Raw genomic sequence first — 144,179 nt, 5'->3', positions numbered from 1 at the left:
TTTCATTTCATCCCTGTAGCTTCTCTCAAAATCTCCCAATTAAAAATAGCTTTTTGTCCTGCAAGTACTTTTTGACCCCTATTATTATACAACTGTGTAACATGAAATGTTATATTTCATCCATCACTGGGGATGATGACCAATAAAATTTAATGAGATATACAGCAGTGACTCATCTGACCCAGAAATAACAACAATAAATGAGTGGATATTTTTTAAACTTGAAAATCTTATGGGCATATAAATGTGTAGAAATGGAGCCATCTAGTGTACCTTTACCTATGGTTTCTGTTTGTCTTTGAAAAAGAGAAATAGTTGATCACAAGTTTTTATTTCCCCTAGTCAAGAAAGCACAGAAGTCCACATATATGGGTTTCGAAGTTTTATAGATCCTGGATTCATGAGCCCAATGTGTTTTTATTTCTTCCCCTTTCCCTCTCAAACAACTAATCCCAGAAAATTAATTCTGATTTTATTTCTATCTTGTTCCTCTCCTGTGGCTCATCAGCTGGCCTTTGCTTCTTGGAATGACAGACCTTAGGAGATAAATTGTCTCAAGTTAGATAGCTGGGTAACTTGTTGGAACGCCTCTGTAGACAATGGTTGTGAAGGGGGCACTGTGCCTAGAGACCAGCTATAATATGAGCTTTCAATTTTCCATTGTTTTCCCTTAGTGCTAAGTATTTAGGAAATATGAGGTGGTGCCCTAGGGGACAGATAGAATGATAATATCTTCTTCATGGAGGCAGGCTGGGAACTTGTTAAGGAATGGGCTAAAGCCGCATAACTGTGAATATGTGCCCATCCTTTGGGGCTAGAGTCAGAGTTGCCAAAAAATATAGGAAACCCAATTAAATTTGAAATTCAGATAAGCAATGAATATTTTTTTAGTGTACTTATGTCCCAAGTGCTGCATGGGTCATACTTAAACTAAAACATGATCTGTTTATCTGAAATTCAAATTTAACTGGTCATCCCATATTTTTATTTCTTAAATTTGGTAACTCTAGCTAGAGAGTAAATATCCCTAATGGCATCTATAGATTAAGCCAGGGTCTTCAGAGCCTGGGGAATAAGCTTACTATGTCAGGATCAGAAACAAGATTTTGTCAGGCATTTTGTTTGTAGACTTATGGTTACCTCTATGTGATTGAATATATTGTTCCTCTTCCACAGTTTGATATGCTCCTACAAAGTATATCACAGCTTGGTATTTGGTTCTATGAAAGATATGGAAGCAATGCTTAAAAAACACATTTAAGTGGACCTAAATTTCATCTTTACAGGCCAGAGTGGTATTGGTGACATTTGCCACCTAAGTAAGAGAGTGACAAGAGAAATACAAACATTGTAAGTGTGTGACAGACTGGAGATTGTTTGATCAAGCATCTTTTACATACCCAGGGATTCTCCTTTCAGAGATAATCCAGGACAGTGTTTTGCTGGCGTGAAGAATTTTTCGCTCACAGGGCTATGAGGACTATCTGGGAGTCTGCAGTGCCTCACACTGAGGAAGCAAACCAAGGACAAAGCAGGCAACCCGTGGAATAGCATGGGGTACTTTGTGTAAACCAGAGATAGTCATGTTGGTTCCAAACAGTAAGGACTGCAAACAAACAAACAAACAAACAAACTTACCTGGTACGTAAACAAGGGCACAAAGCCCTGGAAGACATAAAACACGATACCAGAAGAGTGAGGCTATTTTACAAAGAGATGAATGATGTGTCACTGCTTTGAATCACAACACTGTCTTAGGATGTCAGTAGTAAACCTTCAACTCTATCTTATTAGATATGGCAACATGGAAAGACAACCAGTATGTCTAACACTGCTAATTTGGAAGCCACCATCTTTTTCAGGAACATGAATCTGTCCCCAGTTGCTTAGAGCAATATAAAACATGATGCTCCTCAAACAAGTACACATTTGGGAGAAAAAGTACTGGAGTGGAAAGTATCTCTCCTTCTCACTGTACCTTGGAGCATCCGTGTCATATGATTTTCTTATACAATGTAATAAAATTAAGTTGGCATTTTTCTGACCTCCTCTTAACCAGGATTTTTGATTATAGCTGAAATAAAAAAGAATACTCATTTATTATATAACTCAGAGTTATAATAATAAAAATTATTAAAATTACTATAACTCCAAGTTATAATATAATAAATTATATTATTTATTACTATGATAAGTCTAGTAACTGTCTATCACTGTGCAAAGTTATTATGAGATTTTTGACTATACAGTCAAACCTTGGTTCTTGAATGTCTCCCATCTAGCACAATTTAGTTCTCAACCAAGTTGTTCAAGGAAAAAAATGTCTGGGTTGTCAAAACTTCAGTTCTCAACCCCACAACCCTTTCACACTTATACCTCAGCATGACGAAGAAAATCTCCCAGGCAACAAACAAAGGAGAGAATGCTTTTGTTGCTGGCAAAATCAAAGATTAGCAGTTTTAGAACATAAGCCATCAAGAGTGCTAATGTTGCTAAGGGTGTGAAATTGCTCACAGAGCAACAACCACAGGCAATTGAATAGGTAAATTGTTGTTGATTTGGATAAATGAAAAGCAGTTAGTCCGTGATAGCATTTCGAAGGCAATGATACCATATGTGAAAAAGCAGAGATACAGTATACTGACTTCTTGAAAGACACCCCTGGAATGAGTGCTAAAAGTGATTTGCTTAAGGCTAGTACAAGGTGGTTCAATAAATTTAAAATACGAAGTGTTTATTTATAGATTAAACAGTACATTGAGCATGTACTGTATATAAGAAAGTTTAAAACAAGGAGTCATTTGGGGGTCTGGAATGGATTAATTTAATTTACATTATTTCTAATGGGAAAAAAAATGATTCGGTTTTATAGCAAATTGCTTCTCAAACAACCTTCCAGAATGAAGCTCGAGAACCAAGTTTCCACTGTATTCCCTGTGCTGCACACTACATCCCCATGGTGTATTTATTTATTTATTTATTATTTTCATATTTTTATTGATTTCAGAGAGGAAGGGACAGGGAGAGAGAGAGAGAAAAACATTAATGATGAGAGAGAATGCATCAGCTGCCTCCTGCATGCCCCCAAATGGCGATCAAGCCCACAACCCCGGCATGTGCCCTGACCAGGAATCGAACCGGGACCTCCTGGTTCATAGGTTGACGCTCAACCACTGAGCCACATTAGCTGGGTGTTATATTTATTTTATAACTGGAAGTTTGTGCCCCTTACTTCTCTTCACCTTCTCATCCATCCCCTCGCATCAAACATCAGTTTGTTCTCTGTTTCTATGAATCTGTTTCTGTACTGATTGTTCATTTGTTTTTTAGATTCTACAAATATGTGAAATATACAATATTTGTCTTTCTCTGACTTGTTTCTCCTAGAATAATACCCTCTAACTCATTCCATGTTGTTGCAAATGGCAAGATTTCATTCTTCTTATTGCTGAGTAATATTCCAGTGTGTGTGTGTGTGTGTGTGTGTGTGTGTGTGTTTATCACATCTTCTTTATCCACTCATCTAGGTTGCTTCCATATATTGGCTATTGTAAATAATGTTACAATGCTTGAAATACAAACATGAGGCAGCAGGTGTAATGGAAGGGAGGTGGCTCTCACTGTCTGAGACTAGTGTTCAGCTCCAGCTCTGTTTTTTACTCATTTAATGGCCCAAGCAAGCCAGGGAACCTTTCTGAACTCATCCACAGAATGGGATTACTAATGTTTACCTAGATATGAAAGCCCATTGTGAACTTCAAAGTGCTGTAACATTGTTAGTTTTTATTGTCTTAGAATACTTTGGAACCTTTTATTGAACTGTCAATATCTTGCCCATAACCGCCCCACTTCTCCAGTGGTTTTGTAACATTTTTCTTACCTGAATGATTAATACCCAAGCCAATAAACATAACAAATAAAAAAATAATGTTACAATGAACTTAAGAGTGCATATATCTTTTAAAATTAGTGTTTTTGTTTACTTTGGGTAAGTACCCAAAAGCAGAATTGCTGGGTTTTAGTATAATTTAATTTTTTACTTTTTTAATTGAATTCACATTCAATATATTTGTATTACTTTCAGGTGTACAGCATAGTGGTTATGTTATCAGTGGAGTGCTCTCCCTGTCTCCACCTGTTGCCAGTGGAAGTGGACTTCTTCCAATGTCACGAAAAAAAGGACTTTCCTGAGACTAGCACAGGAGAATAATTGGTACTTATTTACATGAAATTAAACCCCTGAGTTTCCAAGTCCCATCTCCCTCTATCCCACCAAGAAAAAAGCCCAGCTGTGTCTTCAGCAGACCAGGATTAAAGCCATTGCCAAGAGTTTCATATTTGCACAGCACAGTTCAGCATCTGGCTAGATTAGTTTATGTTCCCAGCTGTAGCCTATGGCAGTGGTCGGCAAACTCATTAGTCAACAGAGCCAAATATCAACAGTACAACAATTGAAATTTCTTTTGAGAGCCAAATTTTTTTAACTTAAACTATATAGGTAGGTACATTGTTATTAACTTAATTAGGGTACTCCTACGCTGGCCTTTGCTAAAAACATCCTCAATCTAATTGAGGTACGTTCGCTGAAGTCGACCCCTTCCAACTCTCCCATCCACACTCGTCTTGTATACTTGTTTCATCTATCTTTTTTCGTTCATCCTCTCTATATATCCAAGCCATCTCAACATACCTTTCTCAATCCTCGATACTACATCTTCTTTCACTCCACACCATTCCCTAAAATTAACTTAATAAACTTTACTTAAAAAAAAAACACAAACAAAATTTACTTAAAGTTTTAAGTCTTAAACTATAGGTACGTTGAATAAAACTTGATATCATACTTAATAACGATATTATTGATTGATAAAATTAAATTCCTTACAATGTACGCGCCTCCCCTGCACTGCATATCCGGCGGCCTGCCTGCGCATCTCCCGTGGCCTGACAGACCGACACCCCCCACTTTTTCTAATGCCACTTCTTCAAAATAGACTCTCCCAGGCCGAAAGCCATCTTCTGCGCATGGGCCACGAAGTTTCAATCACACTGTATGTGCGCGCCTGCATGTGGTATTTTGTGGAAGAGCCACACTCAATGGGCCAAAGAGCCGCATGTGGCTCGTGAGCCATGGTTTGCCGACCACTGGCCTATGGCATGTTGGGTCCACTTGGCCAAAGGCCATGTGGCTTCTAGGGCCACATGGCTATGGAGGGAACATGGACAAGTGCAAGGAAGCAGGAGCAAAACCAAAGGAACAAGAGAGAGATAATTCCTTTGGGAATTTTAATGTTCTAAGATTTGCATGCTTGCAGTGGCTCTACCCCTTCTAGGCCATCTATGACTCCCCAGGCTAGATTGACAGGAAAGCATCTTCCTTATTTTACTGGGCATGTGTCCATTTTCCTCTTTGTTCTGTCCCTTCCCCCTTCATCTGCAGGGAATAGATGGGTGGTTCCCTGGGGAGTGTAAAATTGCAGCTTTCTGGTGAAGCTGCCCAGATGGCAATGCTTATAATGCCTGGCCTTCCCTTTGCTTTTTTTCTATTATTAATAACAAGCTAATTACAATGGTAACAGAAATTCATATACAAAGTGTTCCCCCTGATATTTCCAATACCAACCTGGCACCATACATAATTATTACAAGTGTATTAATTATATTTCCTGTACTTTACATCCCTATGACTATTCTATAACTACCAATGTGTATTTCTCAATCCCTTCATCTTTTCATCCAGTCTTTTTTCTTCTAAGTACTGCTTAGATGCATCACTCATTTTTAATATATTGTTTTTTATTATTATTCAGCTAAAAATATTTCCAATTTTCCTAATATTTTTTCTTTGAACCATGGATTATTTAGGAGTATCTTGTACATTTTTTAAAATATTTGGGTATTTTAAGGATATTATTCTTATTGATTTCTTATTTAATTCTATTGTTTCACTTTGACTTCTTTTTGTGTTTTTCTCCTATCTTTTTTTTTCTTTTCCTCCTTTACTTTCAAATCTTTATTTCCTTTCACATATACATTTTTTTCTCTTTTAAAATTGTTTAAAGAATTACATATGTCTCCTTTTTTTTCCCTATTGACCCCTCCCCAGACACTCCCACCCCCCAGGAAAAGCCCCCACTACCCCAGTGTCCTTGTCCATTTGTTTTTTGTTTGTTTGTTTGCTTGTTTTTAAATATATTTAATTGGTCTTTTACAGAGAGGAAGGAAGAGAGATAGTCAGAAACATCGATGAGAGAGAAACATCGATCAGCTGCCTCCTACACACCCCCCACTGGGGATGTGCCCGCAACCAAGGCATATGCCCTTGACCGGAATCAAACCTGGGACCCTTCAGTCGGAAGGCTAATGCTCTATCCACTGAGCCAAACCAGTTAGGGCTCATGTCCATTTGTTATGCTAATATGCATTCATACAAGTTCTTTGGTTGCCCTGCGGGACTTGACGGGGGTGGGGCCAGCTGGGGCTGGGTCTTGTGCGATTTTGAGGTGCCAACAGGTGGGCGGGGACTTGACTCTGGGTCCTGCGGCGTGCCCCAGACTCTGACAGGAGGGAGATTTTCATGAACATTTTATTAATTTTTTTTCATTTCTGAAATTTCTATGATAGAGAAAGGGCAAATAGCAATATTAAATATTTCCCTCTAATTAATTCCCTTTTAATGTGCACAAATTTTGTGCACCAGGCCACTAGTCTAAAAATAAAAACCTAAAGAAAACAATTACCTTTACAATTGCATGAAAAATAATGAAATACTAATATATTTATTATTTTTTATTCTAATAGCAAATTAATACTTTGTACACTAAAATATATATATATATATATATATATATATATATATATACACACAAAAGGCTAATGTGCTAAGTGTCCGACCATCCGATCAGTTGGTATGACACACGCTAACCACCAGGGGGAAGACGCTCAACACAGGAGCTGCCATGATGCAAACTGGCCATTTACAGAGAAATGGCACCGCGGACATGGCACCCACAAAGCAGCACTCCGCTTCCCCCAAGTGGGACACAGGCCCCACCATCACCCCGAGCAACAGCCCACCAAATTGCAACTGAGGCTACCTAGACCCTATGGTGCAAAATGCAGCCCACAGCCCAGCCCAGCCCAGAAAGGGTCACTGTGAGCACCAGGTAATTATGTCTTGTAACAACGCCCAGCTTCTTCTCCCTCGCAACTAGCCTCCTTGCAGTTTCTTCAGTCCAGGAACACGACTTGCGTTATAGTCAGTTGGAAACATTTTACACTGTAACCAAATGTCTGTGAAGCATTTTGCCATGCCTCATCTCATTTGATCCTCACAGAAGTCCTGGAATAGGTAGATAGGAGATTCGGTGGAATCCTATTTTCTTTGCATTAGCCAGAAAACGGAGATTTAGAAAACTTAGAAACTTGACCCGACTGAAAAGAAGTAAGAAATGGTGGACCTTGAAAATGATTTCAGGTTTTATCAGTGAGCAGATTATAATCAAATACTGCTGCAGTTAAATATTTTACCCTTTGTTCTCCCTGTGTGATCTACAATAATAATCTGCTTTGTATTGATATTTACTGCTGTGTTGCTGACAATTAACTGAAAGAGAAGTTGGGGTGCTTCACTGGGTTGGAAAATATTTAGCTAAATCAGGAAGCAGGTTAATTAAGCAAGTTTATTCTATATATATAAAAGGCTAAGTTGACTCGCACATGTACCATACACATAAAGCTCTTGCTGGCGCCAATCACACGCATGTGTTTTGATCTGCCATGGTTGATTGTGAATTTGGTTGACACTTCTATTATAGAGAAAGGGCAAATAGCGATATTAAAATATTTCTTCTAACTAATTTCCTTTCCATGTGCATGAATTCATGCACCAGGTTACTAGTATAATATAATTGAAAGAAATTAAAGACCTATATAAATGGAAAGACATCTGTATATATGAATCAGAAAATTTAATCGTGTTAAGACGGCAATTCTCTCCAAATGGACCTATAGATTCAATATAATTGCTACAAAAATCCCAGTCCAGTTCTTTACAACAGAAATACAACAAACCCAGAATAACCAAAACAATCTTGAAAATAAGAATAAATTTGAAATGCTCATCCATCCTGATTTCAAGACTAACTAAAAGTTATGGTACTCAAGATAAAGTGGTTCTGTCATAAGAATAAACATCCTCATACACCATGACCAAGTAGGATTTATCCCAGGAATGCAAGGATGGTACAATATCCGCAAATCAATAAACGTGATACATCACATAAACAAATTGAAAGAAAAAAAACACATGGTCATATCAATTGATGCAGAAAAAGCATTTGACAAAATCCAACACCCATTTTTGATAAAAACTCTCAGCAAGGCGGGAGTAGAAGGATCATACCTCAACATAATAAAAGCCATATATGACAGGCCCACAGCCAACATCATACTCAATGGACAAAAACTAACACCATTTCCCCTAAGAACAGGAACAAGACAGGGATGCCCCCTCTCACCACTCCTGTTCAACATAGTACTGGAAGTGTTAGCCATTGCAATTCGGCAAGAAGAAGAAAGAAAAGGCACCCAAATTGGAAAAGAGGAAGCAAAACTGTCCTTATTTGCAGATGACATGATATTATACATACAAAACCCTAGAGACTCCATCAAAAAGCTACTAGACTTAATACATGAATTTGGCAATGTAGCAGGATACAAAATTAACCCCAAGAAATCTGAGGCATTTCTATACACCAATAGTGAACTTTCAGAAAGAGAGATTATAAAAACAATCCCGTTTACCATCGCACCAAAAATATTAAGCTACCTAGGAATAAACTTAACTAAAGAGGTAAAAGACCTCTACTCAGAAAGTTACAGGATGTTGAAAAAACAGATAGAGGAAGACATAAACAGATAGAAGAACATACCGTGTTCATGGATTGGTAGAATCAACATCATTAAAATGTCCATACTACCCAAAGCAATCTATAAATTCAATGCACTTCCCATTAAAATATCAACGGCATACTTCACAGATCTAGAACAAACTCTCCAAAAATTCATCTGGAATAAAAAAAGACCCCGAATAGCTGCAGCAATCCTGAGAAAGAACAAAGTAGGTGGGATCTCAATACCAGATATCAAGATGTATTACAAAGCCACTGTTCTCAAAACTGCCTGGTACTGGCACAAGAACAGGCATATAGATCAATGGAATAGAATAGAGAGCCCAGAAATCAGCCCGAACCAATATACTCAACTAATATTTGACAAAGGAGGCAAGAACATACAATGGAACCAAGATAGTCTGTTCAATAAATGGTGTTGGGAAAATTGGACAGATATATGCAAGAAAATGAAACTAGATCACCAACTTACACCATACACAAAAATAAACTCAAAATGGATAAAGGACTTAAATGTGCGACAGGAAACCATAAAAATTCTAGAAGAAGTCAAAGGCAACAAAATCTCAGACATATGCCAAAGCAATTTCTTCACTGATACAGCTCCTAGGGCACTTGAAACTAAAGAGAAATTGAACAAATGGGACTACATCAAAATAAAAAGCTTCTGCACAGCAAAAGAAACCATCAACAAAACAACGAGAAAACCCACTGAGTGGGAAAACATATTTGCCAATGTCATATCTGATAAGGGCCTAATCTCCAAAATTTATAGGGAATTCATACAACTTAGCAATAGGAAGATAAACAATCCAATCAAAAAATGGGCAAAGGACCTAAATAGACACCTTTCAAAAGAGGACATTCAGAAAGCCAAGAGACATATGAAAACATGCTCAAAGTCACTAATCATCCGAGAGATGCAAATCAAAACAACAATGAAGTACCATCTCACACCTGTCATATTGGCTATCATCAACAAATCAACAAATGACAAGTGCTGGAGAGGATGTGGAGAAGAAGGAACACTTGTGCACTGCTGGTGGGAATGCAGACTGGTGCAGCCACTATGGAAGACAGTATGGAGTTTCCTCAAAAAACTAAAAACGGAACTCCCATTTGACCCTGTGATCCCACTTCTAGGAATATATCCCAAGAAACCAGAAACACCAATCAGAAAGGATATATGCACCCCTATGTTCATAGCAGCACAATTCACCATAGCTAGAATCTGGAAACAGCCTAAGTGCCCATCAGTAGATGAATGGATTAGAAAACCGTGGTACATCTACACGATGGAATACTATGCTGTTGTAAAAAAGAAGGAACTCTTACCATTTGCAACGGCATGGATGGAACTGAAGAGCATTATGCTAAGTGAAATAAGCCAGTCAATTAAGGAAAAATACCACATGATCTCACTCATTCATGGATAATAGAGACCATTATAAACTTTTGAACAATAATAGATACAGAGGCAGAGCAGCCTCAAACAGATTGTCAAACTGCAGCGGGAAGGCCGGGAACGGGTGGGGGCAGGAGGGAGGGGGGTAAGACATCAACCGAAGGACCTGTATGCATGCATATAAGCATAACCAATGGACATAAGACACTGGGGGGTAGGGGAGGCCAGGGGATTGTCAAGGGTGGGGGAAAAAAGGTGACACATATGTAATACCCTTTGTAAGACTGTAAGCAATAAAAGAAAAAAAAAGAAAAAAAAGAATAAGCATCCAAAGACATTGAATTCGAATATTTTAACTTCAGATGAATACAGGATTTAACATCTGTATGGGTAAGAGGCATGCAGGTCTAAAGCAATACAGCCACCATTATTTTGCTGACATAGGTTAGTTTTTTTTAGATGTGAGTCAGCCTTTAGTTGTTGTGTTTCCCAGTTGTAGAAAACATATTTCAAAGTTTTCTTAAAGTCAGGCTCCCCCATTTTTCAAATAAATTTCTTCATCAGTGTTCTTCTACTGTAATCCTATTTTAACATTTTAAGCATTCTTCCACTGTAATCCTATTTTTATATTCTCAAGGTGGCTGAGGCAGTTCAAGATTTATAGAATGTATATTTATACATTTACTTTGTTATAGCTATATGTTGGATTTGCTTTACACTCAATTTATCTGACATGTCATGCTTTTTTTTTCAGTTGAAAGAAGTATACAGTTACATAGAGATACATGCCTAGATGGTAGAACCAGAACTGAAATACAGGTAGACTAATTCTAGATTTCATGCTTTTTAAACACTTTTGCTTTGTGCCAGCAACTATTGGAACATACATTCAAGTATGTAGACATTCCAGAAGACTTTGGGCATCCATTTAGAGAGAGAATTGTGCATCTTCTCAGAATAAGAAAACCACAATTACAAACAGAAGTGTCTTTGATAGAATGGTTGGAGAACCAACAAAAGTCCTCATATTAGCTTTTTAAAAATTATGGTAAAATTCACATAGCATAAAATTTACTCTTCTATTCATTCATTTATTTAATTATTTATTTTTAATTTGAATTTATTGGTGTGACATTGGTTCACAAAACCATACAGTTTTCAAGTGTACAACTCAATAAAACTTAATATGCTCACTACGCCCATCTTTCCAAGCAGTCTCTTTCAGTCCCCATTTTTGCCCCCTTTCCCACCTTCACCTAGCCCTCACCCCCTTTTCCTCTGGCTACCACCACCTTGTCGTTTGTATCTATGTGTTAATCACTCATTTTTCGGTGTATAGTTCAACAGTGTTAATTAATACATTCACATCAGTTTGCAAACAATCTCTAGAACTATTTTCATCTTGCAAAATTAAAACCTTTATATCTATTAAATAACAAATCTCTATTTTACCATTTCCCAGTGTCTAGAAAGCTCTATTCTACTACCTGTCTTTATGTATTTGACTACTCCAAGTACCTCAAATAAGTAGAATCAGACACTGTTATCTTTTTGACTGGTTTATTTCACTTAGCATAATATCTTTAGTATGTATCCATGTTGTAGCATGTTTCAAAATTTTTTTTATAGCAAAGGTGGAAATTTATTGAAGAACAAGTACAGAATCGCACCTGGGGAAGGGGAAAGAGTCCCACTGAGTCCCTTTTCCCTATGGTTTATAAAGGCTGCAGTTCTTGGTGCCTTGATATCCCCTCTGATTGGTCGCTATTCCCCTTAGAATTGGTTATTATAGTAACTCCTGAACTCAAAGGTTAAATCTCACATGACTCACCTGAGGCTCTTGTTCCTTATTGTTCTCCTATTCCCTCTGGGTTTTCTTCTTCCTTCTTTATTTTGTAAATTAGACTTTCTGTTACTCCCAGTTCCCTTATCTTATGTAAATTTAACTGTTGCCACTCCCTTGTTTTATGGAAATGTAACTGCTCCTGGCTCCCTTGTCTTATAGAAATGCACTCTTTTGCAACTCTATAGCCCTGTTTTTTTTCCCATGGACCTTTTAATTTTTAAAATTTCCTAAACCTGCCTATTTCACCCCAAAAGCAAAATATTTTTAAGCTTAATATTCACATATATGCCATATTTTGTTTATCCATTCATCCATAGATGTACACTTGGATTATTCCCATGTTTTCACTATCACAAACATCGATGTACAAATATCTTCTCAAAAATCTATATTCAATTATTGATGGTATATACCCAGAAGTGGAACTCTGGATCATACAGAACTTTTACATTTAATTTTTTTGAGGACATGTTATACTGTTTTTCATAGCAGGTACACCATTTACATTCTCATCAGTACTGCATAAGTGTTCTAATTTCTCTATACCAAAACCAACATTTGAATTTTGTTTTTAAATAATGTTATGCCCAGATTTCAAGATCCCCAAAAACCACACCAGGAGCAATTCCGATGCAAAAGCAGAGGGTCCTGTATTGAGCTAGCTAACTCGACCCTGCCTCCTGGCCGACGCAGCGACCGGAAGCAGAATGCCACTCGTGAGAATAACAGGGCTTTAATAGTGAGGGGAGGGGAGCTGACTGTGGGCCCTGCCGATTGGCCAGGCGCAAGTCGGGTCTTGTTACACAGGATGTGGTCATCTCTATGACGCGCATGTCCCTTGATTATCATTGGTTAGTTTAAAGAAATCCCGGCTTCTGGGAAGAAGGTACTTTCCTGAGCACATGGCGGCTGCCCCAACATGGAGGATCCGGGGTAAGATGGAAGGCATAGCCCTCGCCCTTTCATTCCCCCCTTGTCTTGGAACTTTCGGCTCAATCATGAGATGGACTGCACTGTTATTTCACCATTGCTAGAGGCCCGTAGTGGGCACACAGAACTATCAACTGAACTATTTCTATACACTTAACAAATGGTCCTGTGGAAGGGAAAGAAACCATTTTAGCTTTAACAACTTCTATTGAAATAGGATTTTTCTTCTTAAAATTCCTCCATGGCTATCAAAAAGCCAAATCAAGATTAATTTATTTACTGTCCTGATGTTTGCATAAACACAACAAGAATGGTAACTGACTACCTTTGCTGGAATTTTATGGTTGAATCTTAATGTGCCCCGTAGGGCCAGGAAGCCAAGCCATCCAGCTGCCATCAAGCCTGCCTGTAGTATCTGCTGCGTTAGGTGAATTCCTCACCTGTAGCAACTCCACCTGAGCCCACGCTCCAGGCTTTAAGGCCCATCTCAGTAGCCCTCCTACTCGTTGCGGCCCAGAGTGTGTGGGGGTTCTGCAGGGATACAGAGGCATCTTTACTGCTCCCCTTCTACTCTTACCAACTGCCAGTGATGGTAGGGCATCAGCCTGACGCTCCAGCACCAGCCATCTTCAGGGCTCCCAAGCAGGATACCAGGCTTTCTTCATGGCATTTTTACTGGCTTCAAGTCTTTAGAGCTCAGATAGGGCTCTTCAAAACATGATACTCCAGTCAAAGTTTTCCGTTAATAAAACCACTATTAGGAACCAGTCTTACTGAATCTATGCAAAGAAACGTACTTATTTAGCATTGCCAGATTTTGGAGGAATTACATAAGGAGAAAAACATACTGATCTACTCTAAGATTTTCTGACTTTTCTTGCTAATTCCTTTTCATGGATTTAAAACAAAACAGCAACTGTTGGTATAAAACCTTCTTTCTATGCATAACCATGCCTCAGACCTTCTATTCTAAACAGGCTTTTTCCAGCTTTACTATCCCTGACATGGGCATGGTGACTCAGGCCTGCAAGACAGTATTACAGGCTGCCAACTGTTAGCTGTCTCTCAACAGAGACCAAAACCTGATGGGCATCCTTCCCTGCCCAGTTGGGCACCTGCCCTTTTGGCAGCTAGACACCCTTTACTTTTGGGGGTCACCCCGCACAGCTTCCTTCCAGGACAGCCAACACACATTCAAACCTGCAAAAGAATCAAAGGTTAATATAACATATCAATACAATGAAATATAATATTGGCATCATGGCCGCTTCAGGCAGCCAAATCTTCTACTAATCATGTGGTCCTATAAATGGTCCTTGTCTCTTTGGAGCCATGTCCATGAAGATGCAGGCATTATCTAAGTGTATTACACAGTATTGTGGGGGCTCCTGGTGACAGGAGCGATCGCAAGTCATGTTACCGGCATCAGGCAGGTCGAGCACGCCGTAGCTTGAGCTTGAGTGGGTTGCATTGATCTCGATCGATCGATGCTCCATTTGGTGATGAAGTCTTTCCAGGTCGTGGATGGATCCGCTGACCGGACGTCCTTGTGATGGACCCAGGTCGTGACGTCATCTACCTTGAGAGCGCTGGGGGTCGTCAGCACCACAGTGTAGGGACCCTTCCAACGTGGCTCTAGGGTCTCCAGCAGTGCCTTCTGACGTAGACCCAATCTCCTGGTCTGTGCTGATGAGGAGTTGGGGTTGGGTTGGTCTCGTAGATGGCATGGAGGCACAGCCAAATGTCCTTGTGCGCCCTCTGGAGCCCTCTCAAGGAAAGAGATTGTTAAAGAAAAGCCACCCAGTCCCCACCAGTCTCCGAGTCAGATTCCTCCTCTCTTGGAGAACTTCAAAGTCCTGATGGCTTCTAGGTAACCCTGTTTATCAGTTACAGCACTCTGCTTTTTTGTCTTTCTACCAGTTCCCTTTGTGGCAGAGCAGCAACCAGGCCTCTTTCAAGGGAGTGTGCTAGAAGTGGGTATCAGCCCCTCCTTAGCTAGCAGCAACAGGTACCAAAACCTTTCAGTACATTGGACCAGCTTCATTCCCGCCCACTTTTACAGATTCTAAGGCCCATTGTTTTCCTTTAACCAGCAAGCTAAATGACATTGACCTGTATTATTTAATTCAGCACAGGCAGGGGGAATGGCCCATGGAATCTCTGCCCTGAGGAACTGTGAGCCCCACACTTAAATGTCCCAATCAGACTAGAAAAGCCACAAATACCTTTTAAATCTACCCCAGAATTCTAAAATCCCAACCTAGCACAGAATATATTTCTACATTTACATGAACAAATAATTATATCCAAGTAGATATACAAACATTAAATAAACATTTATACTTACACCTTTTACTTTTACAGTCTTGGGATCTTGAGCAGGTAACAGGAACACCGCCCAAGTCCCCTGATGGGGGCCTGACAGGAACAGATGTGGGGGCCTCCCTTTCCCATGTCCCAAGATGGGATTATTGACCTATGTCCCATCCAGATAGAAACGGTACTCATATTGAACAAGGAAATCAAGACTAAATAGACATGATAACTAGATACATTCCCCATTAAGAACTTTGAGGTGCATGCCACATTTATATCATAAAATACCAACAAATCAGTTTCAGTTGTGTCAAGATACAGAACAAATCCCTGAACAGAGGCAGTAGAAAACTGCCTAGGAATGCTTCTTTTTCTACCTTTCTAAAAGATAGGCCAGATTCGAACCCTTAGCCAGTCCAAGTTTCGACTTCCCTCCGGAAGTCCCAGAGATGGTGAATACCATCTAGAAGCCATTCCTCCAGATATAGGACAAGTCCCTTAGAGATTCTTGATAATCTACATCAGTAATTCATTCATACAATCCCCTAAGAGTTAAAGAGGAAGGAAAGAACCATTCAATGTCCTTCAAGAGGGTTTCAGCGAAACAACAAAATCGACAGATTAAACACATTGGACCCTCAGACCTTTCAGGGGTACTAAGGAAGGAGAAGTTAGGCCACGTCCAGCCCTTCTCACAATTCACCATTAGTGACCAGTCCCAGCTCATTGGTCTATTATTCATTTAATATTTCTTTTTTTCTCCTATCATACCAAGGCCATGCTTTCCAGGTAGCTAGAACTCTTAGCCTTAATTTTTAGGTGATTAGCAATACATTTTAAGAGACACAGAAATTTCACTAGTTAAGCAGAGACAGCATGCAATTTAAACCACAGCTTTGGGTAAACACATCATCTAGAGTCCTTGGGTAACATAGGTTATACTTAGGCATGCCCTGGGTCTCCAGAACACTGAACTGGAGCCCTCTAAGATCAGTATGAAACCAGTTTCTACATGAAATAATTGTACTTTACTTTGGAAATTGGATTACTGCTATCCTGGCATAGCTGCTAAATTTCAAAATGGTCACAATTTTCCTGCTGGGGAAGTCATAGCTATTCACATGTAAACTTGACTATCAACTTCCTGGTGGTACTTGCCTCAGGGCGGGAAATTTCAAAAGAGCTACTTTAAATCGCCTTGGGAAACCTGTCTGCATTTCTTTGTTAGATTCATCTTTGCCATTTCTAAGGCCTAAACAGTCTCAGGTTTTTATTCTGTACACAGCAAAAGGTCAAGTTCAGCTCAAAACTATGCTCACTCGTTTTTAAACTGGCCTTTTCCCTTTACATGTGCACAGAAATCCCGGATGCATTTATGAGTTTGTATTACAGATTTTAGATTCCAAACACAAATTAAGATATTAATTTGAACAAGAAACCACGTTGAGGTGACCATGGAACTCTTTTTTTATTAAGACCGTGATTGCTAATTTATTAAGCATTAAAGATATCTTCTTAAAAATAGTATTAAATAAATCTGAGAGGCAGGCACACTTTCTGCCCCATCTGCATTTCCTTAGTAAAACTCTGCCTTAAAACTCGACCCCTGAAATCCCATCCTGCTTCAGTGAGCAGACACTCCTTTTGTGATTGGCTAAGTCAGAGGGCGGAGCCTTTGTTTTTCCAAGATGGCGGCCCCCAGGGCCACGGCATGCCATGTGGCCAACATGGCAGCTACAAAGTCAGGCAGCTCAACATTGTGGCTGTCTACACTGTTCTCTGACAGAAAAGATGATTTCCTCATTCTCACAATAAACAAGGGAAGAGCAAACCAAAATCCCTAAAAGATAGATGCCCAACATTATATTGCAGAACTTTAAACCATGTTTTTACTGTCTAGGGACTACTGGTGGAAAGCTGACTTCAAAGGAGCCACCTTTTGCCCTCTTGACCTTTTCTGAGAAGGTCAGCTAGCAAAAGGTGTAGCCATTGAAATGTAAACTAATATTCCAAAAGATGACTACTGGCAGGAATTGGATTACCTTCCTGCTAGGGGAAGGGTGTGTCTACCCCTCCCTCCACTAAAGAAAGGTGTATCTTTAAACTTTTTAACAGCAAGAAAAAGACCTTAAACTTTCAGAGCTTTAAATCTTAGTTAGCAAATTAAATACTTAGCATTTTTCAAATTAATACTTTTACATTTAAGGATACATTTCAAATAAAACATAAGGCATTTTCAATTAATAGATTAACTTCTATTATCTAGACTTCATACTAGGCATATTCAGATAGCCACACAAAGGAGCGGAGAAGGCAGGCCCCCTCCCTCCATATTTATACACTTTCACCAGACATTCATTCAGAGTTTAAACAATCAATTTCTAACAACTTCCCCATTCCTGAGGGAGCTCTAAAGCCTTCCCCAATCTCCTTGAAATGATTAATCACAATACCCAAAGGAGCAGTCTGAGTCCACCATAACGTCCATCCAGCAAGTCCACAAAATAAAACGGAAACACAAACAACTAAAGGGCCCAAAACAGTACAGCCTTCCAACTCCATGGAAGCAAAAAAAAAAACAAAAAAAAAAAACGAAAGCTAGACAATGGCTGCGCGCCAACCAGCGGGAGCGACCCGCCTTTTCTCAGATTGAGGGGTTCCTACAGACCTTCCGACTCCGCGGAAGCAAAGCTATACCCCTTCAGATGGAGGATCGAGGCGTCCCCCAACTCCTCCCGCCCGTTGATCCTGTGCGTCCACTTAGATCATTATTACGGGCATTTACAGATTCCAGAAGTGAGCTCACACCGGACAGATACAAAACATACAACGACACACAAACACCTACCCCGGTCAGTCAGGCCCTTTGGACTGGGGGTCCCTCAATGGTGTTGGGGATCCCGGATGAGCCCCCAAAATGTTATGCCCAGATTTCAAGATCCCCAAAACCCACACCAGGAGCCATTCCGATGCAAAAGCAGAGGGTCCTGTATTGAGCTAGCTAACTCGATCCTGCCTCCTGGCCAACACAGCGACCGGAAGCAGAATGCCACTCATGAGAATATCAGGGCTTTAATAGTGAGGGGAGGGGAGCTGACTGTGGGCCCTGCCGATTGGCCAGGCGCAAGTCGGGTCTTGTTACACAGGATGTGGTCATCTCTATGGCGCGCATGTCCCTTGATTGTCATTGGTTAGTTTAAAGAAATCCTGGCTTCTGGGAAGAAGGTACTTTCCTGAGCACATGGCGGCTGCCCCAACATGGAGGATCCGGGGTAAGATGGAAGGCATAGCCCTCGCCCTTTCAAATAATAAACATCTTAATGGAAGTGAATTTGTATCTCATGGTAATTTTGATTTGCATTTTTAAATAATTAGTGATATTGGTCATCTTTTCATGTGTTTACTGTCCATCTGTGCATTTTCTTTGCCATATGTCTATTCAAGCCCTTCTTACATTATTTAACTTGTTTGTCTTTTTGTTGTTGAGTTGTAGGAGTTTTTATATATAATGGGCATTAATCCCTTGTTAGATATATTATTTGCAATATTTTCTCCTATTCAATAGGTTGCCTTTTACTCTTGATTGTTTCCTTTGATGCACAGAAGTGTTTTGTTTTTACTTTGATACAGTCAAAATTATTTTCTTCTTTATTTTCTTATGTAAGCTTTTTGTATCATATCCAAGAAATCATTTCCAAATCCAATGTCATAACACTTTTCTCCTATGTTATCGTCTAAGAATTTTATAGTTTTATCACTTACGTTTAGTTCTTTCATTAATTTTGAGTTAATTTTTGTGGAAAGAGTAATCATCTGACTTCACTATTTTGAATGTAGATATTTAGTTTCTCCAGAGCCATTTGTTGAAAAGATTGTCTTTTCCAATTTGAATGGACTTGGAACCCTTGTTGAAATAATCTGACCATTTATATGAAGGTTTATTTTTTGACTGTCTATTATATTCCATCGGTCTATATGCAGGGGTGGGCAAACTTTTTGACTCAAGGGCCACAATGGGTTCTTAAACTGGACCAGACAGCCGGAACAAAAGCATGGATGGAGTGTTTGTGTGAACTAATAGAAATTCAAAGTAAACATTACATAAAAGTTTTATTCATTTCAAACGGGCCGGATCCAGCCCGCAGGCCGTAGTTTGCCCACGGCTGGTCTATATGTCTGCCTTTATGATAGTACCACACTATTTTGGTAACTGTATCTTTGTAATAAGTTTTGAATCAGGAAATGTGAGTCCTTCAAAGTTGTTATTTTTAAGACTGTTTTGGCTATTTGATATCTCTTGTGATTCCATATAAAATTTAGAATGGATTTTTCTATTTCTTAAAAAGTTGTCATTGACCCGGCTGGCATGGCTCAGTATTTGAGTGTCAACCTATGAACCAGGAGGTTGAAAGAACAAAGCAGAACTGACTATCCCCACACTTGTAGAGTTGGGTCTTCAGCCTGACCCCCCCAGGGAGTGACCACAGGAATGCCAGAAATGTCCTAACTCCCCCAACCACCGCCTGAGTGGACCAATGAAGCTCAAGGAACTCAGATAAGGTCCTAACAAGGCTATACCATAAATTGTTCCCTATGCGTCGCTGTTGACCAATCAGGACGTAGTGAGGGAGGGCTCAAACCTTAGAATGTGTTGGTCACTTCCTGACCACTGTGCTGTAAGACCCTGCTGAAAAACCCTGACCTATGTGACCAGTCTCTGTAACCCACATCACTTACCTAAGCCCACCCAAATGACTAGCCCTATATAACCTTTGTTCTCCTGGGAATTTCGCGCTTCCTCGGCGGCTTGCCGCTGCGTCGGCGAATGTGGCTGACAGGGGTGGGGGGTGGGGGGGTGGGGGGGTGGGGGGGTGGGGGGGTGGGGACTAGTTTGAATAAAGACTCTCTGCCTTTGCTTCGGAGGAGGCTCCCTGGTGGTTGATTCTTGGGGACCCAGAACTCTGGGCATAACAGAGGTCACGGTTCGATTCCCGGTTGGGGCATATGCCTGGGTTGGGGGCTCGATCCCCAGTGTGGGGCATGAAGGAGGCAGCCAATTAATGATTCTCTCTCATCATTGATGTTTCTCTCTCTCCCTCTCCCTTCCTCTCTGAAATCAATTAAAAAAAGTTGTCACTGGTATTAGAAATTCCATTGAATCTGTAGATAACTTTGGTTAGTGTCATCTTAACAATATTAAGTCTTCCAATCCATATGCACTGCACATCCTTCAACTTATGTATGTCTTCTTTCATTTCTTTCAACATTTTATAATATTCATTGTACAAATCTTTTCCCTCCTTGATTGTGTTTATTCCTAAGTAGTTTATTCCTTTTGATGCTATTGAAAATGGAATTGTTTTTCTAATTTCCTTTTTGGCTTATAAATTATTAATGTATAGAAATGCAGCTGATATATTTATGCTGATTATTTTTATCCTGCCACTTTGTTGAATGTTAATTAATTCTAACGGTTTTTTATTGATCTTTAAGTTGTCTACCTTAAGATCATATTACCTGTGAAAAAGCATAATTTTATTTCTTTATTTTCATTTTGGATGAATTTTATTTCTTGTCTAATTGCTCCATTAGGATGTAATGCTAATATACTGTGTTGAATCAAAGTGGTGAAAACAAACATCCCTGTTTTGTTAAAAATTGCGTATTTGAAAAAATATCCACTTTTCCCAGTCTTTTCAGACTGGCTCTGTTCAGGGGAAGAGCTTCACTAACTATCCCATTATAAAGGCTCAAGGTAGTTTGAGGCCTTTTCTAATTCTCAAAATCATGGGTATTTTGAAATATCTTAATTTCCTAGGAGTTTCACTCTTGCTTCTTCTTGGGGCCTTAGATGTTCTGTTGTATTCCTCTGTCTGTAATTTATTTTCTTCAGGCACTCACATGTTTGCAAACCCCTGAGCTTTTCATGTGCTGATGCCCCCGCCAAGTGCTCACATTGGCCTACAACTGAGCAATCCCTTATCCATGGATGGCAAAGCAGCTCAGTTTATGCCCAAAGTATCTCAAAGTCTTTTTGTTTTTTTATTTCTTCTATAAGCTTTTAACCTGCATCCCTTTAAACACAGTGAGTTGAACTCCATCTATCTTATGGTGTGGCTCCACTCATGCTGTTATAACAAAATACCACAAACTGAGTAGCATCTAAGAAACAAAAATTTATTTTTCACAGTTTTGAAAGCTAGGAAGTCAGAGGTCAGGTTGCCAGCATAGTTAGGTAAGGGCTGTCTTCCAGATCACAGATATCTTGTTGTATCCTCACGTGGCAGAGTTGGGCAAGGGAGCTTTCTGGGTTTTCTCTTACAAAGTTATTAATCTTTGCTTTCATGATCTAATTGATAGGGAACATAAAAATAAATTTTGGGGAGGGGACTAGTAATCTGACTCTATACCTACTTAATCAGTATCCCCAATGCACATTCTTGCTAGCTGATAATTAACTCACTGCCCCTTCCTTAATTATCTGGTCTTGCAAGATCTATTTACCTAAATACTCACATTTTACAGAGGCCATAAACCATGAACAATAAACAACCCCCGGACTGAGTTATCAGCGCTGGCACCAGGCCAGGCCTTTAGATGTGGCCTCACACCTGATCAGAGAGCCAACACATGGGGCTTTTTGCAAAGCCCACAAAAGGTCCGGAAGTCTGAACTATATTTTGGGAACAAAGAAACCAAAGGGTATAAAGATAAAGCTTCTTCCATATTGGCTTTCTCAGGATTTGGAAACAGGCTCCTCTGAGTCACGGTACTAGTACATCTGGAAATAAATGGGTTTTTCCTGCATCTCCGAGTACTCCTGTGAGTATTTTCTGGTCTCCTGGTAAATTATGTAACATAATAACCTTCAAAAAGCATAACAATATCATAATAATAATATAATAATATCATCACATTGAGCATTAGGATTTCAACACATACATTTGAAAGGAGCTAATCATTCAGAACATAGAATCATCCAAAATGCTGAGTTTGGAATATCGACTTTTTCAACCCATTCACTCCCCTCCTTAAAACCCAGCCAATACCCCCTGCCCCCACTCTGTCCAAGTGAAAAATCTTTTCCACTCCCAGCTACAAAACATATATTATCTACCACTTGAGTGTTATAGGTCTTCATGTAATTTAGGTAAGTTGTTTCTTCTATATTAAGTCTGCCTAGACCCACATGAATCATCCAAAAGTGCCCTGATTTAAATCAGAATTGGTTCTACTGCTCCCCAAATGAGGAGACATATTAGTGTGACTTGGTAAGATTTTGATTTGTTAACTGATCCTTTATCATTCAATATCCTTCCTTCCCTTCTCCTAATACATGAAAGCAACTTGGCTTTCATTGCCTTAAGAGAAAGATGTGACAGGGAACGAAGCAGATACAGATTGAATTATTTTCTGATCTTGGGATTCTCAAATTGTAAATTATTAGGGCAGTAAGCTAGAAGCTGGAGTAGGTGAGGAAGATGCTTGCTGCCTCATAGCTGAGTATGCTTCAAGGACCATGTGCTGCTATGTATGCCTGAAGCAAATGAAATGCAAATCTGGAGAAATTGCTATCTCAATGCTTGGCTGAATTAAGCATGAAATTAGGATGGTTTGACAATAGGTTAGAGTAAGCAATTGGTACTTTGTTCTGGGAGGCCATATGGTTCATCTCAAAGTATCCTAAGGAAACTCGGTATTAATTTATCTCTGACCTAGTCCAAGAGTTCAGTTTCAGATTACCAGCCCTATAACTGAATGGAGCCCCAGTAACCCAGGAGAAGCTATAGTAACAACTTTTGCTGTTGTTGGATTGTTGGATGGGTAGCCAAAGAAGGAGTGTGCTCAATAAAATGAAGGACAGAGGTCAGGTCAAGGCAACCCCTTTAGGATGACCTTTCTTTCTTTGAGAAGTTCCTAAGCAAGAAGTTTTACTTACCAAACCTATCTCTAGAAGAGGTTCAACTGAAGACACTGCTGGCAAATGAGGAAGTACTACAGAAAATAAGTGCTCTTGAAAATGAACCTGTTGCTCTCAGAGCTCTCAGATTGCCAAAATATTGACCCTGCAAGAAGGGGCAAAATCTCACTGAAGTTGATATATTTTTAATTTTTTAAATTAAATTTATTGGGGTGACATTGGTTCATCAGGTCATATAGGTTTCAGCCAAGCTGGATACTCATTTGGATAGAGTGTGGTCCCCATACACCAAGGTTGCAGGTTTGATCTGGGGTCAGAACACATACAAGAATCAACCAATAAATGCATAAATAAGTGGAACAATAAATTAACGTTTCTCTCTCTATCTGTCTCTCTAAAATCAATAAATACATTTAAAAAACTGATAGATTTTAAGTTCAATGCAGTTGATTTAGATTCTACCACATCTGTTACTATAGTGCCACCCTCTGTCCCACCACCTCCCCTTCCTCAGCATTCCACTGAAGTATATCAGCCATTGATCTGATCAGAGAGCCAAGAGAGGAAAAACCGGGCTGGAAAGACTTTATTTATTTACTTTTTATTTATTGAAAATTTGTATTATGTCCCTTACAGGGGTGGGGAACATCCAGCCTGTGGGCTGTATAATCATTTGGTCTGGCCCTGTCAAGGCATTAGGGGTGAGTTAATTAAATGTTTGACCAAATATAGCAGGCTAATTTTTAAGTTGATAGTTTTGTATGGCCTGGGAATCATATTATGAGTATCTAAATGGCCCTTGGCAGAAAAAGGTTCCCCATCCCTGGTTTAAAAGACCATAAATGTTTTATATTTCATTTTATTTTTGTTGTTTACATTTATTTTTATTGTTAAAAGTATTACAGATGTCCCTTTTGCCCCCTATTGGCCCCTCCGCCCTGCACACCCCCCACCCCAAGCCTTCACATTACTATTGTCTGTGTCCATGGGTTGTGCATCCTATCTAATAAAGAGGGAATATGCTAATTGGCCCTCACGCCATCACAAAGATGGCAGCACCCACAGCCAATAAGGGTATATGCTAATTGACTGCCCCGCCCTCAAAGATGGTGGTGCCCACAGCCACAAGATGGCAGTGCCCAGTCCCCTCAGCCCCGAAGCATGCCTGCCTCCAGAGTACCCCAGTCTCCTCAACCCCCTAGCTGCCCAGGGCCAGCCCGAGGCATAGGCAAGCCTCAGATGGCGGCTGCCCAGCTGCCCAGGGCCACCTGAGGCTCAGGTAACCAGGGCCGGCCATGGCTTATGCTGCTGGCCATGGCAGCAGCAGAGATGTGATGGGGGCGTCGCCTTCCCTGGATTGCCAGGTCGCCTCCTGCCCCTGAGGGCTCCCAGACTGTGAAAGGGGGCAGGCTGGGCTGAGGGATGCCCCCCTCCAGTGCATGAATTTTCATTCACTGGGCCTCTAGTATATTCATATTAGAACAGCCCAAAGAAACCTCATATGTTAAATATGCTAGCGATCCTTAAAGATATGAACAATGTACTGGTAAAACTTCAGTCAGTAAAAAGTCAGAACAAGCCCTGGCCAGTGTGCTCAGTGGTTAGAGCATAGACCCAAGAACCAAAGGGTTGTGGGTTAGCTCCCTGGCTGGGTAGGGGTGCATATAGGAGGAAACCTACCCATGTGTGTGTGTGTCTCTCTCTCCCCCATCTCTCCCTCCCATTCTCTCTCTTTAAAAAATGTTCAGAACAATATATAAAGCCCAAGCCTGTGGATGCTACTGACACCACTGCCCTCATAGAAGAGGCTCTGAAAAATAAATTTGCTTACAAGTATTGAAGTGATAACCAAGGTAAGGTTGAAAAAGGAATTCCAAAGTCTGCATCAGAGGCCACTTCAGAAACTGTTGTTTGGTCTACACATGTTGAAATCCACAGAAAAAAATACAAGCTTTAATTGGAAATGTTTCAAATTCCTAATGGACAAGGAGCTGAGAAAGACTATCCTAGTTCAGCTGTTGGTTTGTTAGGACTGTTTGACTAGTAGAAATCACACTATTAGCAAACACCTGAATTTAGTATTCATTAGTCTCCTGTTAACTCTCCTTTGAGGGTTAAGCAATAGCAAAAGCACTCTAAGTTTGTATTTGCTTTTATGAGAAGTTCAGTTCTGAAGTTTTCCAGAACTCACATGTATTCTGACACACCATGTTTATTTAAAAAAAACACACATATTTTTATTGATTTCAGAGAGGAAGGGAGAGATAGAAACATCAATGATGAAAGATTTATCGATTGGCTGCCTCCTGCACACCCCCTCCCAGGGACTGAGCCTACAACCTGGGGCAAGTGTCCCAACAGGAAATCAGTAGGTTCATAGGTTGATGATCCACCACTGAACCACTGCAGCCAGGCTGACATACCATGTTTTTAATGTGTAGTCAGGATGTTTAGGTTTCCCATCTTGAAAACAATTATTTACATTTCAGAATGAAGAAGGGACATTTATAGATGTAATTTTTGTTAACACTAATTTATCTGTATAAATGTTTTCTGAGATATATTTAGATATAAAGCAGCTTATGTAAATTACATAATGAGGTACTGTTATCATTTGTTTTCACTGATCATTTACTAGTCAGTGATGGAAGAGCTGGCATAACAGTTCTTTGGAGTGAATTGAGATTGGAGTCTTCTCACCTTGAATAGAACTTTTAGATTTTCTCTCACATTTTCATTGAGATGGGGTTTGAGTAGGAACTGAAAAATGCTCACTGCTGAGATTCTGTAATGCTTTCCTTTAAAAAGGACAGTCAAGGATCATGAAAGCTGCTTTCACCTCAGAGTTATCTAGTGCCCAGGAAGAAAATGTAGTTTGCAAATAGGGAAGACTCAAATTATAGATTTAAATCTCTTTTTAAGTGAAAACCAGAATGTACGATGTAGGTTTCCTTTCAGTTTAATAAATGGCATTATAAAGATGACATGTTGATAAGTTAATACTTCTAGAAATTGTTGGCATAATGAGTTTAAATTATTTTAATACTGGACAAATTACTAACTTTATAATGGAACACTGAATAGGCAAAATAATTTCCTATAAGTTGTTCATCATGGTCAGAATGCCGTTCTGTTGAATTACATTATGCAGCATAAACCTTAGGTGTTATTAGAAAGTGGAGAACTGCTCTTCTCATCTGGGGATTCTAATGAATTGCTCTAAGTGGTCATTTTTAAATACTTAAGAAATCTTTATGATTTTTAAAAATTTCTGGTAAACGTAGCTACAGTTAGTTCCAAATCTCCTACTATGAGTAAATAGTTGGATTTATTATTTAAATCAGTTTTAAAAAGTTGTATTACCTGAGGCAGGGTGGGAGATGAGAAGAGTCGATAATCAATTTTAAGGTATAGAAAATATATGCAGTGTTCTAGATGTTAGCAAGTAGTAGTTGGGGTAATTTTACATGGTTTGGTTATTCAGCTTAATTCTGACCTGTGGTTTATTTTACGCATACTGTTGATGTATATCGTTTCTAATTATTTTTTATGGCTAAAACATTCTGCCTGGTTATTCCTGGATTATTAACACTTCAATGTAGATACATAATCATAACTTAAAATATGTTGATCTACGAACCATTGGATAACTGGAAAATAACTGTACTTACTCATATCCAGTTCCCATTTCCTTCCTGTATAAACATGAAGACCATTCTCCCTTACCACTTTCTCATTAATGGGTGAAACATGACTGGTTGCATTCTATGAAATGTGAGTGTATGTTTCTTCTGGGCTAAGGAATTTAAAAGCCACTATGTTGCCCCACACTTTCTCCTCTCCTGTCTTAGTGGTCTTGGAGGTCACATTTTGGGATATTGGTGTCATAAGATGTAGAGAACTCAAATCTCTAAGTCACAATATAAAGGAAAGTCCATTTCTATCTTCAACCCATGCTAACCGCCGCACCCCCCCACCCCCCGACACACCCTGAATCAGACTTTACATGAGTGATAAACATTTGCTATGCTAAGTCAATAAAATTTGAGGTTTCTTGCCGGAGTCCATTCATTGTCTTCACTAGATAAGCATAGACAGAGAACTCCCCGAAACCCCCCGAAGGCTGGGTGCCTTTGGAGCCCTAGCAAAGCTCAGAGCTAGGCGTCACCTCTGTTTGTCCAGACAGTGGTAGCTGAAACTACTCCCCCATTTATTATTATGTAAATCCTTGCTGATGGGCTAGTCTGCTTGTTACTAGGGGGTCACCTGCCTAAGGGCTATGCTATGGGTGCATCCCAGATCAATAAAAGCTTGGTGAGGCCTGAGCACAGAGGAAGTCCTTCGGGACTTGGCCGCCTGGTCCCCCAATATTGCAAAATTATCTCGTGTCTTTTTCTCTCATTTGTTGTGCGGCTCCTCTTTCAGATACCGAACCCTACTCCACGCAGAACGTGGAGGGAGTCTTACTCAACAGTTTCTTTATTGGCACAACCTTGTTTCAGCCTATATTGATGACTGTGAATATTGTTACAATTTCATCTTCCAGTGGCTGATGAGCCAGATTCTGCAAATTCCTTGGGCATACTACCTTTTTTGGTCCAGAACATTATTATGATGCTGGATAATAAATTAAAAACCTCCAGAGGAAACAATAATATGTGACCAGTCATGAGCGTGGCTAAGTAATGCTTGTGTCTCATTCTCTATTTCTCCACAGTCACATTAAGATAATGAATCTCTTTCAGGAAGAGGATTATGATATTCATGTATCACGTTTATGTGCTTTGGATTCAAACAAATGTGGCTTTGCCACATCGTAGCTGTGTGGTTTAAGACAAGTCACTTCACCTTCTTTTTCCAGTTGTCTCGTTGGCTTTGATACTACAATTCAAAACCCGTTTAAAAGAATATATTGCCACTGGGGCAGTGGGGGCTTGTCTGGGGTGGGAATGGCTGGTGGTGGGGGCGGGTCAATTGGGGAAAAAGGAGACATATGTAAAACTTTAGACAATAAATTAAAACTGTAAAAAAAAATAATATATTGCAGAAATTCTAAAATTGTACATTTACTTGAAAAGTTGCTTTCATCAAGAAGTTTTTCAACATTTTATCTTAAATATTTTTATAATGGGATAAACGCAAATAAAAATTTAAAGGTAAAGTAAATCACCTTTTTTTTTTAAATTTAAAAATGTTTATTGTAGTATGCATATCCTTAACATTTTCTACAGGATTAATATAACATTATCAGAAAAGCATGTATTGCTACATAAAAGATAAATACAGAATTTGCCATGGATATCAAACATTTTTGTGTTTCCATGTGTTAATATTGTAGAACATTTTCTTAATTTTATTGTACTTCAAAAATTGTTTTAAAAACTTGTTAAAATTAATAGTAGGTGTTGGCAGAGTTCACAGAAATGTTTGAGGGGAATATTACTTTCTATACAAGTGAGACCCTGACATTTTACAGCAGAGGTCACAGTAATGTCTATGTGATAAATATTCACTATTTTATTGTATAGATTTTGTATATGAAATTACTGTAATATTTCACTGGTAACAAATCCAACATGTTAAGTAATGCCAAATGTATATGTATGCTCTGGAAGATGGTACTGTAAAAGAGTAAATTTGTGAACATTTTAATATATTGCGATCATCATAACAAATTATGCCAATGAGTTTTTCATGATTTTTTCCTTGTCAACACAGTAAAACCTTCCCATTAATACATTTAAGGTATTATTTATTTATTTGGGTGTATTGTTTGAATAACAGAATGATGTCTTACTGAAAATCAGACTATATTTTAAGCTTTAGAGGTTCTCTTTTATATTAGTTGTGGTCCAGATAATAGAGTACCTTTATTTGAAATAGAAAACATTTTTAATTTCTCAGACTCTTAACTTAAAAATTAACAATGCTTTTAAAGGCTTTCATACTTTGGCCACTATCAATTTCCTTTAAACATCTTAAAGTAATGAGGCTAAACCTAGATGAGAGATTTCCATGTATATTATCAGCTGTAACACCACACAATCTTAACACCTACTTGTAATTCATGTTTAAAAGTTGATTTGGTTTCGCAAGTGAGAGCAATCATAACTACATATTAAAATGATGCAAGAATTTTCATGTTTAATTACTAATTGAAAGAAAGAATATGTTTCTTCCTCCTCTCTTGTTTCTACTTCATTTCTTAAAATTCTCCAGTTTTCCTCCATTTGATGAGATCGCTTTATGGTAGCTTCACCACCACAACACATGCACCAGCTCTTCCAATGTTAACAGGAACTTCCTAACACAGGAAATAAAAACAGGAAAAGAACTGATGTTTAAGTGAATTCTGTATTTAGCATAATATAGCATACTAGAGTTGATAAAGTCCTTAGCTATTCTGGTCTAACCTTCACCTTGCATAAAGATAAGGGAAAATGTAGCCCAGATAACAGTCCAGTATGGTAGAAAAAAACACCAGTGTTTAAAAAGATGTACATATGAGATTGAGGAGCAAAGGATCATGAGTAAATTTCACGTCTCTGGTAATTTTCTCACTTGAAAGATTACAGCTAATAATACTTATCCTTAAGGTTTTTGTTAGAGTTAAGTGAGATAATAAATGAAAATAATTTGTCATATAGAAGTTATAACTGCATTATTTTTTCTCTTTCACTCTTTCTAACATCACACATTGAAAGAATGAAAACCCAGGAACAGAATCTAGGCATCTTAGGTACTGGCATACAATTTTCAGAAAAGTAAATTCCATCAGTTTAGACCCGTGGTTGGCAAACTGCAGCTTGCGAGCCACATGCGGCTCTTTGGCCCCTTGAGTGTGGCTCTTCCTATGCCTTAGGAGTACCCTAATTAAGTTAATAACAATGTACCTACCTATATAATTTCAGTTTAAAAAATTTGGCTCTCAAAAGAAATTTCAATCGTTGTACTATTGATATTTGGCTCTGTTGACTAATGAGTTTGCCGACCACTGGTTTAGACAATCATTTTGATTATTGTATTTGACCTAACTTGTTTGCTAATATGTTTTTTTCCATTTCTAGTTGGTCTTAAGGATTGATACAACCAACATGGAATAATTTGAATGATTTCAAGGGTCTTAATGAATCAAGTTGTTGAAGGAATGAGATAGAGAGCCATTATCAGGTATCATTACATTAACATATATTTAGAACAGTAACCAACACACTATGTAGAATACAGAGCAGCAGCAAGTCAGTATAAGGAAAGATGAAGTTAGATACCAAATACAAGGTTGGCGTGTTTGTGGAAATGGGGAAGAGTTAATCATATTTCATTTTTATTAACCAATTATTTAATTAACAAACCACCATTAGATATTTTGGAATAAATCTAGAGCTATCACTGGAAAAACTGTCACAAGCATCAAGTTTGCCTTGAGCATCCTTGAGATGTCCTTTCAGTGCCCCTAGCTTATATACTGTCCTTATAATTTCTTTTGTTAGATGTCCAGAACTTTTGAGAGGATTTAATTCCAGTCTAAATTTCTTGAATGACTGATTAAAAGTTATGACTATTGTAGTTTATAAATATCTATAAGGAGGGGATTAAAATATTTTCCTTCTTGGGCACCAGTGATAAGAAGGGGCAGATATTTATGGATGAGGATGTTGCTCTTTGGTTCTCAAGTCATAATATATACATAGGAAATTGGCCAAATAGTAAATCTCTTGAATTCTGTATTTAGCATAATATAGCATATTAGAGTTGATAAAATCCTTAGCTATTCTGGGCTAACCTTCACCTTGCATAAAGACAAGGAAAAATGTAGCCCAGATAACAGTCCAGTGTGGTTGAATCTGATTCACTATAATGTGAAAGAAATGATTACATAATGTCAAGTGACTGACTTTCATATAAATGCTGATGGATCCTGCTAATGATCAATTAGATCATCTAGTAGTTTTCTATAGCATAGATAAAGCATGTTTTACAAATTTCATGAAATGAATCTGGTTAGACTCTAAAGATGAAGAGAATAAAACTAATTTCAAACATATTTTAAAATATATTTTATTTAAACCTGAAATATCCCAATTTGAATACTTTTAATAAGAGTACCTGTTTCCATTCATCTTTCTGTGCATCATATGACTCAACGGTATTCAAATAAGAATGTCCATCATATCCTCCAACCACAAAGAGTTTGTCTCCTAGAGTACACACAGCAACAGCATCTCGAGGAACACTCAGGGGCGCCACAGTTGACCATGAATCATGTTTTGGATCATACCTTAAGAGGTTTAGGAATACAATAGAGAAGGAAAGTCTGATATAGTATTAAAATTAAAAATAATAGGCTTTAATAAAAAGTATACTTATCTAATATAAGAAATTAAAGTACCTTATAAATATCAAGTGTGGTCTAACTAGCAAATGTGAACGATAAGTACATGACAAAACTCTCTTCAGCCACTAGAGGACACTCAAAGCATATAAAAATGTATCTTCTTTCCAAAAAGATCATGCATTTCTTTCATTGGTACTTAGATTTTCTGTGAGGAAATTTCACTTATTAGTGTCTTAACATGTGAAAAATGTTCCCTCTCTCATTTATTATGCTGGTCTCATTTTTCTCTTATTCTCTGTATATCAAAGTTATAAATGAGATGTCTGATCTTGCTTATATGAGAATTCACATTTTAAGTAAATCTTAATATATTTTTTTTTAATTTAAGTATATTTTTATTGATTTCAGAGAGGAAAGGAGAGGGAGAGATACAAACATCAATAATAATAATCATTGATCAGCAGCCTCCTGCATGCCCCCTACTGGAGATCAAGCCAGCATCCCCAGGCATGAGCCCTGACCTGGAATTGAACTCATGCCCTCCTGGTTCATAGGTTGATGCTCAACCACTGAGTCACACTGGACGAACTGAATATAATTGTTTTTTAGTTTCATAGAATGTCGTACCATGGTTTTAATGCTACTTTTGGCTACAGTGGCCATAGCTTTATTCTATATTTTTCCCCTTTGAGAGTTCCTGTTTATCTTTGCAAGAGCCTAGGATTATTTCCATTTTAATTTGAAGTTTACTTTTTATCCCCAAACTTTCCTCTAAGCAAAATGAAAGATAATTCAGTAAGTAATATCAATTAAAAATCTTCATCCAGGAATTCTCTCCTAAAATTTGAAGTCTATATTTTAAAAATACATAATACAAAAATCTGAAAGAAATGAATAGTGAAAGAAAACTCCTATAATTATACATGGAAATGGTCTTTGATTTTATATTAGCTTATTTGTAAAATTTAATGATAAAGTTGTATTTTACAAAGAGACATTAATTTATTAGCCTCTCCTAATTTCCTTATATTTCTATTACCCCTCTTATTTATGTTTTTAATCTCTTTAAGCATATTTAAATCATCTTATTCCAGCTTTTATTTGATCTGACCTTATGTCCAATAATATTTTTAATAATGTCTGATATTTTCAATAATTAAGATCACCTCAATATCCAGTGCATATTTTTTAGTATCACGTAGCATATTACCGTAAATTCTGGTATTATAAATCCAGAACCAGATAATCCATAGCTGTGTGCTTTAGCTAAGCTGCATCTTCAACACAATTGCTATTGTTATACTCTGAGGCTGCAGTCAGCACAAGAGTACACACATGTATGAATGGTGAACCAGGGATCATAAAAAGATTTCCTTATAGATTTGCAACCAAAACCCAAGAGTGTCATGCATATGCATAATAATTAATACTAAAAACATGGCTAATGTTAATATTATTTGGATACTGCTTGATTAAATACAGGAATCTGGGGAATGTTGAATCTTTTGAAGGAAAAAATATTTGTAATATGGTTACTATCTGTAAAGACACAAGGAGATATTATTAAACACTAGAGGCCCAGTGCATGAAATTCGTGCACTTGAGGATCCCTCAGCCCAGCTTGCACCCTCTCGCAGTCTGGGAGCCCTCGAGGGATGTCTGATTGATGGCTTAGGCCCGCTCCCCACATCCTTAGTGCTGCCACGGAGGTGGGAGAGGCTCCTGCCACCACCGCTGTGCTCACCAGCAGTGAGCCCAGCTTCTGGCTGAGTGGTGCTCCCTCTGTAGGAGCGCACTGACCGCCAGGGGGCAGATGCTCAATGCAGGAGCTTCCCCCTGGTGGTCAGTGAGCATCACAGCAACCGGTCGTTCAGCCGTTCAGTAGATTTGCATATTAGCCTTATATTATGTAGGATAAACTTAGTCATAACATCTCTTTCAAATTAAAATAGCATAATGTCTTTCCCTTTGTTTGTCTTGCTTTCCACCTCTCCTTACCTTAAATTATATATATATATATATATATATATATATATATATATATATATACATGTATATATATATATTTTAGTGGAACTAAAATCGATTCTGAAGTGAAGAGAAATAGTTATAAACTTATTTCTCCACTAAGAGAAATGGTGTTGGGAAAGTTGGACAGATACATGCAAAAAATGAAACTAGATCACGAACTTACACCATACACAAGAATAAACTCAAAATGAATAAAAAAGTTAAATGTAAGATGTGAAACCATAAAAATTTTAGAAGAAACTACAGGCAGCAAAATCTCAGACATCTCTCATAGCAATATGTTTGGGAGTACATCTAGGGCAGTGGTCGGCAAACTGAGGCTCATGAGCCACATGTGGCTTTTTGGCCCCTTGAGTGTGGCCACGAAGTTTCAATCGCACTGTACGTGTGTGCCCACACGTGGTATTTTGTGGAAGAGCCACACTCAAGGGGCAGCAGTTTGCCAACCACTGATCTAGGGCAAAGAAAACTAAGGAGAAAATAAACAAATGGGGCAACATCAAAGTAAAAAGCTTCTTCACAGCAAAAGAAACCATCAACAAAACAACAAGAAAGCCGACTGCATGGAAGAACATATTTTCCAATGATATATCTGATAAGGGGTTAATTTCCAAAATATATAAGAAACTCATACAACTTAACAAAAGGAAGACAAATAATCCAATTAAAAAATGGGCGAAGAACCTAAAAAGACACTTATCCAAAGTGGACATACAGAGGGCCAAGAGGAATATGAAAAAAATGTTCAAAGTCACTAATCATCAGAGAGATGCAAATTAAAAACAACACCTCACACCTGTCAGAATGGCTATCATTGATACATCAACAAATGACATGTGCTGGTGAGGATGTAGAGAAAAGGGAGTCCTAGTATATTGCATATAGAAATGTAGACTGGTGCAGCCACTATGGAAAACAGTCTGGAGTTTCTTCAAAATATTAAAAATGAAACTGTCATTTGACCCAGTGATCCCACTTCTTAGAATATATACTAAGAAACTCAAAACACCAATCAGAAAGAACGTATGCACCCCTATGATCATAGCAGCAAAATTTATAATAGCTAAAATCTGGAAACAGTCCACGTGCCCTTCTGCAGATGAGTGGGTAAAAAAGCCATGGCACATTTACACCATGGAATACTATCCAGCAGTAAAACAGAAGGATCTGTTACCCTTTTAGACACATGGAGGGACCTACAGAGTGTTATGCCAAGCAAAATAAGCCAGTCAGAGAAAGACAAGTATGATCTTACTTATATGTGGAATATAATGTACAAAATAAACTGATGAACAAAATATATCTAGAGACATAGAAGCATAGAACAGACTGGAATCTCAGCTGGAAGGTGGTGGAGAGTAAGTGGGTGGGAAGAGATGATCCAAGGAACTTGTGTGCATATATATATAACCCATGAACACAGACAATAGTGTGCTGAAGGCCTGGGGCAGGGGGGGCTAGAAAGGGCCAATGGAGGAAAAAAGGAACATATGTAATACTTTAAATAATAATAAAATATATAATTAAATTTAAAAAGGTAATTAGCAAATTAATCATCAGAGGGCAGAAGACAATGGGATAATATATATATTTAAATTCCTGAAAGAAAAATTCTGTCAACTGAGAATTCTATAACCAGCAATCTGTTCTTCAAAAAAGGAGGGAAAAATTAAAGCATTCCCAGGTGAACAATAGTCAAAAGAGTTCATTACTAGTAGATCTGTCATACAAGATATTCTAAAAGAAGTCCTTTAAGTTGTAATATACAAATATTAGACATTAACTCAAAGTCATACAAATACAATACATTTCTCTGCTAAAGATAAATACATAGACAAATATAAAATGAACTAGTTAATTTGGGTTTGCATTTACATTTTTTATTCTTCCAAGGTCTTAAAAAACAAAAACATGAAAATAATTATAAAAGCATGCAAATGGTTACACAATATATAAAAACTTAATTTGTGGTGTCAATAACATAAAGAAGGGGAGAAGGCAGAGCTGTAAGAATAGAATGATTTCATGCAATTAAATTAAGTTGATACTAATTTAAAATATATTGGTAAACTTTTAGGATGTTATATGTAATCATAATGGTAACCACAAAAGAAATAATTATAGAATACATGAAAAAATAAATTGAGAAAGGAACCAAAGCTTATCACAAATAAAAATAAACTAAACCCAATGAAGGCAAGAAGAGAGGACTAAAATACAAAATAGGTATGACATGTGAATAGAAAAAAAAATGGCAATATAAGTCCTTCTAAATAATTTCTTTAAATGTAAATGGATTAACCTCCCCTATCAAAAGGCATACCTTGGCAGAAGAGACTCTTTCTTTTTACAAGAGACTCACTTTTTATATATGGAAATGTATAGGTAAAAAAGTATTTGGATGAAAAAGATGTTCACACAAATTGTAATCAAATGTAAGCAGGAGTGACTCTATTGATATTATACAAAACTAAAGGCCTGGTGCACAAATTCATGCATGGGGACAGAGAAGGGACCATGGGAGGTTGCCTGGTAGGCCCCAATCTAGTTGTGTAGATGTGCTGAGGTAGTGGTAAGCAAAGACCACAGACAGAGCACCCTAAAATTGCCTGAACACCAGCTACACTCTGAGGTGGAAATACAGCTCCACTTTGCTACCACCGCTCGGGCCACCTCACTCTCCCCAGGGTGGAGCTGCTGACAGACAGACAGGTCTTCTCTCCTACTTCAGCAGCACATTTTCTTGGGGCTCCATCCCCAAGCATGATAAGTAGCTGACTTTGGCCAATGGTGGCACACCACCATAGGAGAACTAGCCAATCAGCGGTTGGGAGCCTGGAAAGGCAAGGGGCCAAGCTAGAAGTGGCTGATGGGAGCAGAAGGGCAAGCAGCACGGTGCAGTAGCAGAGGTAAGATGGCAGTGGTGCTTACTTTACGTCTTTGCAGTTAGGCTGCTGCCTTGCCCCTTCTGCCCCCTCCAAGCTGCTACTCTGTCTAATCAGTGTCAGGGTCTCTCTCCTCCTACAGGCTTCCCAGACCCAGATTCTCCAGTGCCCGGAGCCTTAGCTGTGGGGAGGGACTAACCAGGGGGGAGGGACTGTGGGAGGTTGGCTGGCTGCCAGGGGGAGGGACCACAAGAGGTTGGCTGGCCACGGGGAGGGACTACAGGAGGTTGGCCAGCATGGAAGGTTGGCTGTGGGAGTGCAATGACCACAGGAGGCAGCTCCTGTGTTGAGCATTTGCCCCCTGTTGGTCAGTGCACATCATAGTGACTGGTTGACTGGTCGTTCTGGTCTTTCGGTCACTACGGCTTTTATATATATATAGATAGGCTTTAAAATAAAAACTGTTGTAACAGAAAAGAAACACATCAACCTATCTAATAAAAGAGAAACATGGTAATTAGCGTATATCCGCTACCCTTCCCATTGGCTAATCAGGGCGATATGCAAATTAACTGCCAGCCAAGATGGCAGCCGGCAGCCAGGCAGCTTGAAGTTAACATGAGGCTTGCTTGCTTCAGTGACAGAGGACTCCAAAGTTCCCCGCCTGCCGCTGCAGGCCTCTGAGCTGCAACTCTAAGCAACTATGTTACAAATATAGAAGCTAAACAAAACCCCAGAAACCTGCTTTCAGCCAGCCAGGATCTCAGAGCTGGAGTTGATACAGTGTTTCGATTTAGAACGCAAACAAACCAGATACCTGCTTTCAGCAGCAGAGGCCTCAGAGCTGGAACCAGAGCTAAAGCTGGCCCAGAATTAAAAAAAAGAAAAAAGAAAAAAAGGAGCAGTTGGGAGCTTCAGCCATCTGCCAGCCTGAAAACAGCCCTCAGCCCCTCACCCAGACTGGCCAGGCACCCAAGTGGGGACCCCCAACATGAAGGATAAGTGACGAGCTGCAAACAGCCATCATCCCCTCACCCAGGCTGGCCAGGCACCCCAGTGGGGACCCCCACCCTGATCCAGGACACCCTTCAGGGCAAACCAGCCGGCTCCCACCCGTGCACCAGGCCTCTATCCTATATAGAAAAAGGGTAATATGCCTCCCAGCACCAGAATCTGTGGAGCAGTGAGGCCTCCCGGCACCGGGATCAGCGTGACAGGGGGCAGCGCCCAAACCCCCTGATCGCCCTGCGGCTCTGTGTGTGACAGGGGGTGGGGCCACAAGCTCCCTATCCGCCCTGCTCTGTTCAGGACAGGGGAAGGCACCCCAACCCCTTGATCAGCCCTACTCTGTGCCTGATGGGGGGAGCTCCCCAACCCCCTGATCGCCCTGCAGCTCTGTGTGTGACAGGCTGCAGTGCCCCAACCCCCTGATCAACCCTGCTCTGTGTGTGGCAGGGTGCAGCGCCTCAACCCCTCTTCCCCCCACGGGCCCTGCTCTGTGTGTGATGGGGTAGAGCCATAACCTCCCCATTGGCCCTGCCCTGAGTGTGACAGGGTGCGGCTCCACAACCCCCTGATCTGCCCTGCTCTGTGTGTGACAGGGGGCGGTGCCCCAACTCCCCTATCTGCCCTACTCTGTGAGTGACGGGGGGAGCTCCTCAACCCCCTGATCAGCCCTGCTCTGTGCGTGACAGGGGGGAGCTCCTGAACCCCCTGAAGGGCCCTGCTCTGTGCATGACAGGGTACGGAGCCCCAACCCTCCTGATGGGCCCTGCTCTGTGAGTGACAGGGGGCAGGGCCCCAACCCCCTGATTGGCCCTGCTCTCTGGGTGACAGGGGGTGGCGCCACAACCTCCCCATCGACCCTGCCTTGAGTGTGACAGGGAGCGGTGCCCCAACCCCCCAATTGGCCCTACCCTGAGCATGACTGAGGGTGGCATCGCAACCTCCTGATCCGCCCTGCTCTGTGCATGACAGGGCGCGGTGCCCCAACTCCCTAATTGGCCCTGCTCTGAGCCCGACCAGGGGCTGCACCTAGGGATTGGGCCTGCCCTCTGCCACCTGGGAGCAGGCCTAAGCCAGCAGGTTGTTATCTCCCGAGGGGTCCCAGACTGCTAGAGGGCACAGGCCGGGCTGAGGGACCCTCCTCCCCCCCGAGTGCACAAATTTTTGTGCACCGGGCCCTAGTATAATGATAAAAAGGTCAATTGATAAAGAATATATAACAATTATAGACATAAGAACACCAAACACCACAGCTCCTAAATATATGAAGCAAACATTGACAGAATTGGAGGGAGAAAGTGCTTATAGTAGCAGTGAAAGTACTCAATTCCCTACCTTTAATAATGGATAGAATAAACAGACAGATCAACATGGGAGACTTGAACAACATTATAGACCAATTGAACCTAAAAATCTATACTAATAAAAGTCCTGTGACCATGACGCCATAATGTGGAATGACCAAAGACTGGTCACCAGGAAGCTGCGTGCGTGGCAAAGCAGGTGCGGGTGGGTGGGGCTGCATGCATGGCAAGACACGTGCAGGTGGGAAGGGACTTGATTCTGGGTCCTGCATCCCGTCTGATGCAGCAGGAGTCAGTCTGGGTCCCATGTCCCGCCTGGCATGGTGGGAGTCAGTCTGGGTCCTGCCAGCGTGGAGGGTCTGGGTCTCGCGCGATATCGCACACTGGGCCTCTAGTATAGATATAAATATTCTAATCCCAAAAAGCAGAATACACATTTTTCTCAAGTAAACAAGGTAAATTATCCAGGAGAGACCACATGTTGGGTCAGAAAACAAGTACCTATGAATAAATTTAAAAGAGATTGAAAACATGTAATGTGAAATTAAACTATAAATCAACAGCAGAGGAAGACTGGAATATCTACAAATATATGTAAAGGATATAACACATATTTAAACAACCAATAGTTTTGGTTGTATTTTTACCTATACTTGCAATCCCATCCATTCTTTTGTATGCTTACAAATTATAAGTTCTAATTACTCCATGAATTTCTTTTGAGGACACCATCCCATACTGATCTCTTGTCTTGTGAATTATGATAATTTTACTGACTGTAAATTTTTCATTTGGTCTTATGTTAATACTAGAGGCCCGATGTATGAAATTCATGCAAGAGTAGGCCTTCCTTCCCCTAGCTGCCAGCACTGGCTTCCCTCTGGCACCCAGAACCCAGGCTTCCCTCCTCTGGCTGCCAGCAGGCACCTGGGACCTGGGCTTCCCAAGAAGCCCCAGCTTCATCTGGAAGGTCATCAGGAAGGACATCTGGTCTCATTAGCATATTACAATTTTATTATTATAGATTATTTTACTATTATGTTTGCATATACATATTCTGTCTTTAAGGGAAATGTAAATTATATAACTACAGTCATGTGACTGATTTTAACAAACATATCACATTTTATTCATTTAAATAAATGTCTCCCATTCAAAGAATACCTTTGGGAAACTAAATACTTAAGTACTCATTGTTCAGAACATTATTAACAACTCCCTTGGGAAATTCTTTCTGTATATTATATGGTGGTAAGCAATGGTTCTCAACCTGTGGGTCGCAACCCCTTTGGCGGTCGAACGACCCTTTCACAGGGGTCGCCTAAGACCATCCTGCATATCAGATATTTACATTATGATTCATAACAGTAGCAACATTACAGTTATGAAGTAGCAACGAAAATAATTTTATGGTTGGGTCACAACATGAGGAACTGTATTTAAAGGGCCAGAAGGTTGAGAACCACTGGTGGTAAGTCTTTCTCTTTTGACGATTGATTTTTTAAACAGTAAAGTTATTTTGATTTGAGCTGGTAAATAGTTTGAGTGATATAGCTTGGTGTAAAATTAATTTATTCTTACATCTCTTTTGTCTCACTATTTTATAGGGTGACTATCAAACAATAAAACAGCATATTCTCTTTATATATTTCTTTTGATGGGTCTAAAATACATAACGAAGAGGATTTCTTCAAAATATTTTAAGCCTAAAAGTAAGTACTAGCATGCAATTTTAAAATGGGCTGATCCTCTGAAATGATTAACACTTATTTAGAAAACTATATTCTGGCAGCCTATTTTTTTCTAAAAAAATAACCAAATAAATACATATATAAATAAATATAAATATTTTACCGTTCCACACAGTCAGAAAGCCTGGAGCAATGGTTAGAAGCAGGGGCATCATGACCCCCAACAGCATATAAGTATCCATTGTATGTTGTAACTCCCACACCTCCACGTCTTTTGGACATTGGAGCACATGGACTCCACTTGTTAGTGTGTGGATCAAAGTATTCCACTGATTTCAGGCAGGAACTTCCATCACGTCCACCAATAGCATACAGCCTAGGAAGAAAAAAAACACAGAAATGTGTTTTTCTAATTCATGCATAGAATGAAAGTGAAAGAACCTTGCACAAAGCATTTTAAGTTTCTGACTATACAGGGTAGGCAAAAGTAGGTTTACAGTTGCTCATATGGAAAATAACAATAATACAATAATAAATAACTATACAAGAATAAACTCTGTTTTATAAACTCTGTTTTGCATACTCACAACTGTAAATCTACTTTTCCCCCCTTTTGTGTATTCTGCTATCCTAAGATTTTCTAGCAGACAGTCTGAGGTTTTGAATGAAAGTCACAATAAGGTATACCTTACTCCAAACCTGTGGAAGTTACTTTGAAATAATAGATCTGCCCTACTCCAAACTTGTGAAGGTTACTTAGACATAATAGATTAAAAGATCCCATGGGAAATTATGTACAGAGAAAGAAGGCTGATAGTGAAAACATTCTTAATATTTGTTAATTATACCTCATTAAAAAACAACCTTACAATTTTACCTAAGTTCAATTGCCTAGCATTAGAATCCCTGTTGTTTTTATGAACTACTTTATTTAGTAAAAAAAATATAATTGACACTAGGAATATGTTAGCTTGATAAATGACTAAGGGAATAGAATAGAACCAAGAAAGAAAATATTTTTTCCCCATAAGATATAGTAGCTATAACATTTCTCCCATAAACTTTATTAAGCCCTATGTCTATAACTGCCATTCATGTTCAGTTGTGATAAGTGGTAATAGGTAGGAGGTTGTTACTGAGTCACCTGATAATCATTCAGTTGAGACCAGGATAAACAGATTTCAGAGTATTTTAAGCTCTAAGGCTAGGTCTTCCCCTTCAACAGATTTCAGAGTATTTTAAGCTCTAAGGCTAGGTCTCCCCTTAAACAGATTTCAGAGTATTTTAAGCTCTAAGGCTAGGTCTCCCCTTAACTATAGACATTCCCTACGTTTTCTTGCATAAGGCGCTAAAATCCATCTACTGAGCCCATTTATGTGCATATTGGCCTGATGCATAGTCAGTACAGACACACAAGGCTGTCTTCTGCCACTGTTCCATCCTCATGCCTGAGTTTCTCTTCATTCAAGTCCCTCCTATATGCTGGTTGGTTCTTGTCTCCAAAAGTCCCTTGTCAGAAAGCACATACAATTAATTGAAATAAATAATAAATTCAAGTTCTAGCAACCTCTAACATCATTGGGTCTTAATATATTAGCTTGTTCTTATAGGCAAGTGATCAGGAAGTAGGAAAGATTTAGAAAGATGGGACCAAATGTAATTCTAGAGTTGGGAACCCTAAATACTCAAGACAGTATATGGTAAAGAAAAACAAACAAACAAACAAACTTGCCCTATTACAAAGACAGCCAAAGTCTTGATAAGTCAAAAATAAGTTATTATGTAATAAATGGAGGCTTCTTGAATGTAAAGCTGGGATTGGTTTGAATGCAGAAGTGGTTCTCAAATTTAATGAGCACACAGAGTCACTTGATGATCTTGTTAAAATGCCTATTATGATTCGAAAGGTCCAGAATGGGATTAGGATTCAGCATTTCTAAATAGTAGATTTTAGGTGATGCTGACACTCCTAGTCCCAGGACCACATTTGAATAGCCAGGGACTATAGAATATTTAATTAAATGTTCATTTTAGACAAGTATTTCCATCATAATGAAGGGAGAATTCCAACAAAGGCCTGTTATTATTCTTTTTCTCTTTATTGTTGAAAGTATTACAGATGTCTACTTATTTTTTTTTCCCATTGATCCACCCCCCACCTGCCCCTCCCAGGCCTTCGCCACTCTATTGTCTGTGTCCATATATGCATATAAGTTCCCTGGTTAATCACTCCCAACCCATCCCCTACCCCTACCTTCCCTCTGAAATCCGTCAGTCTGTTCAATGCTTCTATATCTCAGGATCTATTTTGTTCATCAGTTCATTACATTCCACATATGAGTGAGATCATGTGATACTTGTCTTTCTCTGATGGGTTTCTTTCACTTAGCATAATACTCTCCAGGTCCATCAAAGCTGTTGCCAATGGTAAAAGTTCTTTTTTTATAGCTGCATAGTATTCCACTGTGTAAATCAGTGATGGCGAACCTATGACAGGCGTGTCAGAGGTGACACTCGAACTCATTTTTATGGTTGATTTTTCTTTGTTAAATGGCATTTAAATATATAAAATAAATATCAAAAATATAAATCTTTGTTTTACTATGGTTGCAAATATCAAAAAATTTCTATATGTGACACGGCACCAGAGTTAACTTAAGGTTTTTCAAAATGCTGACACGCCGAGCTCAAAAGGTTCACCATCACTGGTATAAATGCACCATAGCTTTTATCCACTTATGTGTTGATGGGCACTTGGGCTGTTTCCAAATATTAGCTATTGTAAATTGTGCTGCTATGAACTTGGGGTGCATATATTCTTTCTGATTGATGTTTCTTATTTCTTAGGGTATATTTCTAGAAGTGGGATCACTCGGTCAAATGGGAGTTCCTTTTGTGGAAACTCTATACTGTTTTGAACAGTGGCTGCACCAGTCTGCCTTCCCACCAGCAATGTACCATGGCTCTCTTTTCTCCACATCTTTGCTAGCACTTGTCATTTGTTGATTTATTGATGGTAGCCATTCTGACAAGTGTGAGGTAATACCTCATTTTCATTTTAATTTCCATCTCTTAGATGATTAGGGACTTTGAGCATTTTCTCATGTGTCTCTTGGAAAAGCCTGTTATAATTGACTAGAGGCCCAGTGCATGAAATTCGTGCATGGAGGGTGGGGTTGTCCCTCAACCCAGCCTGCACCCTATCCAATCTGAGACCCCCTGGGAGATGTTGGACATCCCTCTCACAATCTGGGGCTTCTGGCTCCTCACCGCTCACCTGCCTGCTTGCCTGATTGCCCTTAGCCACTTCTGCCTGCCAGCCTGATTGCCCCCTAACAGTTCCCCTGCTGGCCTGATTGACACCTAACTGCTCCCCTGCCGGCCCGATAGCCCCCTACTGCCCTCCCCTGGCAGCCTGATCACCTCCAACTGCCCTCCTCTGCTGGCCCGATTGCCCTCAACTGCCCTACCCTGCAGGCCTTGTTGCCCCCAACTGCCCTACCATGCTGGCCTGTTTGCCCCCAACTGCCCTCTCCTGCCACCCTGATCACCCAAAACTGCCCTCCCCTGCCGGCCATCTTGTGGTGGCCATCTTGTGATGATGTCAATCAAGGGCATCGCGCAAGGGTGTGATACCACCTAGGCTTTTATTATATAGGATAACTAGGATAGTCTGGTCATTTGGAATGCTTTTTTTTTTAAATCCTCACCTGAGGATATTTTTTCCATTGATTTTTAGAGAATGGAAGGGAGAGGGAGAGACAGAAACACTGATATAAGAGAGACACATCAATTGGTTGCCTTCTGTATGCCCCCAACAAAGGCCAGAAGCCTGCAACCGAGATATGGGCCCTTGACCAGAATTGAATCCAGGACCCTTCAGTCTACAGGCCAACACTCTATCCACTGAGCAAAACTGGCTAGGGCCTGGGAATGCTTTTTGATTGATGGATCACATCAATGAAGTGCTGTAGCACATGACCTAGGAGCAAAGACCATGCACATTTTAGCTTACTCACTTGTTGTTTAATGCAGCGACAGCAACTGTGCTTCTAGGAATTGACATACTAGCCACGTAATTCCACTGACGTCCCTCAGGGTCCCATCTTTCTACAGTATTTAGATAACTCCATCCATCATGACCACCAACAGCATACATTGGTCCTTCAAGTGTGGCTACACCTAAAGAATAAAAACAGCATGAGGGCTCACCTAGGTATAATACATATAATGGTTATTATATGCAAACAACAAACTGACTAAAAATTTGTTTTAGTTTCTTAAATGATTTTGTGTACACATGAATAATTTACTGATCTTGATATGAAACTAAATATGGTATTTTAATCCAAGAAAATTTTCAGGCATAATTACCATTATCATGGAAATGTATCATTGTTGTCATACTGAAGCCAAAGGAGGTAGTGGAACACATCATTTCTGAGGATGTGGTAGATAAGGGAAATTGATTTTTCTGGCATAATTTCAATGCTATTTTTAAAGTAGGAAGTAGATGAGATATGACACTGAATCTTAGATAAATCTTAGAAATGTAGGCTAACTGTTGTCCTTCTAATGCCTGTTAAGACTATAGGGATAAAAAAAGGTTCTCATCAGATAACTAAATAGATAGGGTTTTTGAGGAGTATTTAGAAATGTGTTATATTAGATACTATAAATACCCCCTTTCTAACTGCTTCTCAACTGCTCTGGGAATACATGAGTCCCCTCTGCCCTCACCTTCTTTACCATCTCAATGAGCTCTCAGATATATCCTCATCACCTATCCTATCTCTTTAGTAACATCAATATATTTTAAAAATTGCTCTGATTTCTCTGTAAGATATATTTTCTAAGCTATGTCTTTGAATCACTGACACAACTGAGCTGAATATAATTAATATAATCATACATTTGAAATAGACTATTTATCAGATAATTTGGGGGCAAATGACACCAGACCTGGGTCTGCCACTTTTTAGCTGTGTAAAACTAGTTCTGGAAGGTAGGGGAGGGTGGAGGTAAGGGGGAGAGATCAACCAAAGGACTTGTATGCATGCATATAAGCATAACCAATGGACATGGACACCAGGGGGTGAGGGCATGAGCGGAGGCGGGGGGGCACTGGGGGGATAGAAGCACATATGTAATACCTTAATCAATAAAAAAAGTAACAAGGAAATTATTATGTTTTTTTTTTTTCAAAAGACTATGATATTGAAAATGTATGAAGACTAGTAAGAACAAAGATGTACCCTAACAGATATTTAGGAGAATCAAAGTTCTCCACTGTTCTAGATGTCTCCACTGCATCTTTCTTAAACTTTTTTTATAAACTCTGGATTACATATAACTTAGAGCTGCTCTCAACTGAAGTGGTTTTTCCCTGACTTGAATCTGCATCATAGGCTTTTTTGCTTAAATATAGATTTGCCTATTATAGAAAGGAACATGATTCATCTAACTAGAAACACGTCTCTCCATTATCAAGTGCTTTTTCCTCTAAATAGAGTTTGGAACAAAACTATTGTAGTTTTGTGTTCCTCAATAATGTATCCTTCTCAAAGTTTTTATCCATTGTAACAAGTATGACATCTGAAACAAGAAAAAAAGTTTCAAAAGTTTTGACTATTTGCTTAAGCTTTTCAGCATTTTGGAGACATTTTGACTACAGGATTTGCTACATCCCAATAATGTGCAGCTGAATTTAATTTTTAAATAGTTCTGTGAACTATACATTCTTTATAAACCATATAACATTAAATTCTTACCTAAGCCGTGCCTATGTGTTGACATGGGAGGCATCACACTCCAGATTTTGCCAACTGGATTAAAACATTCCACAGTATTCAAAGTCTTTAAACCATCTCTTCCTCCCACAATATAGAGCTTATTATCAATAACTGAAACTCCAAACTGAAGCCTACGGCCATTCATGGTGCCAATATGTAACCAGGCATTGGTCCTGAGGTCATATTTTTCTATTGTAGTGGTACCTGTTAGAGGGATATTGAACAATGGTAAAAACCAATTATATAAACACATATCCTTTTCAAATTACTCCAAAAAATTCAAGAAGAGGGAAGCCTTCCAAGCTCTTTTACAGGGCCAAAATTATCCTAATACCAAAACAAGATAAAGACACTACAAAGAAAGAGAATTATACTCCAATATCCCTGCTGGACATAGATGCTAAAACCCTCAACAAAATATTAGCAAATCAAATCCAGCAACATATTAAAAAGAATTAAATACCATGGTCAAGTAGAATTTATTCTGGGGATCAAGTTTGGTACAATATTTGCAAATCAATAAATGTGATATATTACATAAATAAAATGAAAGATAAAAATCACATGACCATATCAATAGATGCAGAAAAATCATTCAATAAAATCCAGCACCAGTTTATGATAAAAACTCTCAGCAAAGTGGGAATAAAAGGATCATACCTCAACATAATAAAGGCCACATGTGAAAAACAGCCAACATCATATTCAATGGGCAAAAACTAAAAGTGTTTCCCCTAAGATCAGGAACAAGACAGGGATGTCTGCTCTCACAACTCTTATTCAACATAGTACTGGAAGTTCTAGTCTTAGTGGTCAGGCAAGAAGAAGAAATAAAAGGCATACAAATCAGAAAGGAGGAAATAAAACTGACATTATTTGCACAAGATATGATATTATATATAGAAAACTACTAGATCTAATAAATGAATTCCACAAAGATGCCAGATACAAAATCAACATCCAGATATTAATGGCACTTTTATACACCGATAATGAACTATCAGAAAGATAAACTAAAACAATCAACCCCATTTACTATTGCAATAAGAGGGTACCTGGGAATAAATTTTTTTTATTCTAGGATTTATTTACCTTCTATGGCTCTCACTGGAACTGAGAGTTAGCTTTAGCTCTGAGCCTCAGTTCCAGCTCTGAGACCTCCACTGCTGAAAGCAGGTATCTGGTTTGTTTGGCTTTTATAATTGAAAGACTGTTGCAACTCCAACTCTGCCGGCTGGCTGAAAGCATGGGGGTTGTTTAACTTCTATAATTGCAACATTGTTTCTTAGAGTGCAGCTCAGAGGCCAGCAGCGGCAGGCGGGGAACCTTGGCTTCCTCCTTCACTGGAGCAAGCAAACCTCCTGTTCCCTTCAGCTGCCTGGCTGCCGGCTGCCATCTTGGTTGGCAGTTAATTTGCATATCACCCTGATTAGCCAATGGGAAGCGTGTCGGAGGTACGGTTAATTACCATGTTTGTCTATTATTAGATAGGATTATTATTTATTATAATTAAATATAATTCTGATGCACTATCTCCTTAATGCATTAATATATGTTCATTTTCTACTCAATTACTGGAATATCAAAATTACTACCATAGTATACTGTCACTACTACCATAATAAATTGTCACTATTTCATAATAAAGTGTCATTTTTGTGAGCAATGTGTTTTACCAGTCATTCACAATAGCTGCTGCTATTTTTTAGTAAAAGTTGATGTTGTACAACAGGGAAGTTTTTGACTAAAAACCAAGATGCTAAATAAAATAATTATTATTTACATATGTGGTGTACCTGTTATAAAACAGCTTATAACAGGCTTAGGAGATTTCATCCCAATTTTACAAAGTCAACCATAAGAATAAATATAAAAACAAACACTTTTCAGTTTTGGTCTTCTAATGAGAGATTTGTAGAGAAAATAAAATAAATTAGGTACACTGAAAATATAGTTAGCACATGAAGCATTCAGTGGCCTATTATAAGTCTACTAGAGGCCCGGTGCATGAATTCATGCAAGGGTGGGGTCTCTTGGCCTGGCCGGCAATCTGGGCTGATCATGGCTGGCCAGCGGGGGGAGGGATAGTGGGAGATTGGCCGGTTGGCCCCAGTCAGGGCTGGATGGCCGGAGGTAGGGACCACAAGAGGTTGGCCGGCCACAGGAGGTTGGCTGTGGGAACACACTGACCACCAGGGGACAGCTCCCACATTGAACATCTGGCCCCTGGTGGTCAGTGCACATCATAGCAACCGGTCAACCAGTCATTCAGTCATTCAGTTGCTTAGGCTTTTATATATATAAACTAGAAGCCCAGCATGTGAAAACTCAAGGCCACGCCCATCCACGCCAGTCTTTGGTCGTTACGGCATTAGGGCCACAGGACTTTTATAATATAGATGGCATGAGGTCATATCATGTCAAAATGTAAGCAGAGTTTTTCTGTGTATATTGCATTCATGGAAACAGTATTTATTTCTTTTCTCTAATTCTAAATATTTTCTGGTGAATAGTACATGGTAAATATTTCTGCCTGAAGAGTTTTTTTAAAGTATATTTTTATTGATTTCAGAGAGGAAGGAAGAAAGAGAGAGAGACAGAAACATCAACAATGAGAGAGGATAATTGATCAGCTGCCTCCTGCATGCTCCTTACTGGGGATTGATCCCATAACCTGGGCATGTGCCTCTGACTGGAATCGAACCTGGGACCCTTCAGTCTGTAGGCCGGTGCTCTATCCACTGAGCCAAATCAGCTTGGGCTACCTCAAGAGTTTTAATTTTTATAATAAAAGCTTATGAATACACAGGTACTGATTTACTCTTTCACTTTAATCCCTGCATCTTTTACTGAAAACAGATTATTTGGCTAAATGCTGATTTACAGATCAGCAATTGCTCTATTGACTACACAGAATGCTGAGAACTCAACACCACCTAACAGACTATCATTTTACACTAAATGTCCCTGGATTATACTGTAAACATGGGAATATCTACAAACTCACAACTACTTTCACTCTGTCAACCAATTTTCTCTGAATATTTTTATCTTTCCACTTCCTCATTCTAATTTTCCTAAATCTGTCTTCCAATCTTCTTCCTCCTATTTTAGCTTTTTATTTCAAACTTTATCATTGGCATTTACTAAAGAGCTAATTTAAATTATAAAATGAAGACTAGGCTACACTAATTGTTAATATTATATATATGATTATAATAGTGAAGTAATTAGTCAGAACATTGTACAAGCTACATTAATCAGCTGTACATAGAATATTTAAATTGAATGGTATAGAAAAATCTGCTATATGCCAGGGTAATCTTTTCAGCATTAGTTTTAATATAGCAGATATATTTATCCCACATCTCTTATTTGCGTTTGAAAACATATGTGACTGGTAATTCTGTATTTTGAATTCTGAAGATTTCTTCAGCCCATTTCCCCACCTCCACTATTGCTCCAACTAATCAAAATGTAAGTCCTCTAGTTAGCTTAGTATGGCAGGTCTATGTCTAATGCAAGCACTAAGATTTTTTTATTGATTTCTCTCTTAAGGAAGCACTTTATAATTTTTCTGTGTAAATTAAGCTTCTACCCTAAAATATTACAAGTACTGTTTCTCATTTCATTTCTAAGCTCCTAGTCAACCCTCATTATGATTCATTCAAAAGGGGAACAAACCAATCAAACTTTGTAGTATTCTTGGGAACAGGATGGTTCCTGTAGTTGTGAATATATCCCATGTAGTAATTTCCTCCATCTATTTTTAAAATAATCTAAAAATGACTGTAGTAGACTTTAATGTGTTCCCTGTTATACACTCAGAATTCATTGTTTTAATAAACAAAATATTACTGAATACCCTGTATTTACAAAAGCCCAAGGTTTACCATTTGACAATTTTTAAATATTTATTCTCTGCTCATACAACCTTCTGATGATTCTTTTGATATACGTGGTAGGAGTTACAGTTAACCTGAGCCATTTGTGTGATATCTATTTTTAACAACTAATTCTAAGTCAATTGTAGGAGTCAGAGAGGAAATTAAAGACTGAGGAAGTACTGTATTTCCTAAACATCAAAAGGTGAAAGTTCAAAAAGTATCTTTAAACAAAGATAAATGAAACACGACATTGTAAGAGAAAAAAAACATAATATAAAAATTATTTTATAGTTATATGAAATAATGTGAACAGGTACATTTTCTAGATGTAATGCTGATTTACATAGATAAATGCTACCCCTTAATGTTTTTGCTATACTTAATTTTTTTTCCTTTTTTTTCCCTTTCTTTCTTTAATTTTTCCCCTTAAGTGCTCACCCTGGTTTTCCAATAGATTCTAAGACCTGCAAAGAGAGGGGTCAATTTCGTTGTTGTCATTCTTCTTTCTTCTAAAATAGTGGCAGTATGGCAAATAGGGACATAGAATTTGAGTAAGAATTTCATTTCCAATATTCCTAAATATTTGTCCTTGAGTTGGCTGTCTAACTTTAAAGAGCCTTAGTTTCATCATCTGCAAAATTTGGGTAATAATCTATGTTGTAGCATTGTTGTGAGGATTAGAAATGATGTTTACAAAATCCTAATCAAGGATCAGGTACTCAAAAATAGTAGTTTTTACTATAGTTATAGTTGTCTGCAACTTCACATACATAAATCTTGTTATAGCTCCAAACACTAGGTACTCAGAGAGTCTCAAAACGATGGCCTTACTTCCTTCCATATGAAAACATGTTAATGGAGTCATGGGATTATAGGCATACATTTCACTCATTTTTAATTTTTTTTTTAGTTTATTGAGTTGAGAGAGAGATAGAGAGAGAGAGAAATATGTATTTATTGTTCCACTTATTTATGCATTCATTGGTTGATTCTTGTATGTGCCCTCATTGAACTAACAACCTTGGCATAATGGAATGGGACTCTTAACCAACTGAATTGCCCAGCCAGGGCCTCTCCATAATTCTTATAAAAACAGTTTTATTGAGATAGAATTCATACACCATACAATTCACCTATTTAAAACATGCAAGTAAATGGTGTTTAATATATTTACAGACAAGCGCAGCAATTACAACAGTCAATTTAGAACACTTCATCACTTTGAAAAGAAACCCTGTATCTTTTAGCTATCACTTCCCCATGAACTCCCAGCCCATTAGAGCTAAGAAACCACTAATATATTTTCTGTCTCAATGTATTTCCTTATTTTGGACATTCAATATGAAAAGTAACATAATATGTGGCTTTTTGGACTGGCCTTTTAAAAATTTATTTTAGAGGGAAAGAGGAAGGGAGAGAAACATTTATTTGCTGTTCCACTTATTTATGCACTTATTGATTGATTCTATTATGTGCCCTGACTAGAATGGAACCTGAAAGCTTGGTGTATTGGAAAGATGCTCTAAACAACTGAGCTACCTGGTCAGGGCCAATTTCACTCATTTTTAGAAACTAAGAAGGAATTATAGATACTACTATTTATTTTTTAAATTTCAGTATAGTTTGTATACAATATTATATTTGTTATGTTAGTTTCAGGTGCACAATATAGTGACTTGACATTTTTATACCTTAAAGTGTGAACATTCACTAATTCTAGTTACCATCTGTCACCCTGTAAACTTATCACAACATTATTGACTATTTTTCCCTTCACCTTCTTTACCTATCACCCCACTCCCTCCTTTCTGGTAAGAATCCTTTTGGTCTCTGTTTCTATGAGTCTGTTTTTGTTTTGCTTTGTTTGTTAATTTGTTTTAGATTCCACATGTAAGTGAAATCATATAGTATTTTTCATTCTCTGTCTGATTTATTACCATTTTTATAACACATTCACTTATGCAATGTTAACTGAAACAGGAGCCTGAAAAAGTAACAAAAATAGAAAATAAACAAAAAACAAACATACAAATAAACCCCAAATTTTCCATTTCTTACTTTGCAGGTTAGTTTTGTTTTGTTTTTCTAAATCAGAAACTAAGGATAATTATGCTTGCATTTTATATTTAGTACCCTTTTAATTTAAACATGAAACAAGACACATTTTAAAAGGTGCCTATTATTCATTCTATTCAACAAAATGCAATAAAATATCAAGTTGTCAGACTTGAAATTAAATATAGGATCTCATTGTATTTGTTATTTTCTGAAGAACATTAGTTCTGTGAAGATATTGTACTACTTTGGAAATAATTGCAAGCTCTTGTTTTATAGTTTTATGATTAACTGTTGTATTTCCTATAGAGTCTTCCAATTTCCAGTTGTGTGTGTGAATATATAACACAGAATTTTGACTCTTGCATCATTTCCTACAGGCATCAGAACATTTATATGTGTGATTTGACAAATTTTAGGTGGATTGGTTTTATTTCCTACACAATCAACTCTTTTTTTTTATTTTATTGATTTTTTTACAGAGAGAAAGGGAGAGGGATAGAGAGTTAGAAACATCAATGAGAGAGAAACATCGATCAGCTGCCTCCTGTACACTCCACACTGAGGATGTGCCCGCAACCAAGGTACATGCCCTTGACCAGAATCGAACCTGGGAACCTTCAGTCTGCAGGCCAATGCTCTATCCACTGAGTCAAACCCTACAGTCAACTTTTAATTACAAAACCCTTGCCTCATTGTTTTGGCAACATGGGGCTACTACAGACTGAAAAATAAAGTGTAAGAAGGTAGGACTATAGAAAAATTGGTTCTAAGAAGGGTTCATGGTAGATATGTTGGCTTCAGAAACTGTTCCCTATTCTGTTTGATAAAATTCTTATGTAAAACCATTCCTTTATCCAGGTTTGAATTTTTGAGCTTGCTATCATTACATCAAGGTTCTTTTTAACTTATCTTTGAGCATATAAAAAGAAATTGACAGCAGAAGGAAGTGATAGAGGAGTGTGTGGACTTGTGTGGTGTGTGTGTATGAGCTAGGGACAGTTAGATTCTGCAGGTCTTCTAAGGGGCTGTTAAACCAGGCAGTCTTATACGGTGGAGTCCCGCTCCATGCGCGGACACTCCTGGGCGGCCAGCACAGGCACAGTGACCACGCCATCTTGGGAAACAGAGCTGCTTGAGACTGGGATCCTGGCCTCAGCACCACCCAGTCTGATCTCAGATGCATACCAGGACTCTGAAGCCACTGGGGACACAGACCTGTGACCACAGCTACAGACCTGCGGAAACCAAAAGTTCAGAAATCCCTGCGGCAGATCCCTGAGTAACAGAGCCCATCCCTCCTTCCCGCAGGCTCCTGGGCAGCGCCAGAGTAACTAACTGATAGACCCACCCGTTGCCGGGGCCTCAGAGCTCCAGGAACTTTAGCCTGGAAGTGCGCGAGCACCTTGGAACTGATCTGGCCTAGGGCCGGGTTCAGGAGTCCTGGGCTTGGAGCAATCTCGAGAACACCGGGAATTTGTCCCACATAGCACAGGCCCAGGGACCCTGATTCTCTGGGCAGGAGGCAGCACCAAGCACCAGTAACTTGACTGTGTTTCTTATCACCTGCGTCTGAGATCCTGATTCCCTGTGCATTCATACTAAGAGCCAGTGACTCCAATTCCTGGTGCAAGGGCACACAGGGACCCTGATTCTCAAGGAAAGGTCGCGTAAAGCAACAGAGACTCTGATACTGGATTCTTGGGGAACTCTGACTCCTGGCACACGCTAGGGGGCTCTGGTTTTCAACACGCTTCAGGGGGGGTCTCTGTTCCAGCATGGTGCAGGCAGGGTCCCTGATTCTAAAGGCACGTACGAGGCCACATTGAGCGCTGACAACACTGACTCTGAGCGAGCCTGGTTCCCACCAACCCACAACAACCTCACATCTCAGTGTCAGAGCTCTTCAATGACACTAGGGTGGTGGGAGGCTCCCACTGCACATGGCCCAGGCCCACGCAACTCGACTTTTGAACCATCGGGAGATAATCAGAATGAAGAAACAACACAACACCCAGAGGAAAGACAATGAGGAGTCGCCAAGAAAAGAAATTAATGAAGTTGAAGCATGCAATATGACAGAAAAAGAATTCAGAATAATGGTTGTACAATTCATTCACTGGATGGATGAGAAAATCAACAACCTATGCAAGAATCAGGAAGAAATGAAAAGTGATATAGCTACAATCAAAAACACCATGGAAAGTTTCAACAGCAGACTAGAAGAAGCAGAGGACCAAATTAGTGAATTAGAAGATAAGGCAGAGAAACAAGCTCAATCTGAACAGCAACTAGAGAAAAAAAATAAAAAGCAGGAGGAGAGCCTAAGGGAGTTTCGGGACAACATGAAACGAAGTAACATATGCATAATAGGGCTGCAAGAAGGACAAGAAGAGCAGCAAGGATTAGAAAATCTATTTGAAGAAATAATGTCAGAAAACTTCCCAGATATGGGGAAGAAAAAAGTTACACAAGTTCAGAGAGTCACAGGCAAGATGAACCCCAAAAGACCCACACCAAGACACGTCATAATAATGATGGCAAATGTACAAGACAAAGACAGAATCTTAAAGGCTGCAAGAGAGAAATAGAGAGTTACCTACAAAGGATCCCCCATCAGATTATCAAATGATTTCTCAACAGAAACACATCAGGCCAGAAAAGAATGGACAGAAATTTACAAAGTGATGCAAAGCAAAGGACTGAATCCAAGAATACTCTATCCAGCAAGGCTATCATTCAAAATTGAAGGGGAAATAAGAAGCTTCACAGACAAAAAAAGGCTAAGGGAGTTTATCACCACCAAGCCAGCAATGCAAGAAATGCTAAAGAGACTGGTGTAAAAAGAAGAACTAAAAAGCCCAGAAAGAAAACAGCCACAAAAAAAAAAAAAAATAGAAATGGCTACAAACAAGTACCTTTCAATAATAACTTTAAACGTAAATGGACTAAATGGTCCAATCAAAAGACATCGAGTGGCTGAATGGATAAAAAAACATGACCCATATATTTGCTGTCTAAAAGAGACCCACCTCATTAGAAGGGACTCACACGGACTGAAAGTGAAGGGATGGAAAAATATCTTTCAGGCAAATGGAAATGAAAAAAAAAGCTGGGGTAGCAATACTTATATCGGACAAAATAGACCTCAAAGTGAAGTCCATAGCAAGAGATAAGGAAGGCCACTTCATAATACTAAAGGGATCAATACAACAAGAGGATATAACCCTGGTAAACATATATGCACCCAATGCAGGAGCACCCACATACATAAGAAAACTCCTGGAAGATATCAGGGGAGAGATCGACAACAATACAATCATAGTAGGGGACTTTAATACACCACTGACATCACTGGATAAATCCACTAGACAAAAACTGAGCAAAGAAACAGCAATCCTAAATGACTCACTAGATCAGATGGACTTAATTGACATCTTCAGAACACTTCACCCCAAAGCCACAAAATATACGTTCTTCTGAAGTGCTCATGGGACATCTTCAAAAATAGACCACATATTGGGTCACAAACAAAGTCTCCCCAAATTCAAGAAGATTGAAATCATACCAAGCATCTTCTCAGACCACAAGGGCATAATATTAGAAATAAACTACAATAAAAACAAATCAAAATTCTCAAACACTTGGAAGCTGAATAGCATGTTATTAAATATTGATTGGGCTACCAATGAGATCAAAGAAGAAATTAAAAGCATCCTAGAAACTAATGACAATTAAAACACAACAATCCAAAACCTTTGGGACACAATGAAAGCAGTCCTGAGAGGGAAGTTTATAGCTCTACAGGCCTATTTAAAAAACAAGAAAAAATGGTAGTAAATCATCTAAATCTACAGCTCAAAGAATCAGAAAGAGAGCAACAAGAAAACCCCAGAGTGAGCAGAAGGAAGGAGATAATAAAGATTAGAGCAGAAATAAATGACATAGAGACCAAAAAAACAATACAGAAAATCAATGAAACCAAGAGCTGGTTCTTTGAAAGGATAAACAAGATTGACAAACCTCTAGCCAGGCTCACCAAGAAGCAAAGAGAAAGGACCCAAATAAACAAAATCAGAAATGATAGAGGCGAAATAACAACAGACCCCACAGAAATACAAATGACTGTTAAAAAATACTATGGACAACTCTACTCCAACAAACTAGACAACCAGGAGGAAATGGACATATTCCAAGAAAAATACAACATTCCAAAACTTAATCAGGAAGAATCTAAAAATCTCAGTAGGCCAATAACTATGGAAGAAATTGAAGCAGTCATCAAAAAGCTTCCATCAAACAAAAGCCCAGGAGCAGACGGCTTCACAGGGGAGTTTTACCAAACATTCAAGGAAGAACTAAAACCTATCCTCCTCAGACTACTACAAAAAATTCAAGAGGAAGGAACACTTCCAAGCTCATTCTATGAAGCCAGCATCACCCTAATACCAAAACCAGGTAAAGACAACACAATGAAAGAGAATTACAGGCCAATATCCCTCATGAACATAGATGCCAAAATCCTCAGCAAAATCTTAGCAAATCGGATCCAGCAGTACATCAGAAAGATCATACACCATGACCAAGTAGGATTTATCCCAGGGATGCAAGGATGGTACAATATCCACAAATCAATAAACGTGATACATCACATAAACAAATTGAAAGAAAAAAACCACATGGTCATATCAATTGATGCAGAAAAAGCATTTGACAAAATTCAACACCCATTTTTGATAAAAACTCTCAGCAAGGTCGGAATTGAAGGATCGTACCTCAACATAATAAAAGCCATATATGACAAACCCACAGCCAACATCATACTCAATGGACAAAAACTAACACCATTTCCCATAAGAACAGGAACAGGACAGGGATGCACACTCTCACCACTCCTGTTCGACATGGTACTGGATGTATTAGCCATCGCAATTAGACAAGAAGAAGAAATAAAAGGCATCCAAATTGGAAAAGAAGAAGTAAAACTGTCCTTATTTGCAGATGACATGATATTATACTTAAAAAACCCTGAAGACTCCATCAAAAAACTATTAGACTTAATAAAAGACTTCGGCAATGTAGCAGGATACAAAATTAATGCCAAGAAATCTGTGGCATTTCTATACACCAATAGTGAATTTGCAGAAAGAGAGACTAAAAAAGCAATCCCATTTACCATCGCACCAAAAAAATTAAGCTACCTAGGAATAAACTTAACTAAAGAGGTAAAAGACCTCTACTCAGAAAACTACAGGACGTTGAAAAAAGATATAGAGGAAGACATAAAGAGATGGAATAATATACCACGTTCTTGGATTGGTAGAATCAACATCATTAAAATGTCCATACTGCCCAAAGCAATCTATTAATTCAACACACTTCCTATTAAAATACCAATGGCATATTTCACAGACCTAGAACGAACTCTCCAAAAATTCATCTGGAATAAAAAACGACCCTGAATAGCTGCAGCGATCCTGAGAAAGAACAAAGAAGGTGCGATCTCAATACCAGATATCAAGCTGTATTACAAAGCCACTGTTCTCAAAACTGCCTGGTACTGGCACAAGAACAGACATATAGATCAATGGAATAGAATAGAGAGCCCAGAAATCAGCCCCAACCAATACGCTCAATTAATATTTGACAGAGGAGGCAAGAACATACAATGGAGTCAAGATAGTCTCTTCAATAAATGGTGTTGGGAAAATTGGACAGATACATGCAAGAAAATGAAACTAGACCACGAACTTACACCATACACAAAAATAAACTCAAAATGGATAAAGGACTTAAATAAAGGACGAGAAACCATAAAAATACTTTTAGAATCCAAAGGCAACAAAATCTCAGACATATGTCGAAGCAGTTTCTTCACCGATACAGATACTAGTGCATTGGAAACTAAAGAGAAAATAAACAAATGGGACTACATCAAAATAAAAAGTTTCTGCACAGCAAAAGAAACCATCAACAAAACAAGAAAGCCCACTACATGGGAGAACATATTTGCCAATGCTATCACTGATAAGGGTTTAACCTCCAACATTTATAGGGAACTCATACAACTTAACAAAAGGAAGATAAACAATCCAATCAAAAAATGGGCAAAGGACCTAAATAGAAACCTTTTAAAAGAGGATATTCAGAAAGCCAAAAGACATATGAAAACATGTTCAAAATCGCCAATCATCTGAGAGATGCAAATCAAAACAACAATGAGGTACCATCTCACACCTATCTGAATGGCTATCATCAACAAATCAACAAACAAGTGCTGGAGAGGATGTGGAGAAAAAGGAATACTTCTGCACTGCTGGTGGGAATGCAGACTGGTGCAGCCACTGTGGAAGACAGTATGGAGTTTCCTCCAAAAACTAAAAATAGAACTCCCATTTGACCCTGTCATCCCACTTCTAGGAATATATCCCAAGAAACCAGAAACAGCAGTCAGAAAGGATATATGCACCCCTATGTTCATAGCAGTACAATTCACCATAGCTAAGATCTGGAAACAGCCTAAGTGCCCATCTGTAGATGAATGGATTAGAAAGCTGTGGTACATCTACACGATGGAATACTATGCTGCTGTGAAAAAGAAGGAACTCTTACCATTTGCAACAGCATGGATGGAACTGGAGAGCATTATGCTAAGTGAAATAAGCCAGTCAATGAAGGAAAAATACCACATGATCTCACTCATTTCTGGATAATAAAGACCATTATAAACTTATGAACAAAAATAGATACAGAGGCAGAGCTGCCTTGAACAGACTGTCAAACTACAGCAGGAAGGCCGGGTAGGGTGGGAGGGCAGGAGGGGGGTTAGATCAACGGAAGGACTTGTATGCATGCATATAAGCATAACCAATGGACATAAGACACTGGGGGGTAGGGGAGGCCAGGGGATTGTCAAGGGCGGGGAAAAGAAAAGGAGACATATGTAATACTCTTTGTAATACTTTAAGCAATAAAAAAAAGAAGAAAAGAAAAAAAAAGAAATTGACAACAAGGAGTTAGGGACCAATCTTCTATTTCTTTCAGAAAAAAAATTTGGAGTAACTCGACCCTTTTATAGTACACTGTAAACAAGTTTTCCCTGACAATATCTTATATTGCAAAGTGAGTACTTAAATTAAAAATTTTCTGCCATCAAAGTTTCTATTAAGAATTTAGCCAACACTAATTAAAGGGTTTTATCCCATAAGAAAAAAAAGTTACAAAATTACGCAAAGTACCCTATTTATGAAAATTAGCTTTAGAAGCATACATTTAAATGTGACTTTAATATTACCCTCATAATTTGTAGGGCGTTGCAGATATATCTGCTTTTTTGAATGATACTTTCTAAATTAATTAATTTATTTCTGTTACCTTTCATAGCATCCATGCCTCCCACAGCATAAAGTGCCCCCACAGTTGATTTTCTAGGCTTTGTCCGAGGGCTTTGCATCATAGGTCTTCTTTCAGGTAAGAGATGATACTTCATAGCTTCTATCAGAAGTTTCTGACATTCAAGATCACCAGTAAGTATGGAACTATTTTCAAGATCTGCCAATAACTGAAAAGTAATGACACATGGTATGTGAGGTGAAGAGCCCCCCATTAGAAAGGGCATATTTTTGTTTATATAACTTTGGAGAAAACTCAAGCTAATTCAAATGTAGATCTGTTATTATTTAACATTTTAAGTTATTTAGTAGCATAGTTTATGTCCATTTATTATTTAAAATGATTTAAAGCCTCATGGTATTAGCTAATGATCTATCAAGATTTATTTGACATATTCATCTTTTAAGTATATATGCATATAATCTCAAGGAGTGAAAGAGCATTCATAAAATGTGTTATTGAAAAGCAATCAAAGAGAATGGCTTTGTATGCACAAAGCAAGCATCTCTCAGTCTATGGCAGTGGTTTTTTCTCAATCTTCTGGCCCTTTAAATACAGTTCCTCATGTTGTGACCCAACCATAAAATTATTTTCGTTGCTACTTCATAACTGTAATGTTGCTACTGTTATGAATCATAATGTAAATATCTGATATGCAGGACAGTCTTAGGCGACCCCTGTGAAAGAGTAGCGACCCACAGGTTGAGAACCGCTGGTCTATGGCATGTAGCTAGAGAAGCAGTCATGTTTTTGGTGGATTTACGGGAGGTGGTACAAACATGTCCAGTTAAAATAAAATATTACCCATAGGAGGTTGCATCTTTATCATTAAATCACTTTTGTAAAGTATTCTGAAAGTAGGTCTTTTTAAAAAATCATTTACATGTATATTTATAACATCAGTAAGGAACTTGTGTTAGTAATAGCTAATACATTAGCGCTATTAGGTAAGTAACACTTCTAAACATTACTCCTTGGCAGTCAATAAAACATTTATTGAATGGGATAAGAGCTAGGTAAATTATTTTCCTGAAATGAGTTAAGAAGTTAAGCTTTGTTTCAGAATTTTGCCAAGGGTTATTTAGATTAATTTCTTTGAGTTTTGGGTCCACAGTGTCATAGGGAGGAATAACAAGCAGATTGTTGGAGTGGAGGTGCTAACCTCATTCCATAAAATTTCACAGAAGTTTCCTGTTCTGCACTGGTTAACCCTAGCTCTGTTCTTGCTCCACCTGTCATCACTGATAGATCCCTGTTTTGACTTAGCTAGTGAAACCCCAGGCATTTCCTCAATTCATACACTTCTGAAAATATGTTTGAAAACTGGGCTATATAGTTGTTGCTTTCAAAAAAATATTCTTCAGAGATTTATGACCATTTAAAAATATATTTAATTTCTAGGGCATTTGTTTAAGGACACTATTAAACTTGTTTTGGAAGTTTATATTCTGTGTGCTATTGCCCACCACTACCATCATCAGGAAATGTTTCCAATGACCACATTTTAGGCATAAAGCCTACTCAGGGGCGGGAGGCCAAGGCACCGCTGGTTTTGTGTTTGGGCTGGAAATTTCCCCACTCCAATAAAGTATGGGAAGTTCAAACTAAGCATCTTGCTGAAAGAATATCATATAGACTTACACATTGTACAGTTAGAGAGTTCTGATCCTTTATACCAGTGCATCTTAAATTTTTGCATGTTTTAAAACCATCTGGATAACTTGTTAAAACAGATTTCTGGGCATCACCCCCCAGAAATTATTTCGGTAGGTCTGTTGTAGGTATGTGAGTGACTGAGTTTCTAACAAGCTCCGGGGCAAGGTTATGTTTCTGATCCAGGGACATTTTGAGCAGCACTGCTTTAGAGAATCAAATAGACCATAACATGAGAATAACACACACACAAGTATATATACATTCACAAGAATACATAAAATTTCTATAGTTTCTGAAGCTTGGGTCTAACATGACATATATATTTTAATGTTTCTCTTTTTGATGTTACTATTGCCTTGACCTTTGGATAATGTCGCTATACCCAGGAGGGTAGTCAGTGTTTTTTCATTAAATACAGACAGATTCCTAAGAATAAATATGTAGTTCCATGAGATTCAATTAACAAGTACAAGTTAACAAGCTAGAGAAACCATAAGTTCAACATTAACATTTAATTAGTAATTTTTTGAAAATAAATTAATTTTAATGTTTATGAAACTACTGCCTCACTTAGTACAGATAAGGTCCCTCCTTCCAAAGTGGATGATATTTGAGGACTTTAGCCACAGTCTATAGAGTAAATGAAGTGTGTATATGTGTAACATATTCATGAATATATAATATATAAATGATATATACTATCGATCAATTTGCTACACAGAAATAATTGTGATTATCACCAATGGTAGAATTATGTAGAGAGAACTGTACTCTAACCTCATTAGATTTCACATACTAAAATTCAGTATGAGGTGGGTCAATCCTGAATCTTATCGAAGGGTGTTTATTTTTAGAATGATTTCTACTATAAGCCTTTAGCACAAATGTGGAGATGTCATTAGTATAATATTGCTTTAGTGCATCTGATACTACTATATAGTACTCTTTCGATCCTTGTAGCTAATTATCCATGTTAGTAGAATCTAACTCCTTTCTACAATCCCCTCTGGTATGCTCTTGTACTGATTATTATCACCTTGCCTACAAGGTAGGCAGGGAAAGAAAAAGTTAACCTAGTCACTTTTCCTGCTTGTTATAAGTTCTGTTGGTGAGAGGAAACTAAAACTAATGAGGATGCTAATTAGATAATGGGGATTATCTGTAGTTTTCAAAAATCTTTGTTTCCTCTCTCTTATCATTAATATTGCTGATTGAAGACTGGGTATGTCCTTCCACCAAACAAATCCTGTACATTACAATTACCCAAATTCCTCTGAATAAAATAAAAGGGAAAAATCAGGAATGGATTAATGACAAGTGGTAGTTTGAACTATAATTATATTACTGGTAAATGTTCATACCTGTGGTGGAAGTAATGGCAGTCTGATGTAAGTAAGCAGCCTGGATAGTTCTTGTTGCCTAGCCTGCACATCATGCCCCACCCAGTCCATCAGAGCATGGAAAATGGTTTCTTCATCAGGCACGTTAATATCGTCACTGCACAGAAGTTTGGAGATTTCATTAGCTGGAAGCAGGAGGAATTCTTGGTTTTTTATTACATCGATGAAGTGTTCCTAGAAAAGAGAGGTCATCTACTGAAACTTTGTTCTTTAGAAACTTCTTTTTTTAAATATTTTTTTAAATTTATTGATTTCAGAGGGGAAGAGAGAGGGAGAGACAGAAACATCAATGGTGAGAGAGAATCATTGATCTGCTGCCTCCTGCACACCCCCTACTGGGGATTGAGCCTGCACCCTGGGCATGTGCCCTTGGCCGGAATCAAACCTGTGACCCTTTAGTCCGCAGGCTGATGCTCTGTCCATGAGCCAAACCAGCTAAGGCTCTTTTTTTTTTTAATTTTGTAAAGACCATTATAAACTGATGAACAAAAATAGATACAGAGGCAAAGCAGCACTGAACAGATTGCCAAACTACAGCGGGAAGACCAGGGAGGGTTGGGGGGGGGGGGTGGTAAAAGATCAACCAGCTAAGGCTCTTTAGAAACTTCTTAACAAAATAAGCATATCAAAGAATTTCACTTTTCAAAACTTCACAAACGGCGTGCATGCCCGTGTGTGTGTGTGTGTGTGTGTGTGTGTGTGTGTGTGTGTGTGTGTGTGTAGAGAGAGAGAGAGATGCATTTAAAACTAACAGGTGCTATTGCTGCCTATGGCAAGGGGCATGCAGGAGGCTTCTGAAGTTGAGGAGCCAAATGCTTCTACTTGAAATTATTTAAGAACCCAGGAAAGGCCCTAACCACTTCAGAGTTCATATGGACAGTATCCAAGTTGATAAGAGTGCTTTTCTCTTTTAGCTGTTGTAGGTCACAACAGCTTATAACTCCAGAAATGACTGATGTCACACTGGTCTATTGGTCTTTAGCCAAAAACCTTAAAAGAAAGGCTGGAAATTTTTAAGTTGGAGGCTTTTTGGATGCTTGGGAGAGGTAGGTCTGCCTGTCAACACAGAAAACAACCCACTGAATTTCTTTGAGGTGAAACAAAAGATTGATGAAAAAATATTTTCTCCTATGGAAAAGCATGGTCATATATTTACCAAGGCAAAGGTATCTTTTAGAATGGATAACAATCTGCAGTTTCCAAATAATATAAAAGGGTCTCTCATTTTTTTTAGGGGGGAAGGGAAGGGGGATGAAATTATCTTTCAATTTTTATATAATACTAGAGGCCCGGTGTACAAAAATTTGTGCACTGGTGGGGGGAGGGGGAGACGGTGTCCCTAAGCCCCACTTGTGCCCTCTCACAGTCTGGGACCCCTCGGGAGATAACGACCTGCTGGCTTAGGCCCGCTCCCGGTTGGGCTCAGAGCAGGGCCGATTGGGGAGTTGGGGCACCACCCCCTGTCACTCACAGAGCAGGGCGGATCAGGAGGTTGCGATGCCACCCCCAGTCACACTCAGGTTAGGGCCTATTGGGGGGTTGGGGCACTGCCCCCTGTCACACTCAAGGTAGGGTCGATGGGGAGGTTGGGGTGTAACCCCCTGTCACGCACAGAGCAGGGCCGATCAGGGGGTTCGGGCGCTGCCCCCTCTCATGCACAGAGCAGGGCCCATCTGGGGAGTTGGGGAGCTCCCCCCTGTCACCCAAAGAGCAGGGCCCATCAGGGGTTGGGGAGCTCCCCCATCACCCATAGAACAGGGCCAATCAGGGGGGTGGGGAGCTACCCACTGTCACCCACAGAGCAGGGCCAATCAGGGGGTTGGGGACCTCCCCCATCACGCACAGAGTAGGCCGATAGGGAAGTTGGGGCACCGCCCCCTGTCACACACAGAGCCACTGGGCGATCAGGGGGTTTGGGTGCTGCCCCCTGTCACGCTGCTCCAGGGGCCAGGAGGCCTCACGGCTCCGCTGATCCCGGTGCTGGGAGGCTCCACTGATCCCGGTGCTGGGAGGCTCTGCTGATCCCAGGCTGGGAGGTCTCACGGCTCTGCTGATCCTGGGGCATGAGGCCTTGCGGCTCTGCTGATCCCAGGTTCAGGAAACCTTGTGGCTCCGCTGATCCCAGTGTTGGGAGGCATATTGCCCTTTTACTATATAAAATAGAGGCCTGGTGCATGGGTGGGGGGTGGCTGGTTTGCCCTGAAGGGTGTCCCAGATTAGGGTGGAGGTCCCGCTTGGGTGCCTGGCCAACCTGGATGAGGGGATGATGGCTGTTTGCAGCTGGTTACACCCCCTTCAGGGTGGGGGTCCCCACTGGGGTGCCTGGCCAGTCTGGGTGAGGGGCTGAGGGCCGTTTTCAGGCTGGCGGGCGACTGAAGCTCCCAACCTCTCCTTTTTTTCTTTCTTTTTTTTTTTTATTCTGGGATTTATTTACCTTCTATGGCTGTCACTGGAACTGAGAGCTGGCTTTAGCTCTGAGGCTGGGTTCCAGCTCTGAGATCTCGGCTGCTGAAAGCAGGTATCTGGTTTTTTTGGGTTCTATAATTGTAACACTGTTGCAACTCCAGCTTTGCTGGCTGGCTGAAAGCATGGGGGTTGTTTAACTTTTATAATTGCAACATTGTTTCTTAGACTGCAGCTCAGAGCCCAGCAGCGACAGGCAGAGAACCTTGGCTTCCTCCTTCACTGGAGCAAGCAAGCCTCCTGTTCCCTTCAGCTGCCTGGCTGCTGGCCGCCATCTTGGTTGGCAGTTATTTTGCATATCGCCCTGATTAGCCAATGGGAATGGTAGCGAAGTTACAGTTAATGAGCATGTTTCTCTATTATTAGATAGGATGCCTCAATTTTCTCTTCTCTCAGTGTGTTGTCTTGTATTTTGTCAAGCATCAAATTTCAGGCAGCTGTGTTTCAATATTCTTTTATTGAAACGCCACTATATATTTTTCCGATTTATAATGTTATGTATTTTTCTTTAACAATACAATGATTGCTTTTAACATTATATATAAATATCTCAATTTTTAAATGCAATGAAAAATGCTTCTGAAATGAAGACAAACATATCTATTTGGTAATTTACATTTTACAATAAATAAATATTATTCTGGAAGCAGTTTAAAACAGCTTCTGAGTAACTGGGGGAACTGGATAAATCTATCACTTCTTCAGCTCCACTCTGAGTTTAGTCATTGTGGAACTGAGTTAGCCTAATAACAAACTTATCCATACAACAACCATGAAGTTTGACAGACCCATCAAGAATCTCTGACACCATAAATGCAAGTTAACTTGCCTATTTAGACAAACTTCCCTCTTGTGACTAAGGCAAGCAATTCAGAGACTCAGGTCCTTACATGTAGCAGATGACCTTCTTTGAAAAGTCTTACCTATAGCAAAATAATGGAGCTAGTCCTACAACTAATACATTACACATGTATAACACTTCAAACTTAACAGATTTCTTTAAAAAATATTGTCATCACCAATGTGGTCTTGTGAGGAGTCGAATTATTCTGATAAGAAAACAGGCTGTGTGAATTGTTTGGTCTCCTGTACAGTAAATGTCAAAGTATAGGCATATCTTGGAGATATTGCAGGTTCAGTTACAGACCACCACAAAGAGCTGAATATCACAATAAAGCGAGTCATTAAAAACTTTTTGGTTTTTCAGTGCATATAAAAGTTATATTAAACCACACTGTAGTCTATTAAGTATGCAATAGCATTATGTCTATAAAAACAATGTACATACCTTAATTAAAAATAGTTCATTGCTAAAAGATGCTAATCATCACCTGAGCCTTCCTTGAGAAATAATATGTTTGCTGGTACAGGGTCTTGCCTTGATGTTGATGGCTGTTGATTGATCAGGCTGATAACTGCTAAAGGTTAAGTGGCTACAGAAATTTCTTAAAATAAGAAAACACTGAAGTTTTATGAATTAATTGATTCTTCTTTTTACAAATGGTTTTTCTGTAGCGTGCAATACTATTTGCTAGCAGTTTACCCACAGACCTTCCTTCAAAAGTAGAATAATTTCTCTCAATCCCTGCTGCTGCTTCATCCACTAAGTTTATGTACTATTCTAAATCATTTGCTGTCACTTCAATATTTTTAGTCTTCACAGCATCTTCACCAGGAGTAGATTCCATCTCACAAAACCACTTTTCTTTTCTCATTCACAAGAAGCAACTCCTTATTCATTGAAGTCTTGTCATAGGACTGCAGCAATTCAATCACATCTTCAGGCTCCACTTCTAATTCTAGTTCTCTTGCTTTTTCACCACTTCCCCAGCTACTTCCTCCAATGAAGTCTTGAACCACTCAAAGTTATTCAATGAGGGTTGGAATCAACTTCTTCCAAACACTTAATTTGATAATTTGACTTCTTCCCATGAATTGGCTCATTGTTAATGGTTTAAACAATGGTTAAACCCACTCAATGGTTAATATGGGTCAGATACAGTCAATAAAATTGAATTATGCCTCTGAGAAAGTTAAGAAATGATTAAAATGGTTTATATGATGGTCATATTTAAATATATCTAGAAATTAGATTTTTTTGGTAGACTTTGTTATAGCTTCAGAGTGGCTGCCTGATGCGATCATTGAAAATAGCCTGGTGATATAGGTAATTAGTGTAAATAAAAAATAAATTTACTGGTTTGAATTATCTAGATGTGGCATTGGAATATACAGTACTATAGAGAACATTTAGTTAAGCTTAAATATTAATTTTATGTTGTTTTATTTTGGAATTATTTGCTCCTAATTTCAAGGTAAAACTTTCTTCAATGCTCATTCTTAAGAATATTTTTTGTACCTTTGGTTTGGTATTCATTTTTTTTAAAATCTACATTTACATTGTTCTAAATTTAGCATACTTGCTGAATGTTTCATCAATGTAGATTACTGTTTATATAATTATGGTGATTAATTTTATGCATCAACTTGACTGAACCAGGGAATGTCTAGACTTTTGGCTGAACATTCTGGATGTGTCTATGATGACGTTTCTGGGTTGGGCCCATACACATTAGGGAGATTGATTTGTTTTACATATTCTTTGATTCAAACAATTGTAATTGAATCATTAAAATCACTTGTGTTTTTATACTATTAATACAGTATTATAAAAGCATTATTATAACAAGAGCTTTACCAATTTTACTCCATTTATAATATATACTAAAATAGCTAAAGAAGAGGATTTAAAAAAGAGAACAATATTGTTTTTATGCACATCCTGCTTTAAAAATCACATAATAGGAAAAGGAAGAGAAGTTGATTTTGAGCAACAAAAATAATTCAAGCTGTTTATCAGCACGTGTTTTGTCTGCAAAAGTAAGATATCAGCCAGGAAGCTGCTAATACTTAATTCAAGAATTTAAGTAATTTAACAGGAAGTTTTCCATGTTTGGTTTTTAAGGTAGGATTAACCTTTAAACTATATAATTGCTGTTCTGATAAATTATGTGGTATCTATATTTAGGATATAGTAATATAAATAGCATAACTAAACGATATATGTTAAAACATCAATCCATTATAATATAATTCTCCACATAATGCCATTGCTTCAGGAATATGTTTGAAACTTCATATTTCAAAGTTGACCAGAGATGGAAAGACAAGGGGGGAAATTTTACAATAAATTTTTAGAGAATTCAAATCTTAGAACTTTGGAAATTTTTAAGGTCAGTATAAAACTCTAGAAAAATAATCTTCATTTATATGCATCTCAATCCTAAATTTTAATGTTAATTTTATCTTATTCTTAGGCATATCTTTCTCTACTGTTCACTTTTATGTACTTGCCTTTTAGTATTGAATCTTTGTTTATTTTTTTTTTTTTACTGTGGCAATTTTCTTAGCTGTAAATATTTATTTTTTGATTGTTTGATTGTCACAGAAAGATCCATCTCTTATGTTGTTTCCTGCTTCAGAGGTTAAAAAGTTGATTTTCTTCTTTACATTAGGCAATTGGTATCCTGATAATGGTAAGAGTATGTTTACCATATGTCTACCTTTTCTTGCCTCACTACAGATGATCAATCTTTCATGTCACTTTCACTTGTCTGAATAAACATAGTCTTATCCCATGCAACTTTCAAAGAATTAGCATATAAGAATGTGTTTATTCAATTTATTATAATTACTAATAGAATTGAGAGGTGGTTTAAATTAATTAAGTTAAGGGATTGGACTACAAATTGCTTTTAACCAAAATATGTTTTCATTAAAACATAAAAAGTCCATACAATAGAATTGTCTGATTTACTTATTTTATAGTTCTTAAGCATTCCAGTCAGTATTAATCCATTAATTTTTTCTTTATTAAATATTTTCATTATAAATCATAATTTTCACAAACTTAAAAATTAAAGTTCTAATAGGGCAAAATATTAGGAAAATTATATTTTCTTAATAGTGTGAATTTGACTTGAAATATATACTTGTATAATTTAATTTGGGGCAATATTTTCATTTCTTCAGGCTTTGAGATTCAAGTAAACCTTTTTTAGTTTCAAAAATGAGAAACTTGATTGAGTACAGCTCAACCAGACACATATTTTAATCTAATGTCTATTATTTGCAAGTCACTTGTAAATTATATGAATTTATATTGCCTTTTAATTTTATCCCACACTAAAATATTTATGTGAAAAGTTTTATAAACACATAGGTATATATATTTATGTACACACATACATAAACATATCAGCAAAAATCAGTAACTTAGATATTGGGTTAATACATTGCTATAAATTAGTTTGAATCAGTTGATTTTACCATCGTGTATTTATGTGCCACACTCAGGAGCTCTGTACAACCCTGGGCATCTCCAAATGATCGAATCCCTAAGCAGTTTGAAGGATGGAGCTGCTTTATGAGAAAATTGGAGCAGACGTCAATAACTTGAGTCAGTTGCAGGAGACAAGCTGCAGCCAGCAAACTTTCGATAGTATCTTCTTTCAGTTGCAGGACACCTAGATGGTTTGAAAAAGTAAAGAATGATTATATGTCTCATAAAGTAGGACACAAATAAGCTAGCTAGTTGAAATTTTCACTTTCTCTCATTAGCGAGTCTATATTTTCAAGAGTACAGCAACCATCATTTAAAGCCAACATATACAAGAGAGTTTGTATAAACTCTAATAAGATGGCTGACAGAGGCTAGGCTAGATTATCAAAAACCACTGTAGCAAATGAACAGTGAATACTATCATTGCAAAGAAGAGCAACTTATTTCTTTATCTTAGTCCTGCATCTAAATCTTAAATAAAAAACTGTTCACATTATGACTTAAGGAGTATAATGCAATCTTGTATAGGGGTAATACAATTGGCCATTATAAGTATCTGTCACTTGTGTGAAAAAACATCTTGGTACATAAGAACATTGAGCTTATGTGCCATTTTGTCACATGTATTTATTAGCTAAGAAGGATAACTTGGCCTAAATATTATGCCTGGGATTGATATCTGATACTGTTTCAAAAAAAAAAAAAGAGAGAAAATGTTGCCAACAATCCTTAAAATAAGAATTACTTTGCTTATATTATTATTTCGTTAGGCATAAGAAATAGGCTCTATTTTAAAAATATCTATAAATAATCTTTAAAAATGAAATCAGAGAAATTAAACTATTTCATTTATATTGCTATATCTGTATTATTTTGGAGCAAATATTATATGAATTATTACAAATGTTATGTTATTTTGATAAGTTAAATTCCACTTTTTTTCTTGAACCAAGTTATAGGTAAGTAATAAATAATGATATTTCGTATGGATTTTATAAATTGTATAAACTGGCCTTGTAAAATACTTTAATATTGTTTCTATATGTTGCAAAACTATAAAGAAAAGAGTAATACATACCATGAGATGCTTTATATTTGGGTTAACCTCTAAAATATGCTACAAAGGGGTCCAGTCCATCAGCAGATTGTCTTGTGTTGTTTCTTGTCCTGGATTTTAAAGGAAGATCCCTGCCTATATTTCATGAGACCCAGAGAAGTATGAACTATTCTGTTTCAAACCTAAAGATTCACCTGCTATAGACATTGAAATCTGGCCTAGATATTAGGATATTGATTTCTAAATAAGTGAAACTCTTAGAAGAAAGCATAACAAAAAAGCTCCTTGACAGTGGTGTTGGCAATAATTTATTAGATAAGACACCAAAGCATAAGCAAAAAAAGATAAAATAAACAAAAGGAACTACACAGCAAAGAAAACAAAAAAATAAATGGAAAAAGCAACTGATAGAATGAGGTAAACTGTTTGCAAAACATATACATGAGATGGAGTCAATGTCCAAAATATGTAAAAGACTTATGCATTTCTATAACACAAAATCAATCCAACTAAAAATGGGCAAAAGACATGAATTGACATTTTTTTCAAAGAAGACATACACATTGCCAATAGGAACATGAAAAAGTGCTGGACATCACTAGTCATCAGGGAAATGCAAATCAAAACTACAATGAGATATCACCTCACACCTGTTAGGATGTCTAATATTAAAAACAGAAGGGATACCTACATTGGTGAGGCTTTGGATAAAAAGGAATCGTGTATTGTTTCTGGGAATTTAAATTGATACATGCATTATTGAAAACAGTAAGAAGGTTCCTAAAATATTTTAAAAAATAGAACTATGCATGATCCAGAAACCTCACTCCTGGGTAAATATCTAAAGGAAAGGAAATTGGATCTTGAAGACATATCTGCACTCTGATGTTCATTGCAACATTGTTCACAAGAGCCAAGGTATGGAAACAACCCATCTTTTGACAGATGAATTGATAAAGAAAATGTGTATATATGTAAATAGGTTTATATATAATGGAATATTATTCATCTATGAGAAATATGGAAATTGCCATTTGTGACAATATGGATGAACTGGAGGACATTATGTTAAGTGAAATTAGCCAGACACAAAAAGCATAGTATCACTTGTATGTGGAATAAAAAAAAATGCTGATTTCATAGAAAAAGCAAGTAAATTGGTTGGTGCCAAGGGGTGAGAGTTAGACAAGGTAAATGTAGGTTATAAAAGTTCTGGGGATCTAATGCACAGCATGGTGACTGTAGTTCATGCTGAGAGTGAATCTTAGGTGTCTTCACTGCACACAAAAAGAGTTAACTATTTGAGATGATGTATGCATTAAATATCTCGATCTTCATAACCATATATACCTCAAATCATCACACTGTAAAGTTAAAAATTTAAATATATACAATTTGTCAATTATTCCTCAATAAAGTTAGAATGAATGAATGAATGAATGAATGAATGACTATATACATAGATAAACACACATACATATATACATACATACTATTTGGCCCCAGAACACATCCTGTTATATCTGTTTTATAATTTGAGTAAACATAACTTAAATATTTCAAATGAAGAGATTGTACATATTTCAAATGTACAGTTAAAATGTCCTACTTATAGTCTCATTTTTATAAAAATGAGAATATATCCATATATATATATATATATATATATATATAGAGAGAGAGAGAGAGAGAGAGAGAGAGAGAGGGCACTCTATTCTCTTATGGTCATATTTTTTAATATCATATTTCTTACCTCTTGCTCTTTTATTAATATATTGAATTTAAATCCTGATTCTGACCCTTATTACTTTAGAAAAGTTACATAAGTAGTCTATTCTTAATTTTTAACTTGTAGAATAGGAATAATAATAATGTGTTATATAATATGGTATTATTGTAAGGATTAATTGAGTTAATATATGCCAAGTATTTACCTGTGTAAGCATACTGCACCAAGGAATTAAGTGCATTAGGATCAACTCCTTCCATCTTGACCTCTTCTTGTTTGGCTTCAAGCAAATCATTAGTAAACATTGCAGCAAAATAATCAGACATGGCACTGAGAACCAACCTGGAAATAAGAAGGTTTCATAAGAAAATAAATCAGTCCATGATCTTATTGAAAAACATGAAATGCAGTCAGAAAGTTTTTAACACTGGTGAGACTCTTTTTTTTTTTTTCTATAAAACTTTCACAGTTCAGTAAAGCTAGTGAAATTAGAAAGGCAAATAGTAACTTGATATTCTTTTAAAGGATTTGTGATGTTTTTCTTCATCAATTTTTCAAGTTTGGATCTTCTAAATATCCCACAGAGAAGTGAATAATATACGGTAAAGCTTTTGAAAAAAGAATGTATCTTTATTGTTGAAAGTATTACAGATGTGTCCCTTTTTTTTCATTGACCCCCTCCACCTAGCACCTACCCCTCCCAGGCCTTCACCACACTATTGCCTGTGTCCATGAGCTATGTATAAATGCATATGAAGTTCCCCAGGTAATCTCTCCCCACCCACACCCACCCATACCTTCCCTCTGAGATGCCTCAACCTGTTTCATGCTTCTGTCTCTGGATCTATTTTGTTCATCAGTTAAGTTTGTTCATTAGATTTTACATATGAGTGAGATCATGTGATACTTCTCTTTCTCTGACTGGTTTATTTCACTTAGCATAACATTCTCCAGATCCCTCCATGCTGTCTCAAAGGGTAAGAGATTCTTCTTTTGGACAGCTGCATAATATTACATGCTGTAGATGTACCACAGATTTTTTTTTTTTTTTTTTTTTTGCTGATAGTATTACAGATGTCCCTTTGGTTTTTTTTTCCCCCCATTGATCCAATCCATCCAGCACCCACCCCTCCCAGGCCTTTACTACACTATTTTCTGTGTCCATGGGCTATCCATATATGCACATAAGTTGCCCGGTTAATCTCTTCTGACCCACTTCCCCACCCCCGCCTTCCCTCTAAAATTCCTCAGTCTGTTTCATGCTTCTAGTTTTCTGGATCTATTTTTTCATCAGTTTATTTTGTTCATTAAATTCCACATATGAGTGAGATTATGTGATACTTATCTTTCTCTGACTGGCTTAATTTGCTTAGCATAATATTCTCCAGGTCCATCCATGCAGTTGCAAATGGTAAGAGTTCCTTTGTTTTTTTTTAATTTACTGTCACATAGTATTTCATTTTGTAAATGTAGTACAGCTTTTTTATGCATTCATCTGCTGATGGACATTGGGCTGTTTCCAAATCTTAGATATTGTAAATTGTGCCATTGCTATGAACATAAGAGTGCATATATTCTTTATGATTAGTGTTTTGGGTTTCTTAGGATATATTACTATACGTGGGATCACTGGGTCAAATGGGAGTTCTATTTTTAATTTTTTGATGAACTCAATACTGTTTTCCACAGTGGCTACACCAGTCTGTATTCCTACCAGCAGTGTACTAGGGTTCCCTTTTCTCCAAATCCTCGCCAACAATTATAGTTTGTTGATTTGCTGATGGTAACCATTTTGACAAGTGTGAGGTGATAGCTTATTATTATTTTAATTTGCATCTCTCTGATGATCAGTGACTTTGAGCATTTTTTCATATGTCTCTTGGCCTTCTGTATGTCCACTTTGGAGAAGTATTTATTTAGGTCCTTAGCTCATTTTTTAAATTAGATTGTTTGTCTTCCTTTTGTTAAGTTGTATGAGTTCCCTAAATATCTTGGAAATTAACCCCTTATCAGACGTATCATTGCCAAATATGTTCTCCCATGCAGTGGGCTCTCTTTTCACTTTGTTGATGGTTTCTTTTGCTGTACGGAAGCTTTTTATTTTGATGTAGTTGCATTTGTTTCTTTTCTTTTCTTTCTTTTTTTTAAAAATATATTTTATTGATTTTTTTACAGAGAGGGAGAGGGATAGAGAGTTAGAAACATCGATCAGCTGCCTCCTGAGATTTTTTATCCACTCATATATTGATAGGCACTTAGGCTGTTCCCAAATCTTAGCTATTGTAAATCGTGCTGCTATGAGCATAGGGGTGCATATATTCTTTCTCATTGGTGTTTTGGGTTTCTTAGGATATATTCTTAGAAGTGGGATTACTAGGTCAAATAGCAGTTCCTTTTTTAACTTTTTTTTTTATTTCATAGAGGAAGGGAGAGGAGAGATAGAAACATCATAGATGGGAGACAATCATTGATCGGCTGCCTCCTGCATGCCCTCTACTGGGGATCAAGCCCATGACTGGGGCATGTGTCCTTGACTGGAATCAATCCCAGGACCCTTCAGTTCTCAGGCCAACGCTCTATCCACTGAACCAAACCAACTAGGGCCCTTTTTTAACTTTTTGATGAAACTCCATACTGTGTTCCACAGTGGCTACACCAGTCTTCAATCCCACAAGCAACCCTCTCATTCAACATAGTACTGGAAATCTTAGCCACAGTGATCAGACAAAAAGAAAAAATAATAAGCATCCAAATTTGAAAGGAGGAAGTAAAGCTGTCATTATCACAGATGAGATGATACTGTACATAGAAAATCCTAAAGAGTCAGCCAAAAAACTACTGGATTTAATAAATGAGTTCAGCAATGTAGCAGGACACAATGCAAAATTAGCAGTATACAATATTAACACCCAGAAATTGTCATTTTTATACACCAATAATGAACTCTCAGAAAGAGAAACTAAAAAGAAAGCAATTCTATTTACCACTGCAACAAAAAAATAAGACATTTAGGAATAAAATTAACTAAGGAGGCAAAAGACCTATACTTGGAAATTTATAGGGTGTTGAAAAAAGAGAGAAAGGAAAAAATAAACCAGTGGTCATGGATTGATAGAATCAACATCATTAAAATGTCCATACTACCCAAAGCAATCTATAGGTTCAATGCAATCCCCATTAAAATACCAATGGCATATTTCACAGATCTAGAATACACACTCCAAAAATCTGTATGGAATGCAAAAAAAACGCTAAATAGCTGCAGCACTCCTGAGAAAGAACATAGTTGGAGGGATTGCAATACCAGATATCAATTTATACTATAGGGCCACTGCAATCAAAACAGCCTGATACTGGCACAGGAACAGGCATATAGATCAATGGAACAGAACAAAGACCCTAGAAATTGACCCAAACCATTATGCTCAATTAATATTTGACAAAGGAGGCAAGAACATAAAATGGAGCAAAGATAGTCTTTTCAATAAATGGTGTTGAGGGAATTGAATAGATATGTGCAAAAAATGAAACTAAACCACTAATTTACACGTACATAAGAATAAATTTAAAATTGATGAAATGACTTAAATGTAATTCATAAAACCAAAAAATCTTAGAAGAAACCATAGGCAGCAAAAGCTTGGACATCTCTCATAGCAATATATTTGCCAATACATTTCCTAGGGCCATGGTCAGCAAACTGTGGCTCGAGAGCCACATGTGACTCTTTGGCCCCTTAAGTGTGGCTCTTCCACAAAATACCGACTTCTGCGCATGGGCCACGAAGTTTCAACAGCACTGTACGTGCACGCCCGCACGTGGTATTTTGTGGAAGAGCCACACTCAAGGGGCCAAAGAGCCGCATGTGGTTCACGAGCCGCAGTTTGCTGACCACTGTCCTAGGGCAAGGGAAACTAAGGAGAAAATGAACAAATGTGACTACATCAAAATAAAAAGCTTCTTCACAGCAAAAGAAACCACCAACAAAATGAAAAGTGAGTCCACTGTATTGGAGAACATATTTTCCAATGATATATCTGATAAGGGGTTAATTTCCAAAATATATAAGGAACTCATACAACTTAACAAAAGGAAGACCAACAATCCAATAAAAAATGGGTAAAGGACCTAAATAGACACTTTCCCCAATGGGATATACAGAAGTCCAAAAGACATACGGTAATGCTTTTTATTTTATTTTTTATTTTTTCATAGTTTTTTAAAATTTTTTATTAAGCCATTAAAAATGTGTCTTTATCCCCCCATTGTCCCCTCATCCCCCCAGTCTTGCCCTCCCCCTCACCCCCTGTTATCTGCGTCCATCGCTTATGCTTATATGCATGCATACAAGTCCTTTGGTTGATCTCTTCCCCTTACCTCCACCCTCCCCTACCTTCCCTCTAAGATTTGAGCATCTGATCAATGCTTCCCTGTCTCTAGATCTGTTTTTGTTCATTGGTTTATGTTGTTCATTATAATCCACAAATGAGTGAGATCATGTGATATTTCTCTTTCTCTGACTGATTTATTTCACTCAGCATAATGCTCTCCAGCTCCTTCCATGCTGTTACAAATGGTCGGATTTATAGGATGATAAAAATCTATTTTCCTGTGTTCCAATTTGTAATCAATGAACTGATTCTTTTTCATTCGTGCTTGTTCATTCATACTCTAATCACCAAATGTTCTGTCTGCATAAGGATACTTACCGATGAGCTGGGATTCGGAGGTGTCCAACAATGAGGAACACATCACAGAGTTGTTTCTCTTTCAGGTAGTTCTGCATTTTATGGAGAGTTTTCTCTGCATGGTTTACAGCATGGAACTCCTCCTCAGGTATGCTGAGATTCATTTCTTCAGGATGTTGTGTATGTAATCTGAAAGGGGGATAAGAGTGAGAATATGGTTTATTCTCCTAGTGAGTGTGCTAATGTACAGTGGAAATTTAGGCACATCAACTTCTAAAAGAAACATTTTGGAGTACAGTAAACTAAACTTTTCACTCTGATTCTCAATAATTTACTATGATTGTTGCCTAATCTTCCATTCAAGTAAAGTGATGGTGTTTATATCAGGAATTGAACCATACTATGTATGGTGCAGCTGCAGGGCTAGTATTAATTGTCATACACACAAGCATAAACTTCAAAATGCTAGTATATATCTTTAATTTTTGTTGGTATTACAATAATGACATTAGGCATGATATTGTAGGCAGGATTCACAATATTTTTCAGATTTGATTATCACCTGAAGCTTCTTCATGGTGTACTCATTAAAAATTAGAAGTATTTCTTGTATAATCTTAAGCTTTAGAGTTCCATGACATTCTTTATAATGTCAAACCTCTCAACAAAATATACATATTTCCATCTTTTATATTTCTTTACCAGCTTTATTGATATATGATTAATATATAACAGCATGTAAGTTTATTTTACTTTTTATATACCCTTTTTAATCCTCATGTGAGGACATGCTGAGAGAGAGAGAGAGAGAGAGAGAGAGAGAGAGAGAGAGAGAGAGAGACAGAGAAAGATAGACTGATGTGATAGAAACATCGACTGGTTGTCTTCTATAGGTGCCCCAACTGGGAATCGAATCCAAAAGCCAGATATGTGCCCTGACCAGAAATTGAACCAACAACCTATTGGTGCACAAGATGATGGTCAGCCAACTGAGCCACTCTGGCTGGGCAACACTGTGTAAGTTTAAGGTATATAACATGATGATTTCATATGCCTAGATAGTGTGAAATGATTACCACAATGAGATTAAAATATCCATAACCTCACATAATTACCATTTTGTGTACACATAGTAAGAACATTTAAATTCAACTCATAGCAATTTTCAAGTATATAATACAGTACTATTAACTAGTCACAATTCTATATATTGGAACCCCCCAAATTAAGTTATTCATCTTCTAACTGGAACTTTGTAACCTTTGACTATTTAAAACAATATGATAACTGTTGATTTTACAACATTGAAATATGTTGATGTGTCTTTTCAACATCACAAAATGGTAGATTTAAATACTAACACAAGCACATAGAAATTTACAAGCAGTGGAATCTTAGAAATTTGACGGTTGGGTGAGCATGCTTACATACTTTGCTTGTCACCTTTCTGGCTTCCATGCATCATTTTCCAACGACCAGACAGGATTAGTTTTAGGTTCTTTCTCCAACAACTTGGCCTGTGTTGTTGGTTGTTGTTTTTTTTAAGACAATTGGTCCAGGGTAGCATTATTCTTTTTTACTTTTTAATTCAAATAAAAAATTCACCTCTGAATCTTCTTAACCTTTAAAGACTCTGAGGTATTCAGCCACAATATTGGTTGGCTAATCAGGGTAGGATGATATAAATTTCCTTTAAAATTACCTGCTACAAAATGCACTTGTTTATTTTCTATGCCTCTCTCTTTTTGTGCTATCTGTCCCTTATTTCCAGTTCCCCAAATGCCCTATGGCTTCACACTGCTCCATGGTGACCCAAGATCCCCTACTTTGACCCTCTCTATCAAATAAGAAGGGCCCTGGACTTTCCTATGAACTAAAATTTGCCCTGCTCTCTTTCCTGATCATAATACTCAGCCCTCAAATGGTTCCATGGATCTGGAAGTACACTGGAGAGGTTAAGAACTTACAACAGCATGAATTAGTTACCTCTTGTAAGAAGTTCAGTATTTTAACAAAAAATAACTAAATCCAAAAGTTTGTATCTCTAATGGTGTTAGATTTGTCAGGCACACCAGAAAGCTAGGGATGAGATTTTCCCTTTTAAAGCCAAATAACTTAAATCAACAAAAGAGAAGTGCTGGTGAGGATGTGGAACAAAAGGAACCCTCGTGCACTGCTGGTGGGAATGCAGACTGGTGCAGCCACTGTGGAGAACAGTATGGCGTTTCCTCAAAAAACTAAAAAACGGAACTCCCATTTGACTCAGTGACCCTACTTCTAGGAATATATCCCAAGAAACTAGAAACACCAATCAGAAAGGACATATGCACCCCTATGTTCATAGCAGCAAAATTTACAATAGCTAAGATTTGGAAACAGCCTCAGTGCCCATCAGCAAATGAGTGGATTGAAAAACTGTGGTACATCTATACAATGGAATACTACACTGCAGTAAAAAAGAAGTTTTTACCATTTGCAACAGCATGGATGGAACTGGAGAGCATTATGCTAAGCGAAATAAGCCATAGGAGAAAGATAAATATCACATGATCTCACTCATTTGTGGAATATAATGAACAACATAAACTGATGAGCAAAAACTGTTCCAGAGACAGAGAAGAGAAGCATAGATCAGACGGACAAACCTCAGAGGGAAGGTAGGGAAGGGTGGGGGTAGGGGGAGAGATCAACCAAAGGACTTGTATGCATGCAGATAAGCATAACCAATGGACACAAGACATCAGAGGGGTGAGGACATGAGTAGGGGTGTGGGAGGCAATGGGGGGATAAGGACACATATATAATACCTTAATCAATAAAGAAAAAAAAATAAAAGTCCGAAAGACTGAGAAAAAAAGCCAAATAACTTAAAATAAAAACATGAGTCCTAGTGCAGGCTCTGCTGCTAGTTGACTATGTGATTTTGTACAAGTCACTTATTTTCTATGAGCATAGGTTTTCCTTTCTTAAAAACTGAATGGACTCCAGATCTTACAGTCCAAGTGCCCATCAGTAGATGAGCATATAAAATGCTGTGGTACATTTACACAATGGAATACTATGCAGCTGTCCAAAAGAAGGATCACTTACCCTTTGAGACAGCATGGAGAGACCTGGAGAGCATTATGCTAAGTGAAATAAGCCAGTCAGAGAAATATGGAACAAGTCTTTGAAAAAAAGCTCAGCATAAATATTTTAGGTCTTCTCGGGCCTTTTCTGGGTATGGATCTTCTGTGGGCTTACATGTGTGCTTTACCCCACTATCTTTCATATACATGGCTGGAAATTATATATTATATATATTATATATAATATCTCTTAATTTCTTTAAATCTCACTTCTATTTCTCCTGTGATCCCTAGATATTCTATTGTATTCCTTTATCCATACTATTTTGTCTCCAGATGTTTACAAGTCTGCATTCCCATTGCAATTTTCATGTGTTTGATGCCTGCCATTGGATTCTGTGGCTTCCAATCTGAGATACAAACTATACTACCATTCTCATCTGAGCTATAAGATAAGTAAATCAATGGTGCCCCTCCCTTATCAGCAGGGGATACAGTCCGACATCCCCAGTGGATGCCAGAAACTGTGGATAGTAGCAAAACCTATACATACTATTTTTCCTATACATACATACATACATACATACATACCTATGATAAATTTAATTTTAAGCTAGGTACAGTAAGAAATAAACAACAAAAATTAATAGTAAATTATAACAGTAAACTTTAATAAAAGTTTATGTGAATGTGAACTCTGTGTCCCAAAATATATTATTGTACTACACTCATCCTTCTTCTTCTTGTGCTGATATGAGATGGTAAAATGCCAAACTTATTCATGAATCTGCATAGCCTTTCCTTACTTACAGTAAATGGCTTGATATCCCTTGTTTAAAGGCAGTGGTTGGCAAACTGTGGCTCGCGAGCCACATGCAGCTCTTTGGCTCCTTGAGTGTGGCTCTTCCACAAAATACCGACTTCTGCGCATGGGCCAGGAAGTTTCAATCGCACTGAACATGCACGCTCGCACGTGGTATTTTGTGGAAGAGCCACACTCAAGGGGCCAAAGAGCCGCATGTGGCTAGCGAGCCGCAGTTTGCCGACCACTGTTTTAAGGGATCCTCTGCTGAATTCTTTGCATAGGATCAATGCTTCCTGCCATCATAGGCTGCTGTCAATCACAACACATTTTCTGTTCATGTCTTCCACCCATTTAATGCATTTTCCATTTTAACTTAGTACTTACCATGCAGTGTCTGTGCCCTTACCTTTTGTAGTTAGAGGTATAATAGCCAACTAGCATAACCTTATTTTTCTTTTTTAACAATTTCATTGATAGAACATTTGTTCTTATAGATCTTAGCAACCTCATCATACCATTTGTCCTTTTCTCAGTAAGTTGAGAATTTTCACATTTTTACTTAAAGAAAACACTATGTGGCTTCTCTTTAGCATATCTAAACTACCAGCATCATTACGCTTGCTCTTTGAGGCCATTATTAAGTAAAATAAGAGTACCTTGGTCACAAGCACTGCAATACCACAGCAGTCAATCTGATAACTGAACAGGCTACTAAATGACTAATGGGCAGGCAGTGTATACAGGGTGGTTTCATTAGATAAAGGGACAATTCATGTTCTGGAGTGGAATGACATGAGATTTCAAAACACTACTCAGAATAGTGTGCAATTTAAAACTACTTAACTTTATTTTGGGAATTTTCCCATTTAGTATTTTTGGACCGTAGTTGACTGTGGGTAACTGAAACCACAGAAAGCAAACCTATGGATAAGGAAGGCTACTGTACTGAAATCAGTTTCTTGACTAACCCACAGTGAGACCAGAAAATGTTTTAAACAAGCTCCACTTTTTTCCTTGTATCCTGAAGAGAAACTAAAAAGTAAGTTGCCTTCCACCCAATATGCCATGTCACCCTTGGATGGGGATGGTACAAGAGCAAGCATAAATGCTATGAAATTTCCTCCCAATTTGAATGTGGCTTTTTCTTGGTTGGTCATTTGCTTGGTTGTTGTATATGTTTCCAGAGCTCTCACAAAGTTATTTTAATCAGCCTGTAGTTGTTTATTTGATGTTCCCATGGAGGAATGAGGGTCTGGAGCATCTTAATCTGCCCTTGTGCTGACATAGCAGAAGCTACTGTTGTCTGGATTTATTTAATTTTAAATAAAATATTTGAGGTTCCTGTGTTTTTCTGAGTAGTAGTTTTGCTGCAAAACTATTTTGTAACAATTTTAATTTGAGAAAGAATAGAAGGCATTATCTCAATAAATTGGTGAGATTATTAATTTTAACAGCCTCTTTGGAAGGCTAGTTGGCAATATAATACTGGGTTATGCATACATACACATAAATTCTTTAGTTAATCTCTCCCCCTTCCCTCTAAGATTCCTCAGTCTGTTGCATGCTTCTTCTATGCCTCCAGGAGTGGGGAGGAGGGAGTCAATGGAGGAAAATAAAAGGGAGATATCTGGAATACTTTCAACACAAAGATAAAAAACAAAATAAATAAATAAATAAAATTTACAATAAAAATATGTACATACTTTATATTCTTGGAGATCCTCAGAAATACTTTCAAATACGAAGTTGACAATTTGAAACCAGTTATATTAGAGAGCATGCCTTTGAACAAAGTTCAAATGTAAAGGCCTAGAACAGATGTTGATAATATAGAGTGCATAAATTTATATTTAGGCATTTACGTTCTCAAGTAGCTTCATAATATTATTTTCTGGTTTTCTTTTGTCAGCCATTTGTTCCATCTTTCAAGTGAGCCATGAAAGATTAAATAGAAACTCCAAATTCTTTTAATGGTGCTGCCTAAGTTCCCAAAATTCATTATAGCAAAGGTTATATTCTTATCGAGGGAATGTAAAGTTACTCTCAAAATTAATTTCTATATTTTTTTGTTTGACTATATAAATATTGTTTTCTGAAATTCAGAGGAGAACTTTATTGCTTAAAATTTTTATACTTGACTCTCTTTTGGAGGGCTGTTTAAGATTAATTCATATGCTTTTTCTGAAAAAAGAGAAGGCATTCTGTAAATGTCCAATGAATGTATTAATTTATGCACACAATTTAATACTATTGTAGTTTAAGCTTTTTATTATATTTGGAGTCATGGAAACGGATGACTTAAATCTCAGAAACAGATCACAAACTTAAAGTTCTCTTTCTATGATAGCTGTATGTATTACATATTAAAAAATTGATTTCATGTACATAATATTTTGATTCTGAGTGACATAAATTAAGCCATTATTCTAAACCTTTCTAAACTTACAGTAAATAGATAATTTTCTCCAAATAAATGATGCATCCCTTTTTGTTAAATAACTATTGTAATATATCAGATGTGATTCTATTTTAAGATATTATTTTAAAAGACTGAAATTGTTATTTGAAAGGAAATATATATGAATAATATAAAGCAAGAGCATACAATGTTTTCACTGAATTAAAAGCATATGGCCACCTATGCAATTATAACTGTTATTAATATTTAGAACACTATGCTTTAAGTGCCATGAGAGAGAGGGACACCAGTGTGAGAGATCCTCTTGGTCTCTCCCCTTGAAGTTTCAGCAATTTGAATAGCTATAATTCAACAAATGATTCCCAGTTCAGCACACAAACACATCTGAGAGATTCGCACAGTGAAACATCTAAGCCTGGGCAAATGGGAGTGAACTGGGAGGTGAGAAGGGAGAAGAGATCAAAGAAGTCATGGACTCATCCCTGAAGCCCATAGCTCACTGCAGAGCTCAGCCCAAAGAGTGGAGAAATCAGGTTATGGCTGGCACTACCTCCAGAAAGGAGAAGCAAAGAGATTTAATAAACATTCATGCAGGAATGGGCAGTATGAGCTACAGCTGAGTCCAGTGACTTGGGCAGGGATGAAGAACAGAGGTGCGGCCATGGTTTTCTGGCAATCAGCATTCCAGGCAGAGAAATGAATCCACAGAGCCTGACAGACTTCCTTAATCTCCCAGAACTAGCCTCCCCTCATCCTTAGGGTCAGTTTGCAAAGTACATTATCTGCAAACTGCAGGACTAGAATTACAGAAACACTTTTTCTCTGAGTTAAAAGGTACACTCTGAGACTCTCCCAGGGTCTGGTGGAAATGAAGGGGGGGATGCAACAGCATCTGCTGGTTACCATTGTTGTGAGGGCAAAGCAACAAAGGAGGTGACCAGGTATCCCCATCTCACATTGAGGCTGAACTTCTGGAGGCATCTGGCTGCAAAGGACAGCACTGGGATTTCACGGATTTGGAACCCTGAGCAGTTGGTCTTCTGTGACTCTGATGAGCAGATCACAGGGGAAGCGCCCACCTCCTACCGCAGCGGTTGTCAACCTGTGGGTCGCAACGCCTTTTGGAGTCGAATGACCCTTTCACAGGGGTCGCCTAAGACCATCGGAAAACACATATATAATTATATATTGTTTTTGTGATTAATCACTATGCTTTAATTATGTTCAATTTGTAACAATGAAATTGGGGTCACCACAGCATGAGGAACTGTATTAAAGGGTTGCGGCATTAGGAAGGTTGAGAACCACTGTTCTAAGGGAACAGAGGCCATTTCCTATCACTACGCAAAGATGTGAAAAATAATTTAAAAACTTGTGATTCAGCACCTCCTACTGGAAAACAATATAAAGACTTCTTATCAATCTACTAGAGAAATGGCACTCATACACAGATGCCGAGGCAGAGAAGGAATCCATCAAATACCATGAAAAACCAAGGTAATGAGGCAGCTCAAAGAGAAAATGAATAATATCTAGAAAATAAACTTAGAAACATGTAAATATGTGTTTAAAATGATGGAGAATTCAAGATTGAAATTCTGAAAAAAAATCAACAAGATGCAAGAAAACTCAGATAGGCAGTTCAATGAACTCAGTAACAAAATCAATGAACAGAACAAGTACTTTATCAAATGTGCCGTGCCAGCACAGCCAATGGTTCGGTGAGCCTGAGGAGGCACGGTGAAGGATTAAAGAAAAGACAAAGAGAATAACGAGCATGAATGGCTAAGTGGATCTCCTATGCCTGGATGAGGCCACAGAGAAGGATCCAGCCAGCAAGCTGAGACTTTATTTTATAGCCAGAGGTAAACAAGGTAGTGGTCACCATAGTTACAATGTTCTTGTGAGTTTCACGTGTTTTGGCAGCATTTGCTGCACCTTCCACAGCCCATTAGCTACCTAGGAAGGATCTAGGGGGCAGCCATAGGTCAAGCTTAATTATGCTAAGAGAGCTGTGCCTTCTAAGCTGGGGCTAGTTTATGGCTCTGCCACAGGTCAATCCGAGGCTTAACTCTAGAGCCGCTCCCTACAATCAAAGAGACTGAAACTGAAAAAAAAACCCAAATGTAAATTGTGGAGATGAATAACTCATTAAAAGAGATCAAGAATGAGCCCTGTCTGGATATCTCAGTTGATTGGAATATTGACCCAATGTGCCAGGGTTTCAGGTTTGATCCCTGGTCAGGGACGATGCAGAAATACACCTATGAATTGCATAGGTGGGTGGAACAGTAGGTTGATGTTTCTCTCTGTCTCTCTCTCACTTCTTCTCTCTGTAAAAAAATTTAAAAAAAAAATGACTAACAAACAGAAAATAGAGCCAACAAGGTGGAGGATAGAATTAGTGATGTCAAAGATAGAAATCTAGAAATGCTGCAGAGGAAAGAAGGGTGAGACTTCAGCATAAAAAAAGAAAGAATTCTAAAAGAACTATCTCATTCAATCAGAAAGAGTAATATAAGTAAAATAGGCATACCAGAATAAGAAGAGAAAGAAAGGAACAAAGAGCTATTCAAACAATTAATTGACAAGAACTTCCCAAACCTATAAAAAGAGCTACATCCTCGAGTCCAAGAAGCAAACAGAACACATAATTACCTCAATTCAAAAAGGCCTTTGCCAATGCACATTATATTAAAACTGTCAATAAACAATGACAAAAACAAGAATCCTTAAGGCAGCTAGAGAAAAGAAGAAAATAACTTATACAGGAAAGTCAACTAGGCTATTATTAGACTTTCAGCTGAAACTCTAAAAGCTAGAAGAAAGGGGAACCAAATATTCAAACTACTGAGGGAGAAATTACCAGCCAATAATAATGAATTCAAAAAGTTATGCTTTAGATATGGAGGAGAAATAAAGACTTTTCCATACGTGCAGAAGCTAAAGGGATTTATCACCAGAAGAACCATTGCAGGAAACACTCAAGGAAGTTACCTGAAACAAGAACAAAGGGTCACAGAACTGTGAGTAAGATCACCAACAAACTTAAAGCATAAACAGGGATACTTTGTGTCAACAAAAACATAAATGGGTAAGGGGTAAAGGTCTGAATTTGCAAAGGAGGATTGAGATTAGATGCATTCAAAAGAAAAAGGACGACTGTATATATGAAACTTTCTTTTTCATAAACCTAATGGCAACCACCCATAAAAAAAACAAAAACTGAGACACATAACTTTAAAAAAGAGGAAAGAGAGGAGAAAAGTATGAAATACCACCAAACAAAAACAACAGACAGAAACACAAGGAAAATAACCAATGGAGACACAGTGTTCCAGAAAACAAAAGATAAAATGACTATAGAATATCCTCATACATTAATAAGTACCATAAATTTAAATGGACTGAATTCAGCAATAAAAAGGCACAGAGTAGCAGACTGGATCAAAATAAAATCCAAACACATGCTGCCTTTAGGAGACGCATCTGACCTGCAGAGACATAGATTCTAAGTGAAAGGGTGGAAAATGGTTCTCCAGGCAAATAGCATCCATAGAAAAACAGGTGTATCTATCCTTATATCTGACAAAATAGATTTTAAGATAACAAAGTTAAAAAGAGACAAAAATGGACATTTTATATTGATAAAGGGAACACTACATCAAGAAGACATAACACTTCTCAATATACATGCACCCAATCAGGGAGCACCGGAATACATAAAATAACTACTAACAGAAATAATGGGAGAAACTGGCAAAACACACTCATAATAGGGGACCTAAATACTCCATTGAAAGCTGTAGATAGATCATTTAAATAGAAAGTCAATGAAGAAATACCGACCTTAAATGACACATTAGAGAAAATGAACGTAATTGACATTTACAAAACATTTCATCCCAGGACATCAGATTATACATTCTTCCTCAGTACACATGGAACATTCTTAAGCATAGACCATATGTTGGATCAAAAAACTAGCCTCAACAAATTTAAAAAGATTGATATTATACCAAGCAAATTCTTTGACCTCAATGTTTTGGAATTAGAAATTGACTGCAAAAAGGAAGTAAACACCCTACAAGCATGTGGATATTAAATAATATACTACTAAGAGTGACTGAGTCAAAGAAGAAATAAAATAGAGACAAATGAATAGAATAAATTACAATAGGTCGTATCAAAACTTCTGATGCCCAGCCAGTGTTGCTCAGTGGTTGAGCATTGACCTATAAACCAGGAGGTCACTGTTCGATTCCTGGTCAGGGCACATGCCCGGGTTGTGGGCTCAATCCACAGTGTGGGGCATGCAGGAGGCAGCCAGTCATGATTCTCTCTTATCATTGATGTTTCTATCTCTAGCTCTCCCTCTGCCTTCCTCTCTAAAATCAATAAAAATATTTTTTTAGAAACTTCTTGGATATAGCAAAAACAGTAATAAGAAGCAAGTTTATATCATTACAGGCCTATCTGAAGAAACAAGAAAAATCTCAAGTAAACAACCTAACATTACATCATAAAGAACTAGAGCCTTAGCTGGTTTGGCTCACCAGATAAAGTGTTGGCCTGCACTAGTACACTACTGCTAGGAATGTAGACTGGTGCAGCCATTATGGAAAATAGTATGGAGTTTCCTCAAAAAGTTAAACGTGGAACTACCATTTGACCCACTGGTCCCACTTCTAGAAATATATCCTAAGAATCCTGAAGCATGTACAAACAAGTACCTTTCAATAATAACTTTAAACGTAAATGGACTGAATGCTCCAAACAAAAGACATCGAGTGGCTGAATGGATAAAAAAACATGAACCATACATCTGCTGTCTACAAGAGACCCACCTCATTAGAAGGGACTCACACAGACTGAAAGTGAAAGGACGGAAAAATATCTTTCAGGCAAATGGAAAGGAAAAGAAAGCTGGGGTAGCAATACTTATATCGGACAAAATAGACCTCAAAGTGAAGGCCAGAACAAGAGATAAGGAAGGCCACTTCATAATACTAAAGGGATCAATACAACAAGAAGATATAACCCTGGTAAACATATATGCACCCAATGCAGGAGCACCCAAATTCATAAAAAAACTCCTGGAAGATATCAAAGGAGAGATCGACAACAATACAATCATAGTAGGGGACTTTAATACACCATTGACAGCACTGGATAAGCCCTCTAGACAAACAATCAGCAAAGATACAGCAATCCTAAATGACTCACTAGATCAGATGGACTTAATTGACATCTTCAGAACACTTCACCCCAAAGCCAGGGAATATACATTCTACTCAAATGCTCATAAGACATATTCAAAAATAGACCATATATTGGGTCACAAGCAAAGTATCCCCAAATTCAAGAAGATTGAAATCATAAAAAGCGCCTTCGCAGACCACGATGGCATAATATTAGAAATAAACTACAATAAAAACAACCCAAAATACTCAAACACCTGGAAGCTGAATAGCAAGCTATTAAATATTGATTGGGTTACCAATGAAATCAAAGAAGAAATTCAAAACATCCTGGAAACTAATGACAATGAAAACACAACAATCCAAAACCTATGGGACGCAATGAAAGCAGTCCTGAGAGGGAAGTTTATAGCTCTACAGGCCTATTTAAAAAACAAGAAAAAATGGTAGTAAATCATCTAAATCTACAGCTCAAAGAATTAGAAAGAGAGCAACAAGAAAACCCCAGAGTGAGCAGAAGGAAGGAGATAATAAAGATTAGAGCAGAAATAAATGACATAGAGACCAAAAAAACAATACAGAAAATCAATGAAACCAAGAGCTGGTTCTTTGAAAGGATAAACAAGATTGACAAACCTCTAGCCAGGCTCACCAAGAAGCAAAGAGAGAGGACCCAAATAAACAAAATCAGAAACGATAGAGGCGAAATAACAACAGACCCCACAGAAATACAAATGATTGTTAAAAAATACTATGGACAGCTCTACTCCAACAAACTAGATAACATGGAGGAAATGGACAAATTCCTAGAAAAATACAACATTCCAAAACTCAATCAGGAAGAATCTAAAAATCTCAACAGGCCAATAACTATGGAAGAAATTGAAGCAGTCATCAAAAAGCTTCCAGCAAACAAAAGCCCAGGACCAGACGGCTTCACAGGGGAGTTTTACCAAACATTCAAGGAAGAACTAAAACCTATCCTCCTCAGACTACTACAAAAAATTCAAGAGGAAGGAACACTTCCAAGATCATTCCATGAAGCCAGCATCACCCTAATACCAAAACCAGGTAAAGACAACACAATGAAAGAGAATTACAGACCAATATCCCTCATGAACATAGATGCCAAAATCCTCAACAAAATCTTAGCAAATCGGATCCAGCAATACATCAGAAAGATCATACACCATGACCAAGTAGGATTTATCCCAGGAATGCAAGGATGGTACAATAACCGCAAATCAATAAACGTGATACATCACATAAAAAAATTGAAAGAAAAAAAACACATGGTCATATCAATTGATGCAGAAAAAGCATTTGACAAAATTCAACACCCATTTTTGAAAAAAACCCTCACAAGGTGGGAGTAGAAGGATCATACCTCAACATAATAAAAGCCATATATGACAGGCCCACAGCCAACATCATACTCAATGGACAAAAACTAACACCATTTCCCCTAAGAACAGGAACAAGACAGGGATGCCCCCTCTCACCACTCCTGTTCAACATAGTACTGGAAGTGTTAGCCATTGCAATTCGGCAAGAAGAAGAAATAAAAGGCATCCAAATTGGAAAAGAGGAAGTAAAACTGTCCTTATTTGCAGACTACATGATATTATACATACAAAACCCTAGAGACTCCATCAAAAAGCTACTAGACTTAATACATGAATTTGGCAATGTAGCAGGATACAAAATTAACCCCAAGAAATCTGAGGCATTTCTATACACCAATAGTGAACTTTCAGAAAGAGAGATTATAAAAACAATCCCGTTTACCATCGCACCAAAAAAATTAAGCTACCTAGGAATAAACTTAACTAAAGAGGTAAAAGACCTCTACTCAGAAAACTACAGGACGTTGAAAAAAGATATAGAGGAAGACATAAACAGATGGAAGAACATACCGTGTTCATGGATTGGTAGAATCAACATCATTAAAATGTCCATACTACCCAAAGCAATCTATAAATTCAACGCACTTCCCATTAAAATACCAATGGCATACTTCATAGATCTAGAACGAACTCTCCAAAAATTCATGTGGAATAAAAAAAGACCCCGAATAGCTGCAGCAATCCTGAAAAAGAACAAAGTAGGTGGGATCTCAATACCAGATATCAAGTTTTATTACAAAGCCACTGTTCTCAAAACTGCCTGGTACTGGCACAAGAATAGGCATATAGATCAATGGAATAGAATAGAGAGCCCAGAAATCGGCCCGAACCAATATGCTCAATTAATATTTGACAAAAGAGGCAAGAGCATACAATGGAGCCAAGATAGTCTCTTCAATAAATGGTGTTGGGAAAATTGGACAGATATATGCAAGAAAATGAAACTAGACCACCAACTTACACCATACACAAAAATAAACTCAAAATGGATAAAGGACTTAAATGTACCACAGGAAACCATAAAAATTCTAGAAGAATCCAAAGACAACAAAATCTCAGACATATGCCGAAGCAATTTCTTCACTGATACAGCTCCTAGGGCACTTGAAACTAAAGAGAAAATGAACAAATGGGACTACATCAAAATAAAAAGCTTCTGCACAGCAAAAGAAACCATCAACAAAACAACAAGAAAACCCACTGTGTGGGAAAACATATTTGCCAATGTCATATCTGATAAGGGCCTAATCTCCAAAATTTATAGGGAACTCATACAACTTAACAAAAGGAAGATAAACAATCCAATCAAAAAATGGGCAAAGGACCTAAATAGACACCTTTCAAAAGAGGACATTCAGAAAGCCAAGAGACATATGAAAACATGCTCAAAGTCACTAATCATCCGAGAGATGCAAATCAAAACAACAATGAGGTACCATCTCACACCTGTCAGACTGGCTATCATCAACAAATCAACAAATGACAAGTGCTGGAGAGGATGTGGAGAAAAAGGAACACTTGTGCACTGCTGGTGGGAATGCAGACTGGTGCAGCCAGTATGGAAGACAGTATGGAGTTTCCTTAAAAAACTGAAAACTGAACTCCCATTTGACCCTGTGATCCCACTTCTAGGAATATATCCCAAGAAACCAGAAACACCAATCAGAAAGGATATATGCACCCCTATGTTCATAGCAGCACAATTCACCATAGCTAGAATCTGGAAACAGCCTAAGTGTCCATCAGTAGATGAATGGATTAGAAAACTGTGGTACATCTACACGATGGAATACTATGCTGCTCTAAAAAGGAAGGAACTCTTACCATTTGCAACGGCATGGATGGAACTGGAGAGCATTATGCTAAGTGAAATAAGCCAGTCAATGAAGGAAAAATACCACATGATCTCACTCATTCATGGATAATAGAGTCCATCATAAACTTTTGAACAATGCTAGATATAGAGGCAGAGCTGCCTCAAACAGATTGTCAAACTGCAGCGGGAATGCCGGGGAGGGTTGGGGGGCAGGAGGTAGAGGGGTAAGAGATCAACTAAAGGACTTGTATGCATGCATATAAGCATAACCAATGGACATAAGACACTGGGGGATAGGGGAGGCTAGGGGACTGTCTAGGGCCGGGGGGGGGGGGGGTAAAATGGATACATATGTAATACTCTTTGTAATACTTTAAGCAATAAATTAAAAAAATAAATAAATAAAAATAAAAAAAATTAAAAACTTGAAAAAAAACACAAACAAAAAACAACAACAAAAAAAGAATCCTGAAGCATGAACCAGAAAGAATACATGCACCCAAATGTTCACAGCATTGTTATTTACAATTAGAGGCCATACATGGGTAGAGTCCCTAGGCCTGGCCAGCGGTCAGGGCTGATTGGGGCCTTCCAGCTGTCAGCTGGGGCCTTCCTTTGTTCTGCACCACCCCCTACTGGTCAGCGCATGTCATAGCCAGCAATCAAACTCCCAGGAAACTGAGACAATTTGCTCAAGGGGACAATTTGCATATTAGGAGTTTATATAGATAGATAAGATGTGCAAACAGCCCAAATGCCCATTAGTAGGTGAGCGGATAAAAATGTTGTGGTATATTTGCACAATGGAATATTATTAAGGTGTAAAAAAGAAAGAAATATTACCCTTTGAGACTGCATGGAGGGACCTGGGGAGTATTGTGCTAAGCTAAATAAGCCCATCAAAGAAAGACAAGTATCAGATGATGTCACTTATATGTGGAATCTAATGAACAAAATAAATTGATGAACAAAATAGATCAAGAGACATAGATGCATGGAACAGATTGATGAATCTCAGGGGGAAGGGGCAGGGGTGGGAAGAGCTTAACCAAAGAACTTATATACATATGGTATATGCATCACCCATGTGCATAGAAAATAATGTGGTGAAGGCCTGAGGGTTCTTGGAGCAGGATGGAGGGGATTAATGCGGCGGGGGGGGGGGGGGGAGGACATCTGTAATACTTTCAACAATAAAGATAACATTTTTAAAAAACGGTGCTTGGAAGCCCTAGCCAGTTTTCTCAGTGGTTAGAGTATCAGTCTGCAAACTAAAGGGTCCCAGGTTTGATTCCGGTGATGTGCACATACTTCACTGACACCCTCAATCCATGGCCCTGGTCTGGCATGTGCAAGAGGCAACCAATCAATGTGTTTCTCTCACCAGCAACCATCAATCTATCAATCTACTATCTGAATCTATGAGTTGGCTTTTTAAGATTCCACATTTAAGTTAGATCATATAGTATTTGACTTTGTCTGACTTATTTCACTTAGCATAATGTCCTCAGGTTCATTGATATTTACACATGGTAGGATTCCTTCTTTAACCATTCATCTATAAATGGACACTTAGGTTGTTTCCATGCCTCGGCTAATGTGGATAATACTGCAATGAACATGGGAGTGTGATATTTCTTGAAGATACTGGTTTAATTTTCCTAGTATATATACCCAAAGATTGGATTGCTAGATGATATGATAGTTACATGGGTTTTAACCAAAAACCAAATTGGTCTTACTTTGATGATGTGCTATAAAAACTTATGTTATAATAATCCTACAAAAATATGTATACTCATATCTGTGTAGTTTGGTTGTCCATAAATTACAACTAAATAAATTTGATAACACATTCTAGTAATTTAAGCTGTTTGATGGACTATGATAAATTTGGGAACCTATTCTGATACATCCTAGCTTTATTTGCATTATGATAAAATTAACATAACATATAAAAAGTAGAATAAGAGGCCTGCAAATAAACATCATCCTAACTGAAACCAACAGCCTCTAGAAGCTAGGCCTACTTACAATTTAACAGGGGACAATGAAGTAATTTCCAAAAATAAATGTGAAAATTAGCTAGATGGATAAGGGTGGAATATTTGGGCCATGAGATGTTCTATTAGTATTCCTCAAGTTATACTTTTTTACTTTAAGGGCTACTATGAGATGTCTAGAAGCAATATTGTCACTGGGCTCTAAAAGAGAATGCTGGTCAACAACACTCCCTTTAGGTATCTGGACTTCATCTTAACATAAAAATTGCCTTGGCATAGAGAAACAGCTAGCTGTTTATGAAACTATGAGGCACATAATTATTGACCAAAGGAATAAACATGTCATTTATATATATATTATATCTATATCTATATCTATATCTATATCTATATCTATATCTATATCTATATCTATATCTATATCTAATCTATCTATATCTATCTATATCTATCTATATTTATATCTACACTAATAAAAGAGAAACATGGTAATTGGCGTACGACTGCTACCCTTCCCATTGGCTAATCAGGGCAATATGCAAATTAACTTTCAGCCAAGATGGCGGCCGGCAGCCAGGCAACATGAAACTAACATGAGGCTTGCTTGCTTCAGTGACAGAGGACTCCAACGTTTCCCGCTGGCCGCTGCAGGTCTCTGAGCCTGCAGTTTCAAACATTGTAACAAATATAGACGCCAAGAAACCAGCTTTCAGAGAGCTGGGATCTCAGAGCTGGAGTCAGAGCTGGAGTTATACATTGTTTCGATTACCTACTTTCAGCAGCGGAGGCCTAAGAGCTGGAGCCTCAGAGCTAAAGCTGGCCCAGAATAAAAAAAAAAAAAAGAAAAAAAGGAGCGGTTGGGAGCTTCAGTCACCCACCAGCCTGAAAACAGCCCTCAGCCCCTCACCCAGACTGGCCAGGCATGCCAGTGGGGACCCCCACTCTGAAGGGTGTGTGACCAGCTGCAAAGAGCCATCATCCCCTCATCCAGGCTGGCCAGGCACCCCAGTGGGGACCCTCACCCTGATCCAGGACACCCTTCAGGGCAAACCAGCCGGCCCCCACCTGTGCACCAGGCCTCTATCCTATATAGTAAATGGGTAATATGCCTCCCAGCACTGGGATCAGCGGAGCTGAGAGGCCTCCTGGCACCAGGATCAGCGTGACAGGGGGCAGCGCCCAAACCCCCTGATTGCCCTGCGGCTCTGTGTGTGACAGGGGGCGGGACCACAACCTCCCTATCCGCCCTGTTCTGTTCGTCACAGGTGAAGGTGCCCCAACCCCCTGATCGGCCCTGCTCTGTGGGTGATAGAGGGCGGCGCCCCAACCCCCTGATCGGCCCTGCTCTGTGTGTGACAGGGGGCAGTGTGCCCACTCCCCTATTGGCCCTACTCTGTGAGTGACAGAGGGGAGCTCCTCAACCCCCTGATGGGCCCTGCTCTGTGCGTGATAGGGGGGAGCTCCCTAACCCCCTGATCGGCCCTACTCTGTGCATGACAGGGGGTGGCGCCACAACCTCCCCATTGACTCTGCCTTGATTGTGACAGGGGGCGGTGCCCCAACCCCACAATCGGCCCTACCCTGAGCGTGACTGAGGGTGGCATCGCAACCTCCCGACCCGCCCTGCTCTGTGCATGACAGGGGGCAGCACCCCAACTCCCCAATTGGCCCTGCTCTGAGCCCGACCAGGGGCTGCACCTAGGGGTTGGGCCTGCCCTCTGCCACCTGGGAGCAGGCCTAAGCCCGCAGGTCGTTATCTCCCTAGGGGTCCCAGACTGTGAGAGGGCACAGGCCGGGCTGAGGGACCCCTCCTCCCCCCCGAGTGCACAAATTTTTGTGCACCGGGCCTCTGGTATATATATAAAATCAGTAGTGGACATACTGGGATTAAGAGTATAGTTTTTTAATACTAAGGGTACAGTTTTTATAAGCATTTTTCCTCTAATTCACCAAATGCTAACAACTTCTATGGCCTATTTGATATACTACTATTGCATTCCACATTGCATTAAAGTTATTCATATATATATTTTATGTCCTACTAGAGGCCCAGCACATGAAATGTGCAGGTAGGGTCCCTAGGCCTAGCCTGTGATTAGGACCATCTTCTGCCCATTTGCCAGTCCCCAGGCTGAACGTCGCCTCCGCCGCCGGGGCAGGTAGGTCGAGGGCATGCCCCACATCTTCTGTCATCCCTGCAAGCCCCAGCAACAGTGGCAGTGGTGGTGGCAGCGGCAGTGGCTCCCACATGAGCATCCCTGAGTGGGCAGCACATTCCATCAGTGGCTGGCCCAGTGCATGTGCATGGAGGTGAAGTCGTTGGCGCCCATTTTCCCACTGGCATGAACCCCCGAACATCCACATGTACATGGAAGTGAAGTCCACTGTGCCCATTTTCCCTCCAACCTGAGCCCCCAAGCAGCAGGGGATGAGCTGGGGATCCCAACAGCCTGAAAGCCAGCCCGGTCCTCCCACCACCCACTCCAGATACCCCGTTCACCATCACTGATCCATCAGAGCCTGCAGGCTAGGGGGAGGGACCAAGAGGTCAGCCGTTCCACCCACTCGCCAGTCCCCAGTCTGTCCCCGCCACCACCCACTTGCTTCACCGTGGTTCCCTGTTCAACTGCAGGCAGGGGTGAGGGGGTGGGGGAAGTAGGGGAGTGGGGGGACCAAGAGGTGGTCAATGCACCTCATGATGACTGGTCAAGCAGTAGTTCCAGTCATTACGCTTATGGTCCCTGTCCTTTTATTATATACTAGAGGCCCGGAGCACAAAAATTTGTGCATATGGGGGGGAAGGGGGGGTCCTCAGCCCAGCCTGTGCCCTCTCACGGTCTGGGGCTCCTCGGGAGATAAAGACCTGCTAGCTTAGGCCTGCTCCCGGGTGGCAGAGGGCAGGCCCAATCCCTAGGTGCAGCCCCTGGTCCGGCTCAGAGCAGGGCTGATTGGGGAGTTGGGGTGCCGCCCCCTGTCATGCACAGAGCAGTGCAGATCGGGAGGTTGCGATGCCACCCTCAGTCACTCTCAGCGTAGGGCCGATTGGGAGGTGGGGCATCGCCCCCTGTCATACTCAAGGCAGGGCCGATGGGGAGGTTGCGGCGCCACCCCCTGTCAGGCACAGAGCAGGGCCAATCAGGAGGTTGGGGCGCTGCCCCCTGTCACTCACAGAGCAGGGCCCATCATGGGGGTTGGGGCTCCGTACCCTGTCATGCACAGAGCAAGGTCGATCAAGGGGTCGGGGAGCTCCCCCCTGTCACGCACAGAGTAGGGCCAATAGGGGAGTTGGGGCACCTCCCCCTGTCACACACAGAGCAGGGTGGATCAGGGGGTTGGGGCACCGCCCCCTGTCACACTCAGGGCAGGGCCGATGGGGAGGTTATTTCTCTACCCCATCACACACAAAGCAGGGCCCATGGGGGGGAAGGTGGGGCACCGCACCCTGTCACACACAGAGCAGGGCCGATCAGGGGGCTGGGGCACCTTCCCCTGTCATGAACAGAGCAGGGCAGATAGGGAGGTTGTGGCCCCGCCCCCGTCACACACAGAGCCGCAGGGCGATCAGGGGGTTTGGGCGCTGCCCCCTGTCACGCTGATCCCGGTGCCGGGAGGCCTCACTGCTCCACTGATTCTGGTGCTGGGAGGCATATTACCCTTTTACTATATAGGATAGAGGCCTGGTGCACAGGTGGGGGCTGGCTGGTTTGCCCTGAAGGGTGTCCTGGATCAGGGTGGGGGTTCCCACTGGGGTGCCTGGACAGCCTGGGTGAGGGGATGATGGCTGTTTGCAGCTGGTCACACACCCTTCTTGGTGGGGGTCCCCACTGGGGTGCCTGGCCAGTCTGGGTGAGGGGCTGAGCGCTGTTTTCAGTCTGGGGGGTGACTGAAGCTCCCAACCACTCCTTTTTTTCTTTTTTCTTTTATTCTGGGCCAGCTTTAGCTCTGAGGCTTGGCTCCAGCTCTTAGGCCTCGGCTGTTGAAAGCAGGTATCTGGTTTGTTTGGGTTCTTTAATCGAAACACTATTTCAACTCCAGCTCTGAGATCCCGGCTGGCTGAAAGCAGGTTTCTGGAGTTTTGTTTAGCTTCTATATTATAACAATGTTTCAAACTGCAAGCTTAGAGGCCCGCAGTGGCAGGCAGGGAACATTGGCTTCCTCCGTCACTGGAGCAAGCAAGCCTCATGTTCGCTTCAAGGTGACTGGCTGCCGGCCGCCATCTTGGCTGGCAGTTAATTTGCATATCTCCCTGATTATCCAATGGGAAGGGTAGTGGAGGTCCAGCTAATTACCATGTTTCTCTTTTATTAGATAGGATGACTAGAGGCCCAGTGCATGAAATTTGTGCATGGAGAGGCCCTCAGCCCGGCCTGCACCCTCTCACAATCCAGGACCACTGGCTCCTAACTGCTCACCTGCCTGCCTGCCTGATCACCCCTAATCACTCTGCCTGCTGGCCTGATTGCCTTCAACTGCCTCCCGCTGATGGCCTGCTCACCCCCAACTGCCCCTCCACTGGCTTGCTCGCCCCCAACTTCCCCTGCACCCCTTTCGGCCTGCTTACCCCCAATTGCCTTCCCCTGCCATCCTGATTGCCCCTAATCGCCTCTGCCTTGGCCCCACCATGATGGCTTTGTCCAGAAGGATGTCCGGAAGGTCTCCCAGAAGGTCTCCTGGTCTAATTAGCATATTACCCTTTTATTCGTATGAATAAGCAACTGGAAAGCAGTTGTTTTATACATCATCTATAATAATAAAAGTGTAATATGCTAATTAGACCAGACAGCCAAACGACCTTTCAGACGTCATTCTGGAAGTCCTTCTGGAACTTCTGGACAAAGCCACAGTGGCAGGGGCAAGGTAGAGGCAGTTAGGGGTGATCATGCAGGCAGGTGAGCGGTTAGGGGTGATCAGGCAGGCAGGTGAGCAGTTAGGGGCGATCAGGCAGGCAGGCAGTGGTTAGGGGTGATCAGGCAGGCAGGCAGGCAGGAGAGCAGTTAGGAGCCAGCAGTCCTGAATTGGGAGAGGGTGCAGGTCGCGCTGAGGGGACTCCCCCCCACACATAAATTTCATGCACTGGGCCTCTAGTTTTCTCTATAAAGCTACTTTGGATATGTTATGCATTCTAAATATTTATTGAATGTATGAATAAAATAGTAGTGTTAGGGGATTTTCACTTTTCTGTGATTTTTTTCCAGACATCGGAGTAATCTACAGTAATACATTTTCTTGACTTTCATTTACTGCTTTGTATCAGATAAAAAACATTCAGTCAGAATTATTTTAGCTTTTTTAACAGTAGCAAGAGCATTTTGACATGCAAAATTGATTTTAAAAAGATTGTCAAATCAAAGAACCTCTGAAAAATGAGCAAGACTCAGCTAGTGGGAAGGTCTAGAGCTCAAAGTATCTCAGCTAAGGCTATCAACATCACAGAATTTTTATGGTTGCCTGTTGGAGAAAATATTCTCTTTATGCCTCACAAAGTGCTTCTAGGGCAAGATTTGACAAATTTTTGCCCATGGGCAAAATCTAACTAGCCATCTGTTTTGTATGGTTAGTGAGCTAAAAATGGACTTTAAAATTTTAAATGGCTAACAAAATCAAAAGGAGAAAGTAAAATTATCTGAAATTCCAAAAATCAATATCCATAAATATGGTCTTATTGGACTACTGTAAGACTCATTCATTTACATATTATCTATACCTGTTTTAGTACTGAAGTCAGAGTTGAGTAGTTGCTACAGAAATTGGATGGCTTGAAAAGCCTAAAATGCTTACTCTGTTCCTCTAAAGAAAAAATAAACCTACCTTTGTTTTAAAATGTTCATTGTATTCATGTCCTACAATGTGCTTGTAGACCATTTAACAAGGATTTAAATGTTAGTATTATTTTAGATGCTATATTTTATTAGTTTGATTTCACCACAATCCAAATAACATAATAATGTATTAAAATGGGTCCTTAAATTCCTCACATTCAAATCTCTGTTTGAATTACTAGAAAATGTTACCTACTAAACATTGCCATTTTAGATATCCACTTTAGAAAATATAGAAAGGATGTTTGTAATAGACCCGATTATGAAGATATGTGGAAATCTCCTCAAATAATAAATTAAGTAAATGAAATGGTAAAATAACAATGACTTATACCTATCCTATATAATAAAAACCTAATATGCTAAATGTCTGACCATTCTACCATTCCACCAGTTGCTATGATGCACACTGACCACTAGGGGGCAGACGCTCTGACCAGTAAGTTAGCTTGCTGTTGGAGTCCAGAAGATCAGGACTGGGCAAGATGGGCTGGACATGCCCTGGAGCCCTCCTGTGGTCCCTCTCTGGCCCCCATCATGCACTGGTGGAGTCCCTTGGCCTGGCCTGTGCCCTCTCGCAATCTGGAACCCCTCAGGGGATGTCAGAGAGCCAGTTTCGGCCTGATCCCCACAGGCCAGGCTGAAGGACTCCACTGGTGCATGAATCTGTGCACCGGGCCTCTAGTTATAAAATAATTAACTGAATGATTATGCAATGGTAATTAGATGGCAATTTTTATCATTGACCTATCAGAAACTCTAGTTTATTCCACATGATGAATGTATATGACAACAATTGTTCATAAATATTAACATTTATTGAACACTTACATGTTAGGTATTGTCCAAGATTCAGTGGTTCTCAACCTTCTGGCCCTTTAAATACAGTTCCTCATGTTGTGACCCAACCATAGAATTATTTTTGTTGCTACTTCATAACTGTAATGTTGCTACTGTTATGAATCATAATGTAAATATCTGATATGCAGGATGGTCTTAAGCAACCCCTGTGAAAGGGTCGTTCAACTGCCATAGGGGTCGCGACCCACAGGTTGAGAACTGCTGGTCCAAGTGACTTTATATTTATTGTTCCATTTATTGTTCCACACAGCCATATGAGATAGATGCATATACTTTCCTTTTCTTAAAAACAAGAGGAAAAGACCTATTGGCCATCATGGTGGAGACAAATATCACTTTGGAATCTCCCCACACATCTACAACTAGCTGGACAACTATAACCCAACAAAGATTCCTCAGCTCAACACCCTTGGATGCCTGAGAGATCCAAACATCAATACAAATGAAGGTGAGCGTATTGAAACACATTGAGGAGGCAGAATGGGGTGAAGAACAGAGACAGTGCCCCAGACATGGTTCTCCAGACACTGGCTGAGGCTGCAATCCCAAAAATATGTTAGGAGTGGAGGAGTTGAAGTTCAGCCCCCATACCATGGCGGGTGAAGGAAAAGAGGGACAGAAGCAGCAATAGCACCCCGGAATCTGGATTTCTCCTCCAATTGCTGTGAAGCCTGGTAGCAGCAACAGAGACATATCTATGGCCTCCCAGGGCAGCCATAGAAAATCAGGCAGCAGTGCTGCATGCTTGCAAACACTTCTCTCCCCAAACTGTCACAACCCATCACCACGGCGGCTGTGACCCAACCCATCTGATAAAGATGGAGCAACTTGAACAACTACAGTGATGCCCACAACCACCCTCCCACACCATGGCACTGGAGACACGAGTAGTGCATGTAAGGGGAAAGAAAAACTTGTGCTATAGCACCATATAGCAGAAAACAAAAGAAAGACCCCTATTTTTATCAATCTGCTGAAATGTTAAAATCAAAATGATACCAAAATAAAGAGTGTTCACTACTTCCAATCGCTACTACAAAAAAGCAAGCTGGGAAAAATCACAAATATGTAGAGATACGGAAACAATTTGTGTCCATCAATTGATGAATGATAAAGAAGATGTGGTACATATACATACGCACACACACACAATGCAATACTACTTGTCCATGTAAAATATGAAATACTGCCATTTGAGACAACATGGGTACATCTTGAGAATATTATGCTAGGTGAAATAAGTCAGATGGAAAAGGGCAAGAATTGTATGATTTCACTCATATGTGGAATACAAAACAAACAAAACAAAACAAAAATAATTAAGACCATTATAAACTGATGAACAAAATTAGATACAGAGGCAGAGCAACATTGAACAGACTGTTGAAACTACAGCGGGAAGGCCGGGAGGGTTGTGGAGGTGGATAAGAGATCAACCGAAGGACTTGTATGCATGTATATAAGCATAACCAATGGACACAAGACACTGGGGGGTATGGGAGGCTAGGGGAAGGTCAAGGGGAGAAAAAAAAGGAGACATATATAATTCTCTTTGTAATACTTTAAGCAATAAAACAATTAAAAAAAAAAACAAAACTCAGATGCAGACAACAAAATGGTGGTTACCAAAGGGGAAGGGCTATGAGGAGGGAGGTGAAATGGGTAAAGGGAGTCAAATATATGGTAACACATTGAAACTAGACTTTTGGTGGGAGAATACAATAGTATGCAGATATTGAATTATAATGTTGTACCCCTGAAATTTATAAAATGTTATTAGCCAATGTCACTTCAATCAAAAGTTAATTAATTAAAAAGAAAGAAAGTGAGACACAAAGAGGTTAAATAGCTCACCTGAGGTCATAAAACAAGTAAGTAGCATAACTGACCTTTAATTCTGATAATCTGACTCCAGAGTGCACTCTCTTGTGACATTTTATACAGGATGTGGAAGAAAAATGCCCAAGACACAAACACACTTTACTTGTGTTGGTTGAGGAGCCATAAGTAGCTTCCCCCTCTCCCCAGAACGCAATGGGTATTTTAGGTGGTTAGCATGACTGGAAGATAAATTATATTGCTCATATTTATTCATTACTTTTTCTTAGCATATTATCCATCTGTATGGGTGTTTTTCATTCCCATTAGTTTTATAAAATATATGATGCCTGATATTTTAAGAAAACTGAATACAAATTGAGATAGAATATGAAAATAATGATTTTTCTAGGGAAAAAGAAAACATAATCTACAGTCACACTTTGTCTGCTGTCCATAACAATTACCAATTATTCTCTATGTTTGCAGGCAGCAGCATAGAGCAGATCAAGGGACAGGAGGAAAACTGGTTTGTATTTGGAACAACAGCAAGAGAGTACTGTTATGTACAAGCTCAGTTCTGACCTTTTAGGGATGCCTGTTTAAAATTCATAAATATTGATTCATGAAATTAATATTGCCAAATTTCCATTGCTGCTTTGCGGTCACAACTTACTCTGAAAATCACTTAGGGATATTTCCCTAATGTCATGTTATTTTAGGTGTTTTGTAGATAAATGCTCAATTACAAAAAATGTTAACATCAGAGCGTCTAGTAGTGCTGAACCAAAAAAAAATAAAAGAGTGTAAAAATCAGATACAGCCATCAAAACAAAGATAAAGAAATTTCCCTGAATATAATATTTTGACAGAAGAGATAAAGCTACTTTCCAGATAGACATAGACAAAAAAAAACACACACACACAAAAAAACTGGAGACTCTGAGGGGTGAGGAGCCGAAACAAAGCATAGCTTTATTTAAACAAAAATGATGATAAAAAGTTTGCATTTTTATGTCCTCCTTACTACACTCCATTAAATGCAGAAGATACTGGACAATAAAGAGAAGCCCTCAGGAATAGATTCAACAGAAACAAGTATGAAACCAGCATAAATTAAAAATGACTAAAATGGCCCTAGCTGGTTTGGGTCAATGGATAGAGCATCAATCAGCCTGCAAACTTTAGGGTCCCGGGGTCAATTCTAGTCACGGGCACATGCCCGGTTGTAAGCTTGATCCCCAGGAGAGGGCGTACAGGAGGCAGCCAATCAATGTTTCTCTCTCATCATTCATGTTTCTCTCCCTTCCTCTCTGAAATAAATAAAAATATATTTTAAAAAAAGACTAAAATGACTCAAAGTAGTGGTATCACTAAGAATATACATGAATATATGTATCTAAGAATATCTATACTTATGTAGTATATATATTCTGTATATTTTATATATTCTATATACTTTACTATATATGAATCTGAATATTTTTGTTTTTAATGTTAATCTTATTAAAATAGCAATTTCTTGTATCTACTGGGTAATACTTTCTTCTCAAATGTTAATGTATATTTTAACCATAATTATTTATAAAATAGAAAAATAAAATGAAAAATCTCATGTGATTTGTTTTAATTTAGCACTTGAAGTGCCTATGCTCTTTAATGAACTCTCAGAAAGTCAGTTTTTGGCAACAATAAACAGTAAGAGAAGCAACTCAACAAGATAAGATGCAGCTTTGAGGTATGCGGTGTTGTCTTTCTTCCTTCCAAGTTTTCTCACACAAATCCTTGTAATTTAAGAAGATAAAGACAAAAGAATGGGGGTGAAGGATGTAGAACTAGGTGAAGCTCATACTCAAAACAATGTGAGTGATATACTATGGCAGAATCTGGGGTTTCCCTTTTATTTATTTTACCAAGGGTCTCCAGCAAGATACCACAAAATGAACCTCTTCTTTAAAGAAATAAAATAAAGTGCATTCAAAGTTTGACCTCAAAGGTGATCAGTATGAGTTGAATTTATTAAATAGAAACCTTAAAAATAATTTTCTCTTTTAATTAGGTGTTCTATATTCTAACTATAGTAATAGTCCTCCAAAAAATTAGTTGCCATTTTTGTCGAGGCTAATTGTCATCTTAGTGTAAGATTTTTCTCATTAAATCACACAAAGTTAGTGTGATATATATTTCCAGATATAAATATCAATAATCTTCATACCCAGTTATGTTGGCATGATCTTTATGACATAGTTGGTGCCTGTGCAAATCTGATCTTATAATATAATCAACCAGAACATGTTTTGTGCTGAGATTATAATCTAATTTTGTTTAATTTTTTAATCCTCCACCCGAGGATATTTTTCCATTGAATTTTAGAGAGAGTGGAAGAGAGGGAAAAACAGAGAGAAATATTGATGTGAGAGAAACACATTGATTGGTTGCCTCCTGCGTGAGCTTCGACCAGGGCCTGGGCCTGGGAGGAGCCTGCAACCGAGGTACATGCCCTTGACCAAAATCGAACCCAGGATCTTTCAGTTAGTAGGCTGACACTCTATCCACTGAGACAAACAGGCTAGGGCTAGAATCTTATTTTAATTAATATTGACTTCTGTAGCACCTCAAGTGACTTCATTGAAGCAAACTACCACAGATATTACTCTCCATATAACTATCCCTCTCCTGTTCATCCTCCTTTAGGAAAGGAGTCAAAATAGTAATGAAAGGAAAAGAAAACAGAAAAGGAAGAAAGAGAAAAGCTCAAACATTAGAAAACCACAAGAGTTGAGATGTAATCTATACCTGATGTACATTGGAGAACTGTAGTGAGACTCCGAACCTTTTATTTCCTTTATTATTATTTGGTGTTAAGTACAGGACTGTGACTTTACAACACACAAGACTCACCTACAGTTAAGTATCTCCCCAATAAACATTTCTTAATGAAATATCAAATAACTGATTCGGGGTAGTCTCCAATTCAATTTTTAGAATACCTGACATTTATTACAAGAACCCAATCAGTATGAGGGTTTCCCATGTCTCTCTTTCTCTGGGATGTGCTCTTAGTTTTCATTAGATGACAAGAATAATATTATTGACAAAAATAATTTAGTTATTGACAAAAATAATTATATAAATATTGAACAATTAAAAAATACTTAAGTGAAATCTGAAGGGCATGCATGATATTCAAGTTAGTTATCTTTAAGTTATTCATCAGTAAAACAAATCACACTTAATTAAGAGGACATGATTTTTGAAAACTTGACCTTTTCTAAGAAGTGTGTGTGTGTGCTTCTGCGTGTACGTAGGTATACAGCATTATGGAGTCTTTAAGATGAAAGTCATAGAGACATACTTTTAATTTCCATTTAGAGTTGAAAAGCTAGAAAATCACATAAAATATAAAATAATTTGAATAAAACACTTTAGAATTCAAATTAATATTATAAGCAAAAACCATCTTGTGTCTTATAGCTCATTGATGTAGTCAAAGAAAGATGTTTTTAAAGGATACGTTGCTTCAAGTCAATGATCTCTTGGTTCTCACATATCAACTAAAATAAAAAAGGTTAGGGACATATCTAGACATCTTCAGTTTACTCTTTTACACATATAGTCACTTAATTATATTGTTTTATTTTTTCAATTACACACAACTGTCAAAGCATGCTTCAAAAAAAGCACTACAGTATAGTGGTAACAAAGATGAATGATTAAGATGGTTTTCAACATAAATATATTTTATAAATTAAATAAGAGGGTTGAATTAAATAGGCTATGTTCTGATGTTTCAATGTATTCACTCTCACTACTATTAATAAGCCATTTTATGTATTCTGTGCTTTAGAGCCCTCAGTGTATTTCACTAATGGTACTGCATGGATCAGTGAAAAATAAGGACAGACTTAAAAATACTAGCAATGAAATTGGTGTAATCATTGAAAATACTTAATAGTCCATTAGCTTACAAATGTTTCTTAGGTACACTTTCAGAATTAAGCAGTTACCAGTCAACAAACAATAGCAATTCTACTCATTTTATCTATTAATAAATAAGTATTTTAATTTAGGGTAATGTTTAAAAAGTAGACAAACAGGTTTAAATTCTAACTTTTACAAACACCTGTATATTATGTTTTAAAACTCACAGACACAGACAGCAGTTAACGGTGGTTACCAGAGGGAAGAGGGTAAGGGACTAGTAAAGTTGTAAATAGAGCCAAATATACAGTAATTAAAGATGATTTGACTTTGGGTGGTAGGCACACAATGCAATATACAGATCATGTATCATAGAAATGTTCACTTGAAATTGATATAATCTTATTAACCAATGTCACCCCAATAAATTTAATTAAAAGAGAATAAAATATTTTCATCTTAAATATTAAAGAACTAAAGATAAATATAAAATCAAAGTATGTGATGACCAAGCTATTTAAGAATGTGTTAATCAACTATCTATACAGTATTGTGTGTTTTTTCAAGTAACTTTGTTGAAGCAAAATACAGCAGATATGCCCCCCCTACATCTATCCTTCTCCTGTTCATCCTCCCTTAGCAAAGGAATCCCCCACTCCCACCTTCCCTCTGAAATTCCTCATTCTGTTCCATGGTTCTATGTTAAACTCTAAGAGATTTGAACTGAGTTGCCCCCCTGTAATTGCTCTTAAATTTTTTATTGGAGTTGTTTGTTCTTTTCAACAAAATTATGAGCTTCTTAAGGATAGGATCTGTGTTTTTATTCCCTTGTCATACTTTCACACATGGGGATGGAGTATAAGACTAAATTACTACTGACAAGTTTTTTATTAATTTTCCTTATCAACATTTGAGAACTTAATTTAAATAACAGATTAAAAAGTATTTTCAACTCTTTATATAAAATACAATCAGTTATTATATTTTATTATCACTTATTCTTTATACTAGAGGCCCGGTGCACAAAAATTTGTGCACTCGGAGGGGAGCGGGGTCCTTCAGCTCGGCCTCTGCCCTCTCGCAGTCTGGGACCCCTTGGGAGATAACCACCTGCTAGCTTAGGCCTGCTCCCAGGTGGCAGAGGGCAGGCCCAATCCCTAGGTGCAGCCCCTGGTTGGGCTCAGAGCAGGGCTGATTGGGGAGTTAGGGTGCCGCCCCCTGTCATGCACAGAGCAGGGCGGATCGGGAGGTTGCGATGCCACCCTCAGTCACGCTCAGGGTAGGGCCGATTGGGGGGTTGGGGCACTGCCCCCTGTCACACTCAAGGGAGGGTCGAAGGGAAGGTTGCGGCACCACCCCCTGTCAGGCACAGAGCAGGGCCAATCAGGGGGTTGGGGCACTGCCCTTGTCACTCACAGAGCAGGGCCCATCAGGGGGTTGGGGCGCTGCCCTTGTCACTCACAGAGCAGGGCCCATCAGGGGGTTGGGGCGCCACACCCTGTCACACACAGAGCCGTAGGATGATCAGGGGGTTGGGGAGCTCCCCCCATCAGGCACAGAGCAGGACTGATTGGGGGTTGGGGCGCCTTCCCCTGTCATGAACAAAGCAGGGCAGATAGGGAGGTTGTGGCCCCGCCACCTGTCACACACAGAGCCACAGGGCAATCAGGGGTTTGGGGAGCTCCTCCCTGGCACGCACAAAGCAGGGCCGATCAGGGGGTTGAGGAGCTCCCCACTGTCACTCACAGAGTAGGGCCAATAGGGAAGTTGGGGCACCGCCCCCTGTCACACACAGAGCAGGGCGGATCAGGGGGTTGGGGCGCCACCGCTGTCACACTCAGGGCAGGGCCAATGGGGAGGTTATGGCTCTACCCCATCACACACAGAGCAGGGCCAGTGGGGAGGGGGGGGATTGGGGCTCCGCACCCTGTCACACACAGAGCAGGGCCGATCAGGGGGTTGGGGAGCTCCCCCCATCAGGCACAGAGCAGGGCTGATCAGGGGGTTGGGGCACCTTCCCCTGTCATGAACAGAGCAGGGCGGATAGGGAGCTTGTGGCCCTGCCCCCTGTCACACACAGAGCCACAGGGCAATCAGGGGGTTTAGGCGCTGCCCCCGTCACGCTGATCCCGGTGCTGGGAGGCATATTACCCTTTCACTATATAGGATAGAGGCCTGGTACACGGGTGGGGGCCGGCTGGTTTGCCCTGAAGGGTGTCCTGGATCAGGGTGAGGGTCCCCACTGGGGTGCCTGGCCAGTCTGGGTGAGGGGCTGAGGGCTGTTTTCAGGCTGGCGGATGACTGAAGCTCCCAACTGTTCCTTTTTTTCTTTTCTTTTTTTCTTTTTTTATTCTGGGCCAGCTTTAGCTCTGAGGCTTGGCTCCAGCTCTTAGGCCTCGGCTGTTGAAAGCAGGTATCTGGTTTGTTTGGGTTCTATAATCGAAACACTGTTTCAACTCCAGCTCTGCGATCCCAGCTGGCTGAAAGCAGGCTTCTGGGGTTTTGTTAGCTTCTATATTTGTAACAATGTTTCAAAGTGCAAGCTCAGAGGCCGGCAGCGGCCGGCCGGAAACGTTGGAGTCCTCCGTCACTGAAGCAAGCAAGCCTCATGTTTGCTTCAAGCTGCCTGGCTGCTGGCTGCCATCTTGGCTGGGAGTAATTTGCATATCGCCCTGATTAGTCAATGGGAAGGTTAGCGGAGGTATGGCTAATTACCATGTTTCTCTTTTATCAGATAGGATCCAGCCTTGGTATTTTATTTATTGCATGCTTATCTTTTCCAAATATTGGGATCCTGTAGGGATCCTGACAAATCAGGCTTGAGGAAGTTGATCAACTGTTCTTTTAAAGTTTGGTTCAGAAGTTTGTTAAAAATTCACATATGTAAATCCCACCTCAAAACTAATGAATTAAATTCTCTAGTGGTGAGTACTAGATTATGACATTTTTTAAAAAATATATATTTTATTGATTTTTTACAGAGAGGAAGGGAGAGAGATAGAGAGTTAGAAACATCGATCAGCTGCCTCCTGCACATCCCCTACTGGGGAAGTGCCCGCAACCCAGGTACATGCCCTTGACCGGAATCGAACCTGGGACCTCTCAATCCGCAGGCCGACGCTCTATCCACTGAGCCAAACCGGTTATGGCATTACGACATTTTTAATAAGCTCTCTGGGTGGTTCTTGGGAACACTGAAGTCCAAGATCTTATTTATTACTATCAGAAAAGAGAATTGCCCCAAGAGTAGCTCATTCAACTAGCATATCTGAAAACGATCTGCTTTTCTCACTCTGTAACAACCTTTATAACCTTAGTGACTTAACAAGGATATTTTTCCTCCTATTCCTGTTAAATTTCTAATCTTGGCTTCACATTCTTGTGTTTTGTGTCACCTTTATTTCAGACTCAGACCTCCACTGACAATAGCTCCTAATTGAAACTCCTTTATTTAATGACCTGGTTTTAATGTTTTTAACCCTTTGACCATATTCAGATTTTAGTTAATTAATTTATCGTGACTCATGAAAAAAAGCTCTTGAGTTACTTTCACTCATGAAAAGCTTTTGCTGATACATTTTGTAGATGAAAACAATAAGGGTTTATCACTAGTAATAGGAAAATTAATTCTACCTTCTAAGTTGGATTTTTAAGGAGATCAGTATTATCACACTGGGCTGGCACTTGTGATAATTATTTGCTTATACTTAGTGAAATTTTTCATGTAGTATCCTGGTTGCTTAATTAACCTAGACTAGAAAGTGTTTCAGGATTATGGTATTTAAATTATATTGACCTAGGGTGAACATGGCAGGCCCCTCCTGCCTGGGCACTTGAGGCATTGTGGAGCCAGGGATTTTCTGATGAAGGACAATCAATAGTTTATGTTCCAAGAACTTCTACAGAAGGAAATATCAGAGCTAGACACAGGTTGATGAGTCTAAAAGCTAATGTTAAACTTAAGACTTACAGGGTGTCTCCTGCTTTAATCTCCATTGAGTACTTAAAAGGTGCAGAAGATTCTGTAAATGAACAGAATTTCTGCAAGGAAAGAATAAAGAGTGCATCAATGAAGGCTGTAGACAAAAGATGCATTGCAAATTTCTTTAAAGAACTGGCCAGATAAGTGAAGAAAAAGAAATGACAGAAAGATTCAAAGCTGAGCGGGAATCACTGGAGAAGATCAGGCAGGGAAGGACAGAATGAACTGATCATCAAAGAAAGGGAAGATATCATTTTTGAAAGTTCTCTTTTTCAACCTGCAGGAACTTTGACTCTTTTGTGAAGAAAATGTAAACTCTAGAGAAATAATTGTTCTAATTTATAACAGGAAATAAATCTGCATGGGCTGACATTTCTAGGCAATCAGAACGACACTTAACAGCATGTATTGCTGCTTCCTTTTGTGGCCATCTAGCTGTTCTGCTGCTATTATAATGTAGAGCACATATTTGTCAACCAAAAAAAGACAATAAGAAATCTGAGCATTTAAATGTAGTGTTGGAACTTTATTGCATTCTGTTCCAATACTGCACTTGAGCCTGAAATCTCTTTGCATTTGGTATTCTTTCTAACTAACCCTTTGACAATGTTAACTAATTCTACTCTGCAATAATATTTTTTTTTAAATATGCTTTTATTGATTTGAGAGAGAGAGAAAAGGAGAGGGGAAAACATCCATGAGAAAGACTCATCAGCTGCATCAGCTGCCCCCTACTTGGGATCAAGCATGTGCCCTGACCAGGAATTGTACCAGTAACTTCTCAGTGCACTGGACAATGCTCAACCAACTTAGCCACACCGGGCAGGGATGAAATCATTTTAAAAAATTAATCTATTGTAATTTGTAGATATTGTAACTGATAAGTGTTTAACACTGCAGCATAATGGTACAAAATTGAGCTTGTAGTTAAAAATATTCTTTTGTGCACTTAATATTTTGTTGATTGGTTAGATGTCATATTAATTCTTACCACAATAAAAATATAATGAAAGCTGAAATATTTTTAATTAAATATTACTAATTTAAATAATCCAGAGTCTTGGAATCCAACTCATCCAGATCTTGATGAAAATATCATATTTTCATTTAATTTTAAAAAATCTTTATTGTTGCAAGTATTACATATGTCCCCTTTTTTCCCCTTGATCCCACCCCTGCCCCCTGCCCCAGGCCTTCAGCACACTATTGTCTGTGTCCATGGGTTATACATATAAGTTCTTTAGTTGATTTCTTCCCACTCACCTATTCACCTTCACCTTCCCTCTGAGATTCAACAGTCTGTTCCATGTTTCTATGTCTCTGGGTCTATTTTGTTCACCAGTTTATTTTCTTCATTAGATACCACACAGGAGTGAGAAAATGAGATACTTGTCTTCCTCTGACTAGCTTATGTCATTTAATAATACTGTCCAGGTCCCTCAATGCTGTCTCAAAAGGTAAGAGACTTCTTTTTTACTGCAGCATAGTATTCCATGCTATAAATGTACCACAGCTTTTTTATCCACTCATCTACTGATGGGCATTTGGGCTGTTTCCAGATCTTAGCTATTGCAAATTGTACTGCTATGAAGATAGGGCTGAATATATTCTTTCTTACTGGTGTTTTGGGTTTCTTAGGATATATTCCTGGAAGTAGAATCAATGGGTCAAATAGCAGTTCCATATTTAATTTTTTGAGAAAACTTCATACTGTTTTCCACAGTGGCTGTACCAGTCTGCATTCCCACTAGCAGTGTATGTGGGTTCCCTTTTCTCCACGTCCTTGCCAGTAGCCATTCTGACAGGTGTGAGGTGATACCTCATTGTCATTTTAATTTGCATCTCTCAGATGACTAATGACTTTGAGCATTTTTTCATATGTCTTTTGGCCATATGTATGTATGTCCCTTCTTGTCTATTTAGGTCCTTTGCCCACTTTTTAAATTGGGTATTTTGTCTTCCTTTTTTTTTTTTTTTTTTTTTTTAAAAATACATTTTATTGATTTTTTACAGAGATGAGGGGAGAGGGATAGAGAGTTAGAAACACCAATGAGAGAGAAACATCGATCAGCTGCCTCCTGCACACCCCCCACCGGGGATGTGCCCGCAACCAAGGCACATGCCCTTGACCGGAACCGAACCTGGGACCCTTGAGTCCGCAGGCTGACGCTCTATCCACTGAGCCAAACCGGTTAGGGCATCTTCCTTTTTTTTTTTAAGTCATATGAGTTCATTATATATTTTGGATATTAATCCTTTATCAAATGTATCATTGGCAAATATATTCTATACAGTGGGCTCCATTTTCATTTCGTTGATGGTTTCTTTTCTGTGCAAAGCCTTTTTTTTATGTAGTCCCATTTGTTTATTTTCTCTTTTGTTTATCGTGCCCTAGGAGAGATATATCTGCAGACATATCGCAACGAGAGATGTCTGAGATTTTGCTGCTTATGGTTTCTGCTAAGATTGTTATGGTTTCACGATTTACATTTAAGTATTTTATCCATTTTGAGTTTATTCTTGTGTATGGTGTAAGTGTGTAGTGTAGTTTCATATTTTGCGTGTATCTGTCCAATTTCCCCAGCACCATTTATTGAAGAGACTGTCTTGACTCCATTGTATGCCCTTGTATCCTTTGTCAAATATTAATTGAGCATAATGTCTTGGGTTGATTTCTGGGGTCTCTGTTCCATTGATCTATATGCCTATTCTTATGCCAGTCCCAGGTTGTTTGGTGTACAGTGGCTTTGTAGTATAACTTGATATCTGGTATTGTGATTCCTCCAACTTTGTTCTTTTTTTCTGAAAATTGTTATAACTATTTGGGGTCTTTTTTGGTTCCATATAAATGTTTGGAGTATTGGTATTTTACTATGGATTGCATTGAATTTATAGATTGCTTTGGGTAGTATGGACATTTTTTATGGTGTTGATTCTCCCAATCCATGAACACAGTATATTCTTCCACTTGTTTATGTTTTCCTCTATCTCTTTTTTCAATGTCTTGTAGTTTTCCAAGTACAAATCTCTTACCGCCTTGGTTAAGTTTATTCCTAAGTATCTTAATTTTTTTGTTGCAGTGCTGAATGGGAATTTTTTTTTAGTTTCTCTTTCTGAGAGTTCATTATCGGCTTATAAAAATGCCATCAATTTCTGGGTGTGATTCTTTTATCCTGCTACATTGCCTAATTCATTTACTAAATCTAGTAGTTTTTCATGGCGTCTTTAGGATTTTCTATGTTTAATATTATATCATTGGCAAATAACTACAATTTTACTTCCTCTTTTCCAATTTGGATGCCTTTTATGTGTTCTTCTTGTCTGATTGCTGTGGCTAGGACTTCCACTGCTATGTTGAATAGGAGTGGTGAAAGCAGACATCTTATTCCTGTTCTTAGGAGAAATAGTTTTAGTTTTTCCCAATGAGTATGATGTTGGCTGTAGGTTTGTTATATATGGCTTTTATTATGTTGAGCTATGATCCCTCTATTCCCACTTTGCTGAGAGGTTTTTTTTTTTTAATCAAAAATGGGTGTTGAATTTTGTCGAATGTTTTTTCTGCATCTATTGATATGATTATATATCATACTTTTTATAGATACAAATATTATGAATGGATATTCCTTGTGTTATGTCCTGTGTTTTCTATTTGCCTCACTTCATTTTTGTTACTTTAATATACTACTATATATATTAACATACTTTTATGCTTCATTCATGCATTCATACTTTGTTCATCCTGTGGAATGAAACTGTTTGAGAATGTTAGCTAGTCAAGAGGAACTTCTCCCTAAAATTATCCACAGGCACAAAAAATATTTCAGCAAATTCTTGGGGATTATTAAGCTTTGACCTGTAAGATAAAGTCTAAACAGTCCTTATCTTGTGTTTTTAAACCCTCCTTAACTTATGACTAACATTTTTTTCTTGCTTAATTTTGTACTATTCTCCAATGTATATTATTTAGTACAACCAAACTTAAATCTGCCATCTGAACAGACTTTAAACTTCCACGCTTCAGTGCATTTATTTTTCATTTAAGTATAGTTGGTATATGATATTTTATTAATTTCAGGTGTACAGTAAAGTGATTCAAAATTTATATACCTCATAATGTGATCACCACATTAAGTCTAGGAAGCATCAGTCACCATGCAAGCTTATCACAATATTATTGACTATACATAGTCCCATTTGCCTTTTTTACCTATCCCCTTGTTTTCTTCCCCTCTGGAAACCATCAATTTGATCTGTTTCTATGAATCTGTTTTTGTTGTGTTTCGTTTTTTCATTTGTGTGCGTTTTTAGAGTCCACCTATAAGTGAAACCATATAATACATGTCTTTCTGACTTATTTAACTTAGTATAATATTCTCTAGGTCCATCTATGCTGTTTCAAATAGCAAGATTTCATTCTTTTTTATTGATGAGCAATATATCTACTTTATCCATTCCTTAGTGTATTTTTAAAGGCACTCTGTGCTTTTCCTCCTATCCAGAATTTATTCTTCCCCATAGCTGTATCAAAGTATAGAAATTAACTAAAGAGCATGTATGCATAGCCCATGGACACAGACAGTAACGTGGTGATGGCCAGAGGGAAGGGGCCCTAGGGCTGGGTAGAGGTGATCAAAGGGAAAGTTGAGACATGTGTAATAGTGTCAACACGAAAAGTAAAGATAAAACTGCTATGCAATACTTAAGATTCATCTCAAAGCATATTTCCTCCATGAAACATTCTAAGGTTGCTCTGTTCAGAATGATTTATCTTTGAATGCCTGTCGGGCTCCATGACCAAGCAACTTAAACTGTTCTTGTAATGTACTAATTCTTATTCCATGAAATCTTTCAAGTGAATGCACTTTACCTCCCCAATAATATTGCAAACCTCCAGTGGGAATCAGCATGTATTATTACCTTTTCATCTTTAGAATGCCTAAGAAAACACAATGCACACAGTAGGAGTTCAATAAACACTTGGTGAAAGGTGAAAACCAACATTAATACCAACTTCTGAGTTAAGCAACTGGCTTGGTGGATGTTACAACAGACTTCAGACAGTTGTGACAGTTTTTTACACATACAGTTGCTTATTGTTGTAATAGCTAGCGTAATCAACATTAGCCAGAAAAGGAAAACTAAATGCTGACAGCAGAATACAGAATAGTTTTACAGGAAAACAGTGACAGTGGTCAAAAGGTTTAACAGATGGCTTCTATTGAGTGAGCCAGCAGCAGAATGACCAAAAAGTAATCATTTATATTAAAGACCTACTGAAAAAAATTGCAAAGTGTTTAGTACAGTTACTGAAGAAGCAGCAGCAATAGATAGGGTGTGAAGGTCAAGAAGTCTCCATTATATACAGTAACATCTAATGCATGCAAGAGACAAGTTCCAATATTTTTTTAAAATATATTTTATTGATTTTTTACAGAGAGGAAGGGAGAGGGATAGAGAGTTAGAAACATCAATGAGAGAGAAATATTGATCAGCTGCCTCTTGCACACTCCCCACTGGGGATGTGCCCGCAACCAAGGTACATGCCCTTGGCAGAAATCAAACCTGGGATCCCTCAGTCCACAGGCTGAAGCTCTATCCACTGAGCCAAACCTGTTAGGGTGACAAGTTCCAATATTAACAGGCTAAGAAAAGCTAGCCAGCAGTAACAACGAATTCACTTCTGGTAGTTTAAGTAAACATCATCATTGGCATTGTTTTCTTACAGAGCAAATGCTAGTGATATATAAGTATTATATTTATATGTTGTTTTGGGAAATCCATATCTCAGAATAAAAACTTATGTAGTGATTTTTATTTAAAATTTCAGTAATACTTGTCCCATCCTAAAACATTATATAACTGGGAACTATTTGATTTCAATTTTCTCACTTTTAGTTATCTTTTTTTTAGCCAGTTCTTTTTATTTTATGTTTAAAAACATATCTATATTGATTTCAGAGGGAAGAGAGAGGGAGAGATAGAAACATCAATGATGAGAGAGAATCATTGACTTGTCTGCCTCCTGTATGCCCCACATTAGGGATTGAGCCTGCAACCCAGGCATGTGTCCTGACCAGGAATGGAACCATGACTTTCTGTTTCAGAGGTTGATGCTCAATCACTGAGCCTTGCCTCTGGGCTAGCTATTTCTATTTAAATATGTTCACAAAATAGTATTTGTCAACCACTAGGGCTGCACAGTTTCCATTCTCTTTAGTGAAATTATAATCTGACTAAGGTCACCAATAATAAAATATACTCAATGACTATATTTTTCATTTTAGCATAGAAAGATAAAGATTTGTATATAAGGAATCTTGATTGATTTATATGTGTCATTACTTTCCTCCTGAAAAGTAAGCCATAATTCGAAATGTAAATACATAGAAAGAAGTGTCAGGGCATGTTTTCATTTGAAAACACCAATAAATATATGCCACTTCATTAGTATCCAAGGTGTTCTCAGTGATTAAATAGAATGATTTTTTATTATACCCATTTATGATCTTATTAGTTGCTATGCCCTTATAAGTAGGTCCATACTAAATGACAACCACAATCAATATCAGTGTGACAGGACTTGAAATTGCATGTAGTTTTCAGATGTTGTCTGAATTGTAGCTGACTTCCCTGTGAATTGCCTGTAGGATATTATCTTGTTGCCAATATGTAAGATTTTTGCATGGAGAATGTAATAATCACTGATTTTGATTTAGTATCCTTTAAATCAATTGCCAAAGAACAAATATAAACAAAAGAAACAAACAGCAAGTTCTCAGTTTTTAAAACTGATTGGTCTTGCCCAGCTGATATGGTTCAGTGGTTGAGCAATGACCTATGAACCAGGAGGTCATGGTTAGATTCCCAGTCAGGGCACATGCCTGGGCTTCGGGCTCAATCCCCTGCAGGGGTGCAGGAGGCAGCTGGTTGATGATTCTCTGTCATCATTGATGTTTCTATATCTCTCTCCCCCTCCCTTCCTCTCTCTGAAATCAATAAGAGCATATTTAAAAAAACTGGATGGTCTTTTAATATAGATTTATGAAATCTATTTACTAGGATATCATTTGCTAAAAATATTGTACTTTTTTTACAGAAAAAAAAGTGATAGTATAGCAATAGTATAGAGAGTCCTCATAAATCCCACACCCAGTTTCATCTATTATTAGAATCTTATATTATCACAGCACATTTGTTACAATTAATTAACCAATATTGATACATTATTGCTAACTAAAGTCCATTATATTTATTCATATTTCTTTAGTTTTTACCTAAGGTCCTTTTTCTGTTCCACAGCTCATTTATTCATTGTGTCTTCAAGAAACAAGACATACAAGTTAATGAAATAGTCTTAAAGTACTAAGTGACTGAACACTTACGCAATGTGTAATATGCCAATATAATTAACATGTTCTTAAAGTCACATATTAAATAGTACCATTCATTTTGAGTCCTTTATTTCTAAATGCAGAAATAAAATGATACTTGCCTTTCAAATATTGGAAATGACAATTATAGATGCTTAATCACAACATTTAAAGGAATATGACCCTAACATATTACCAGATTCCTAGATAAAAAAGTCACACATTTTAAAAATAATAAATATATTTTAATTAATATTCACTTAAATATATAGGCAATGTCACACTAATTATTTGTTCAAATGCTCTAAACTTAGTAAAGCAGTTGAATGACCTGTGTATTTTTGTATGGTATATTTGAGGAATGAGACACGAGGCCCATGCTACCTCACTTTCAGGACTGAGGCTCTGACTAACAAGGGTTTCAAACCAACCAATCGAAGTTTCATCTTTAGCGATTCCACTTCTGGGAACATATTTGAAAAAAACCTGAAACACTAATTGGAAAGAATACATGCACTCCTATGTTCATTTCAGAATAATTTACAGTAGCCAAGATCTGGAAACAGCCCATTAGATGAGTGGATAAAAAAGTTGTGGTACATTTACACAATGGAATACTATTCAGCTGTAAGAAAGAAGGAAATCTGCCCTGGCTGGGTGGCTCAGCTGGTTGGAGACTCATCTGGAACAGCAAAAGGCTATGGGGTTCAATCCCTAGTAGGGGCATGTACGAGAGACAACTGATTAATCTTTCTCTCTCACATTTCTGTCTGTCTTTCCCTGTATCTTTCTCTCTCTCTTCTTTCCTCTCTCTCTCTCTCTCTCTCTCTCTCTCTCTCAAAAAAAATAAAATAAAATAATGAAAACATATACTTGAATGAGGGATTTAAAAAAAGGAAAAGAACTCTTACCTTTTGTGACAGCATGGATGGACCTGGAGAGTATTAAGTTAAGTGAAATAATCCAGTCAGAGAAAGATAAGTAGCAGGTGATTTCACTTATATGTGGAATTTAATGAACAAAATAGACTAGCAAACAAAATAAAAACAGATGCATAACTTCAGAGAACATACTGACAGCTGTCAGAGGGGAGGAGAGTTGGGGGGCTGGATGAGAAAGGTGAAGGGATTAAACAAAAAAAAAAAATCAAAACCCATAGACACAGACAAAAATAAGATGGTGATTACCAGAGGAAAAGGGGGTTTGGGGTAGGTAGAAGAGGGTGAAAGGGGGACGAATTACTTAGGATGGTGAACACACAGTGCAATATAAAATGATCGACTATAGAATTGTACACCTGAAATCTATATAATTTTATTAACCAATGGCATCCCAATAAATTCAATAAAAAACATGTAATATAGAAAAAAACTAAAAAGGAATCATTGTATTAAGATTAAATTATTTGTTCAAATGCTCTAAACTTAGTAAAGCAGTTGAATAGCCTATGCATTTTTGTATGGTATATTTTAAAGTATAGGCAAAGGAATTTAACCTTAAACTTCTATAAACAACAATATAATTGTAGATTCTTCTTTATTCTTTCCTTTAAACTAATAGTTTCTACTGAATAATGCAGTGTAAAATTAAATAAAGCTGGTCTAGCAATAAATGTGAGAAAAGCACATTATTTTTGCCCTGTATAAAGATAAGCAACAACAACAGAAATCCTATAAAATAATACCCAGAGAAATATCATTTATATATATGAACACTATATTCACATTCAAAATATTTTTCTTATAAATATGAGAAAATATATGTAAGGTATTTAGCAAGCACATAGTGTCTACAAAAAAAACATTATTTTCACTGTTGTATTTTTTTAATAAATCTTTATTGTTGAAAGTATTACATATAGCCCTTTTTCCCCCATTGCCCTCTCCCACCCCTTCAACGCCCCCCCCCCAAGCCTTCACCACTCTATTGTCTGTGTCTATGGGATATGCATATACACATATAAGTTCATTGGTTGATTTCTTCCCCACCCCCTGCTTTCCCTGCCTTCCTTCTGAGGTTTGGTAGTCTATTCCATGTTTGTATGTCTCTGGGTCTATTTTTGTTCATCAGTTTATGTTGTTCATTAGATTCCACATATGAGTGAGATCATATGATACTTATTCTCTGACTGGCTATTTTGTTTAGCATAATGCTCTCCAGGTCCATCCATGCTGTTGCAAATGGTCAGAGTTCTTTCTTTTTTTACAGCTGCATAATATTCCATTGTATAGATGTACCACAGCTTTTTAATTCATTCATTTGTTGATGGGCACTTAGGCTGTTTTCAAATCTTAGCTATTGTAAATTGCATTGCTATGAACATTGGGGTGCATATATTCTTTCTAATGGGTGTTTCTGTATTCTTATGATATATTCCTAGAAGTGGGATCACTACATGGAAAGCCACATGACATTGAAAAAAGAGATAGAGGAAGATATACGCAAGTGGAAGAATAGACCATGTTTATGGATTGGTAGAATCAACATCATTAAAATGGTCATACTACCCAAAGCGATCGATAGACTCAATGCACTCCCCATTAAAATACCAACGGCATACTTCAAACGCCTAGAACAAACTCTCCAAAAATTCATCTGGAATAAAAAAAGTCCTCAAATAGCTGCAGCAATCTTCAGAAAGAAGAACAAAGTTGGAGGGATCACAGTACCAGATATCAAGCTATACTACAAAGCCACTGTTTTCAAAACTGTCGGGTACTGGCACAAGAACAGACATATAGACCAATGGAACAGAACAGAGAACGCAGAAATTGACCCAACCCATTATGCTTAATTAATATTTGACAAAGGAGGCAAGAAAATATAATGGAGTCAACACAGTCTCTTCAGTAAATGGCATTGGGAAAATTGGGCAGATAGGTGCAAAAAAATGAAATTGGACCACCAACTTACACCATACACAAAAATAAACTCAAAATGGATAAAAGACTTAAATGTAAGATGTGAAACCATAAAAATCTTACAAGAAACCATTGGCATCAAAATCTCAGACATCTCTCATAGCAATATATTTATAGATACATCTCCTAGGATAATGGAAATTAAGGAGAAAATAAACAAAGGGGACTACATCAAAATAAAGAGCTTCTACACAGCAAAAGAAACCATCAACAAAATAACAAGAGAGCCCACTCCATGGGAGAACATATTTGCCTATGACACATCCAATAAGGGATTAACCTCCAAAATTTATAAGGAACTCATACAACTTAACAAAAAGAAGATACACAATCTAATTTAAAATGGGCAAAGGACCTAAACAGACACTTCTCCAAAATGGACATACAGAAGGCCAAAAGGCATATGAAAAAATGCTCAAAGTCACTAATCACCCAGGAGATGCAAATCAAAAGAACAGTGAGGTACCACCTCACACCTGTTAGAATGGTTATCATTAACAAATCCAACAACCAGTCCTGGCGAGGGTGTGGAGAAAAGGGAACCCTGATGGGAATGCAAACTAGTGCAGCCACTGTGAAAAACAGTTTGGAGATTCCTCAAAAAATTAAAAATGGAACTACCATTTGACCCAGTGATCTCACTTCTAGGAATATATTCACTGTTGTATTACTATTGTTTTATTATTGTTATCTTTCTAAAATCATCTCCTACCTCTCTTCCCATTGAGGACTCTACTACAGCTGCACTGGCTTTGCATTTGAAAATATCAAACACCCTTCTATCTCAGGACTCTTGAAATTGCTCTTGTGTCCTTCTGGAAAACTCTTCCTGTAAATACCCACTCAGCTTACTTCCTATTCTGTGAGAAATAATGATTACAATAAGTTTCACTGTTTAAAATCTAGGATTTCCCTTATGCATAAATATTTCTCAATCATATTCCATATCATAGATTTGTGTGGAGGATAAAGAAGCACAATACATTTGGCCCTGTCTAAACAGTATTGTTAAGAAAGCAAATACACCATCATGTGTCTGTTTTCAGAAAAGGCACAGGCTTCTGTACCTGAGGCATATGGTCTCTTTGATGAATAGCCAGATCCTGAAAGGACAAAATGGTACTGTGGTTACTGAATGGCCATGGGACCTGCATGTGATTTTAAAATCACTATAATGGCATATATTTTAGTTCACCAGTTAAGGATGTTTTAGACATTAATAAATGGACTGTGGGAGGGTGGGGGGCATGCAACATTGATTTGCAAAGAAAAAATGGATGGTGGTCTTGGTCTTCTTTTTGGCACAGCAGTATTAACTTCTCACTTGCTTCAAATGGAGTCAGACATCCTTATGTCTTTCCCCTTCATTTAGATCTGTGCTCAAATGTTATCTCATCAGAAAGACCTTCCCTATCTGAAGGAGTATCCCTTCTTAACTCTCTTCCTTCTGTTTTTTTTTTCCTTCCTACTACTACTTAACTATAATATTTTGGATTTCTTTTTAAATTTCTTTTTCTTAGTCCTCGAGCAAGGAAATGTCCATTGATTTTTTGACATAAAAGAAGGGAGAGAGAGACAGAAAGAGAGAGATAGATACATCAATGTGAGAGAAACATGGACCAGTTGTCTCCCATATGCACTGCGACAGGGGATCAAACCCACAACTTAGGTATGTGCCCTGACCTGACCTGGGATAGAACCTGCAACCAAAGTCAACAACACTTTTTTTATTTAATCTGAATTAGTTGAGAGAGAGAGAGGAACGAAGAGAAGGAGAGAGAGAGAGAGAGAGAGAGAGAGAGAGAGAGAGAGAGAGAGAGATCTGAGAGTGAAACATAGATGGCTGCCTCGTGCACGCCCCCCACTGGGGATCAAGTCTGCAACCTGGCCATGTTCCCTGTCAGGGAATTCAAATGGCAACTTTTTAATGCACAGGAGGACACAAATCCATCTGAGTCACTTTTTTATATAAGAAACAAACTAAATAAAAAGACATCATATGTAATAGCAATAAATCTATAAAATCACTAAAAATTAGCAAAAGAAAGAATATATAAGAATTCTATAAAGAAATTATAAAAACTATTAAAAATTACAAAAGTATTTTTATTAATTGGATTTTATGAGAGGAGTTATTATAAAAGCACGTCTCTTTAAATTATTCTATAACTTCCATATATTTCTAATGAAATTCAGGTGGATTTTTGGAGAAAATTAGTAAACTTTTAAAAATATTACATAAATATTTACATATCTCTAAAACATTTTTAAGAGAGCAAAAGTTTATTCACAACAGAATAAAGTCCTGAATGCAAAAGTTAATACTAAAAGTTAGTAGCATATAATATATAAAGATACCTTTATGACCTACTAGCAAGAAATTATTTCTTAAACTAAATTCCCATATTAAAAGCTCTAGAATCTTATTTAGAAATGCACTATGGGGGGTTGGTCCCCCATTCTCCATGCACAAGACTTGGCTTCTTTGGGTTTTTTTTGTGTCACTGTGGCTAGACTTTATTTATTTTTCTACTTTTTCTCTTTTTTAATTCTTTATTGTTTTAAGTATTATATATAGTGTACACTGAGTGGCCAGATTATTACGACCACCTGATGTTTGTAGGCAAATTAGCTATAATTTCGGGCTGAAGTTGCTAGAGGGCCAGACCATTATAAATAGGGAAGCAGGTTGTTTACCACGACAGAAGTGATTTTTTTTCTGAAGATATGGGTAAACAGTGCGATTTAACAGCCTTTGAACGTGGGATATACATATACATATATATATGTATATATATATATATATAATACACACACACACACACACACACACACACGTATTTGGAGAGAGAGAGAGAGAGAGAGAGAGAGAGAGAGAGAGAGAGAGAGAGAGAGAGAGACACTTGACTTCTAAGGTCTTGGCCCAACCCAAGGGTCTGTCACTAAGTCAGGCCTTGCCAGGCAGGATTCCTGTTTCTTTCTACCCTTTGGAGGACAGAAATGGGCATATCCAGGTTATGGGCAAGCAGCACAAACTGTTCTACTGTTTTGCGTATTGTTCCCTCTGTACCACAAACTGTATAAAATTCATGCGTTTTTTTTGCAAGAAAACAATATTAAAATTAAAAGTGAAAATTTTTGAATTTTATGTTATAAAATTAAGGCTTTCTCTTTTATAAAAATGAATGGTTGTAAAATTTAGGGAAGGTTTTGGAATGCTAAAATAAAAAATATATATACACACACAAAGAGTAATATGGAATGGTCTTTAAAGAGTGTTGAGTAAAACACATTAATACATAAAGTATGCATATAGTAAAAAATTAAAATAAAGGACACTGAGTAAGGTTAGTTAGGGGGAAGCAAAAATGTAGTTAGTAGATGAGAAAGACACAAAGAAAATGACAATTGAGTTTAGGTCTCTGATGCCAGGGATACTGATATATGCATACTCACAGTGTGGGGTCATGATAGAGAGATGTTCTTAAATGAAGTAAATATACTTATAATTCAATTACATAAGAATGTATTTGGGTTTTTAAATCTCCAAACTTGTATATTAATATAACTGTAATAACTTGGCTTTAATATCTATTTTAGGAATAACTGCAGATTATTCAGTTATATTGCATGTTATAAATTTAGTCCATTCTCTATTTCATGCAATATTTGTAGAAAGCAGGATGGCTTAAAGACCATCACTTTGCCCTGAGTGTCAGAGCCCATATTGTACCAGTGTGGTAATTCACACTGACTGCCATTTTTGTTTGTTTGTTTGTTTGTTTTTAACTACTACAAGAGTTCTATTTTGGGGATGGAAGGCTGTTGCCAACTAATCAGAATCCTTTCCTCCTGCGCCCGTATCTTGTTGAAGACAGGCATTAGAAAAGCTGGACATAAGAGAACTCCTTTTCAAATCTTCCTTAACCAAGACATAATTTAGAATGGCCAATGATAAATTAATAAGCCATTATATTTCAGCTAATAAGATACTCAATTCACCCTTCTCTTCTGCTTAAAATATCCCTGGCACATCAGTAAAAGCACTTCCTGTTTATTTTAAGAAAATATTAACTTTCCACTTTAACCATAGGATAATTAACAGACATTTATTTAGAACATGGAAACTATCAGAAATAAAATAAAAAGAAATATTTTTAAAATTATTATTTGGTAACACTTTATATTTGATATTTTATCCAGCATTTAATTTTAGCAACTCATTTATTATAAATATATTTTCATGCTGGAAAATGAAATCAGGAATCTTCAAAAAATTTTGTTAGACCAGAGTGGATAATTTAAATTTCTCTACGAGAGAGTCAAATGTATTAAATATTAACCTTCAAATTCTGCAGTTTTTAAAATGGATATTCATGGTGAGAAGAGATAATTTGAAGATCTGCTGAATCTAAAAATGTGGATTATATCTTACTTTGAAAGTCCAATTAGTTGTACTCAATACAATCTGCAACCCCAACAATTATATAGCATTTTGGGGGGTAATCACAAAAATATTTAGGACAATTCGTTAATACACACTTTGTCATTTCACACTTTGTCATTTGCATGTTTACATTTCAACAAGAAGACCGAGTTCCTATAAAGGCATCATTTCACTCACTTGATTTGTCCTTTGCCATATATTGTAGTGTTGCTTTTTCTATTGGTGTTATGTTTTGAATTTATAAAAGAAAGAAATTGTCAGGCAGATATATTGGAAAAAATTATATCTAGAAGCAAATAAGCCATTTCTTATATACTTATGTAGAGACACATTTATCAAATATCCAGATTTCCAAATAAATACAGTTTCATGCCAAACTGTTATACATATTAAAACATACCCCAAAAACTTATTTTTCCAAAGCTCTTTTACAATTTCATTATGTTGCCAAGATGAAGAGGGAACAATTTTCTCCCACTCAAACAATAAAGATAAAGTTAAATATTTTGTAAATTATCCTGAAATTATACTTTTTAAAATCATTTCCTGTTCCATTCAATGTCCTGAAATAATTAACATAATTGCATTTCCTACTTTAACATCTCTCTGCTATGAGCAACATTTTATTACCTGCTTTATGTAAAATGTTTTTTTATGGTTACAAACTAGCTATGAAACTAATACAACTTGAGGTAAATCTCAAATGCCAAAGGAAGCTGTCCCGTGTTCTCACATAGATAACATTTATAAATCGTCAATATAGCAACTATGCACTACAGAGCCGATAAGAATGTGCTGAGCAGTATGAGGTTTTATTTTGTCAGAGTTGGCTTAACTCACAAAGTAAAAAGAGTTCTATGTGATTCACTACACTTTTGTAAATAATCACTATTTGAACATCCAAGCTACAAAGGATATTTTCAAAAAATTAGTACTTATAGTAAACATCTCTTAGAACTGAAACAGAATTCTTAATGGAATCAGAACAACATAGCAGAAGTAAAATCACAACCCTAAAATATATTCCCTATCAATTGTGAAAAGGTGTTATTACTGTTTTCTTCATAGACTTAGAAGGGGGGATGTTTCTTGGAGATCCTGATTGACTATATATAAATCAGAGATTATTATAACCCTTTTATTGAAACACTAAGTGAGAATTTTAGAGGATAAGATAACCTAGGCTAGGACTTTCAATTACGCTAACGAAAACTCCTACCTGGCAGTAGACTCGCCTGTACTTTCATCAGCCATCATCTCCAAATCTTGTGAGTGTTTCTCACAAGCTCTTTTGAACAAATTCTCCTCTGGAACTGCTTTAGGAGTATCTTCATTTGCTCGAAGATGTTCTATCAGGTTCTGTGGGTGCCAATTCTGAAGCACTCTTTGATGGGCAGGGGCCAGTCCTGGCACTGGTGGCAATATGTTGTGGTGGACAGGACTATTGCTTTTCTTCAGTCCGTTTCTGTCCCGAGAGTGGTTCTTCAACCTGCCCTGAACCTGGGTCCCTCTATGCTCATATCCTTCCTGCTGAAGGCAGTTTCCAGGGTTGGAAGAACCTTGAGAAGGATGACTAAACCACCTCCAGCGTAGCCGTAGGATCTGTTTCACATCAAACTCTTTCTTGCCAGACATTGACATTGTTGCAGGAGGAAAGACAAAAGCCTTCTCTCACAGAAAGGAAACGGAGCCTTTGTTATCTCTGGTTTCTCTGCCTCTTCTGTTGAACTAACAAAAGCACAAGTGCCTAGAGCAGCCTTTTCTTGTTTCCCCCCTCCCCCGCTGCCTGCTGCCTGTGCTACACAGAGAATACTTCTAGCTTTCTAGCTGCAAAGCTGCAGCTAACAGTGTAGGTGGGAACCCATACTGACAGGATGATGAGGTCAGACCTTAAACAAGTAAATCAGCTTAGCACAGGAAAGCAGCTACCACAACACACTCCAGCTGCTAATGTGCATGCTCACTCACAGCCCTTCCCTCCTGGACTTGCAAATATTGAACCCAGCTTCTTCTTTCCCGAGTTACAGTAGCCGAGGCTTAAAACCAAGCATGTGAGCAAAAGCAGAGTGTTTAAACTCACTTCCTTCTAGAGTCCCTTCACTCACCCCACCCCCTGCCAGATTCTTTTCCCAGTAGCTCACTTCTAAAACTGTGCCACTTTGTCCTGGGAGAATTTGTAACAGCGAATTCATTATGATCTATTTTGGGGATCTTACAGAAATTTTGAAGGTGGTTTATTAAGGGAAAGTATCTTGCCATCTGTCCCCTCATTCAGGTTTGCCATTATTTTTACAATGCATCTGAAAATGTGAATGTCTTTACATAAATATTTGCTTGAAAACCTGAAGAGTTTTAAAAATATAAGAAAGTGTTTTCTAATCTTGTTAGCTTAGAAGAGATGTATTTTCTCAGTGACCAAAACTTGAAAATAAATAGTCCATTCTGATTCCATGCCTGTAAAAAACATCTCCTTATCACGGTGTTCATTTTCATAGGCAGTGTTAAAGGTCTATTTTTTTAAGTTCTTATGAGAGGATGCAAAACAACATGTTTTGAATTAACTCCAAATTGACACATAACTCAGTAATAGCTGTGCACAAAGTACTTTGAGATCTGAATCAGAATTACTAGTAGCACAGAGGTAGATGTTTTACAACATGAAATGCATCAATCCCATCTTGAAATTTAGTTTGAATTTTATCCAGATTTCCTGCCTTGCATGCAGGTGATAATGGGGCAATTATATCAGTGTATCCTTAGAAAGAATATTGAAGCTATACGGTTTTGGTTTTAATTCTGGCTTTAGGGTTAATGAGATGTATAATCTTGGACCAGTCACTTACTTCATTGCATCACAGTTCCTTCATACATAATATGGAGAGCCTGAATAGATTTCCAAAGTTTTAACTTGCAATGCATTTTTAAAACTTGGAAATAGAGAATGAAATGAGTATCTTTTTCTATATTGGTAGGTGTTTTACCTGCAGGTTTCTATAAATGCAATTATACTTTTCTCTTATATCCCCACTTGTTTTGTAGGTGTAATGGAAAATTAATATGTCAACCAACATGACTGGGCTAAGGGTGCTCAGATATTTGATCAAACATTATTTTGGTTGTTTCTATGTGAGTGTTTTTGGATGCATTTAACATTTCAATAAATAGACTGAGTAAAGTAGATAGTCCTCCCTAGTGTGGGTAGGCCTTAGCCAAACAATTGAAGGCTTGAATAAACAGAAGGCTGACCCCTCTCCAAATAAGAGGGAATTCTTCCTGCCTGATTACCTTCAATCTGAGATATCATCTTTTTTTTTCCTGACTTCAGACTCAAATTGAAATATTGGTTCTTCCTGGGTTTCAAGCCTCCTGGCTTTTGGAGTTGAATTATACCATCAGCTCTTCTAGGTCTTCAACTTGCTGATAGCAGATCATGAGACTTGCCCGCCTCCATAATTATGTGATCCAATTCACTATAATAAAACAATCTCTTTCTTTCCTCTTACTCTCTACACTACACACACATCCTATTGTTTCTATTTCCCTGGAGGACCCTCACTGATACAGTAGGTTTTTTCTAGTACTAAAAATTAATAAACGTTGATAAATATATAGTTGAATTTTATACCACTTGCAAACAATTTATTGCCATCTCCAACTTTCCAACCTATTTACCAACAGGTTTCTTAAGCCTCAGTGTTAGCATCTATTATCATCACTTCTTGGTGAGTGTGTTTTCCCTTCATAGTATTTAGCATGTAAATAATTGGAAAGGATCTCAAATAGTTCTCAAATTGATGAGCCCCAGGCATATCAATGAGTCCTGATAACAAAACATCAATTGCCTTTCTATTATCTGGGGAGGGAAGATTCCAAGTAAACTCCTTGAAGTTAATATCTGTGTTTTAGACCTTTGTGTTCCCACTGTGCCCAAAACACAGTGTTGGCCATTGAGTAAGCAAACTGTAGAGAGCAGTCAGAATAAATACAATGTTATAATAGATTGAAAATAATGTGTCCTAGTCACAAGAATAATAACTAAATTGGCCATCTAAGTAGCTCAAAATAATATATTCTGGGCCACCAAGAGTCTGAATTATTTTTCTATTACATTTCCCTGAGATTATTATGATTAAGTTAAAATTGCATATTTCCCTGTGTACCTTTTACAGTAAGATGAATGGTAACTGACACTTGTCATTATCTAAACACCGATAGAACAATATATGATTCTATCGAGAATGCGCTTTTTAAAAATATGCAGATTATGGCCAAGCTCCCGTGGCTCAGTGGTTGAGCATCGACCTATGAACCAGGAGATCAGGGTTTGATTCTCAGTCAGGGCACATGCCCGGGTTGTGGGCTCAATCCCCAGTAGGGGGCATGCAAGAGGCAACCAATCAATGATTCTGTCATCATTGATGTTTCTATCTCTCTCTCTCCCTTCCTCTTTGAAATCAATAAAAATAACTTAAAAATAAAAATACAAAACATAAAAATATGCATGTTATGGACATTTTCTTGGATCTTGGACACAGAATTGTGGAGTGACTAAGAAAGTATATAGATCTAGAAAATTATTGAAGAGAATAATATTTTATAAAGCATAAGGGTTTCTCTTAAATTTTTGTCTATGAAAGAAAGATTCAAACATATTCAAACAGAAATAAAAACGGTGTCTGTGTGGGTAGAACAATATCTTATTTATCTTTTCTTTTCCTTTGCCTTATTATCTACTTGAAATCAAGTAACTAATATATGTAGAATTAATGAATAACAAATTCTAAAAGAATTTATTGTCACATAAGTTTATTTTCTCAATATGTGCTAGAATTTTTTTTACATTTTTTATTAAAGTACAATGGACATAAAATTATATTAGTTTCAGGTGTACAACATAATGATTTGACATTTGTATAACTTACTATATTATAACCACAATAAGTCTAGTAACCAACATATGTCACCATACAAAGTTATTATGATATTATTGACTATTTTTCATATGCTGTACATTACATCCTTGTAATTTATTTTATAACTGAAAGTGTGTACCTCTCATTTCCCTTTACCTTTTTCATGCATCCTCCCACTATCCTATTATTCAGTAACCATTAGTTTGTTCTCTGTATTTATGAGTCTGTTTCTATTTTTAAATGAAACTGCAAAATGTTTATGGGCTAAAATGCCCTTCTAGATAGATAATTAATGATTATACAATTGGGAAACAAACCTGTAAACCAGTTGAAAAATCCTGGCAACTTAGCAGCCGTGTGCTCTCTTGATGTATTCTGAGTCAAATGTTGACCAGAAAATTAAATTAGTCATTACAAGGACACCTCAAAATTTAACATTTTTCAAATGTACCTAGGAATACTTTTTTTCCCTATAATTATCTGATTACATGACTTAAAGAAAAATAATGCAGTCATAGACATCTGTTCATTAAAAGCTGCACAGCAATAACTTATCCTAGTCTGGAGATGGAACTAGTCACTTGTCACAAGCCACATTGGGCAGCACTAAAATTATTTTTTTTAAAAAAAGCAGTACAGGCATACCTCAGAGATATTGTGGATTTTGTTCTTCTCAATAACTTGCTGCAACTTCTATATCAGCACTTGTTGCCTCACGTTGCACTTTTATTACGTTCTGAAGATGACTTATTTCCTAAAACCTCAAAAACCAACCTCTGCTGGCTTTAAGCTTTTCTTTTGCAGCTTCCTTCCCTTTCTGAGCCTTTAAAGAATTGAAGAGATTTCGGGATGTGGCTCTGGATTGGACATTGGTTTATGGTAATATTGTGGAGAGTTTGATATTTCATCCAGGTTGCTAAAACTTTTTCCACATGAACAATATCTGTTTCATTTTCTTATCACTTGTGTGTTCACTGAAGTAGCACTTTTCATGTCCTTCAAGAACTTTCTTTTGCAGCCACAACGTGGCTAACTGACACAAGAAGCCTAGCTTTTGGCCTATCTCAGCTTTTGACATGCCTTCCTCACTAAATCAATTACAGCCTTTGATTTAAATTCAGAGACATGCAACTCTTCCTTTCAACTGAATATTTAGAGGCCATTGTAGGGTTATCAATTGGTCTCATTTTAATATTGTTTTATCTCAGGGAATAGTGAAGCCCAAGGAGAGTGAGAGAGATGGGGAGATGGGCCCTCAGTGGAGCAGTCAGAACACACATAACATATATTGATTAAATCCGCTGTCATATGAGCATAGTTGTTGGCAGCCAGAAACAATTACATAGTAACATCAAAGTTCACTGATCACAGATCACCATGACAAGTATAATAATCACAGATCACCATGCTAAGTATCCTATATAATAAAGAGGTAATATGAAATTAACCCTCATGCCCTCACAAGATGGCTGCCTATGACCAGGCTGGTGGGGAAGTTAGTGAGGGACAACCAAACAACTGAACAAGCAGGCTGCGTGGGGTGACCAGGTCAGTGGTGGGGGGGAAGTTGGGGGTGACCAGGCCAGCAGGGGGGTAGTAAGAGGCAACCAGGCCGGCCGGGGGGGGGGTGCAGTAAGGGGTGACCAGGCCAGCGGGGGGGGGCAGTTGGGGGAGACCAGGCCAGCAGGGGGGCAGTTGGGGTGATTAGGCTGGCAGGGGGGCCAGTGAGGGGCAACTAGGCCAGTGGGGGGGCAGTTAGAGGCAACCAGGCTGGCAGGGGGGGAAGTAAGGGGTGACCAGGCCAGCAGGGGTGTGCAGTTGGGGGCAACCAGGTTGTCAGGAGAGGCAGTAAGGGGTGACGAAGCTGGCGTTGGGGGGGGGCAGTTAAGAGTGACCAGACTGGCAGGGAGTGGGCAGTTGGGGGCGACCTGGCTGGGAGCGGGAGGCAGTAAGAGGCAACCAGGCAGGCAGGGGGGGCAGTTAGGGGTGACCAGGCAGGCAGGCAGGTGAGTGATTAGGAGCCAGCTGTCCAGGATTGTGAGAGGGATGTCCCACTGCCTAAACCGGCAGTGGGACATCCCCCCAGGGGTCCCGGACTGGAGGGGGTGCAGGCTGGGTTGAAGGGCCTCCCCCTCCCATGCATGAATTTCATGCACTGGGCCTCTAGTAATAATAATAAAAAAGTTTGAAAATTGTGAGAATTACCAAAATGTGACATAGATTCACAAAGTGAGCAAAAGTTCTTGGAAAACTGCTACAGGTAGACTTGCTCAATGCAGAGTTTCCACAAACCTTCAATTTGTGAAATTCACAATATCTATGAAGCACAATAAAGAAAAACAAAATAAAACGAAGTATGGCTGCATCTTATTTAGGGATTTTTGGCTACTAAACAGATGACTTTAATCCAACCCTTGTCCTAAGTAACTGCACCCCAAATCACTACCAAATGAAGGAGGTAAAAAAACATTAACATTGATTCATAGCCCCAGTAAGTTTTCTTTATTTTTCTTTTTTTGCTCAATCCTTCCACCCACCCAACACCACTGCCCACTCCCATCTCCCCACTCCCTGCCAGAGCTATCTACCTGCTCTCTATGAGTCAGTCTCTATTTTCCTTGGTAAGTTTTCTGACTCCTGCCAAAGGATATCAAATAATTGAATGACAGTGTTATAACCAAACTCCCTCCATTTGCATCCATTTATTTAAGTAAATAGATTTTTTTCATTGCTCACCTCTGCAAAAACAAGTGGACAAAAATAAATGATGCTGACTCTGGTCTCATTCTAGCCAAAATTAATATTCATTTAGATACATGAACTTAGTACAAAAACAGCTCCATATGACTCTACTAGTAACTAATTCTCAATAACATGTTAATATTTGTTTAATATATTTTACAAATAAAAAATGTGAATGTCATTTTATTTAATTACTATACTAATAATTATAATGATCCCTCACTGAAAAATTTACAGTCAAAGAATATTTAAAACACAAAATTCAATTTACATATGTATTTTTTACAGAAATTATGACCAAGCAATCAATATGATATATATATTTTTTAAATATATTTTATTGATTTTTTACAGAGAGGAAGGGAAAGAGATAGAGAGTTAGAAACATCAATGAGAGAGAAACATCGATCAGCTGCCTCCTGCACATCTCCCACTGGGGATATGCCCGCAACCCAGGCACATGCCCCTGACCGGAATCGAACCTGGGACCCTTCAGTCCGCAGGCCGACGCTCTATCCACTGAGACAAACCGGTTTCAGCAATCAATATGATATTTTTAAGCAAAAATATATTACATTAAGAAACAAATAAAAATGTAGTTTATTTTTTTTCAATAAATGGAAAAAAGTTAATTCTATTAAGTAGAAATACTTATTACATTGAATAAGTATTTTTTAATTGAATTCATTGGGGTAACATTAGTTAATAAAAGTATATATGTTTCCAGGTGAACAATTCTATAACACATCATCTGTATATTATATTGTGTGTTCACCACCCCAAGTCAAGTCTTCTTTCATCATCATTCATCCACCCTTAACCTTCTTCTACCTCCCCCCAAACCCTTTCTCTCTTGTAATCATGCTATTGTCTGTATCTATGAGTTGTTGTTTTAAATGTATTTTTATTGATTTTAGAGAGGAAGGGAGAGGGAGAGGGACACAGAAACATCAATAATGAGAGAGAATCATTGATTGGCTGCCTCCTGCACACCCCACACTGGGGATTGAGTCCACAACTTGGGCATACGCCCTGACTGGGAATTGAATCATGACCTTCTGGTTCATAGGTCAACGCTCAACCACTGAGCCACACCGTTTGGGCAAGAATTTCATAGAATCATCGAAATAGTTTAATTTAATCACATCAGTTTGTAGATGAAGTAATTGGAACTCAGAGAATAAGTTTATAATAAAATCCTGAAGTAATTTTCATACTAACTTATAAAACATCTCATTATATGTTGTACTTACTCAATTTGAACTATCTATTAAATCACTTCTTGATAGATTTGGCTACTTTTTCAGCCCATTAACACAATTTGGCATGTTAAATATATCAAACAATGTGTTTGACAACCTTCTCAACTCCACTGCATATGTGGATGACCCTTTTCCCCAATGAAGTCTTTCACAAGAACTATAAATCAGAATAGGGCAAAAGATACCCCTTAGCCACACCATAAAAGATATTCTTCTAGTGAGGCCTTGCGACATTAATTCTTTGTCTAGTTACTCAACTAGTTACAGTTACTTATCAGCTTTATTGATTTAACAGTGTGCATGTTATACCACTAAGCAGGCTAATCTCTTTATTGTATTCCATAAGACAGTACCTTCCACACGGTGTGATTGAACATTCCATTTGCTTAGCTTGGAATAACTTCATCATCTATAGAAAGTTTGTTATCCTTAAATAGCCCCAAACTTCAATCCCCAGTTCTTTTTTTAAGGGAAATCTCTTCTTTTCCATCTCTAGGCTGCACTGTAGTGCTCAATGCATATTTGTATTCTGTCTTTTGTCTTTCTCTAAACATTTCATGTAAGTATTGTATCACTAACTTTTATCATAGCACTGAGTTCACTAGCCTTGCATTACAATTATTATCTCACAACTAAAATCTATTTTTATTTGGAAATTAATTTGTAGTGGGTCAGAGCTAGACGTTAAATGTTAATGTCACTTAACATTTAAATGTTAAATGACATCATTTCATCGTTTTGACATTAAGAATGTGGGCTCTGATCTCTGGTCAGGGCACATACAAGAAGCATCCAATGAATGTACAACCAAGTGGAACAGAAAATCGATTTTCTCTCTCTCAAAAAAAAAATAAATAAATAAAAAGGTTTTTAAAAAGAACATGGGTTCTAACTGGATTTAAATCCTGGCTCTTCCACTTGTATGAACTTAGAAATGATTATTCTTTCTATGCTTTAGTTTCTCAAAAAAAGAAAGAAAGATGTCACCAACCTCATAGAGTTATTTTTCATTGGAATATTTAGTACATTTACTCTAAAATAATTATTTAAATTATTGAATTTAGATCATTTTATCTTTATTTTTCCCCTTTTTTAATTTTTTTCCCCTTTATTGATTAAGATATTACAAATGTGTCCTTATCCCCCCAATGTCCCCTCATCTCCCCAATCCTGCCCTCACCTTCACCCCCTGTTGTCCACATCCATTGCTTATGCTTACAAGTCCTTTGGTTGATCTCTCCTCCTCACCCCCACTCTCCCCTATCGTCCCTCTGAGTTTTGAGCATCTGATCGATGCTTCTCTGTCTCTTTGTTCTTCTGTTGCTCCTCTCTTGTTTGGGGTTAATCTAACATATATTTTTTTAGAAATTAATTTTACTACATTTATTAAAGTTTTAGTTATACTTTTAGCATAATTTTAGTAGTTTCTCTAGGTAGTGTAATAGATATCCTTACTTTTTTACCACTTAGTTTATGTTAATCTTGCCACTTTAATTAAAATACAAAGACCCTGAACTATATATGTTAATTTACCAATCCCATCCATTTTATAGTTGTCATATACCTTGCCACTACATACATTATAAATACCACAATAGAATGTTACATAGAATTGTTTTTTTCAGTCATATGTAACATAGAGCTATTAAATTTAATTGAGATATTTACCATTCTTGCTGTTCTTCATTCCTCCTGAAGATTTTAGCTCCTGTCTGATATCATATTCCTTTAGCCAGGAGATGTTCTCTAGTTTTTGTTTGTTTGTTTGTTGGTAGTACAGTTCTACTGGAGAATAAACAATACTCTATATTTTTCTGGTCTTCATTCTGGTAGGATATTTTCTCTAAATATAGACTTCTATGTTGTCTTTTTCCAGCATTTTAAATATCCCATTTTCTTTGGGCCTCTACTTTTTTTTTCCTGATGAGAATTCAGTGGTCATGATTTTCTGTCTACTTTCAGAAATTTAATTATGATATGCTTAAAATGTGGTTATCTTTGTATTTATCTTTGTTTTTGAGGTTTGCTGATCTTGAATCTGTAACAATGCCTTTCATCAATTTTAAGAAATTTTTGACATTGTTTCTTCAATGTTTCTGTTGGTCCATTTAATCTCTTCTATTCTTCTAAGATTTTAATTACACACATACTAAACATTTTCATATTGTCACACAGATCAATGTAGCTCTTTTAAATTCCTTTTGCTTTAAGTTTTTTAGATTGGACACTTCTTAGATTTCTATCTTCACCAGTGGTCGGCAAACTCATTAGTCAACAGAGCCAAATATCAACAGTGCAACGATTGAAATTTCTTTTGAGCGCCAAATTTTTTAAACTTAAACTATATAGGTAGATACATTGTTATTAACTTAATTAGGGTACTCCTAAGGCTTAAGAAGAGCCACACTCAAGGGGCCAAAGAGCTGCATGTGGCTCGCGAGCCGCAGTTTGCCGACCACGGCTCTAACCGTTTGTTCTGTTATCCTTTTCTGTTTTTAAATCCATCTAGTGAATTGTGAATTTCAGATATTGTACTGTTTTTAGGTCCAAACTTTTCATTTAGTTCTACTTTATGGCTTCTATTTCTCTCACTCTCCCCTCATCCCCCATAGTTATAATATCTATTTAAAATTATTATCTGCTAATTGTTTATATGTCTACTTCATGTTGGGGTGGATCATTATTGGCTACCTTTTTACTTCAATATGGATCACATTTACTTGTTTACTCATGACTAGTAAATTGGAATTTATCTTGAACCTTGTGATTATACATCCATATAGATTCTGGATTATTATAGTCCTTCAGAGAGTACCATTTCCCCCTTTGGTTTAATAGTCATTATTGGCTGAAATCAAACTTTAAACTCTATCTCATTTGCAGTTGTAAACAACTTAAATCTTCGTTCAATAATTTTAGCCTTAGCTAGTTTGCTGTAATCAGCAACATACATGAATAATTCAGCAAAAACATTGGTAGAGTTTATACTTAAAATGTGTGGGACCATCTTTGACTCTCTCTTGATGGGATTTTCTCCCTTCTTATCCTTTTGAAGTAACCCTGAACATACCCTGGTTCTTCAATAAGACTATAGGTTTATATCTGAGTTGTAGCTATCCCACATATGTGTCTTGCCCTCAGGATCAATGACATAAAAAAAAAAACTTAGTGCTATACGCTATACTTTTTCCAAAATATAGACTTCTCTTCAGTTTCTGCTTTTTTTGGTAACACTGTAGTAAGTTTAAAGTTTTTTAAAATATGTTTTATTTTTTGGAGTTTAAACCCTTATCTAAAATAGCATTGGCAAATATGTTCTCCCATGCAATGGGTTTTCTTGTTGTGTTGTTGATGGGTTTTTTTTGCTGTACAGAAGCTTTGGATTTTGATGTAGCCCCATTTATTTGTTTTCTCCTTAGTTTTATTATGTTAAGGTATGACCCCTTTATTCCCATTTTGCTGACGGTTTTTTATATCAAGAAGCGATGTTGGATTTTGTCAAATTTTTTTTACATCAATTGATATGACTGTGATTTTTCTCTCAATTTGTTTATGTGATGTATCACGTTTATTGATTTGCGGATATTGTACCATCCTTGCATCCCCGGGATAAATCCTACTTGGTCATGGTGTATGACCTTTCTAATGTGATGCTGGTTCCGATTTGCTAGAATTTTGTTGAGTATTTTGGCATCTATGTTCATGAGGGAATTGGCTTATAATTCTCTTTCATTGTGTTGTCTTTATCTGGTTTTGGTATTAGGGTGATGCTGATTTCATAGAATGAGCTTGGAAGTGTTTCTTCCTCTTGAATATTATGGAATAGTCTGAGGAGGATAGGTTTTAGTTCTTCCTTGAATGTTTGGTAAAACTCCCCTGTGAAGCCGAAACTGGTTTGGCTCAGTGGATAGAGCGTCAGCCTGCGGACTGAAAGGTCCCGGGTTCGATTCCGGTCAGGGGCATGTACCTGGTTTGTGGGCACATCCCCGGTAGGAGATGTGCAGGAGGCGGCTGATCGATGTTTCTCTCTCATTGATGTTTCTAACTCTCTATCTCTCTTCCTTCTTCTCTGTAAAAAATCAATAAAATATATTTAAAAAAAACAAAACAAAACAAAACAAACTCCCCTGTGAAGCTGTCCAGTCCTGGGCTTTTGTTTGCTGGAAGCTTTTTGATGACTGCTTCAATTTCTTCCATAGTTATCGGACTATTGAGATTTTTAGATTCTTCCTGATTGAGTTTTGGAAGGTTGTATTTTTCTAGAAATATGTCCATTTCCTCTAGGTTGTCTAGTTTGTTGGAATAGAGTTGTTCAAAATATTTTTTAACAATCTTTGTATTTCTGTGGGGTCTGTAGTTATTTTGCCTCTTTCATTTCTGATTTTGTTTATTTGGACCCTCTCTCTTTGCTTCTTGGTGAGCCTGGCTAGACGTTCATCAATCTTGTTTATCCTTTCAGAGAACCAGCTCTTCATTTCATTGATCTTTTGTATTTTTTGGGGGGGGTGCCTTTATGTAATTTATTTCTGCTCTGATCTTTATTATCTCCTTCCTTCTGCTCACTCTGGGCTTTTCTTGTTGCTCTCTTTCTAATTTTTTAAGTTTCAGAGTTAGATAATTTACTACCATTTTTTTCTTTTTCTTTCTTTCTTTCTTTTCTTTTCTTTTTTTTTTTTTTTTTTTTTTTTTTTTTTTTTTTTTTTTTTTTGAAGTATGCCTATAGAGCTATAAACTTCCCTCTCAGGACTGCTTTCATTGTGTCCCATAGATTTTGGATTGTTGTGGGTTTTCATTCATTTCCAGGGTGTTTTTCATTTCTTCTTTGATCTCTTTGGTAATCCAGTCATTGTTTAATAGCATGGTATCAGCTTCCAAGTGTTTGAATTTTTTTGATTGTTTTTATTTTAGTTTATTTCTAATATTATGCCATTATGGTCTGAGATGATGCTTGATATGATTTCAATCTTTTTGAATTTGGAGAGACTTTGCCTGTGACCCAATATGTGGTTTATCTTTGAAAATATCCCGTGCGCACTTGAGAAGAACATATATTCCGTGGCTTTGGGGAGAAATGTTCTTAAGATAACTATGAAGTCCATCTTATCCAGTGAGTCATTTAGTATTGCTGTTTGCTTTTTATTTGCTAATTTATTATCTAGAGGATTTATCCAGTGATGTAAGTGGGGTATTAAAGTTCCTTACTAGGATTGCATTGTTGTCAATCTCTCTCTTGATATCTTCCAGGAGTTTTTTTATGTATTTGTTTGCTCCTGCATTAGGTGCATATATGTTTATCAGGATTATATCCTCTTGATGTATTGATCCCTTTAGTGTTATGAAGTGGCCTTCCTTATATCTTGTTATGGCCTTCACTTTGAGGTCTATTTTGTCAGATATAAGTATTGCTACCCCATCATTTTTTTTAAAATCATTTCCATTTGCTTGCAAGATATTTTTCCATCCCTTCACTTTCAGTCTGTGTGAGTCCCTTCTTCTGAGGTGAGTCTCTTGTACACAGCATATATATGGGTCATGTTTTTTTTTCCTTCATTCAGCTACTCAATGTCTTTTGATTGGAGCATTTAGTCCATTTACATTTAAAGTTATTATTGATAGGGACTTGTTTGTAGCTATTTTTATTTTTTGTTTCTGTATCCTTTCTTCCCTTTTTATTTCTTCTTTTTACACCAGTCCATTTAGCATTTCTTGCATTGATGGTTTGATAGCAATAAACTCCCTTAGCTTTTTTTTTTTTTTTTTTTTTTTGTCTGTGAAGCTCCTTATTTCCCCTTCAATTTTGAATGATAGCCTTGCTCAATAGAGTATTCTTGGATCCAGCCCCTTGCTTTGCAATACTTTGTAAATTTTTTTTCCATTCCTTTCTGGCCTAATGTGTTTCTGTTGTGAAATCATTTGATAATCTAATGGGAGATCCCTTGTACGTAACTTTCTGTCTCTTGCAGCCTTTAAGATTCTCTCTTTGTCCTGAACAATTGCCATCGTAATTATGACTTGTTTTGGTGTGGGTCTTTTCCGGTTCATCTTGTTTTGGACTCTCTGTGCTTGTGTGACTTTTTTCTTCCCTACATCAGGGAAGTTTTCTGACATTATTTCTTCAAATAGGCTTTCTAACCCTGTTCCTCTTCCTGTCATTATGGCACTCTCTTATTCATATGTTGCTTTGTTTCATGTTGTCCCAAAGCTCCCTTAGGCTCTCCTCCTGTCTTAATTTTTTTTCTCCAATTGCAGTTCAGTTTGGGAGTGTTTGCTTCCCTGTTTTCTAATTCACTAATTTGGTCCTCCGCTTCTCCTAGTCTACTGTAGAAAATTTCCCTGGTGTTTTTTTATTGCAGCTGTATCACTATTTCTTCTTGATTCTTACCTAAGTCGTTGATTTTTTTCATCCATCTAATAAATGCACTGTATAACACTTATTCTGAATTCTTTTCCTGACATAATGCATGCCTCTGTTTCACTTAGCTGCTTTTCTTTCGATTCTTTTTTTTCTTCCTTTGGGGGTTTCTTTGTCTCCCCATTTTTGCTTTCACCAAAGCATTTAGGTGTCTAGTCATGCAGGGGCTGCTCCTTGGGCAGCAGCAGCTACTCAAGCAGCAGCTGCTCCTCGAGCAGTTGTGGCAGTGGCTGCTCCTCTGTGGTGGCTCCTCTGGTGGGCGCTGCTCGCAGCAGTGGTGGCTCCTCTGGATGGTGAGGGCAGGCTACTCTCACAGCTGCTACTCTTCGTAAGGGGTCAGTCGGACTGCTCACAAGGCTGACGCTCCTCAGGCATGGATGGGCTGTGCACGACTGCTGTGCCTTGGACCAGGGTGGGCTGCTCACACAGCTGCTGCTCCTCAGACAGGGGCGGGCTGCTCACGGTGCTGCTGCTTTTTGGATAGGGGTGAGCTGTTCACACGGGTGCTGCTCCTCAGATGAGGGTGGGCTGCTTGTGGGGCTGCTGCTCCTCAGACTGGGCAGGTTGTTCACATGACTTCTGCTCACATGGTCGCATTGCCTGGGCTAAAGCGTTGTGCCAGCCACAGGGAAGCATGCTTCGGAACTCACAGGAGCCTGTTCCTGGGTTGGCTAGAGTCTTGGAGATTATGGGACCACAAATGAGGCAGCAGGTTCCTGGTGGTGGTGGTTGTAGAGTACTGGGTGTTATCTGAGGTCACCCTGGGTGGAGGTGAGTCTAGGCTCTCAATCATAGCTGCTCTTCCCTTCAAAAAGGCACAGTCTCTGTGGAAGAGCCGGATGCCCCAGGACTGTTTGCAATGGTAGCAGAGGCTGCCTGGTTAGGCGAGCCCAGTCAGCCTGCCCCCAAAGGTCCTGCAGGATATAACTGTGTCTCTCTCTCTCTCTCTCTCTCTCTCTCTCTCTCTCTCTCTCTCTCATACACACACACACACACACTGAATGTCCACACACTCTTTTGCTCCCTCCCTCACTCATGCTCTCTCCCTCACTGCTGCCTTCTTCCTGCCTCTGTAGTTGGGTCTGGAGTGTTATTAACCCATTCGTGGATGGAGTCTCCTCTCCGGATGTCTGGTATGTGGCTCACTCTCTACCACATTGGCCAAACAGGATAAAACTCACCTCGACAAGACACAACATAAAGGGAATAAAACACAAATGTACTCATGACACCAATAACCCCAATAAAAGTGACCACCAGAGAAAAGAGAATTAGGGGAGAGAAAAGAGAGCACAAATGATATGGAAGAGAGAAAAAATAGTATGAGAGAAAGGAAAAAGAAGAAAAAGGAAGAAAAAAGTGGAGAAAACACCAGAGAACAAATAGATAAACCAAAACATACAAACACCACATACCCAGTAAAGAGGGTGGGAGCAGAATACCGGTCGTTGGACATCCCCTGACAGGTCCCAGATTGGATAGGGTGCAGGCTGGGCTGAGGGACACCTTCTGCCCCAGTGCACGAATTTTGTGCACTGGGCCTCTAGTATAAATATAATGATGCATTATGTAACCTTTTGGGAGTGGCTTTTTATGCTCACCACAGTTCCCTTGAGATTCCACCAAGTTGTGTGTATCAGTAATTCAGTACCTTTGTTGCTGAGTAGAATTCCATGGTATGGATATTTCACAGTAAGTTTAACCATTCACCTGTTAAAATATATCTTGGTTGTTTTCAGTTTTAGGCCATTATAAATAAATCTTTCCTAAATATGTGTGTACAGTTTTGTGTGAAAATAAGTTTTATTTTCTCTGGGAAAATGACTAGTAGTGAAATTGGTGCATAATATGATAGTCGCATATTTTGTTTTACAAGAAACTCTCAAATTGTTTTCCAGGACAGCCATACCATTTTGCATTCCCACAAGCTGTATATGAGTGATCTGCTTTCTTGGTGTTGTTACTATTTCTTATTTTAGTCATTTTGACATTTTGATAGGTGTGTAGTCATATCTCTTAAATTTGAATTTTCCCAGTGGCTAATTATGTTAAACATCTTTTTCATTATTTTTATTTGACATATTTATATCTATTTATTGAAATGTATGTTAATGTTTTCTGTCCATTTTTAATTGCTTTTTTGTTTTTATATGGTTGAGTTATTTATATAGGTTCTAATCCTTTGTCAGATATTTGGTTTTAAATATTTTCTCTGTAGGTTGTTCTTCCATCTTCTTAATAGTTTCTTTCACAACAGAAATTTGTAACTTTCACCAAGTGTAGTTCATAAAATTTTCCTTTTATAGATCAAGCTTTTGGTGTCAAATCTAAAAACTCTTTATCTAACACTAGATCTCAAAATTTCTTCTATGTTTTTTTTTTCTAAAACTTCTATAGTTTTACATTATATATTTAAGTCCATGATGTATTTTTAGTTACTTTGTGTATCAGGTGTGAGATTTGAGATTTAGGTCAAGGTTTCTTTTTTTTTTAAACTATGGGTGTCTAGTTGCTCTCACACTATTTGTTGAAAGAATTATCCTTTCCTCATTTAATTGCTTATGCAACTTTGTCAATAATCAGTTGGGCATGGTTTTGCGTGTCTACTTCTATGTGATATATTTTGTTTCACTGATTTATGTATAGCTCTCTCTCTGCCAATACCACAAAATCTTGATTGCTATAGCTATATAGAAGGCTTCACTATCTGGTATTGGGTAGTGTGATTCTTCTTCAAGATTATTTTAGCTATGTGTTAATCTGTGTGGGCTGCTATAACAAAATGCATACTGTAAAATTAGTGGTTTAAACAACAGACATTTATTTCTCAAAGTTCAGGAGTCCAGGAAGTCTAATATTGGTTTGCCAGCAAGGTCAGGTTTTGGTGACAGCACTCTTCCTGGCATACAGAAAATATTTTCACTGTGTCTTCACATTGTGGAGAAAGAGGGGGCACTGGTACGTCTTCCTCTTCTAGAGTACAAATTTTTCATGACCAGACCTAAACTTAATTACTTTCCAAAGGCTTCACCTCCAAATATAATCACATGGGAGGCTAGAGATTCAACACTTGATTTGGGGGAGACATAAACATTCAGTCCATAATAGCTATTATAGGGGATGTGATTTTCCTTTTAAATTTTACAAGAAATATGTTTATGTTTACAAAAATCTTTGCTAGAGTTGAATCAGCATTTCATTAAACCTTTGTTTGTGTGTGTGTGTATGTGTGTGTGTTTATGAGACACACACAAATTTTTCCTGCTTTATACAGCTATGGTGGTAAGTCTTAATAAATGTAACCTTCATATCTCACTGTCCAGTCTTGTCCTCCCTCTCTGGCTCTCAAAAATCGTACTGTATCACAGTCACTGTGCTGCCTTAAAGGAAAATTCTTCCCAGTGCATTAAATTTGTACACACTTTATTGTGAATAAGCACATTATTCTCCTTTTATTATAATTTTAAATTTATCTCTGTAATGATTTTTATCACTTTGTTTAGCTTCCTCTTGAGTAGTGTTTTGTTGTATATCAAACCTTTTCCTGTTCCATCAATAAAATTTTGTTTTTGTTCTAATTTTATTCTATTGAAAATAATTTTGAAAGGAATATTTTGGTACATGCCTTCTCATGGACATGTGTGACAGTTTCTCTTGGTCATATATTAGGAAGTGGAATCGCGGGGGTATTGGGTATGTACATCTTCAACTTTATTAAATGTTGGAAAAATGAGAGCATTAAACAAATATTTTTAATTCCCATAAAAATGACAAATAACATACATTAAGGAATCTCAATAACAAGCTTTAATATTCAGAGGTATTAGTCTTAATTCAAGAAAAAATGTGTGGAGGAAAATTTCCAGATATTTAAATTACCTACCATGTGCTTGGTAAAGTGAAAAAACTTCCCTCCTCCTTCTCTTACCCTTTTCCTTTCTCCAAACTGTG

At 38.2% G+C, this 144,179-nt stretch overlaps 1 protein-coding gene and 1 pseudogene across 1 annotated transcript; one reads left to right on the top strand and one right to left on the bottom strand.

Annotated features, from left to right (window-relative positions):
• Positions 1–22,988: 22,988 nt before the first annotated feature.
• LOC118653546 lies at positions 22,989–25,310 on the top strand (annotated as a pseudogene).
• Positions 25,311–28,543: 3,233 nt separating this feature from the next.
• KLHL4 (kelch like family member 4) lies at positions 28,544–126,787 on the bottom strand. Its single transcript, XM_036306165.1, has 11 exons — positions 126,119–126,787; positions 77,064–77,231; positions 72,560–72,696; positions 69,556–69,752; positions 62,725–62,937; positions 59,690–59,876; positions 46,353–46,577; positions 44,601–44,763; positions 40,745–40,957; positions 31,437–31,608; positions 28,544–29,634 (listed from the first exon to the last, which is right to left on the bottom strand). The coding sequence occupies exons 1-11, from the start codon at positions 126,538–126,540 to the stop codon at positions 29,575–29,577; spliced, it is 2,157 nt and encodes a 718-aa protein (XP_036162058.1). The 5' UTR covers positions 126,541–126,787; the 3' UTR covers positions 28,544–29,574.
• Positions 126,788–144,179: the final 17,392 nt, after the last annotated feature.

This window comes from Myotis myotis, unplaced genomic scaffold (genome assembly GCF_014108235.1).
Source record: "Myotis myotis isolate mMyoMyo1 unplaced genomic scaffold, mMyoMyo1.p scaffold_m19_p_4, whole genome shotgun sequence".
Lineage (NCBI taxonomy): Eukaryota > Metazoa > Chordata > Mammalia > Chiroptera > Vespertilionidae > Myotis > Myotis myotis.
This window is presented reverse-complemented; position numbering and strand designations above follow the sequence as displayed.

Excerpts from the sequence above, each read along its gene's own strand:
- KLHL4 (XM_036306165.1), bottom strand. The coding sequence starts at position 126,540 with ATGTCAATGTCTGGCAAGAAAGAGTTTGATGTGAAACAGATCCTACGG. Across the intron at positions 40,958-44,600 it reads GTCGCTGCATTAAACAACAA|GCTGTATGCTATTGGTGGAC; the intron begins GTGAGTAAGCTA and ends TTTTCTTCCTAG. Across the intron at positions 31,609-40,744 it reads CTTTCTGACTGTGTGGAACG|GTATGATCCAAAACATGATT; the intron begins GTAAAATATTTA and ends AAACCTCTTAAG.